This window comes from Triticum dicoccoides, chromosome 1A (assembly GCF_002162155.2).
Source record: "Triticum dicoccoides isolate Atlit2015 ecotype Zavitan chromosome 1A, WEW_v2.0, whole genome shotgun sequence".
NCBI classification, from domain to species: Eukaryota; Viridiplantae; Streptophyta; class Magnoliopsida; order Poales; family Poaceae; genus Triticum; species Triticum dicoccoides.
In genome coordinates, this window is record NC_041380.1 from 308,879,583 (window position 1) to 309,023,761 (window position 144,179).

The window sequence follows — 144,179 nt, forward strand, 5'->3', positions numbered from 1 at the left end:
GTAATCTCGCATACACCGAATATTTGCCGACGAGAGTTTGTTTTTGGCGCCCATCGTGTATGAATATGAATCGGGGAGGGAGTTGATTTCGGCCGAGGACACACTGTGTTTTGGCGCCCACCATGTATGAATCCGGGTAAGAGGCGGTTACATCACGTTTGGGTGAAATTACAAACCTACCCCTATTGAAACCTATAGAAATCCAGCAGATAGGCTTTGTGTGGGAGGGATAGGAAGTAGTGATTTCCATCTCGCAGTTTTTGGTTTCGGGCGGTTACTGCGACTTTCCCCACTTCGTTCAAATTTTGCAGAGTGCACGTTTACCATGCCAACTCAATTCGAATCCCGTTTGTATTCTATTTTTTTGGGCGGGATCCATTTTCAATTGGAATTACATTCTATATACATCATTTTTTATATATATACTTTCAAAGAACGACACCGTTTATACATAAATATGGTTTACAAATGGCATGATCTCAGATTCATAAGGTTGTATCCATCAATTTGGATTTTCAAATATTTGAAACCACTTTATGTTGAAATCCTATGTATGCATTCCTCGCTAACTGTCTCCAATTAATGTGTGTTTCATGTGGTTTTTTTACTTCTCAAACATGTATAATGTGTTTCACACACGCAACATATAGTGTAATCCTGTTTAGACATTAATTGCATATAAACCATGCAGTGTTTGTAATTGAAGAATCTATGGATCACCAATATTGATAAACTATATAACATTACACGTGTGCCCAAATTCAAATGAATATGCATGTTTGATACACCAATTTGCATTATGATATTATCGATGTCGTGATCTCCAGTTTAAATATTTGAACCCCCTTTAATCCAGATATGCGTCTCATATAGCTATCACTCATGCTTATATAGGACTATCTCTCTGGACCTATAAGCGTTCATCGTCTCTTAGGTATCTCTCGTGCTACCTGTATGTCGACAATGATCTTTTATCTTCGTAACACACTGACGGTACTTTCTCCCTCGACCTTCATCACTCTATCTCTCTCTAAGTATATCTCGCTCCCTGCTATGTGTCTCTAACTATGATTCTCCTTGTGGAATCTCTTTCTCTCACACAAACACAAAACCTTGCCTCCCGGGGTCTCATTTCTCTCTACTATTCCCATGTGTGCCACTCGCACACCCCTCATACAGAGATGTCTTTCGCTCCTTAGATATGAGAACCTACGACTCTTCCTCTTCAATATCTCTTTCTTACACACAAACACAAACTTTGTCTCCTAGGGTCTCATATTTCTCCATTGTCTCTTGTATGTCACTCACACACACCCTCTCTCCCTAGAGATATCTGGCGTTCCCTCGTATGTCTCTCTAGCTATCACTCTCGTTGTGAAATATCTTTCTCTCTCGCAGACACAAAACTCCATCTCTCTGGATCTCATTTCTCTCTGGTATCTGTTTGTATGTGACTCACATGCACCCTCTCTCTATCTCTCTCACACCCACACACATAACCCATCCTTCTGATCCACTCGACTCCTATCTCTAACGCACACTAGCTAGCATGTTTATCTTCCTATTTATCTGTTTCTCCATCAACCTTCTTTCTCGCCCTCACTCTTGATTTCTATCATGCACACTACATATGTTTCTCTCTACATGCAGTCAAGTGCCCTCTCACACACATATATAACTTCACCCTTTGAACCACCCGACGGTCATCTCCAACACCCAAACTAGCGGATGTCCCTCTAGCTAGCATCTCCATCTCTGTATCTATCTGTAGTTTCTCCGTCAACATTTCTTTCTCGCACGGAGTCTTGCTTCCTATCACCCACACTATATATGTCTCTCCATACATATGCATTTATAGGTTGGTCTCTTTTGCACAATCGTTGCGCCTCACTCCCTCTGCTCGCCATAGATGCATGCTCCAGCCCACGCCACTATCTCTTAAAGAAAAAAGCACATGCTCAATTGTCGGGGCTTCTTCCCTGCATTCTCACATGAACGGATATTGTCATACCGATCCGTCTCTCCCATGTCGTTGATCTTATGACTTATGTCTTCTTTCTTTTATCTCGATCATGTGTGTGCGCACACACACACATCCCACGTATACATGTATACCTCTCACACATGCATGTTCAAGGTCTCTATGTCTCCATACATAGTTAATTACCCTCAATCCTAACGCCACATTGAATCGTTCTCCTCTTTTGTGCACATAACTTCCGCCTGGATGGGTAAAACACACACTCACACTTAACAATCTCCTTCTAGCTACCCCCCGCCTCTCACTCTTCCCCTATACCCCAAAACCAATAAGACCATCCCTTTGTTTAATTCCCGCCTACATGCACCATCGATATATAGTAGTCTTCCTCGGTGTCTCTCGAACAAACACGTTCTCTCGATGTCGACTCCTCTCACACGGACACACCTTCTCTTCCCTCTCTACGGGCATTTTCTCTCTCGCACCCCATCGTTGGTGGCCTCTGCCATACACATCACCTCTCTATGATGAAGCCATGCACACTTAAATTACATCCGCCACAGAGGACCCCACGACACACACGCACGCACACACACACACACAGCACGCACCCCCCCACACACACACTAAGACTCCATCTCTCTCTCTCACACACACACACAAACACACACACACACACGCACGTACACCCCCCCACACACTAAGACTCCATCTCTCTCTCTCACACACACACAAACTAAGACTCCATATCTCTCTCTCCTCTCTCTCTCTCTCACACACACACACACCCCACACACACACACACTAAGACTCCATCTCACACACACATGCTCTAGGTGGAGCATTTGTTCCTACCACCCTTCATCCAACCTTACCCGTATGATAAAAAATCACCTTTATTTACTTGCATAACATGGAAAAATTCCACTTTACTTTAGTAGTCAGCAAACTTATCATCTGTACCCTTATAAAAAAACGAGTTGGTGGTGATGGTGTGCCTGCCATCTTGTAATACAGACCGTATGATCTATATCTGAGGATAGAAAGCAAACTATGATAATTTTACAAAAGATACCCGCACCTCTCTCCACATTATTATCTCCCGCAACCTCATTGCTCAGCAATTATAAAAGGAATAAGTCTCTGGAACAATCTAGCATGCATGGTCGCCGTTGCCGCCTGCCAGCGCCGTCCATCCCCATGCCTCCGCCCATTCCGACCACCAGTCACCACCACGCTCCACTCCTCCTCGCCTTATATCTCATCTTTCATTTTTTCGATGACATTCTCAAGATACCAGTTTTCTGATAAAATTCTCGAGATATCATTAGTTTTTACACATGGGATTACTCCTGCATGGGTCAATCACAACAGGTGTTATGTAAAAAAATGCATACTGATGTTCCCTGCAATGCACGAGAATCTTGCTTGTAATTATATAATGCAAATCACGAGTAGGAAGTGACATTTTTTGACACAACCACGTTACCATGGCCACGTAAATCACTAGCTAAAGTAAATACCATTATACTTATATCCCGATGCAAAAGGTTGAGTACATGTCCGAAGAGTAGAGTCGCACACATGCACTCTGTCTCTCAGAATCTCTGTCACACACACACTAGTTACGTGACGCCCACTTAAGCAAGCACGTATGTTACAATTTGTGCACCCGCGGGTACACGTGATGCTGCGCATTTATTTAAGCCGGAAGGCGAACCCAAACAGTAGTTGCATTCATTCCCCTCCCGCCGCCTCTTCTCTAGTCGCCGTCACCCAGTAGCCATGGGCCGGCCGAAGGTAACAACATACGCCATACTCCCGCCGGAGCGGCACTTTAATATGGAAATTTTAGTGGTCATGCATGCATCTTTTTGTGCTAGCACTCCTATATAAGGGTTGACCGGTCGCTTCCCACGGACGTGCGCGGGCGGTGGAAGAGGAAGGAGAAGGGAAGCAGGCTGTGGAGTAACATTTTTTACAACAATTTCTTAGGAAACTGAGTGCAATAATTTAGTAGTTTTGCAAACTACCAGTACTAGACGTGAAACGGTTCAAAACCTATACTCCCTTGCCAGTGCTCGCTTCCCCCGTGAAACGGTCAGCGTCGCCCTGGAGCGTCAGTGCCGCATTAATGCCCGGCCAGAGAGGAGGCGACCTCTCACTAGCGCTGGCTTTGAAGTGGCACGACGACCGAGAGAGCGCCGCTTCCCGGTGCACGCGACTGCTCCGCGTCAAGACTGGCCATAGGCCCTGTTTGGATCCATGGGTTAGAGTTAGTTTGAGCTAGTTTGGGCTCAAATAGCCCTAAAGTATCCAAGCATGATGGTTTAAATTGGAGCAAGTTGCACCGAACCCACCAAAAAAAACTATCCCACCCAAGAGGTGCTAACTGGAGATAGTTCTCATTGGGACCACTGAAAAATCACTTTTCTCTCTCCATGAAGTGCATTTATTGTCAATCTAACCCTGTCACCCAAACACCTCTTTGGCTACAGTTAGTTCAGGGTTAGTCATGAGTTAGTCTAACCTCTAGCTAAGTTAGAGTATCAAACAGGAGCAGTATAGGACATGCAAGTTGCTCAAAGCATACAGGCAAATTCGTACGTGAAAGGATTTTTTCTTTTTGAAAATGGAATGTGAAAGAATTTTTTTTAGAATGCTCTTGGCATGTCGCTAACATGTGATAGTTAACCGACCTTAATAGACGACAGAAACGCCAGCCTACCGCACTTTGATAGAGACGAGGAGGGAGAAGCGATACAGGCTGCTGGATTACTAGAGATAGGTGTCGCACGAAAGCCAAGAAATATGGTGATAGCGTGGGTTAGCCATGTACTTGTATGATGTAACTACACTGGGCTGCCGTGTTTCGTACTCTTCCAGTCCACTGTCGAGATGATTGGTTAATTTTATATCTCTGAATGATATTAAATATTATGAGTGCAGACGCTCCACCACAAGGTTCCTTGCTCCTTCTCGGTCATCCGGAATCTATGTTCTTCCACTCTATTTTTTCACGTGAGCTTTGTTCATCGTTTTGCCAACACGCGAGACATCTAGCATCAAGGTGCACGTGTTATGCAAGGATCATTCCATCTATATGAAGAACACGTGGGACTGGAACTACGAGACGGACATGTACCCAGGAGTGGACATACGAACCTGAGTAATGTAGCGCAGTAAGTGAAGTAGAAAGGCACAAATGGTATGAACATGCATGGCATATAGGGTGTGTTTGGTTGCGTTCTCGTCTCAGCATAGTTGTTCCCTCTTCATGCATGCTCAAATCAACACCCCTCTTCATGCATGCTCTCTTCATGCATGCTTCTAGTGTATTTGTGCTAAACTAGTGTGGACTCATGCACCCTCCATACACTCTACCAAACACCCAAAAGTAGGTCGACAAGGGAACTCTTGGGCGGCATTTGTCTCTTACTACGTACTACCACTAAATGTTGTACGTGCAATGCACGGTGATGTTATGGAGTACGTGCCTAAGTACTCTACTACTACTATATTAGTTGGAGGCACATATTAACTTTTATGTTTGCTTACGTTGTATGCCCCGAGACCTTCCAACTAGACGTGTCTTTCTTCCAGGTCGCACTTTGTATCATTCATACCACTAAATACTACTATGTGTGGTCTCCGACCCAGAAGTGGAATAAGTGGAGATGCTCTACCATGCTGTTTTTTTTACGCTGGGCTCTACCACGCTGTTCATATCCCACTCCTTTCGCTGACGTGTGGGACATCCAGCACGTGCCGTGTTTGGCACCCTTCGTCGTAAGAGTTGAAACTCTAGCATTCATCAGAAATAAAAAATAATTATAAATCGGCAGTGATACTATTTTTTTGCGAACCAATCAGCAGTGATACTATACCACGCAGTTTCCCTGCTCCTCGATATCGGAAAGAATACTTTCGTTCGCCAACATGTGGGACGTCGACCATCCTGGTCCACTTGCCATGCACGCAGAACTCCAAGGGAGGGTCACCCAGGTCGTCGCACCACAGTAACAATGACTAATGAGCCGTCAAATCACAGGCCCACTTCCCACTTTGAAGTTGCTCGGACAAAGGAACCATCATGACTTCATTGAATTCCGCTTCTTGAAGAAAACTACTGTACCAGCAGTACTGCTAGCTACAGTAGTTACTCCAACAGAGGCCTCCTTTCGTTCATAGGATAGGAATATGAAAATCATAGGAAGTGAGATGACATGCATCTCAATTCCTATAGAGAAAGAGATGCCATTTGATGCTTAGGATAGGAATTTTTTCCATTTAGTCTAGGCTAATGTACTGGTAATTTGCTCTAAAAACTATAGTAGTAACTAGTAGTATTGGTACATGCTCGTACTCAGACACAGACACACACACTAACTACTAGTACTACTACTTCTCACATGCTGGCGAGACGCCGTCGTTCTCCTTCCCAGCTTTGTCGGCGACACCCCACTGTGCTTGGATCTCCGTTGACCTCTCCGCAGCAGCGCGTGCGTACTTTTCTTTCTTGCGGCGGCGGGCCTCTCTTTTCTTGAGTGCTTTCTAACTTTTCCGCTCCCTCTATGCAGCTTTGGCCGCCTCTTGCTCTACCGCCCATTCGTCCTTGGCATCTTCAAATTCCTCCCACATAGTTGTGAGGTCGCGAGCGGCGATGAACTCGGCACGGTAGGATGCCATCGCTTCCCTGCCATTTTGTGTGCGGTCGTGGGCGGCGAGAAACTCGGCGCGGCAGGATGCCATCGCTGCCTTACCGATTAGTGTGCGGCGCGGTGGCATGAACGACGCTTGGTGAGAGCTCTGGGTTGGAGTGGCTGGACAACCGTATAGTGCATTGGTTTGTCAAGAGCTCAAGGACAGAAGACGAAGCAAATTTGGATTCCCCTTCAATCCTGGTCATTTATTACCGAGTAAAATGCATTGGTGGTCATCGAACTTGTCTTGATAGCTCACTTTGATCATTGTATACGCTTCGTCATTTTGTTCTGGATTTCTATCGATCGATCGCGCGAAAATGTTACACTTCACAAGTTCTAAAGGAAAAGGCGGCACACTTACGACTCGTACGCGTCGCAACCCCGACAGTCCGGTTCGCACGCCGCTCACCAGAGGGGACACGCGTTGTCTTGCAATTTCACTGACATGTGGGACCGTAATTGAATAAACTGTCGATAGCCGAAATCTAATCGCTCGGTGGGCGTCGACTGAGAAGAGAGAAACGGGAGAGGGAGAAGAGATCGCCCACCCGCCGCGCACGGACTCCAAGAAATATATGGTGATAATGTGAGTGGGCCATGCTGGAGTCCGGACCACTTCCGGAGCCCGCTCTCACCGCCCTGGCCCCTCAAGACGCCAGCTGCCCGCCGCATGCATGCATAGCAAGTAGTACTCCTTATGTGGAGGAGAGAGAGGCATTGACAAAGTCAAGGAGTGGGCTCTGCAAGAGCCTGTCTCTACACGTGCTCCTAGGTATAAAAAAATAATTGTAAAAAAGGCATAAAAACAATTGTGTCTTAAAAAAAGAAATGTAAAAACCATTTGAGAGGAAATAGATAGAGAGAAAGTGAGAAAAAGATGTAACCGGGCATTACATGAGGAAGGAGGGAGTGGTGCACATGCCAAGTTCACTGGGCTGCCGTGTTTCACACTCCTCCGTCGTAACAGTGGAGACAATAGCTTTCATCAAAAATAAACAATGAATACTCGTTGCTCGTCCTCTATATCAGAAATAATACTTTCATTCGCCGACATGTGGGACGTCGACCATCCTGGTCCACCTGCCATGCACAAAATTATCCTGGTCTACCCCGGTCGTATCGCAGGCCCAACCTTTCCCACTGTAAGTTGTTCGGACGAAGGAACCATCATGACTTCGTTGAATTCCGCTTCTTCAAGAAAACTTACTGTACCCGCAATACTGCTACCACACGCGAAGACTAGACGACACTGTACCACGTCATATCACTGAAACCCACTAGGCCAAACTAGCCCGCCTAGGTCATCTATTTTGGAATGGAGGGAGTACGTCTCTGCACTGCTATGATTTTGTGTTGCAAGTTCTCTATACTTTTGCTATGATTTTCCTACCCTATGAACCAAATGAGGCCTGAATGTATGTCGACTATTGTCTGATCGATCGCTAAGCCTACAATTTTAGGAGCTAGGGCTATTGGTCGATCGACGAGGGATAAGTATAAGCGTACCACGAGCTCATCAGCCCCAACGTTTCTCTTCGGTGAGTGTTTTGCAAGTACTATAGCTCGCACAGTAGCTAGCCTACTAACACCAAGAATCATCAAACAAGCCCTGCTGATATGATAAATAGTTCAAACTTACATCTAAGCATGCCATATATTACATCAAAAGCTGGTGAGGATACATCTGTTTCCATAACTCGGAGAGGGTTCGCATGATTCATCGCATGATTCACTATCAAACAAAAGTAGCAAGATCCGCCCACACAAGACAGTGCACTAGCCCTAAGATGGTTTGATAACACGCATCGTTCTGGTAATTAAACATAGGGCAATGCAAACTACCCTGAAGGATTAGCGCAACCAACTATTTCTTGTCATCGATCTCTCGGGCAATGACCATAGCACGGACAACGGCATGGGAATCGATTTCTGGGGCGATGTCCACAGGACTGACCGCGGCATCAGAATCGATCTCTGGGGCGATGTCCACAGGATGGACAGCGGCATCAGAATCGATCTCTGGGGCAATGCCAACAGGACGGGCCACGATATCGGAATCATCAAGGACGTCCACCGGCACCTGCACAACCCTAACATATTAGCAAGCACATTGCAAATAATCAAAAACCACAACTATGGTAATAAGCCATTATTTTTTACCTTGTGCAGCTCATCGGGGGATCTCATCCCTCCGGGGGCCATCTCCTCGTCCTCGATGGGGGCCATCACCTTGCCAGGGGAATACTGCTTCTCAGCCTCACATAGGTGGCAATTAGAGTTCCTGGGGTAGGCACGGTGGGGCCCTTATTGTTCTTCCAACTTTCTTTGAGGAGTTCGTCCGCCAACGTCCTCAACTCTTTGGCCAGTTCTTGTTTCTTGGAGTTCTTCGTCTCCATGGGTTGGCCCGCCAACATGGTCAACTCATTGGTCGGTGCTCGCTTCCTGGAGATCACTGTCTCCAGCGGGTTGTCCGCCGGCAACTCTTTGCCTAGTGCTCCAGGATCCATCAATGAACTGACAAACAAAAAGCAATGGAAAGGAAACCACAATCGCAATGAAAACGGGAAAAGAATAGGATGTGAGAATCGGTCGGTGCTTCACAAAAAGATGATTCTTGGAATGAAAATATAGCAGCATAACTGATTCGCCCACCTTTCCTTCGTCGGTACAGAAGAAAAATGGCAGAAGTGAGTAGCCTGGAGTGAGGTTTTCTTCAAGAAAGGGAAGAAAGGGCTTGAATGAGCGTTCCAGTGAAATGATGGTTGCTTCGTCCAGTCCAACTTGGAGGCCACCTTACCACTGCTGCTAAAGGTGTGGGTTTTGTAATATGACGGGTCATGACGGCCACATCGGGGTGAAATGTGAGTCTTGACTGTAGCACCTCGCTGTGATTTGGTGGATGGCACGCGGGCCCGGATGCTTTGAAATGTCCCGCATGTGCACCGCGACCAAGGCGGAGAGGAAACAAGAGAACTACGTAATTAATGCATGAGTTTAATTAGGGTAGTTTTGTAAAGTACGAGATACATTCCTCCAACCGCAAAATGCCTTGGTTCATGAGATTTGAGATTTGAGCCCTATAAACCGGAAGGGAGGGAGTACTGCACACGGTGTAGTCTAGTCACTTGTTGAAATCTCTACAAAGGCAAATACTCCTTTCCGGTTTACAGGGCTATACTACTCCCTCCGTCTAGGTGTGTAAGTCATCTTACGAAAACCAAATAGTCCCAAAACACTTAGGCGCGGTGCATTAACTTCTACCTTGTTTCTTGTTTCTTGACATATCAACCAATAAGAGATGAGAGGTGTGCATGCTTTTAATGACTTGCAATGGCTAGTTCATTGCATGAAATGCTATTAATTAGAAAATAAACATTGGTGACCTCAGGAGGAAACGGTGCTAAGCGCGTGGACCTATGCAGAATGAGTATCAACCAATGGATAATGGAGTTTAATTGTTAAACAATAACAATTTTGTCTCATGCAAGGCCTTGCTAGTACTCCAAGGAACCGCACCACGCGAGCGTTCGCAACTGCCACGTTCGGGTTGCGCTTGGCTCTTCGCCTCTTCGAGAAGACGAACAATGATGTTACTCCTACTTCTACAGTATCGAATCCACTGCTGCATGTCCGCCCACCTCGTGCGGGAGGGATAGCGTGTAGCGAAAGCTTCTACTTACTGCTCCTGCCTTTGCGTCTATGACAGGTGGGCCCAACAGGTGGTTGGCCCTCCTGTCATGCAGCCAAAGGCAGGTGCAGTTAAGGCACCAGGGCTCAGTCCACGAGGGAGAGGGTGTTTTAGTAATCAAATTTCTCGGTCTTGTACGAGTTGACGCGACACATCAAAGCACTGCACTCGATATAAGTCTTTTTACACATTTCAAATGGGCTACTTTGTATGTAGGAGTAGACATATTCTGCTTCATATGTAGTCACTTGTTGCAATCTCTAAAAAGACTTATATTTGCAAATGGGGGGAGTACAACGCATGCATGCATGCCATGACTTTCCTTTTGATACTTGCATGTGTTGATTTGATGCACCTTGCCAAATTTTGACTATAAATTTTACTAACCAAATTTTCATGCATGTCACAAAAAATTACGGGGCTGTTTGGATTGTGACTATGTTTGTCTTATGTTGCCACATTATTTTTCCCACACTTGCCACACTTGCCTAACCTGAGTTGCTCAAATTGTTAGACACACTTTGGCTTGCCTAAGGGAACCTTGCCACAATTTTTGTGTCTATGACATGTGGGGTTCACTGCTAATAAAAAAATTCTTGTCTTAGGTGTGGCTAATAAAAAAGACTTATATTTAGGAACGGAGGGAGTAGAAAATATAAATGATAATGCATGTTGGGGCAACCCATGTTTCCGCTAATTTTAGCCGTGGGCTTGTTCACAATTTTTACGAGGGGGTGGTTGTTCATTTAATGGAGGGACTTGTAGTACCAGACTTGAATGATACAAAGTGTGACCTGGCACACCGTAACACCACTTGGAACAAGCGGGTAGCTATCTCAAAAAAAATCAACAACTAAAAAAAACCACGACCTGGCATGTAGTAGTACACAATTTCAAACGATTGTTTTGATCGAGTGAAAAAGGAAAACTACCGCACTACGTATATATAGGCCGGAGCCTCCACACTTGCTTGCTAGGGTTGCTCTATTCACACACTCTCATCCTCTCCAGATCTAAACAAGATAGGGGTAGTACTGCTGGTTACAGATCCGGACGTATCCCCCTCCGCCGGTGAAGGGGAGGAGGGGCAGCGTTTAGGCCGTCGTCGACAGCGAGGGAGGAGACCCACTCCCGGTCGCACCATTATCTCTGGCCGAGCGCCGGCGCAGGAGGTCCTCCGATCCCTTCATTGTTGCCTGTGGGCGGATCCGGCCTCCCGCCGCCCACCTATCCACATCCCGACGAGCTTCAGGTATATCTTCATTCGAAACCGCCTTAGCTCTACTTCCCCATCTTGCTACATCGCTGCATGTGCATCATTTTCTACCTCTCAGCCCCTCTCGATCGGATGGTCCAACGTCACATTTTTTTCTTCTATTGTTAGAGGTAAAGCTACTTCATGAAGTCGGATCTTGTACTCCCTCCGTCCGAAAATACTTGTCATTGAAATGGATGTATCTGGATGTATTTTAGTTCTAGACACATCCATTTTGATGACAAGTAATTCCGGACGGAGGGAGTAGTTGGTTCAAACAAGAAATAAAGTGGGGGTGGGGGAATTTAGTATGTACATCGAACTTGGTACAAACAGGAAGGAAAGGTGGTGAAAGTAGTACAGACTGGTCATCCAACCGGTCTCTTGGTCGAAAAGGGAAATAGAGGGGTAACGCTGTACACAATGGTATGACCAGGACTAGATTTGCTATCCACACATAGGAGTAGGTGTCTAGAGTGAACAAACATGGGACCAACCCAGATATGTTTCTTGGATGTTTGTTTCTCGGGGCAACAAACTATGAATCACCACTTTATGTCCCTGTTTACGTACATGGTGCTGGACTGCTGGTGCACCCACTGTCCCATGCCCTTATACCAAATATTTAGGCTCCGTTCGGAATAAAGGGGCAGAAAACATAGGTCTTGATGAAAATAGAGGAATAGGAAAGGAATGTAGGTATAAAACTATGGAACAACGAACAGGAGGAAACTCTCAAGAGAATGTGTTCGGATGGACTACGAAATGTACATATTTGTTTTTTTAGAGTAGCATGCTTGGCAGTATGAGATGCTATTTGTTTATTTAGCTGCACAGTGACTACTCTTGTCCTAACCTCACGTACCACACATAGGTTGATTTTTTTAATCTAGCAACACATCACAACAACCTGTCTAACGCATGGCAGCAAGAGCCTGCCTCAGGCTTCCGCCCAAAAAATGAGCAGCGCGTGGATGTTTCTAATCCTATGGAATCAGTACTACCAGACCAACTTTCCTATGAAACACTATTCACCTTTTTCGTGTTCCGAACGGTTGGAAGGGAAAGAATACCGTAGGAATTGTGTTCCTACGAAAATCCTGCACCAAACCTGTGAACCGAACGCAACCTTAGCTGTTCTTAATCTAATGTCCCTGGTAAAAATGAAGCCATGCCACTGTTATAAGCCATGAAAAGTTTAGCCAAATGTTTTTGCCTGTAATTGTTTGAGACTCTGACTGTTTCCTCTATGCCTTTTTGTGCAAACAGGGATATCCAATTCACCTGGTTGCTGTTGTGACCTTTTGGTGCACTGCACAAAACTCTTCTTAAAAGAAGTGACTTTTGTGTTGTTTAACTAGAATGTCAGAATGGAATAGTTGGTTCTTTTTGCTGGAACTGCACAAAGGGAGATCTGTGTTCCTATCCTCATCATCCATATTTGCGCCATAACCTTCCTTTAGGTAAGAATGATATTTAATGCATGTGTTCATCTCTATTTTCTGACTGCCATGAGAAAACAATGCTGTTTTTTACTTGTACACTTGTACTCCCTCACGGAAAAAACCAATTCTGGATTAGAAGGCCAATCATGTACTTGGTTTCACCAACTGGTGAGGAGAAAGAGAAAGAGAGCATGGAGAGGAAGAAGAAGAAGAATAAACAGTGCCAAGGTGATCTTGCTGAAGCCAGAGGCCTCGGTCGAGGCCATTCAAGGGCTCGGGCAATAACTACCTTACATGTGAGATGATTGTCGGTGTCAAAACCGGCGGATCTCGGGTAGGGGGTCCCGAACTGTGCGTCTAGGTGGATGGTAACAGGAGACGGGGGACACAATGTTTTTACCCAGGTCCGGGCCCTCTCGATGGAGGTAAAACCCTACTCCTGCTTGATTGATCTTGATGATATGAGTATTACAAGAGTTGATCTACCACGAGATCGAAGAGGCTAAACCCTAGAAGCTAGCCTATGGTATGATTGTTGTTCTTGGTCCTACGGACTAAACCCTCTGGTTTATATAGACACCAGAGGGGGCTAGGGTTACACAGAGTCGGTTACAAGGAAGGAGATCTACATATCCGTATTGCCAAGCTTGCCTTCCATGCCAAGGAGAGTCCCATCCGGACACGGGATGAAGTCTTCAATCTTGTATCTTCATAGTCCAACAGTCCGGCCAAAGGATATAATCCGGCTGTCCGGATACCCCCTAATCCAGGACTCCCTCAGTAGCCCCTGAACCAGGCTTCAATGACGATGAGTCCGGCGCGCAGATTGTCTTCGGCATTGCAAGGCGTGTTCCTCCTCTGAATACTTCATAGAAGATTTTGAACACGAGGATCGTGTCCAGCTCTGCAAAACAAGTTCCACATACAACCGTAGAGACAATAATATTTTCACAAATCTAATCTGCCGACGCATTCCACAGTGTGACATCACACCACAGCCAGGTCACCATTCGAATCGTTTTTCACAACCAACCTCAGCATGTTTCGCGAGGCGGTTTCCTTGGCACGTCTTGTCGAAGCAGAGATCGTGTCCCCTTATTACGGGATTCCCATCAATACGGACATGGGTAACCCAACTTCGCCATCAATTACGGCGCTTGGGGGATAAGCAAGTTTTACCAGGCTGGTGGGGGCGCATAGTTTAGTCCGCCCTTATAAAGGGATAAGGGTTCACCTTTTTCTACCCACGCCTTCTTCCTCCTTGCTCATCCATTCTCGCGCACTCGAGCTCCAGCGCCCAAGTCCACATCCTTCTCCTCAACCCTCTCCAGACATGTTCGGAGCGGGAGGCAAGTGGATGGTCTCATCCGTTATGGAGGGAGACATCAAAAAGCTGCGCAGGGCTGGATACTTAGCCGTGGATATTGCGCACCGGCTGCCAGGCGCGGGGCAGATTGTCCCTACCCCGGAACCTTACGAAGGGGTGGTTTTCCTCTCCCACTTCGTCCGCGGGCTGGGGTTTCCCCTCCATCCATTTGTCTGCGGCCTTATGTTCTATTATGGGCTGGACTTCCATGATCTAGCTCTGAATTTCATCCTCAACATCTTGGCGTTCATCGTCGTGTGCGAAGCTTTCCTCCGCGTCCGACCCCACTTCGGCCTGTGGCTGAAGACCTTCAATGTCAAACCGAAGGTAGTACGTGGCTAACAAGCGGAATGCGGCGGAGCCATGGTGGGAAAAATGCCCAACGTTACATGGCTCGAGGGCTCCTACGTGGAGACCATAAAGGGTTGGCAATCGAGGTGGTTCTACATCACCGAGCCACGCGACACCAACTGGGTGGCAGCCCTGAGTTTCGATCCGGAATCCCCACGCGGCTCACTTCCTGGAAGGAGAAGGGCCTGTCCTGGAGTTCATCGGTGGAGCTGGATGGACTCCAAAAGTGTATCCAGAACATGATAGGCAAGAAACTCAAGCTTGTCAACATAGTCCAGGTCATGCTCTTCCGCCGGATCCTCCCGTGTCAACAACGGGCTTTCAACTTATGGGAGTTCGACCTGGCCCAGCACCAGACTCTATGCGAGCTCTTCGACACGATGCATAAGGACGTCTGGAAGGTGCTGTTCAAGGGTGCCGAGGTCCCCCCTCCCCATACGAGGACTGCAGGCTAAGCGCGGCGCACCCTGCGAATCCGGTAAGTTCTGTACATCTCGTAGGGTATTTATTTTCCATAGTTTAACCATGTGAGGGGTCTGAGCTCCCATGCCTTTAACAAGACTGGGTGGAGACATCGGAGTAGATTGACCGTCCGCCCCTCTGCCCGAAGACCCTGCAGACGCTCTCCTGACGGAGATGCGGACTCCGGCTCCTTATGAGGTGCCGGAGAAGAAGATCAAGAAGAAGGCCACGGGAACCCGAAAGCGTTCCCGGCGCCAGGTGGTATCAGACTCATCGTCCGATAACACCGAGACGCACTCCTCCCGTGAAAACGAGGAGGAGGAAGATGAAGGTTCTCCCCCTCCAGCCGGGGGAGACAGGAAAAGGAAGGCCGCCCCAACTAGGGAGGCTGGAGGGTCCAAGAAGGGAAGGACTCTCCTTCCGGACTGTTCCACCACCGCCGCCGGCAGCGAAGAGGAGTGGTTACTCAGGGCCAAGCCCCTGGCGAAGTTGTACGTATTCGGATACCAGAGTAACTCATACCATACTTTTATTGCACTCCTCCTAACGTCGAATATGATCATGCAGTCCGCCCCAAGCCCGTATCGACGTATCCTCGTCGGACGGTTCCTTGGACTCATCGGATATGAATAGCGAGTCACGTCCAACCACCTCCTCTCCTCGCCCTACGGACAATGTCGAGGTATTGTCTCAAGGGGCACCGAACCGAGGGGAGGTAGTCCTGGAGGCGCCTCAAGGCGACCTTCCGGACTCCAGGCGCAAAGGGAGCAAGACTCCCAAGGGCTCCAAGTTCGGCCCTCAGCCGAACACCGCGCTAGAACCTCCAGTGGTTCCGGACTCCGGCAGGCGCCCCCCTGCCAAGAGGGGTAAGCCGACCGTGCCGGTGACCTCTGTCTATCCAGAGGCACCGGACAACCTGCTGGGAGCGCTTCACGCGCTTCCATCGACGAAGAGCACCACACTATTATGAGTGCGGTGATCAAGAAGGTTCAGTCTGCCAAGAGCAGACTGACTGAAGCTTGTGCCAGCCTCTAACAGGCTTTGAGGTAAGTATTTAAAATATAGGAAAATATTACCGCATAGACAGTAGCCCCTGATGCTCTGTTTGGTGTTCACAAAGAAAAGCTGAATAGAGGATCAAATAATATCTGCAGGAGTCTAATACAAGTATGTCTATATGCGTATGCAGGCTTCGCTGCTGACCTCTGCCGCACTAACTGTGGAGGTCGTCGCACTGAAGCAGAACCTCGAACGGTCTGAGAAAGAGCTCGGCCTTTCCAAGAGGCAGCTCAAGGAGAACAAAGGTAAGTAATACCTTGTCTATATATATATATATATATATATATATATATATATATATATATATATATATAAGATGTGGTTGCAAAATGATAGGATCATCATGGATGTGCCAGGGGCCATGACCGAAGTGGCGACCCTGAAGCAAGCGCTGTCCGAGGCCAAAAACAAAGTGGCCGAGTAGAGCACCAAGCAGGAGAAACAAGAGGCACGGGTGGGCGAGGTGTAGCAAGAGCTCCATGCTCTCGTGAAGAAGCACGAGAATTTGGAGCTTGACTCGAAGACGCGAGAGTCCGAGCTTGCCGCGGCCCTCGAGAGCACAAAGCATACCAAGGCTGAAGCCCAAAAGGCCCTCCAGGAAATTGCGGCAATGAGGAAGATAGCGGCGGGTAAGGCAGTCATTATGCAAAGCAAGCATGTGAAAGTAAATTACTTGTTACTTACCCGAGTCCGGAGCTCTCCAGGAGCATTCGCAGATTTGTCCCGCAGCGTGTCGGATGCCGCGAAGTACTACCAGGCCGAGGAGGGAAGCTCGACAGAGAAGTTGTTCTGGTCTTAGTATACTGGGACCGAACACCCGATGCCTGTGAGCGACTAGCTGAAGCAACTGGCCGAGCTGCACAAGAAGGCCGAACAGGCCATGAGGGGCCTTATAGTCCGGATGTGGCCTGGCGACTCCCTTCCCAACAGCTACTTTGGCCTGGTGAGGCGGCTTGTGGATGCCTGCCCACGGCTAGAAGTCATAAAGCGGTCCGTCTGCATCGAAGGTGCACGCCGGGCTTTTGCCCGTGCGAAGGTGCATTGGGCCAAGATGGACGCCGAGAAGCTGGTGAAGGAGGGGCCGCCGCAGGGCAAGGAGCATCGCCACCCTGAAATGTATTATGAGGGTGTCCTGAAGGGTACCCGTCTTGTGGCGGACGAGTGTGCGAAGGATGTAATTTTTGAATGAACTTGCTCGTGTGATCCTGTATTATGAAAACTTGTTCATGTGCGTTATGCAACACTTGTTTGAATTTAAAATATTACCTTCTGTGCGGCTGTTTATCAAATCTGAGAGATGGCCAGTCGTCGGCTTCTACCCCCATGCCACGAGTGCTGGGGTGTTCGGGATAAATCTGAGCACTCTTTTTCCCATTGTTGGGTCCTTCGAGGGAGGTGCTCAGCGCAACGAACAAGGAAATTGAACTATAATGCTTTATCACTCTCACTTAGCCATAGAAGTCTATAATTTTAAATTTTGGCGAAGCCCCTGGTATTCGGAAGGCCGAATTCGGGGCGGTATACACACCTAAGCCGGACAAAGCCGACTCCTCGCCCTAAGCAGCATAAGTCTTTAGGGACTCGAGACCTCTCGAACAGCGACCAACTCTCGCCTTATCATGACAGTCAGTTTTAGCTTTCTCTACTGAGGTGCTTGCCCAGATGAACCGGGGCATAATCGTAGTTGTTCTCCCAGTGCTACCTTAGCCGATATAGCGGAACGTAAGGTACTAAAACATGGGAGTCGGGCAAACCCAACTATTGACCCAAGACATGATTCGGAGCTGATGCATATAATGCTATAAGTTCGGGGTGCCGCACTATCGAAAGTGTTCGGACTTCTCACGCCATATTATGGGGTACGCTTAAGCCCCTGGCGTATTGGCCGTACCAGAGTGTACGGGTGCTGAATGTCATGAATGAACATATATATAAAAAAGAATAGAGAATGCTATAATAGACTAGTGCTATGCATTGTTTATTCAAAAAGGTGCATCGAAGCATAATGATACAAGTAGTGCGATAAGCAAAAAGTAGGACTATTTGACATGTCCCCTCCAAGGGCAAGTTGCGAAATTGTATTTAAAGCAGGTATTTCACTCGTTATCAGAGACCACCCGGGAGTTCCATGGTGCGACGTAGCTTTCTACCTCCTTGTTTGTTGTATCGTGTGTCCGGCAATCGTACTACCGGACGGGGTTTCCAGAGAGTAAAGTCCTGAAAGAGAGAAAAAATAACAAAGCGGGAAGCCCCTAGTGCGGTTGAGCCGCGTTTTGGGGCGTGCCGTAGTCGTGCCCCCCACCTATGCCCATGGTATTTTCAATGCGTAATTATGTACGCGTGGCACGGATTTCGCCGTTTGGCTGGGACTGGGGTGGGGGCCGCATTGCTATGAGAGCTCGGAACGTGCCAGGCGGTCTTGTCGTGGATTACTCCGGGCGCGCTTGAAGGTGTTCGGGTGTTTAATCGCCAAACTGGTGGATTGCTTTAAGAGGTTGCTTTGTGCTTCTACTGCGAGGGCCGTAGTGTGCTCCTCTGTGCGGAGAGAGCGCTATGTGTTTCCATTGACTATGATGACCCCCCGAGGTCCTGGCATCTTGAGCTTGAGGTATGCATAATGCGGTACCGCATTGAATCTCGCAAATGCGGTTCGCCCGAGCAGTGCGTGATAGCCACTGCGGAACGGGACTATATCGAAGCTTAACTCCTTGCTTCGGAAGTTATCCGGGGATCCGAAGACCACTTCCAGTGTGACTGAGCCTGTGCAATGGGCCTCTACACCTGGTATGACGCCTTTGAAGGTCGTTTTTGTGGGTTTGATCCTTGAGGGGTCTATACCCATTTTGCGCACCGTGTCCTGATAAAGCAGGTTTAGGCTGCTGCCGCCGTCCATAAGGACTCGAGTGAGGTGAAATCCGTCGATGATTGGGTCTAGGACCAGTGCGGCGAATCCGCCATGACGGATACTAGTGGGGTGGTCCCTGCGATCGAAGGTGATCGGACAGGAGGACCATGGGTTGAACTTTGGGGCGACTGGCTCCAACGCATATACGTCCCTTAGCGCACGCTTCCGATCCCTCTTGGGGATGTGGGTTGCGTATACCATGTTCACCGTCCGCACTTGTGGGGGGAACCTCTTTTGTACTCCGGTGTTCGGCGGCCGGGGCTCCTCCTCGTCATAGCTATGTGGCCCCTTATCCTTGTTTTCGGCATTTAACTTGCCGGCCTGCTTGAACACCCAACATTCCCCGTTGGTGTGGTTGGCTGCCTTGTCGGGGGTGCCGTGTATTTGACACGAGAGATCGAGTATACGGTCCAAACTGGACAGGCCCGGAGTGCTTCTTTTGAATGCCTTTTTCCGCTGACCGGGTTTAGAGCCTCTGAATCCGGCATTGACTATCGTATCCTCGGTATTGTCACTGTTGGTGCGGCGCTTGTGTTTGTTGTGACGTGACCTGCCATTGCTATCCTTGGTATCCGAAGTACCATGGTTCTTTGATATGTTATTGCTGCGAGCCAGCCAGCTGTCCTCTCCCGCGCAAAAGCGGGTCATGAGTGTCGTGAGGGCTGCCATAGATTTCGGGTTTTCCTGGCGAAGGTGCCGGGCGAACCACTCGTCGCGGATGTTGTGCTTAAAAGCTGCTAGGGCCTCTGCATCGGGACAGTCGACGATTTGATTTTTCTTTGTCAGGAACCGTGTCCAGAATTGCCTGGCCGATTCCTCTGGCTGCTGAATTATGTGGCTCAAGTCATCGGCATTTGGTGGTCGCACATAAGTGCCCTGGAAGTTGTCGAGGAATGCGGCTTCCAGATCTTCCCAACAACCAATGGATTCTGTTGGCAGGCTGTTGAGCCAATGCCGAGCTGGTCCTTTGAGTTTGAGTGGGAGGTATTTGATGGCATGTAGATCGTCACCGCGGGCCATGTGGATGTGCAGGAGGAAGTCCTCGATCCATACCGCAGGATCTGTTGTACCGTTGTATGATTCGATATTTACAGGTTTGAAACCCTGTGGGATTTGGTGATCCATTACTTTGTCTGTGAAGCATTGGGGGTGTGCGGCGCCTCTGTAATGGGCTATATCGCGACGTAGCTCAAAGAGTCTTGTCTGTTGTGTTCGGCCCGGCCGGATTTACTTTTATTGTATCCGGCGTGACGGTTATCGTCTCGCGTAGTGGCGCGCCCTTGTGATCAGTAGATCGATCTTGCGTGTTTTGCTTTTTCCTCCAATACGTCTTGCAGGTCTAGCGTGTTTCCCCGTGCCTTGACATTTTTATTTGAGTGGCGTTGGGGTGCGGGCTGAGCTTTTGGCAGTAATGCCTCTTTGTCGCGGCCACGACGTGGCCGATCAGCCGCGTCATACGCTGGAGATGTAGGTTTTAATGCTTCCTCCTCCAGTCGTGGTAGCAACGTGCGCTTTGGGTAACTCTTGGAGGGGCGTTCGAGTTCATATTCCTCGGCCGCAAGGACTTCAGTCCATCTGTCAGCTAGCAAATCTTGATCAGCTTGAAGCTGCTGTTGCTTTTTCTTAAGGCTATTTGCCGTGGCTATAAGCCGGCGCTTGAAGCGCTCTTGCTCGACAGGATCCTCAGGCATGACAAATTCTTCATCATCGAGGCTTGCCTCGTCTTCGTAAGGAGGCATGTAATTATCATCCTCCGCCTCTCCATCTGCCGCTCTCTCAGGAGGGCTGGCTTCTCCATCCTCCTACACTAAATCTTGCTGGAGGGGATTGTCGTCATCTTCGGCACTGTCTGGAGTGCTATTATCTCCTGTGCCGGTATCACTGCTTTTGCCTTGGCGAGACTTAGAGCGGCGCCGTTGACGTTGGCGCTTGGGTTGCTTCTTGGAGGGGTCATCCTCCGCTGTCCCGTCGCCATTGCCTTCTTTGGGTGTGTCCACCATATATATATATATATAGTGTTACTATTCATCACCCAGGGTGTAGAATAAGTTATTCTTCACCCGAGGTAAACTAGCTCGCATGTTGGTCACCAAGGTACTCTTCATTATATCCTGTTCTTTCATGCCTGGCCAATAAAATAACCAGTGGCAAGCCAATGAGTACTTTGAATGTACTCGCAAGCAACCCATGTTTTGGTTCAAGATACAACAATGCATGATATAGGTAAATTTTTGCGGAAAGCTAGTTTTGAGTGCAATGACATGTTCAACAACTTGTAATACATGCATCAATAGAATTCAATTAACCATGAGGATAGGTTACAGATATCAACATAAATAGAGTGGGCATCAACCCAACTCAATCATGTCAAGTCCTTTGACTTGACCCAAGTAGTTCTTCCCACACACACTGGTTTGTAAACAAGTGGACGTAGCCCAAGAGCGGTTACCCAACTGTCATTGACCGTGGACACGGCTATTCGAATATTTTTACACTCTGCAGAGGTTGCACACTTTACCCACAAGATCCGGGGAACTTCCATGTCATCCACGACCCGCGGTACCTCAAGTACCTGGGGTAAGCACCCGATCACTATCTTTCCCTAGACGACACTAACATAGAGTCCACTTGATTGGCAGTAACCCCCGCCCAACATTTCACATCTTAAAATTGTGGAGCCTCGCTCCATTTTCATCACATACCACAAGCACGGGGTACCAACAGTGTGTCCGGTGCCCTATGAAGACAGTCATGGCCGCCCTACCTGGCACGACCCCGTCCCGAGAGAGAGCACCAACTCTCCCCCGTCACTAGTAACGCGGGCTCCAAGCTAGTATCAGCCTAGGTAATCAATAATGCCCTTTCCCATATAAGGGTAGAGTGGCTGCGCATGTAAGGTTGGAATAACGGTCGCAACTTAAACCAATCCGTTTTGAAAAACAAAACACACATTTGCCTCAGTACACCACTTCGTCATCAAGTGGTTATCCAACTCATCATCTCCCTCGGGCATATGTGTCACCCGACGGGGTTTTCAAAAAGTCCTTTGAAAATATTTTGTCTCCATCACTATGCATATTCCCGTCCCTTTTTGCGTAGCACTACTTAGCATCCTATCTACTCCCACCAGCATAACCCTCATAAGGAGGTAGGGTCATGCATAATGCAAGTATCAACGAGGAAGTAATAGAGGCAACCCATTAAAGTGGTTACCATCTCATCATGATTCCGATGCAACACTAATAAAGTGCTATATGACATGCATAAAAAGGGTTTCATAGACATGGTCAAAGGGCTGCTTGCCTGTTTCAACAAAGTCTTCGAGGTCTTCAAATAGCTCTGGTCCAATTCCAAGCATTTTGTCTACTTCGTCAACTATCATTGAAAGCAACCATAACAAGCAACACAACAAGGCAGAAATAAAAGTGCTCCAAAAATATTGATTTGACTTCTCTAGGATACCTCTGGTCATGTGAGGAATGACCAAAGTGATTTCATTGGAATTGGATCAATGGATATTTCTAAACATTTTGATATGATGGAATCAAGGGGTTTATGGATTTGTAAGAGGTGTACAGAAATATTATTTTGAAAAATGAGCAAGGATACCCATCTAACAAGGCATGATTTTATAAGCATCTAGGAGTTGGTTTCACTGGTTCTGGAGTTCAAATGATTTTCCTATGAATTTACAAAGTTGACAAATATGAAGAAATGGCTCATTATTTGAGGTGATACAGAAAGTATTAGTAAAAATGTTCAAAAACTAAGTTTTGAACTTTTATACATGTAGGATTTTGAATCATGGAATTTGGATCAGAAATGGGCTCTCTGTGATTTTCTAAAGTTTATCACAGAATTAAGAAAATTGGAATTTACTAAATAAGTGTGAAGGAAAGTTCTATGGAATAATGTGCAAGCTCCTCTAAGAGGTAGAGCATGATTTATAGAGTCACTAGAAATTTGAATTGTTCAATTTTGAGTTAATATGAATATTTCGGAGATTTTACAATTTTCTGGAAAAAGAAAAGGACAAAGGAAGTGGGGGTTATACCTATAGCACACACCGAGCGGAGTATAGCTCCGCAGCGCACTGGGCCGGCCCAGCTGCACGGCCACGCGGCTAAGAAGGGCCACGCCGAAGGCGTACTAGCCTAGTACGCGTCCCTGCGGGGCAAGCGGCTTCCCTGGTCCCGCTTCCACTTAACCCGACCTGCGGGGCCGGCTCGGTTGCCGCTGCCGCCGACAGGCGGGGCCAGCGAATTGACGCGGCGTCGTCCTCAACCTCCCGCCCGAAGCAGAGGAGGCGAGGCAGAGGGACGTCGACCGCGACTGCCGGCGCTACCGGCCACCGTTTCCGGTGATCCGGCCACCGATGTGCTCGGGGAGACGAGCCGCATCCGGGATGCCACACTACGGGCGCCAGCTTCCTCGGAGGGGAGCGGGCCTTCGCCCACGGCGGAGGATGGCATCGGCCATTGCCGGCTTCGAGCGCAGGGGCGTCCCGAGGAAGAATGGAGGCGATGGGGGCTTCGTGGTGGTGGTGAGGGAGTACTGGAGTGGGTAGGGAGAAGAGAGAGGGGCCGTGGTGCCCGAATCCGAGCGGCGGTCGGCGGCGGCACTCCGGCCATGGAGAGGGCAGGAGAGCACTAGGGGATAGGGATGTTGTCTGGGAGGTGCACGGGAGAGAGACAGGGATCCAGAAGAGTCGAGGGAGTGCTTGGGGGGGAGGCTCTATATAGGGGGCATCGGTGCACCATGGGCGCGGTCCAGGCCGCGCTCGGGTGAGCTCGAGGAGGGAGAACGAGGGCAGGGGAGGAAGGGGCCGACAATATTGCGTGTCGTGGACGCCGAGGCATCCTCGGGGAACACGATTCCGGATCCCAAGGTCGACGGGAGGCCTTGGAATGGGCGTGCTACAGTGCCGGATAGCACTATAGCATGCTCCAGAGCGCGAGCTCTGCACGCCATGGCATTGTTTATGCGCCAGGGGCGTGTCCACTAGTGTCTGAGACTTTGTGGGGTGAGTAAACAAAGCGGAGATGGCCTTGCATGCCCTGGTGAACCACTAGGAGAGAGGTGGGGTTGAGACAGAGAGAGAAATGTGATGTCTAGAGAGAGAAAGTGGGGTTTTACCCTATTCCATGATTGATCTGAGAGCTGGCAAGACTTACTGGAGGTAGAAGGTGACCTGGGGCAGCTGTGGTAAAAACTTGGGCTCATGGAGATTAGTGGAAGAGGTCAAAATGATGATTTTGGGAAAATGGCAGAAGGCGTTTGTTGTTGGTTTGGGCAAGAAAATTAATTCCACTTGCCATGAGAATTAACAGGATGGAATGGCACATAGAAGTAGGATGTTCCACCAAGTTTCAGCTCATTTGGGCAAAGTACCAATGTAACTTTGGTAAACCCTAGAAATCAGCAGAAATAGACTTTCCAAGATTTAGTCATGCAAATCTATTCTCCTTGATGCACCACTTAGTGTAGTGTCATCATTTTAGGTTCTGAACATGTCCACAAAAGTTGAGATCAAAATGAGAAAGTTGGCAGTACAAACTTGTTCAAATTTGATTCTGGTCAGAGAGGGTTTTGGGGTACTTTGATCAAGATAACATTCTCTCCAACTTGTGCCATTTGGTCTAGATGCATTATTACACCATTGAGCGCGTGCACCAAGTTTGAGAGCATTTGGACATGTTTGACAATGCAAAAATGTTCAAACTTGAAAACGGACAGAAGTGGTTTTGAGAGGGTTTCATGGGGTTATACTATTCTCCATGACATGGTACTTGGCAAGATCATCAAAAATTTCATATGTGACATGTTAGAATTTTCTTGGATTTTTATGAAAATATTTCCTGTAGAAATATTTCAAATCCTTGAAATGAGCAGAAATGGTTTTGGGAGGTTTTGTCCAATATTTTGATCATGACCATGTGTTGAAACTCATATATATGGAAAATATATGTCCATTGAGTCTCCCTAATTTTTCTCAAATTTTTTTAAAGCTTTAAAATAATTTTAACCTATTAAATACCATTTCTGGCCTTAAGAAAAAGCCTTTAAATCAAATAGGAAAATAACTTCTAAAATTATATTTTTGTGGTTTCTGGGTATCCTATATCTAATAGGAGTCAAACATATTTTTGGAAAGATTTTTACTGCCCTGAATTAAGTACTTGCAGTACAAATCTTAATTCAGGGGTTTTTGGAAAACTAATTTTTGAAAATACTTTTTGGCCAAATTATTTTTGTAAGAAAATACTATATTGCTCTATACACATGGAATGATCATTGGTTCAAGAGTTTGGAGCAAGGAGATGAAGTATAGGAGTTGGAGGATTTATTTGATTTTTTGAGCACTTGCAAACAATAGACAAAATCCAAACAAGGCGAGGTCCAAAACACTCAAAAGTTTTTGTCAAACCACATTTTATCATGATTTATTAGCTTAAGTGTTGTGGCATGAAAATCAGGGTGTGACATACCTACCCGCCTTACAAGAATCTCGTCCCCGAGATTCCCAGACTAGGCGCGGAAAGGAATACGAAAACTTGGATTTGGGGTAGTCTTCACGTCCTCATACTGCTTCTGCTTCCGTTTGGTGCCCCATTGAACCTTGAAGTACTCGATGGCATGGCTTCGTGTTTGTCGTCCTGCTTGATCCAGATTGCAATTGGGATCTCTCGCATAGGTCATATTGGGCTGGAGGTCGATGGCTCGGTGATCGATGCCCTCGTAGAGATCGGGCGTGTTAGGAAGTTGGAAACACTTCTGGGGTGTGATGCGTGGAAAACGCTGTGCACAATGGGCAACTCAGGTGGTAACTCTAGCTGGTAGCCGCCTATTCTTCATCTTGTAGTGATCTTGGGGAAGGCCGATAAATCTTGGTGTGAGTTTCCCTTTGACATGGAAATGCTTGATTCCTTTGAGAGAAGTGGCTTGCAGATACACCTGGTCTTTGATGAGAAATTTCACTCCTTGATGATGGTGGTTGGTATAGTTCTTTCTCCTTGGCATGGCAGTCTTTAAATGTTTCTTCACCAGCTCAGTGATTCTTCTTCCGTCTTCGGGTAGACAAGTATGTTACCAAAATAAAGATGACAACTATCTTGTCTAAGCACTCCACAAAGTTTATGGGGTACGTAGAGTGGGCTGAGGCATTGGTGGTGGTCACGGTTGAGTATTGGCCAAGGTCTTATTGATCTAGAGCCAAAGCCCAAGGTCAGGATCCGACCATGTTGTGGCTTGGTAGGGCTTAAGGGTTTCAAGGATTCTAGTGTGCGAGTGAATGTTTATCATCCCATCCTTGGGCACAGTTTCTGAGATGCCAATTGTGCTATCAAGTCCTCTATTCCTGTATCCTCAAATTGGTCTTCCTTATGGCATCGTCAGTTCTTGTGCTATATTAGGGTGATAATGTGCTCGTTCACTATGTCCACTAGTTCCATAATGAACCCAGTGATAAGCAAGGTTACGGAGGCTTAACAGGTTCTCTTGCAATTCTGTGGGTTAAGCACATGGTTAAGGACTCGAGCTGGGGTGAAGTCTCGAAGGTTCTAGGAATGGGTTTCTAGTCTGGGGGGTTAAACATAACTCTACGGGGTTTTACTTGGTCGAGGAGGCTGCAACAAAAAGTCTTCAGTGCTAGTTGGTCGCCGAAGTAGACTCCTTGGTGCATCTTGTCTTGCTGGTCTTCAGTTGAGGAGAGAGATGAGGGATAAGTAGCATAAAGGGGGATGCCTAAAGGGGGGTTCTATAGTGCAGGTGCAAACAACGGGTGGCAAAAAGGGCCAAACAAAAGAAACAAGGTAAGGAAGGTGATATAGTCGCATACTTGTTGCCTAGGGCAAAAGTGCAACCTATATCAAAACACAAACAAATAAAAACAAGCAAGACACAATCATGGTTCTATTCGAACCATCATACGGACTCGACTGCGCATAGGGGGTACACGACTCGTCCTACCCTAGGGGTTCTCGGACTCAGTAATCGTGCCTTGAGCCTCATGCAGTCTTCTAAGTTTTCCTCAGGTGTTGCTATGTCTCTTGTAGTTGTTCGATGAAACGATCCAGGTTGAGCCTGAAGATTCTTCAATAACTTCTTGCCTGTTGAAGTGATGGGGTGAAGGTGGCTCCTCGTAGCAGGCATTGACTTGGTCTTCTGTTGTCTTCTTATTCATGACGATCCCGTTTTGTCTTCTAAGGCGTCGATGGTACCAGGTAGGTAATCCTTTATGCAATGACATTAACAAGGCATAATAGAGATCCAACATGTCGGTTACATTGATGACAACATTGACACCAAGAGCGGGGGATGAAGAGAACCGTTTTCCTGCTCAATATAGTGAGGCGGACCAAATGGCGAGGTTCTCATCCACCGGTGGTTGCCGATACAACAACGGTAGTGACAGGGTTACTCTATTAGAGATGTATATCATGATCTCACATATCCTATGCCATGATCATCATAGGCTAACGTTGCATCATCCTGGGCAAATTCAAAGGTGTCACCGTCCTCTGGGTCTTCATGTCCTCATTCTTCAAAGGCGTATCTTCTGTTGGCATCGTCTTGCTGTGGTGTTGCCAACCTTGTGTTCAGAAGAGGTGGGTGAGTGTTTGGCAAGATGTAATCCTTCTAGGCTACCCACGAGGATTACAAGGAATCCCGTGGTCAGGGGCTTGAGGGTGCTAGCGACCGTTTGCAATAGTTTTGAAGGGAAGAGATCGATAGGGAAAGTATACCTTAGTTTTCAAAAAAACTGAGAAGGGAAGAGAAGTATAGATAGTTTTGAAAACTAGTAATAGTGTTGGAAATAGTTTTACCCTAACTAACGACCATGCTAACTAAGGCTTCCTACAGTCAGGATGGCTCTGATACCAGCTCTGTGGGGACCCCGACTCGTAAGTCGTGATCACCGAATGCACGTGTACAGTGATCCCATAGATCAATGCTCACTGAACACACAGAAGCTGAATAAAAGAGTCTTACATCCATACGTACCATATTACACAAGTAGGACCATTATGGTTGAGTCTTGAGTGTAACATCGCAGCGGAAATATTCGTCGATAACTTGGAACCATGCCATCTGCCTTAACCCTACAGGCATTCTGACTGGGAAGCGTCCTAGCTCGCATGTTCGTCACCAAGGTACTCTTCATTATATCCTGTTCTTTCATGCCTGGCCAATAAAATAACCAGTGGCAAGCCAATGAGTACATTGAATATACTCGCAAGCAACCCATGTTTTGGTTCAAGATACAACAATGCATGATATAGGTAAATTTTTGCGGAAAGCTAGTTTTGAGTGCAATGACATGTTCAACAACTTGTAAGACATGCATCAGGAGAATTCAATTAACCATGAGGATAGGTTACATATATCAACATAAATAGAGTGGGCATCAACCCAACTCAATCATGTCAAGTCCTTTGACTTGACCCAAGTAGTTCTTCCCACACACACTGGTTTGTAAACAAGTGGACGTAGCCCAAGAGCGGTTACCCAACTGTCCTTGACCGTGGACACGGCTATTCGAATAGTTTTACACTCTGCAGAGGTTGCACACTTTACCCACAAGATCCGGGGAACTTCCGTGTCATCCACGACCCGCGGTACCTCAAGTACCCGGGGTAAGCACCCGATCACTATCTTTCCCTAGACGACACTAACATAGAGTCCACTCGATTGGAAGTAACCCACGTGCCCAACATTTCACATCTTAAAATTGTGGAGCCTCGCTCCCATTTTCATCACATACCACAAGCACGGGGTACCAATGGTGTGTCCGGTGCCCTATGAAGACAGTCATGGCCGCCCTACCTGGCATGACCCCGTCCCGAGAGAGAGCACCAACTCTCCCCCGTCACTAGTAATGCGGGCTCCAAGCTAGTATCGGCCTAGGTAATCAGTAATGCCCTTTCCCATATAAGGGTCGAGTGGTTGCGCATGTAAGGTTGGAATAATGGCCGCAACTTAAACCAATCCGTTTTGAAAAACAAAACACACATTTGCCTCGGTACACCACTTCATCATCAAGTGGTTACCCAACTCATCATCTCCCTCGGGCATATGTGTCACCCGACGGGGTTTTCGAAAAGTCCTTTGAAAATATTTTGTCTCCATCACTATGCATATTCCCGTCCCTTTTTGCGTAGCACTACTTAGCATCCTATCTACTCCCACCGGCATAACCCTCATAAGGAGGTAGGGTCATGCACAATGCAAGTATCAACGAGGAAGTAATAGAGGCAACCCATTAAAGTGGTTACCATCTCATCATGATTCCGATGCAACACTAATAAAGTGCTATATGACATGCATAAAAAGGGTTTCATAGACATGGTCAAAGGGCTGCTTGCCTGTTTCAACAAAGTCTTCGAGGTCTTCAAATAGCTCTGGTCCAACTCCAAGCATTTCGTCTACTTCGTCAACTATCGTTGAAAGCAACCATAATAAGCAACACAACAAGGCAGAAATAAAAGTGCTCCAAAAATATTGATTTGACTTTTCTAGGATACCTCTGGTCATGTGAGGAATGACCAAAGTGATTTCATTGGAATTGGATCAATGGATATTTCTAAACATTTTGATATGATGGAATCAAGGGGTTTATGGATTTGCAAGAGGTGTACATAAATATTATTTTGAAAAATGAGCAAGGATACCCATTTAACAAGGCATGATTTTATAAGCATCTAGGAGTTGGTTTCACTGGTTCTGGAGTTCAAATGATTTTCCTATGAATTTACAAAGTTGACAAATATGAAGAAATGGCTCATTATTTGAGGTGATATAGAAATTATTAGTAAAAATGTTCCAAAACTAAGTTTTGAACTTTTAGACATCTAGGATTTTGAATCACGGAATTTGGATCAGAAATGGGCTCTCTGTGATTTTCTAAAGTTTATCAAAGAATTAAGAAAATTGGAATTTACTAAATAAGTGTGAAGTAAAGTTCTATGGAATAATGTGCAAGCTCCTCTAAGAGGTAGAGCATGATTTATAGAGTCACTAGAAATTTCAATCGTTCAATTTTGAGTTAATATGAATATTTGGGAGATTTTACAATTTTCTGGAAAAAGAAAAGGACAAAGGAAGTGGGGGTTATACCTATACCGCGCACCGAGCGGAGTATAGCGCCGCAGCGCACTGGGCCGGCCCAGCTGCACGGCCACGCGGCTAAGAAGGGCCACGCCAAAGGCGTACTAGCCTAGTACGCGTCCCTGCGGGGCAAGCGGCTTCCCTGGTCCCGCTTCCACTTAACCCGACCTGCGGGGCTGGCTCGGTTGCCGCTGCCGCCGACAGGCGGGGCCAGCGAGCTGTCACGGCGTCGTCCTCAACCTCCCGCCCGAAGCAGAGGAGGCGAGGCAGAGGGACGTCGACGGCGACTGCCGGCACTACCGGCCACCGTTTCCGGTGATCCGTCCACCGACGTGCTCGGGGAGACGAGCCGCATCCGGGATGCCACACTACGGGTGCCAGCTTCCTCGGAGGGGAGCGGTCCTTCGCCCACGGCGGAGGATGGCATCGGCCATTGCCGGCTTCGAGCGCAGGGGCTTTCCGGGGAAGAATGGAGGCGATGGGGGCTTCGTGGTGGTGGTGAGGGAGTACTGGAGTGGGTAGGGAGAAGAGAGAGGGGCCGTGGTGCCCGAATCCGAGCGGCGGTCGGCGGCGGCACTCCGGCCATGGAGAGGGCAGGAGAGCACTAGGGGATAGGGATGTTGTCTGGGAGGTGCACGGGAGAGAGAGAGGGATCCAGAAGAGTCGAGGGAGTGCTTGGGGGAGGCTCTATATAGGGGGCACCGGTGCACCATGTGCGCGGTCCAGGCCGCGCTCGGGTGAGCTCGAGGAGGGAGAACGAGGGCAAGGGAGGAAGGGGCCGACAGTGTTCTGTGTCATGGACGCCAAGGCGTCCTCGGGGGACACGATTCCGGAGCCCAAGGTCGACGGGAGGCCTTGGAATGGGCGTGCTACAATGCCGGATAGCATTGTAGCATGCTCCAGAGCGCGAGCTCTGCACACCATGGCATTGTTTATGCGCCAGGGGCGTGTCCACTAGTGTCTGAGACTTTGTGGGGTGAGTAAACAAAGGGGAGATGGCCTTGGATGCCCTGGTGAACCACTAGGAGAGAGGTGGGGTTGAGACAGAGAGAGAAATGTGATGTCCAGAGAGAGAAACTGGGGTTTTACCCTATTCCATGATTGATCTGAGAGCTGGCAAGACTTACTGGAGGTAGAAGGTGACCTGGGGCAGCTGTGGTAAAAACTTGGGCTCATGGAGATTAGTGGAAAAGGTCAAAATGATGATTTTGGGAAAATGGCAGAAGGTGTTTGTTGTTGGTTTGGGCAAGAAAATTAATTCCACTTGACATGAGAATTAACAGGATGGAATGGCACATAGAAGTAGGATGTTCCACCAAGTTTCAGCTCATTTGGGAAAAGTAGCCAATGTAACTTTGGTAAACCCTAGAAATCAACAGAAATACACTTTCCAAGATTTAGTCATGCAAATCTATTCTCCTTGATGCACCACTTAGTGTAGTGTCATCATTTTAGGTTCTGAACATGTCCACAAAAGTTGAGATCAAAATGAGAAAGTTGGCAGTACAAACTTGTTCAAATTTGATTCTGGTCAGAGAGGGTTTTGGGGTACTTTGATCAAGATAGCATTCTCTCCAACTTGTGCCATTTGGTCTAGATGCATTATTACACCATTTGAGCATGTGCATCAAGTTTGAGAGCATTTGGACATGTTTGACAGTGCAAAAATGTTCAAACTTGAAAAAGGACAGAAGTGGTTTTGAGAGGGTTTCATGGGGTTATATTATTCTCCATGACATGGTACTTGGCAAGATCATCAAAAATGTCATATGTGACATGTTAGAATTTTCTTGGATTTTTATGAAAATATTTCCTGTAGAAATATTTCAAATCCTTGAAATGAGCAGAAATGATTTTGGGAGGTTTTGTCCAATATTTTGATCATGACCATGTGTTGAAACTCATATATATGGAAAATATATGTCCATTGAGTCTCCCTAATTTTTCTCAAATGTTTTTAAGCTTTAAAATAATTTTAACCTATTAAAGACCATTTCTGGCCTTAAGAAAAAGCCTTTAAATCAAATAGGAAAATAACTTTTAAAATTATATTTTTGTGGTTTCTGGGTATCCTATATCTATTAGGAGTCAAACATATTTTTGGAAAGATTTTTACTGCCCTGAATTAAGTACTTGCAGTACAAATCTTAATTCAGGGGGTTTTGGAAAACTAATTTTTGAAAATACTTTTTGGCCAAATACTTTTTGTAAGAAAATACTATATTGCTCTATACACATGGCATGATCATTGGTTCAAGAGTTTGGAGCAAGGAGATGAAGTATAGGAGTTGGAGGATTTATTTGTTTTTTAGAGCACTTGCAAACAACAGACAAAATCCAAACAAGGCAAGGTCCAAAACACTCAAAAGTTTTTGTCAAACCACATTTTATCATGATTTATTAGCTTAAGTGTTGTGGCATGGAAATCAGGGTGTGACAATCCGAGAGCCTCGACAGGATCCACCTGATCCCCTCGACCCCGAGCCGCCCCAGCCCCCCTCCTCGCCACTCCTCCCCTCCTGGTCGCCGATCTTCGCCGGATCCGCCGCGTCCTCCCCGTCTACAGCTCCTGGCCGGCCGGATCCGCCGCCTCCCCTCCTTCCCCAGCGCCTGGCCAGCCGGGTCCATCGCCTCCCCTCCGTCTCCAGCTCCTGGCCGGCCACCGGCGCAGGCGAGCGAGCGACGACGGACGCCGGCACGAGGGAGCCCGCGTCGCCTGGACGCGGTGAAGCCGCCATGGACTTCAGGAAGCCGCATCATCGTCCCATCGCCACCGCCCGAAGCCTTGGCAGACCAGATGACGGGCCCGACGCAAGCTACGGTGAGTGGCGCGACCAACGGAGCAACTCCTCCATGGAGGCGGCATCTATCGCGCCCTCAAATTCAGCGATAATAGTACATGAACTTCCTCCCAATTTTGCCTTCTTCTTCAATCTTGCCTTCTCTGACCTTCTTGCTTCGTACAGATGAACTTCGCGTCCTCTGAAAGACATGGATTGCCATGGAATTCCACTCATACCTCCACAACGAATTGTTCTCAAGGTGGCCTATCAGCTGCTGGAAAAAGGTTGGCCGAACTTATAGCCAGGGTATGGTTGAACTTCTTCCTTCCTTCGGTTTGTTATTTGCTTATAGCTATGTGAAGTTCAGGTGGTGTGTGAGTATCAGTCCAGGCTACAAAAGCTTTTTTAAAATCTGCCTCCTTACAACCATGTGAAGTTCTAGTAGTGTATGAGCCTCAGTCCAGGCTACAAAACAGCATTGTAAAATTTGCCTGCCGGCTTACAGGCATGTGAAGTTCAGGTAGTATGTGAGCCTCAGTCCAGGCTACAACCACTATAAAATTTTCTTGCATTCACATTCACATGTGGAAAAGCCATGTGAAGTTCAACTAGTAAGTGTGCTAGAGTTCAGGTTGGTATGTGTCTGGTTCTGTGCAAAAAATAAACAAAAGGAAAAATAGAACATGCATGTGATATGACATGAAGGTCAGGTTGGTATGCACTAGCAGTCCAACCATTCAAAAACTTCATGAAGGTTCAGGTTTTTTAACTGTAGACAGTATTTCCCCTTTGCAAAACAAGAATTTCAGGTTGTGGAGAGTGCTAAGTTCAGGTATATATAAGTAATCAGATATTGTAGAATTAAAAAACATGGTGTGAAGTTCATTCTGTGAAGGGTGCTCAGTTCAGGTACAAAGGCATCGGCAGATGCTCAGCTCAGTGCGTAGTGTGATGGCTCTCACCACTTTTATATGAGAAGTTCAGGCTATGAATAGTGCTAAGTTCAGTTACAAAGGTATATGCAGATATAACTTGCGTGCTAATAGACATTTTTTTCTTTTATGTCAGCAAGACGAGAGACGCATGAAGAAGCTTAGAAGTTCCCAGCAGCAAGTACACAATCCAAAGCCTGTATGCGTTGCACCACCCCCTCAATGGGCCACACCTCAAACGCACCAACAACATTACCAACCTACTCCAGACCAAAAATGGATGACAGCCGAAACACACGGATACTTCCAAGATGCTGGGCCACAGCCCTATCCGCACAGGTTTGCACCTCCACCTAATTGGGTGACGCCGGAAATCCCCCGCAGATTCTTTGTATCCACCAACAGACTCCCAAGCACGCCGATGGAGGAGGGGGTTAGCTCAAGTCCTGTGTGTAACTCTGGAGGTTATCCTGGTGTGCCTCATCAATGCCAAAGCGAAGCAACTAAACCGGATCCCAGGACAAATCCAACAGCAACACACACACGGAGGAGAGTGATCTACACACTACAACCGTTTGATCCTGCTGCTGCTACAAGTCAGAATTCTACGGGGCATAAGGTAGATGGATTGCTTCACAAAACAAAAGAGCAAACCAAGACCAGGATCGCAATACCTCCACAACCACCTCAAGCAAAACGGACGCAAACAAGAGAGAGGCCATCTTCAGCCCTCCTTCCTCCTCGTGATCCACTGCTGCATCCTGCTATGATTACTCCGCCATGCCCCATCCCAGAGGGACAGCAGCCGACACCACCGGAGTTGCGATCATACACGCACGTAAGTGAAACAAAAAATATTTATATATGCATCTTGTATTATCTGCACATTTTCTGCGCCCTCCAGGATAACAAGTTCATAAACTGCATTTTAAGGTGCTGTTTGGATTAATTTTTTTTCTTTTTCTGCAAATGCCAGATCTACCGGATTATCTAATACCAAGACAAAAAATGTGATTCAAAGATGTAGAGAAAGCAAGGGAATTTTATAATAGATATGCCAGACACGCTGGTTTTGGAATCAGGAAGACGGGTGGAAATGACAACCACAAGTATTTTGTTTGCGCCTTCCAAGGGATACACACATCTTCTGTTTCTGAGGCCAACAGGAAGCGAAACAAAACATCGTAGAGGACGAGCTGCAATGCAAGAATGAGGGTGAAGGTGCAGGAGGATGGCACATGCATGGCAGTGGACATTGAGTACAATCATAATCACGAGCTCATGCAAACTGATGACATGCTCGTATTTTTGCACTCACACAAGAATTATGACCCCACTATTTTGGAGTACGTAAAGCTCATGCAGTACCATGATGTCAAGCACACAACAATCATGTCCATGCTATCTGAAAATGAAGATGGAAGCTACTTCCTAAGCATGACCGGACGAGACCTGCTAAACCAGTAAGTATTCAAACACCCACATACTGCAATGTAAAATAGCATCCTAGCTCACAACCCTTTGCTAGCAAAAAATAAACAAATGCATGTTCGCATGTGATTTGCAGGAAAGCCATGAATGCAAGGAAAGATGATTTGGATGATGTATTGAAACTTGTTTCATTCTTCAAAGACATGAAGGCAGTAAATGATGAGTTTTTCTATGACATCCAAGTGGAGAAGGACAAGTCAATTAAAAACATTTTATGGTCCAATGCAAGCTGCCGAGGAGCCTATCAAGACTTTGGCGATTGCGTAACATTCGACACGACTTACAAGACCAACAAATTTCATATGCCCTTGGGAGAGTTTGTTGGAACAAACCATCACTTGCAGTCAACGATATTTGCTGTTGCCCTGATAAGAGACGAAGATGCAAAGTCATTCAAGTGGCTGTTCGATACATTTCTACGGTGCATGAACAACAAGCACCCAACTTGCATTCTAAGAGGTGCGTTCAAAAAAAAACTCCTCAAGTTTCATCATCTTTTCAGTCTATGGGTTTGTGTTGGTTGGGTACATTGGTTTTGTCTGAAAATAATGTAAAGAATGCAGTTCAACCATTGTAAGCACAGAAGTCCAACTAGCAGTACAAGAAAGCAAAATTATCTATCACATGTTTACAAAAAAATTAGTTATGAATGTGAACTTCAAATACATGAATCATAGAAGTTCAAGGACAAATCTGTAAGATAAATATATGTAGCATGTTCAGAAAAATATAGTTATTTACGTGAAGTTCAAGCACTGCTACCACAGAAGTTCAACAACAATGATTTAAGAAATTTTTTTATTGAGACACTACTAGTTTGTCCTACTACTAACTGTGAAGTTCAAGCACTGATACCAAAGAAGTTCAGCAACGCTGCTGTAAAGAAAAAATACATGTGACATTCTTAGATACCATACTACCAAGATGTGTAGTTCAAGTACTTGTACAACATAAGTTCACCATCAGTACAAAAAAAGAATCAAGTTTCATTTTTTTAATTCATGCAGACCAATGCCCATCGATGGCGAAAGCTATACCATAATCATTTCCAGACACCGTCCACAAGCTATGCCGTTGGCACATCATGAAGAAGTACAGTGAATACCTCACGTTGCTGTACAAAAAGTATAAAACAGTCAAAGAGGAGTTCACAACTATATTAAACTGGCCACTGATGCCACGGAGTTTGAAGATGCCTGGGCTAAAATCGTGCACAAATACAACCTGGAGAACGACCAGATGATGATGCAGCTCTGGAGTGATAGGAAGATGTGGATTTCAGCATATTACAAGAACATTTTCTGTGCTAGAATGACTTCCACACAACGAAGCAAGAGCATGAACCACGTGCTAAAGAAAGGGTTTGTCAAGGGGACCCAGAACCTACACAAGTTTGCTAGGCGGGTCAGTGCTTGCATACAAACTCGGATGCAGAAGGAGAACGAGCAAACAATGACCAGCATGGTATGATGACAAGTACAGAACACCCCCATCATGTTCTGTTTTACCTTCAACATGTGCACTTTGAATTTAAAAAAATGAAACCCATGACTCTGCTTCGACTAATATCTCACTTTTTGACATGTGCAGACCAATCCTGTGACAGAAACAACTTACGGCTACGAGGAAGACATGTCTATCAAGTACACGAGAGCCATGTACACTGAGATGAGGAATAGGATGAGAAAGGCCACGCTATTTCGCGCAAAGCGTACAACAGAGCCCACTAAGTACCTTGTGTACTACCACAACAAGCCTGGCCATGATGATGAAGAAAGATTTTCCTGGTCAAAGCATGAATTCCAGGTTGTAGCTGACCCAGAGAAGGAAATATACGAGTGTGAATGCAAGCTCTGGATACACACAGGTGAGAAAAAAAACAAGATCATTAAATAGCTAGACTAGTAGTATCATATCAAAATTTATGAAACTCATTGCTGGCTCACAAACTATGTATTCTGCATTCATCACAAAAATGCAGGCCTATTCTGCCTTCACATCATGAACATACTGGACTACATCAAGCCTGACAAATTTCCAAAAAAATATATCCTCAAACGGTACACAAAGACTGCAAGATCACAACCAACCTTTGATACAAGGGACTACAACACAACTGCATTGGATGGCAGCTCCAGGCTATCGAAGCAAGACCTCTTGCTGCAGCTGAATTTGATGGTTAACAAGAAAGTGATGAGATGTGACCAGCAATATGACAGAGCCTACTATGTTCTCAAGAGGCTTGTGGAAGAGCTTGATGCAATACATTCAGTAAATCAAGCGGATGCTGACGAAAGGATGGCTGAAGAGGATGCTGAAATTGAAGATGACCTTCATTGAGGGAGTCCTGGATTAGGGGGTGTTTGGGTAGCCGGATTATACCTTCAGCCGGACTCCTGGACTATGAAGATACAAGATTGAAGACTTCGTCCCGTGTCCGGATGGGACTATCCTTGGCTTGGAAGGCAAGCTTGGCGATGCGGATATTCAAGATCTCCTACCATTGTAACCGACTCTATGTAACCCTAACCCTATCCGGTGTCTATATAAACCGGAGGGTTGTAGTCCGTAGGCAATCAACTCCATATACAACAATCATACCGTAGGCTAGCTTCTAGGGTTTAGCCTCCTTGATCTCGTGGTAGATCTACTCTTGTACTACCCATATCATCAATATTAATCAAGCAGGACGTAGGGTTTTACCTCCATCAAGAGGGCCCAAACCTGGGTAAAACATCGTGTTCCCTGCCTCCTATTACCATCCGGCCTAGACGCACAGTTCGAGACCCCTTACCCAAGATCCGCCGGTTTGGACACCGACATTGGTGCTTTCATTGAGAGTTCCTCTGTGTCATCGCCTTTAGGCCCGATGGCTCCTTTGATCATCAACAACGATGCGGTCCAGGGTGAGACTTTGCTCCCCGGACAGATCTTCGTCTTCGGCGGCTTCGCTCTGCGGGCCAATTCGCTCAGCCACCTGGAGCAGATCGAAAGCTATGCCCCTGGCCATCAAGTCAGGTTTGGAAGCTTAAACTACACGGCTGACATCCGCGGAGACTTGATCTTAGATGGGCTCGAGCCACGGCCAAGCGCGCCGCACTATCTTGAGGGGCATGATCTAGCTCTGCCCCCGGACAGTGTCCTGGAGGCCGCACACGCATCGGTTCCGAGCCCTAACTCGGAGCCTATTGCGCCAATCGAGGATGAGCGGTTGGACGTCACCTCGGGGGCTGCGATCCCGAAAGCGATCGAGCCGAAAACTAGCCCCGCACTCTGCACGACCCGTGACTCCGAGGATCCGGACTCCTCCCCGGACTCCGAACCCCCCGCGCCCCTGCCAATCGAATCCGACTGGGCACCGATAATGGAGTTCACCACCGCAGACATCTTTCAGCATTCGCCTTTTGGCGACATCCTGAATTCTCTTAAGTCTCTCTCTTTATCAGGAGAGCCCTGGCCGGACTACGGTCAGCGAGGGTGGGATATGGACGATGAGGAAATTCAAAGCCCACCCACCACCCACTTTGTAGCCACTATCGATGATCTAACCGACATGCTTGACTTCAGCTCCGAAGACATCGACGGCATGGACGATGATGTAGGAGACGAACAGGAACCAGCACCTGTAGGGCGCTGGAAGGCCACCTTGTCATATGACATATATATGGTGGATACTCCAAAAGATGGAGATGGCGATGGAACAGTAGGGGATGACGCCCCCAAGAAACAGCCAAAGCGCCGGCGTCAGCGGCGCCGCTCTAAATCCCGCCAAAGCAAAAACGGTGATTCCGGCACGGGAGATAATACTACCCCGGATAGCGCCGAAGAACACCCACCTCAGCAAGATTCGGCACAGGAAGATGGAAAAGCCATCCTTCATGAGAGAGCGGCAGACCGAGAGGTCGAGGATGATAACTATACGCCTCCCTCCGAAGACGAGGCAAGCCTCGATGGCGACGAATTCGTCATACCATCAGACCCCGCCGAACAAGAGCGTTTTAAACGCAGGTTTTTAGCCACGGCAAGCAGCCTCAAGAAAAAGCAGCAATAGCTTAGAGCTGCCCAAGATTTTCCAGCTGACAGATGGACTGAAGTCCTTGCAGCCGAAGAGTATGAACTCGAACGCCCCTCCAAGAGTTACCCGAAGCGCAGGCCGCTACCCCGATCAGAGGAGGAAGCACCTATATCACCAGCGCATGACATGGCAGACCGGCCACCTCGCGGCCGCGACAGAGAGGCCTCTCGGCCCTCCACCCGAGCCATGCCCCGACGCCGCTCAACTAAGGCACGGGAAAATGCGCCCGACCTGCGAGACATACTGGAGGATAAGGCAAGACAAACAAGATCGATCTACGTATCGCGCAGGCGCCCTACGGCATGTGACAATGATCTTCACGCCGGATACAACAAATCTGGCCGGGCCGAACACAACAGGCATAGCTCTTCCGAGCTGCGTCGTGATATAGCCCAGTACAGAGGCGCCGCACACCCGCTATGCTTCATGAATGAAGTAATGGATCATAAAATCCCAGAGGGTTTCAAATCCGTAAACAACAGATCCGGCGGTATGGATCAAGGATTATCTCCTTCACATCCACATGGCACACAGCGATGATCTACACGCCATCAAATACCTCCCGCTCAAACTTAAAGGACCGGCCCGACATTGGCTTAACAGCTTGCCAGCAGACTCAATCGGTTCTTGGGAGGACCTGGAAGCCGCATTCCTCGACAACTTCCAGGGCAGTGCGACCGCCGGATGCCGACGACTTAAGACACATAATTCAGTAGCCAGAGGAATCGTCCAGACAATTCTGGACACGGTTCCTAACAAAGAAAAACCAGATAGTTGACTGTCCGGACGCACAGGCCCTAGCAGCCTTCAAGCATAACATCCATGACGAGTGGCTTGCCCGGCACCTGGGACAGGTAAAGCCGAAATCCATGGCAGCCCTCACGACACTCATGACCCGCTTTTGCGCGGGAGAAGACAGCTGGCTAGCTCGCAGTAAACAACTTATCAAAGAACCCTGGTAATTCGGATACCAAGGAAAAAGTGACAGGACACGTCGGAATAAGCAAAAACGCCGCGTTAATAGCGACAGCAATGAAGACACGGCAGTCAATGCTGGATTCAAAGGCTATAAATCCGGTCAGCGGAAAAAGCCATTCAAAAAGAATACTCAGGGCCCGTCCAGTTTGGACCGAATACTCGATCGCTTGTGCCAGATACATGGCACCCCCGAAAGGCCAGCCAATCACACTAACAGGGATTGTTGGGTGTTCAAGCAGGCAGGCAAGTTAAGGGCCGAAAACAGAGACAAGGGGCGGCACAACAACGACGAGGAGCCCAAGCCGCCGAACAACAATGGACAGAAGGGCTTTCCCCCACAAGTGCGGATGGTGAACATGATATACGCAACCCACATTCCCAAGCGGGAGCGGAAGCGTGCGCTACGGGACGTATACGCGATGGAGCCAGTCGCCCCAAAGTTCAACCCATGGTCCTCCTGCCCGATCACTTTTGATCGAAGGGACCATCCCACTAGCATCCGTCATGGCGGCTTCGCCGCATTGGTTCTCGACCCAATCATTGACGGATTTCATCTCACAAGAGTCCTCATGGACGGTGGCAGTAGCCTGAACCTGCTTTATCAGGATACAGTGCGGAAAATGGGCATAGATCCCTCAAGGATTAAGCCCACAAGAACGACCTTTAAAGGCGTTATACCAGGTGTAGAAGCCAACTGTACAGGCTCAGTAACACTTGACGTGGTCTTCGGATCCCCGGACAATTTCCGAAGCGAAGAGTTAATCTTCGATATAGTCCCATTTCGCAGTGGCTATCACGCCCTGCTCGGACGAACCGCATTCACAAAGTTCAATGCGGTGCCGCACTACGCATATCTCAAGCTCAAGATGCCAGGCCCTCGAGGAGTAATTACAGTTAACGGAAACACCGAACGCTCCCTCCGTATGGAGGAGCATACGGCAGCTCTCGCAGCGGAGGTACAAAGTAGCCTTCTCAGGCAATTCTCCAGTCCGGCCATTAAAAAGCCAGACACTGCCAAGCGCGCCTGGAGTAACCCACAGCAGGACCACCTGGCACACTCTGAGCAAGCGTAGCAATGCGGCCCCAACCCCAGCTTTCGCGAGATAGCGAAACCAGTACCTCGCGTACATAACTACGCCCTTGAAATACCATGGGCACAGGGGAAGGGGCACAATAACGGCACGCCCAAAATACGGCTTAAAACATACTAGGGGCTGCCGGATTCTTTTTTTAATTTTTTCTTACTTTCAGGACTCCATACTTCGGACCAGCGGTTTGGCAATTCGACTGCCGCACAAACGATGCAAGATCCAGGGAGGCAGACAAGCCATGCCGCATTATGGAACTCCCAGGTGGTCTCTGTTACGAGCGGTATACCTATTTTAAATACAATTCCGCGGCCTGCCCCTGGTCAGGACATACTGAATAGTCCAATATCTTTTGCTTATTGCACTATTTGTATCGTTCGGCTTTGATAAATAGCCTCTCTATAAACAATGCTTAGCTTCTTGTCTATTTTTTGCATTATCTTCTTTTCACATTTATGTTTATTAAATGACATGATTGCACCCGTACACCATGGTACGGCAAACACGCCAGGGGCTTCAGTACCCCTCATAATGGTGTGAGAAGTCCATACACTTTCACAAGTGCGGCACCCCGAACTTATAGCACTATATGCATCGGCTCCGAATCATGATTTGGGTCAATAGTTGGGTTTACCCGGCTCCTATGTTTTGGTGCCTTACGTTCTGCTCTATCGGCTAAGGTAGCACTAGGAGAACCACTGCGATTGTGCCCCGGTTCAGCTGGGTTAAGCACCTCAGTGGAGAAAGCTAAAACTGACTGTCATGATGAGGCGAGAGACCGGTCGCTGTTCGAGAGGTTTTTCGAGTCCCTAAAGACTTATGCCGCTTCGAGCGAGGAGCTGGATTTGTCCGGCCAAGGCGTGGATAGCGCCCCGAACTCGGTCTTCCGAACTAGGGGCTTCGCAGAAATTTAAAATTATAGAGTTCTATGGCTAAGTGAGAGTGTTCAAGCATTATAGTCCGATTGCCTGGTTCGTTGTGTTGAGCGTCTCCCTCGAAGGACCCAACTATGGGAAAAAGAGCGCTCGGGTTTATCCCGAACACCCCAGTACTAGTGGCATGGGGGCAGAAGCCGACGACTGGCCATCTCTCAATTTTTTGGTAAACGGCCGCACAAAAAGTAATATTTTAAATTCAATAAGCATTGCTTAGCGCATATGAACAAGTTTTCAGCGCACAGGATAAACACGAGCGAGTTCATTCAAAAATCACATCCTTGGTACATTCATCCGCCACAAGGCGGGCACCTGCAAGAACATCCTTGTAGTAGTTCTCGGGATTGCGATGCTCCTTCCCCGGCGGCAGCCCGTCCTTCACAAGCTTCTCACCATCTAGCTTACCCCAGTGCACCTTTGCACGGGCAAGGGCCGGACGGGCACCTTCGATGCAGACAGAGCGCTTGATGACCTCGAGCCTCGGACAGGCCTCCACCAGCCGCCACATCGGCCAGAAATAGCTCCCAGGCAGGGCCTCTCCGGGCCACAGCCGAACTATGAAGCCCTTCATGGCCTGTTCGGCCGCCTTGTGGAGCTCGACCAGCTGTTTCAGCTGGTCGCTCAAAGGCACAGGGTGTCCAGCCTCAGAATACCGAGACCAGAACACCTTCTCCGTCGAGCTTCCCTCTTCAGCTCGGTAGAATGCGGCGGCTTCGGATACGCTGCGGGGAAGATCTGCGAATGCCCCTGGAGAGCTCCGGATTCGGGTAAGTAACAAGTAGTTTACTTTTATATTTCTGCTTTGCATGAAGAATGCCTTACCCGCTGCTATCTTCCTCATCTCCTCCAACTCTTGGAGGGCCTTTTCGGCTTCGGCCTTGGCAGACTTGGCAGTCTCAAGGGTCGTCGCGAGCTCGGATGCTTGCGCCTTTGACTTAAGCTCCAAACTCTCATGTTTTTTCATGAGAGCCTGAAGCTCTTGCTGCACCTCGCCGACCTGAGCCCCAAGTCTGTCTCGCTCGGTGCGCTCCGCAGCCGTTTTCTTTTCGGCCTCAGACATCGCCTGCTTAAGGGTCGCCACCTCATTCGTGGCCCCTACAATAAGCAGTACAATCCTATTATTTTTTTTGCAATCACGCCTTTTTATAGGCACTTTTTCTGTAAGGTATTTCTTACCTTCTCTCTCCTCGAGCCGCCGCTTGGCAAGGCCGAGCTCTCGCTCGGTCCGCTTGAGGTCCTGCTTCAGGACACCCACCTCCGCAGTCAGTGCGGCGGTGGATAGCAGCGAAGCCTGCATATGCATATTGACTCTTTTTTGTTAGACTCCTGCGATATTTAATAGATCCTCTATTCGGCTTTTCTTTCCGAATGCCAAACAGAGCATCAGGGGCTACTGTCTATGCGGTAATATTTTTACATATTTTTACTTACCTCGAAGCCTGTTAGAAGGCTAGCGCAAGCTTCAGTCAGTCCGCTCTTGGCGGACTGAACCTTCTGGATCACCGTACTCATAATAGTACGGTGCCCCTTGTCGATGGAGGCGCCGTCAAGCACCTCCAGCAGATTGTCCGGCACCCGTGGTTGGACGGAGGCCGCCGGCTCAGAAGGCTTGCTCCTCCTGGAAGGAGTTCGCCTACCGCGGTCCGGAACTGTGGAAGATTCCGGCCCGGTGTCCGGCACAAAGCCGGACTTGGAGCCCTGGGAGGCCTTATCCCCTTCACTCCTGGAGTCCGGGAGGTTGCCTTGCGGCTCCTCCGGGACCACCTCCTCCTGCCCCGGAGCTTGTCGCGACGCCACTTCGGCGTCGTCTGCAGTGCGGGGGGAGACAGCGGGCGGAACTGAGTTCACGTCCGATGAGTCCAGGGAGCCGCCCGACGATTCGTTGAATTCGGCCCGGAGCGGGCTGCATAATTACGTTCGACATTAGGGAAAGTTGTGCAACAAAGGAACATCATGAGTTACTCTGATATCCGAACTTACGTTTTCGCCGGACGCTTGGCCCTGTTTGGCCACTCCTCTCCGCCCTCTTCGGCGTCGAGGGAGTAGTCCGGCGGAGGGGTCTTCCTTTTCCTAGACCCCTCGGCCTCCCCCATTGGGGCAGCCTTCCTCTTCTCTCCTCCCCCCGCTGGGGGGGGGAGAGTTTTCTTCTTCCTCCTCCTCGTTTTCACGGGAAGAGGGCGTCTCGGACTCGTCGGATGACGAGTCTGACACCACCACGTTGCGGGCACTCTTTCAAGTCCCCGTAGTCTTCTTCTTCTTGGCCTTCTTCTCCGGCACCACATAAGGCGCCGGAACCAGCAGCTTCACTAGTAGAGCTGGGGCTGGGTCTTCGGGCTGTGGAGCCGGACAGTAAATCGGTCCAGATATCGCTCGCCAAACCTGTCAAAGGTAAGGGAGATTAGATCCCGCATAGAGTCAAACTATGAAAAAAGCTTAACATCCTGTAAAAGGTGAAGATAGCTTACCTCGCTAGCGTGATGCTGCGAGCTGTATCCGCGGTCCTCGGAAGAGGATGCGGGAGCCTCGGCGCCCTTGAATAGCACCTTCCAGGCATCTTCATACGTCGTGTCGAAGAGCCTGCTAAGGGTTTGGTGCTGCGCCGGGTCGAACTCCCACAGATTAAAATCCCGTTGTTGGCACGGGAGGATCCGGCGGACGAGCATAACCTGGATTACATTAACAAGCCGGATTGGCTTGTTCACCAGGGACTGGATGCATGTTTGCAATCCGGTCACCTCTTTTTCTTCACCCCACGACAGGCCCGTCTCTTTCCAGGACATAAGCCGTGTGGGGGGTCCGGATCGGAACTCGGGGGCTGCGATCCAGTTCGGATCGCGTGGCTCGGTGATGTAAAACCACCCGGATTGCCACCCCTTTAGGGTCTCCACAAAACAGCCCTCGAACCATAGGACGTTGGCCATCTTGCCCGCCATGGCGCCTCCGCACTCCGCCTGGCTGCCGCGCACCACCTTGGGCTTGATGTTGAAGGTCTTGAGCCAGAGGCCGAAATGAGGGCGGACACGGAGGAAAGCCTCGCACACGACGATAAACGCCGAGATGTTGAGGATGAAGTTCGGGGCCAGATCGTGGAAATCCAGGCCGTAGTAGAACATGAGCCCCCTGACAAATGGGTGGAGTGGAAAACCCAGTCCGCGGAGGAAGTGGGGAATAAATACTACCCTCTCATGGGGCCTTGGGGTGGGGAGAAGCTGCCCCTTTTCGGGAAGCCGGTGCGCGATGTCCTTAGACAGGTATCCGGCCTTCCTTAGCTTCTTAACTTGGCCCTCCGTAGCGGAGGAGACCATCCACTTGCCTCCCGCTCCGGACATTGCTGGAGAAGCTTGAGGTGGGAAGTGCGGGCTTGGGCGCTGGAGCTCGAGTGCGCAGGAGATGGATAGGCAAAGGAGGAAGAAGGCGTAGGTAAAAAGGTGGATCCTTATCCTCTTATATGGGCGGATGCGGTTGTGCGTCCCCACCAGCCTAGTAAAACTCGCTTGCCTCCCAAGCGCCGTGATAAATGGCACGGTTGGGTTACCCACGTCCGTATTGATGAGAATCCCGTAAAAGGGGGGTACATGATCTCTGCTTTGACAAGACGTGCCAAGGAAACCGCCTCGCAAAACACGCTGAGGTGGAAAAGTGAAGACGATTTGAGTGAAGGACTTGGCTGTAGTGTGATGACGCACTGCGGAATACGTCAGCAGATTTGATTTGTGTTAATATTATTCTCTCTATGGCAATATGTGGAAGCTTATTTTGCAGAGCCGGACACTACTCTTGGTGTTTACAATCTTCTATGAAGGACTTGGAGGAGGAACCCACCTTGCAATGCCGAAGACAATTTGCGCGCCAGACTCGTCGTCATTGAAGCATGGTTCAGGGGCTACTGAGGGAGTCCTGGATTAGGGTGTGTTCGGGTAGCCGGACTATACCTTCAGCCGGACTCCTGGACTATGAAGATACAAGATTGAAGACTTCGTCCCGTGTCCGGATGCGACTTTCCTTGGCGTGGAAGGCAAGCTTGGCGATGCGGATATTCAAGATCTCCTACCATTGTAACCGACTCTATGTAACCCTAACCCTATCCGGTGTCTATATAAACCGGAGGGTTGTAGTCCGTAGGCAATCAACTCCATATACAACAATCATATCGTAGGCTAGCTTCTAGGGTTTAGCCTCTTTGATCTCATGGTAGATCTACTCTCGTACTACCCATATCATCAATATTAATCAAGCAGGACGCAGGGTTTTACCTCCATCAAGAGGGCCCGAACCTAGGTAAAACATCGTGTTCCCTGCCTCCTGTTACCATCCGGCCTAGACGCACAGTTCGGGACCCCCTACCCGAGATCCACCGGTTTGGACACCGACATTCATTATTATGTAGCTGAAATGCTCAACGCCGCCGCTGAAGCCAACCAATGCAAGCATGGTGATGGCCAATCAATGGAGCAGCGATAGCAAGAGACGATGAAATTGTCGTTGTATTCTGAAACAAAGGGTAGGAAGAAAATTACTGCAGCAAAGAAAAGTGACAAGAGAGCTCAAATGAAGGCACCACCTGCAGGAAGAGTCGTCGTGCACAATGAGAACGGAGTGCCACTTGGACACAGGAAATGCAGTGTGTGCAACCAGGTTACAGGACACAACAAGCTGACCTGTCCAACAGTATTGGAAAGAAACAATGCTGAGGAGATCAAGCAAACCAAATCTCAAAAACAGCAGCCCAAAGTTATGGAACAAAATAAGGGACCACGCCCAAAGAAAGCAAGCAGCAGACTTTGTAGCATATTCAAGGAGTATGAACCACATAATGCAAGAACATGCCCGAAGCGCGCAGATGCTGAAAAGACAAGCAAAATGCCAGAGAAGAAACAGAAAGCAAGACCTAGAGCCAACAACAAGAAAGTGGTGGAAGATGAAGATGAAGATGAAGATGAAGACACCGTTGAAGAAGAGGAAGAGGAAGTGGAATGCGATGATGAAGAGGAAGACGACGATGAAGAGGAAGAGGACGATGAAGAGGAAGAGGTACATGTCAAGAAAAAACCTCTACCACCAAAGCCTAGGAGGAGCGCAAGGCTCATGAACAATTAGAATAGGTTAATTAACACAATGCAAACTTGTGTCATGTCAATGTGCAGAACATTATGTCATCCCCTGGTAACATACACTGTGAAGTTCAAGTAATATTACTGCAGAAGTCCTGGTATGTTATGGCAGGAAGTGATGTGCTCGTGTTGTATTGCATGAAAGAGCAAGCAGTAATAAATTGGAAAACATACACTGTGAAATTCAAGTAATATTACTGCAGAAGCCCTGGTATGTTATGGCAGGAAGTGATGTGCTGGTGTTGTATTGCATGAAAGAGCAAGCAGTAATAAATTGAAAAACATACACTATGAAGTTCAAGTAATATTACTGTAGAAGTCCTGGTATGTTATGGCAGGAAGTGATGTGCTGGTGTTGTATTGCATGAAAGAGCAAGCAGTAATAAACTGAAAAACATACACTGTGAAGTTCAAGTAATATTACTGCAGAAGTCCTGGTATGTTATGGAAGGAAGTGATGTGCTAGTGTTGTATTGCATGAAAGAGCAAGCAGCAAATAATCATACAGTTTTGAAGTTCATGTCAGCTTACAGAAGAAGTTCTGGTATGTAAAATCGATGTAGGAAAAGAATATGCTTAAAAAATAAAGTTTCGCCGCATAAACTAAGGTTAGCAAGCCTAAGACAACACGTTCAAATGTGAAGTTCTGCTTGGATACATGTAGAAGTTCATGTACAATGCAACAAAGATAAAGAAACATATGATTATTACATATCAGGACTTGAAAAAACACAAAAAAATATAGATTCTATGCAAAAGCATACATATTGGTTGGGTTGAACATTACCAAGACATTACACAACACAAAATATCCTCTCCATCTGAAACCAGCAGCCCAGCCACATCTCAAAGCAGAAGTTCAAGTCTACGATCATATGTTGGGAGCCCAAAAATAAACAAAAAAAATCAAGCAGTTCAACCAAAACCGAGGCAGAAGTTCAGGTACATCTGTTGGGGCAAAAACATTCAACACATGGATACTAAAAAACGACGCAGTACATTGAAATTCACAAAGCAAAATCATTCTTCACACAAAATGCATTTGTCCACAATATCATAAGTAATAGTGCTGCACCTATAGATACACAAATCACTAAAAACATTCTTACAACCAAATCTTTACGGAATTGTTCCAATCATTAGCAAACCTAAAAATTTGTACGAAATCAAATCTATAATGAAACTAATGCTTCGAATTCACGGGCCAAAGGACTGGATCTCTTTAGGGAGCTCTGAACGCACGACTTCATTCTTCTCGCTAAAAATCAGAGTGTGCATGAACTCAGCCTTCCAGTCATCTGCAGCAGCCTGCAAACAAAGAAAGGTGAAAACAATGGTTTAGTAACGGATATCTAAAACCATAGCAGGAGCGTCTCAGCAAAAACACACATGAATAATCAAAGGATGATGAGACAAGAACAAAGACAGAACATACTTCCACATCACCAAAATCTTCAACAATCACATCGCCATCATACAAAGAGCTGAACTTCACGGCAAAGAAACCACAATCATTACTCTTCTGCTTCGGAACATCGATGAAAGTCGGCCTCTTTGCAATAGTCACCCAGTTAGGCTGCTTGCTCGCCTTGTATGCAGTCTTGCCATACACCTCCTCGAGCAACCCAACAAATCTCTTCATCTGCTGGAAATAACAAAATTAGATGAAGTCAAAAACATGTTAACCAAAATAGTTAAGTTCAGGTACATAAAAAAGCAACACTTGCATAAGATCCACCTAAACAAAATAGCAGAAGTTCAACTTCTAAATGACAGTCAGTTCAAGCAGTATTACCAAAACAGAGACATCAACATATTTTGTCAACACAAGGCATAATAAACTTCATGTCAAACAAGAGAATGTGAAAGGAGGTTCAGGCTAAGAAACACTCACAATATTTTGGCAGTCCCCGTGGAAACTCATTCGCGACGTTTCCATATTAGCGTAAGAAAGTGAATCAAGGATGTCAATGCTCCCACGATATCTATTCACCACGTACACACTGTAGTGCGCCATTGTGCCAATTGGCTTGAATAGAATCAAGAAAACCTGCCAAGAATGAAAGGACCGGTGAACACAAACTATAAAAGCATATGTACTGAAGAACCGGCATGAACAAAAACTTCTTGACAAACTTAGCAAAAGGATGCACATGAAATTAAAAAAAGCAAGAGTTATGAAAACCTAACCAGCTTTGCGTTAAGAAGGTCTTCTTCCTTGCGAACAAACATTGGGAGGAGACCAGCAGATTTTTTTGCATCAAACTTTGGAACTGTTGCACCGAAGAAATCATACTCCAGGCAGTACTATGCATTCACAAAAACACAATTAAAACACCTCCCAAATGCTACTACAACAAAACTAAGGCAAAAAGAAGGAGATAGGGGTGCAAAGAACTAAAACATGTATGAAGTAGGGACTAAGTACAACCCTGTCAGCACTAGTGAATATCTCAGAGGTCTCCGGCTTATCCTTCCACAAATTTATGAGATAATCCATTATGTCTCCTTCCATCTGCTGCCCTTCACCGAAAAGCGTATAAAGGACACGTCCTGTGAGGTCAATCACATTCGTAGGGATAGTAAACATGCAGTAGCTTGTCCTGCAGAATACAAAAGGATGGTAAAAAATATTAGAAGTTCAGATACAACAATAAACAGAAGTTCAGACACTATAACTCAAAAGGCAAGAGGAGACATAAAACAGAAGTTCAGATACTACAACAACGGCAGTTCAGACAATACAACAACAGAAGTTCAGACATTACAACTCCAAGGCAAGGGAGCGACAGATGAGGGTAACTCACTCAGAATACTTCTTCAGACCATCTTTACTCAACACATACTGTTTCAACTTCCGGGCCTCGGATAGATGAGGGTAACTGTATTTTTTCAGGGGAGCGATAGGAGAACGCCACTTCAAAGGCAATCTTGATGCTCTCTTGGAGGAAGTTATGTTCCCAGACTCAAATGACGGTTTCCTCCTGGTGATCACAACATTCTTCCCACCTCTACCAGCAATAGTACCAGTAGCACATTTAGCATTCTTCGGGTGAGCAATCTTCTCAAAATCATCATCGGACAAAATCACTTCTGCTTCGGCTGCTTCGACTGCATCAGCCTTCCTATAGCAAGGGGTTTTTGGAGTACCACGAATACCACCAGCCTGCTTCCCCAACTTGGAAGGAATAAGGGTCTGAGGTCTATCATCTCCTATCGAAGGTGTACTCATCGGTTCCTCCCTAGGCTGGTATTCCTGTGACCCGAGGAATGAGTAGTGGTAATCGGTCAGCTCCAACGGTTCCACTGTCAAAGAAAAAAGGAAGAGAAAACATCATCATTAAATACAACTGAAGTTCAGGAACATCACAATGTGCAGTCCAACTAATACAGATGACATGGTTAGTACTCAAGCTGACCTAAAAAAATTAGTTGCAGTAAAAAACTAAATGAAGTTCAGGCACAACCAGAGGCACAGTTCAAGATAAACCGATGAACTGTAAATCATTCAACTACAGCTAACAAAACCATAGAAAGGCATCATCTCTGAAGTTCAATTAGAAAAGAAAATGCTCATGTCCATTTAAGCAAAACAAAACACATAAGCAAAATTAAAAATGATAGAAATGAAGTTCATGTACAAAGAAAATGCTCCTCTCCTTCCGAAACCAGAAGTCCAAGTTTCAGAGAAAAATATGAAGTTCAGGTAGAATAAAAGATGCAGTGCAGGTAAGTAGTACAAGTTCCAAAATACTTACATGTGTAGTAGCCAAACAGAGCTTGAAGTCTGTCTCAAACAGGTTAGAAGAAGCGATTGAGTACAACCACGTCTTCCTGATATCCTCGATATTCTCATGCGAATAATTTTCAAGAACCCCGTCATGATACGAATTAACATTCGTAAGCATGAAGAATCCGCAGTCGATACTGCCATCAAACGAAGTAAAAGAAATAGTGTTAGGACAGAAAAAGAAAGCCAACGAATTAAACATGTCGCAGCTTAAGTACAACTACAGTTAAACAGATGTGATAAAGAGAAAAAGTCGAACTCATACTTGTTTTGCTGCTGGGGGACATCAATCCAATCCAGAGGGAAATTGTCGATGCTAAGAGGACTGAAGGGTGTCTCCCTGTCGTTGCTGGCATCCTTCCAAAGCCTCTTGATGTTGTCGATCATCCGCCGAAACAGGCGTACCGCACATTCTTCTTTTGGTCCATAGTAGGAATCGAGAAGCTGGAACCTTGAATTCTCCAGGTCAAGGAATATCGACACCCAATGACCGACACCACCCATGGAAGCAGGAAGCTCAGGCGGGTCAAAAGTAGGGAAAACAACCTGAAGCATCATAAAACACACGAATCATTAAAAAATGAGAATTAATATCAGAACGGTACAAAAGAAAAATAAAACAAATATTAACACAATGGATCGCACTTCAAAACTAATATAGAGGTAAAGAACAAGATATTGCATAGCGAATCATGTGCATCCATGCTATCTGGACCACTCGCCATGAAGTACTTCCTCACATGGGAATCAGATTGACCTCTAAAAATCTTGTCCTAAAATAATGCAGACAACACCAACATATGAAAAAAAATACAAAAATGAGACGAACAAGTTTTAACTAAAATGGTAAGGAACAAAACAGAAAAGAAATCATTGTATGGTTGACTTACACAAACCCAATACGGCAGGATGAGTTTATCCGATCCCTGGTACTTTGCACGTAGACAGTAGAGTGCACACTCAACCACATTAGATGTAAGCATTCTGCGAGGACCAAAAGATATTGCGACTTCTTGAACAGAAGCTTCACACTCCTTGTTTTGGAACATAATCATTTCTCTAAAACAAGCGAATAGAAAGTAAAACAAGTTCAACAACAGGAACTCAGGAAGTTCATAACACATGTTAGCACAGAAGTTCAACTATATCACAACAGGCAGTACAGTGCAAAAAGAGGCCAGAAGTTCAGCACTAGAGAAGCAAACAAAAAAAGAAGTTCAGGTACATAGAGTTCGGAAGTTCAGGTAAGAAACCACAGGCAGTTCACAGGGGGTACATGGATGATGTAAATATTGAGCAGGCACAGAAGTTCAGCTATATCACAACAGGCAGTGCAGTACAAAAGAGGCCAGAAGTTCAGCACCAGAGAAGCAAAAAAACAAGAAGTTCAGGTACATAGAGTTGGGAAGTTCAGGTAAGAAACCACAGGCAGTTCACAGGGGGTACATGGATGATGTAAATATTGAGTAGTTGCACTCACCTCTTGGAACGATCATTCCTAAGCCTAGTTACACTGTAATAAAAGTCATCGACCTTCTTTCGGATGACAGCAAGGTCGCTATCTGCTCACCAAAAAGAAAATATCAATTAACAACAACACTCAAAGCACATAGATTCACGACAGTTTCAATCAAGACCAACATTCAAGCACAAACATTCAAAACATAAGCACATCTCAGCTGCTACATCAGAAAAGATAAAACCACAACATCATAGACATCACAACCCATGCATTACAAACCTCCACCCACATAGAAAACAGGTTCACTTAACATTCTTCACAACCCACACGACAAACAACAAAACCAGAAGTTCAACTTAGACCACACAGGCAGTTCACAGGGGATATCATGGACTAAACCAAACAAGAAAGAGGGAAGGGGATGGGGAAAGAAGAGAGAAGCATGCTCCTCTCTTCATGGATCCTTGCCTAGACCAGTGGCAGCACTGGAATGATCAACCTCCTCTCCATAGCTATCGCTTTCGGTATCTTCATCATCGTCTCCAATAGACGTTGCAGCGTCGTCGGGAAGGACACCAGCAGTAGCTGGAGCAGCTGGAGAATCTGAAACAAGAAAAACATTTGGTTGTGTCTGTATAGCATCAACATCAACTGATGGCTCTACTGCAGGAGACTTCTCCGGGCTTGCAGCAGCACTGCCACCAGTTTGTACAACAGACTCAACATGATCTTTCTCCAAAATGGTGTCTCCATTTGTCTTGCCCTGCTCAGCATCAGAAACCTCAGCGCCAATGGACGAAAAAGGTTCAGTCAGGACCACCCCGTCGGAGTAGCCGGTGCCTGAGACGGACATGTCCGCAACCTTCTTCGGAGTAACACTAACATCATCATTCTGCTGCTGCAAAAAAGAAACAAAAAGTCATTACAAAGGGCTGACTGAACCTCATGCACAGGGGCAGTAAGTCCGTCTCAGGGGCAAACAAGACAAATGGACAAGAAAAAATGGTACCTTATTTTCACTGCCATGAACCTCATCAAGTATTACGCCACTAGCGGGAGCAGGTTCATGCACATGGGCAGCCTCATGCACAGGAGCAACTTCATGCGCAGGTAAAACATCCTCCTCAACCCTAGCATCATCATCAACAGCCTACAAAAAGAAATTATGTAGAAAACAAAATACCTAATCAGCAGAAGTTCAGATTGCATAATCAGTGAAGGTCAGCTATCACAACTGACATATAATGGAAGTCCAAATACAGTAAACATAGCAGGTCAGATATCAAACTACTCTAAGATACAAAAGGGAACAAAAAAGGGCGATTCATGGAAGTTCAGGTGTTGTAGCAGTTGAAGTTCAAGTTCTATAAGCAGAGAAGGTCACATAGGAACACTTGTGCTAAAAAAACGGTTTACGACACATGAAATCAATAACGTTCGCCTATGACTACAAATAGTAATAACTGAAAGCTAACATTGAACATTATTGCAAAGAAATATCAAAATCCAACATAAACAAACCTCTTTGGTACGCTCCACATGGCCTCCTTCATGACCCGAACGAACAGAATCCTGCCTCTGAATCTGTCTCACAACAACACTTGCCTCATCTTCAAAAGGCTTGCAACGAGCATCCTGCATTTCCTTGAACAGCCCAACGCTAGTCCGGAGGTGGGAAGTGCTCTGACGAAGCACTTCAAGAAATTTAGCTTCAATAGATAAGACCCCCTTCGAAGACTCAACATCAAATCCGTGTCCGGGAGGAAGAATCCCATCAATGCGACTAAGACGCTCAGCAGTTGAAGGAACATGAACCAACTCCCCACAAACAGTTTCAAGAAGACTGTCAATCCTAACCAGAGAAACATTGGTAGCTTCAAACAAATTCTCGGAAGAAATGCCACCTGCAGCACTCACACGAGCAGAAGAACCTCCTGGATCTACAGGGGGTCACCGGTATTAACATCCCGGGAGAATTCAAATCTTGGGGAAGTTCCACTCCCTAGGTCGGCAGAACGAGGCATAGTTAGAACAGGACGTTCAAGAACCCTAAAGAACACAACCTCAGCCCGTGTCTTCCACTGCATACAAAAACAAAAGTCAACGCGTCAGAAAACAAATGAAGGAACATGGGGACAAAAAATATACAAGACAATACCAGAAGTTCAAGTTAAACTACACAGGAAAGAATAATGCATAGAAACACTCACAGGCAGTCTCCCAAACACCCAGTTGGCTGGGTCATCATCACCCTTCGTGACCAAATCAGCCCTAGCAAGCTCAAGAAGCTTGGCCCAATCCATGAAATTGATGCGAGGGGTCCTCAAGTCAATATTAGGCATCTTGCCAATGATAAGGCAGTCCAGATACATAAGCAGCGGCGCGATGGCACATCCTGTGACAGCTTTTCCTCTGCTAGTACCTTGCTGATACCTAACAACAGCACTCCGAATATCATCAACAACCAACTGGCAGTAGTCCATGTCTGCCATGTCCTCAAACACAAGGTTCTCAGCCATTGCTGCCTCCCTGGACACTCGTGTAGACGTTCCATGGATAACCACCTTCATGAAAACAATAAGGTAAAACACCTACAGAGCAAGATCATCCTTCGTCTCATCCTTCACAAGTTCACCGAGGATATTCCGCAAATCCTTTGTCTTGATGTCCTCACTCCTAGCATACCCAAGCTTGCCCTTCAACCTCATAACAGCATCATTGAAACCATCATTCGAGGGCCTAGGGGGGGTATGATTACCTTGAGGGAACCCAAAGAGATGGTGAATAGCATCACTTGTAATACGTATAACCTTGTTGGCCTCACCCATGTCCAAAATCATGGTTGAAGGGTCAATCCTCGTGTAGATGTTGCCCATCAAAGGACGAGAAATGTTGGAATCAACCTTCAAGTCAAACACACAACCAAAACCAGCCTTGATAACCCTCGCCTTGTGCTTAGCTTGTAGCATTTTCGCACACGTCTTGACCTCTCCTAGTGAGCAGCGAACCGTCTTGTTAAAATGTTTCGCCTCACCTCCTCCTTCGCCACCTTCTTTGGGCGCTTTGCCTCCTCTCTTCCTCCTCTCAGGCCGCTGCACAAGCTGATACTGAAAAAAATACATTGACAAGGAAAAAAGGCAGAACAATGAGACACACAAGCTCCACCAAAAATTCCACTAATGCCTACATACGCACCACATCTCAGAAGTCCAACTATGTCTACATAGGCAGTACAACCATGTATGACCAGAAGTTAACATGCTTTCAAAAATGTTGGAAATTTACAAAAGCAGAAGTTCAACCATGTATACCAAGGCAGTAATCAAACATGTATCTCAGAAGTCCAACTATGTCTACATAGGTAGTACAACCATGTATGACCAGAAGTTAACGTGCTTTCAAAAATGTTGGAAATTTACAAAAGCAGAAGTTCAACCATGTATACCAAGGCAGTAATCAAACATGTATCTCAGAAGTCCAACTATGTCTACATAGGCAGTACAACCATGTATGAACACTAGTCAACATGCTTTCAAAATTGTTGGAAATTTAAAAACCAGAAGTTCAACCATATGCACTAAGGCAGTAATCAAACATGTATACAAACAAGTTGAGCTAATTTCTTCATGTATATACCTAGAAGTCCAACTATGTACACAAAGGCAGTAATACCATAAAAGCAAAGCACGTCGGCTAATTTATTCGTCTATATTGAGATGGAGCAGAAGGGCAGCTATGTGCGCCAAGGCAGTGCTAAAAACAATAAAACTACAGCAACAGCGACAAATGCTCTAAAAAAATAGTAAACGTGAGATATTCATACCTGATTAGCGACAGCATCATCATCGACGTCGTCCTCCTCATCAGCATTGAAATCAGCATCATCCTTGTCCTCTGGATTAACACGAGAATGCTTCTTCACACCCTTGTTGACCTTTGCAGGTGGAACCTTGCGCTTCACGCCGCATTTCTTCCCCTTACCAGATGCACCAGCACCAAGAGGAGAAGGTGTAGGCGCAGCAGTGGCAAGCACACGAGGACTACGGCGTGGCGTACCACCAAGGCCTAACCCTTCATCTTCAACAACTTCTGCAGGCCTTGAAACACGTGGGCTCCTCCGAGGAGTAACTTCACCAACTACTAGCTTCCTCGCAGTAGTCTTCTTGATTTTCTTCTTAACAGGGACAACCGTGCCATCACTACCACACGGCACGTCTTCCTCAACAGTGAGCTCAGCCGCATGAACAGATCCAGGAACATCAGAACCTTTCTCAAGGCGGGCCGCCCTCTTCTTGTCAAACTTTTCTTGCTTCTTCCTCTTATGTTGGTCCTCCAGGAGAAGCTGGAAAGGCACATCCTCGGGTTGCGTGACAGGTTCAGTGCCATCAATAGACTGCGACTGCGTCTCTGACATCTGAAGAGATCACAAAGGATCCAGAACGGAATCACAAACTTTGACTGACGGAGCCACCTCCTCAACAGCAGCAGGGGTTTCTGATAAACCCAACTCAGATAAAACATCGTTGATGGAGTTCACAGCTTCCTCCTCTGTGGACACATCTGCAAAGAACACAAAAAATCGAAGCAAAAGATAAAAAAAGTCAGGAACAAAAACAAACGACAAGAACAAGCTAAAAAACAAGCCTCAAAACTTTAAAATGAAAAGAAAAAGGGTTTCACATACTAGGTGAAGCAAGAGCTGCAGAAGCAAGATCCTCAAGGCTTGAAAAATCCTCAAGGCTCGAAGCAACCTCGGCAATCATAGTCAAAGGGACAATGGGTGATTTAGCCGCACTAGATATTGGAGCATCAGTAAACCTCTGAAGCTCCATCTTGATCGCAGGCATTTTTTCAGAACTATTCAACTCATCACCAACTACAAAAAATGCAAGTAGAAAAGGCAGCTGAGTTCTAATCCGCAATCCTACACCAATGGGACTTCTACTTTTACAACAATGTCCAATACCCAGAAGTTCAACAATACCTAACAAAGCAGTAAACACAAAAAACAAACTAAAAATCTACAAACTAAATATAAAAACAATCTACAGCAGAGGGGCTACTACATATATCATGAATGTCCAGAAGTTCAACGATACATAACAAAGCAGTAAAATAAAATGTGCATAACAGAAGTTCAACCAAATTTCATTACAATCAAACAATAATTAAAACAAGAAGTTCAACTATGTGACCCAAGCAAGTAGCACATAAAAAAGTTGTAGCATGACCACAAACAGTATTTCACAGGCAAACTAAATATCAATGCCATCAACATGATAACAAAAAAAACAAAGATATAAACTACAAAAATGAAACATCTCGGAAGTCCAACAAAACTTGGTGACAAAGTTTCACCTACAAAATCATCAACTACAAAGTAAGCAAACACTCTACTAACTCAAACTAATGGTAAAAAGCATACACATAACCATTACTAGAAGTTCACACTATTAAGAATGGCAGTCCAACATGAATACTAAGTGAAGATATGGGCAGACATATATGAGAATAATGCTATTTAAAATACAAGATACAACTACATTAAGATACCTGGAGAAGGTTTTGAAGCCATGACAACACAACCGCCCTGATGAATGCAACTCCAAACACTAGAACAACCTGCTAAAAACAGGGGATTGATTGCATATAGTTAGCAAGTACAAAATCATACAACAAAATACAAAAAGAAACTGAATCAAACCCTAGGATGAAACAACCAGAACATACCAACAAAGGATGAACAGTAGCACATCTAGGAAAGCACAACAAAAAATGTATCCATAAACTAAATACAATGTCACAGACATAATCTAGACTTCAAAATCCACAGCACTAATGCCATTAAATACATCAGATCCAGCATCAACCATCCATCACACCACATCCTCTCTTGCATTCATATGACAGCTAAAATCAACAAAGGGGAAATGAAATCCACAAAAGTATGAAGGGACAAATAGCACAAACAAGCATCACACAAAGAAATCTGATCACGGGGAATTGAAACCCAACCACCACACGCAAAAGAACCCTACCTAATCTACCACCAAACCATCAGAAGAAGGGGGAGGGAGGAGGATGCGAGAGCACACAGAAGAAACAGGTAGGCCTCGACAGATCTGGCGAAACTAGAAGCAAGCATTAGGAGGGGGCAGCACTTGTACCTCTCTAGACGACTCCCGCACGCACGAATCCGCGTCGGTTCTTCCACTCCCCACGACGCCATGCGCACCTTGCAACCGTGCAGGCAGTTGCCGCCCTCACTTCAGAGCAGAAGAGAGCGGGCTGGGCGAGAGAGAGCGGGGCGTGGGGGAGAAATAGGAGTGGGGGCGTGCGCCGGTTACTCCAGCACGAGGGCAGGGGACAGGGACGGAGAAATCGGGGGGAGTTGGAGGAGAGGAAGGCAGCGGAGCGACAGAGAGGGGGGAGAGAGCGAGCGGCAAGGGGAGAGGAGTTTTCTAACAGGTGGTCGCAAGGCAGATGCCCACTTAATGCCTCTCTGTCGTGGGACTTGCAGCGCCACTGAATTTACAATTTTACCCCCCAACAGCTAAAATAGTAAATGCATGTGTAGATAAATAAATGCACCATTTGAATGCATCTATTATAATGAGATAAGATCACAAAACAGCACAGCTGATATCCTCAAAACCAAAAATAGATGGCAAATACAGTACTAAAGGAAGAAACATACATACATAAATATGCCCCTAAAAAACAAGAGAAAAGAAGTTCAAAAAATAAAGAACAGAAGTTCAAGTACCCTAATAAAAGAAGTAAAGGAATAAGAATAAATAAACCATAAAGAAACAAAAAGAAGAAGTTCAACTACAAAAACAGATGAAGTTCACCCTAAACCCTAAAAACCCTAAGATAGAGAGTGGGGTCACGGATGTGACGGACTCGCCTCCGGATGCGACGACGCGGCACGCCGCGTCATCGCCTGCTCCGGCTCGTTCCTGTCTCGACCTCGCAGGGGGAGGGGAGGGGGGGTCCCGACCCCCCTTCCCCCCTGCCCGGCGTCGCGCTACCGCATTGCTGCGCGCTAGGATTTGACAGGACGCAATGCGGTTATTCTGTTTTCACCCCCACCGCACGCACCTTAAACCCTAAAAACCCTAAGATAGATAGTGGGGTCACGAATGTGACGGACTCGCCTCCGCATGCGACGACGCGGCATGCCGCGTCGTCGCCTGCTCCGGCTCGTTCCTGTCTCGGCCTTGCAGGGGGAGGGGAGGGGGGTCCCGACCCCCCCTCCCCCCCTGCTCGGCCTCGCGCTACCGCATTGCTGCGCGCTAGGATTTGAGAATTAAAAATTACAAAGAAAACCAAACAAACAAAATATAGAGCATCATGCACCATCGCCTTCCAATGTGGAGTGCAAATCTCCAAAACCAGAAGTTCAACCATTAATAAAAAAGAAGTCCAGATCCTACTGAAGATAGTGCTTGTGATCCAGCTCCACATTTACACACTAGTTACAACAAATTGCAGAAGAAATCTACTAAGGGTTTTTGATTTCTGGAATGTAATCTGTCCTGGAATATCAATGTCAAAAAGATGAACCTGCATTCAAGAAAAATTTTGCTGTGACATAAAAAACCAAGAAAGAAGCACCTGAGGAATAATAATGTTTAGTGTCAAAGAAACACAATGCACAAGGCGTAAGTTAACTAATAAAATGTTTCTAAATAAAGGCAAGTTCAAGTTGTAAAACACAGAAGTTTGGCATTTGGAAAAAACATCAAATGAACATGTAGAAAAGACAAATTACACAGAAGCAAAAATCTTGTAAGTTCACGTTAAACACAAACTGAAGTTCTACCACTGTTTGAACTATGCAAACGTGTTAAAAAAATAAGTAAGGTGTGCATGCGTATTTGAGAATAATCCCATGGTTGCCACGGAACAAACTAAAACCCAAATTAGAAAATTGAAAATTACAAAAAAATAGAGTGCGATGTTGCACCACCTTGCAATGTGGAAATCAGGAAGTTCAATCACTGATAGCATAGAAGTCCAATTACTACCACAGAATGTGGATAATCCAAAAAATAGCCCCGAAGACAGAATAAATATAAAAGGATGATTTGTGTATCTATGGACCACCTCCACTTTTACGTATATGAGTACTCTGAAAAACAAAAAAAACATACACAAAATTTTTATAACAACACCAACAAAACAGATCGTATTGCAGCATCAACCAAAAAACATGCATTAAAACGAGGGAAGTTCAACCACAAAAGGTGCAGAAGTCCAACTCTGTAACACAGCTAGTAGAATCACTAAAAAAACGCATTATCGAATTTGCTTTTTAGATTTAATCACTTGGGTGACTACACCTTCTCAGGCCGCAACCTCGAACGATATCATATTGCGCCCTGACATCAAAATGATAAATCAAACCAAGCTGTCTCATTGAAGAACCAAAAACCAGCACGGGCGGACACGAGATCCAATCGCCCGATTTCAGCGGTGTATTCGCCTTCTCGATGGAATTAACAATGCATGAACGGTCCAATCTCACTACTGCAATCAAATCCGCCCTCTATACTCAAATAAAAATAACAAATCTACAGTAGCAGCGGAACCACTCCCGCGGACGAAGAACACAGAGCCTCAAATCAAATCCGTTGAAATTAAAGACAAATTGCCCACGAAACTCGTACTTAAACCAAATTACCATCATGTTAGAGGTTCCAGAACATCCACTGAATGCATTAAACTTATAAACAGACACGAGTTCATCCGCCCCGAGAGGGAATCCGCCAAAATGCAAAATTACGAATCAAAACGAGCATTTAGATGCAGGTATGAGTATCTGGATTACAGTCACATCCCACACAACACTACCGAACGGAATAATTCGCGGGGGAAGCCACGGTTGCGAAGATAGCCTGAAGTTCGGGTTTGTACAGAGGGAAGTTCAGGCACGTTACTCAGGAAGTTCAGGTTGTGATCAGAATATTATTTTGATCCCGTGATTAGAATAGTGTTTATGCATATATACATATACATACATATATATATATATATATATATATATATATATATATATATATATATATATCATATGATGAGGTGGCTGTCCAGTGCCCTGTGGGCAGTGGTTCTTGTTCGTCTCCTGCATCGTCGTCCATACCATCGATGTCTTCGGAGTCAAAGTCGCGCATGTCGGTCAAATCATCAACGTGGCTACTAAGTGGGTGGTGGGTGGGCGGCAAATTTCTTCGTCATCCGCATCCCAATCCTGCCGGACATAGTTCGGCCAGGACTCTTCTAACAAGGAGAGAGACCTTAATGAGTTCAGTATGTCGCCGAAGGGCGAGTGCTGAAAGATATCCGCGGAGGTGAACTCCATGATCGGCGCCGGGTCGGATTCGATAGGCACGGGCGCAGGCGGTTCGGAGTCCGTGGCCAGGGAAGAATCTGGCAGTTGGGCATCACGGCTCTCGTGAAGGGTAAGGTCGATACTCGGCATGATCGCCGTTGAGAATGCGGCCTCCGTGGCGGGGTCTATCCACCCGTCCACGGATGGCGCAGTTGGCTCCGAATTGAGGGTCGGAGCGGTTCCCGGTGCGGTCTCCTGAACACTGTCCGACGGTAGAGCTAAATCATGCTCATCGTGACCGTGCGGCGCACTCGGCAGGGGCTCGAATCCGTCGAAGATCAAGTCTCCGCGGATGTCGGCCATGTAGTTCAAGCTTCCAAACCTGACCTGGTGGCCGGGGGCGTAACTCTCGATCTGCTCCAGATGGACAAGCGAGTTGGCCCGCAGTGCGAAGCCGTCGAATACAAAGACCTGTCTGGGAAGAAAAGTCTCACCCTGGACTGCATCGCTACTGATGATTGAAGGAGCCATCAAGCCTAACGATGAAGACACAGAGGAACTCTCAATGAAAGCACCAATGTCGGTGTCAAAAGTGGCGGATCTCGGGTAGGGGGTCCCGAATTGTGCGTCTAGGCGGATGGTAACAGGAGACGGGGGACACGATGTTTTTACCCAGGTTCGGGCCCTCTCGATGGAGGTAAAACCCTACTCCTGCTTGATTGATCTTGATGATATGAGTATTACAAGAGTTGATCCACCACGAGATCGAAGAGGCTAAACCCTAGAAGCTAGCCTATGGTATGATTGTTGTTCTTGGTCCTACGGACTAAACCCTCCGGTTTATATAGACACCGGAGGGGGCTAGGGTTACACAGAGTCGGTTACAAGGAAGGAGATCTACATATCTGTATTGCCAAGCTTGCCTTCCACGCCAAGGAGAGTCCCGTCCGGACACAGGACGAAGTCTTCAATCTTGTATCTTCATAGTCCAACAGTCCGGCCAAAGGATATAATCCGGCTGTCCGGATACCCCCTAATCCAGGACTCCCTCAACGATCCTCCAGGGAGCCCTTCCACTTCTGCTGTCTCACTTAATTAATTAGGAGTACTTAAGTACCACTAATTTATTACTGCCTAATTTTCCTGTTGGAGTTAAACAAATCTTTAGTAGGACCCTATGCTGAATCATGTACGTGTATGTTTATCTATGGAGGTGAATCATGTGGTGGAGCAGGGAGGGAATATTATTAGTGTCATGGCATAATAGTGCTATTGTTTTCCATGTCAATTTATTGCCGTTGGTTCAATGAGGCAATGTTTTGCATATTATCCATCATGAATTTGATGCTACTGTTTGAGTAATATGCTAATGTATTCCTATCCTTTCTCACTAAGCTAATGAAGGTTTCACCTTGTTCCTACTTGTGCAAACAGGGATCATGTTGTGCCAATCATACATTTTAGTGGAACTACACAAGACAATACAATGAACTGTATCCCAGCCAGTGCTTTAACGCTGCTGGAAGTTCTTGATAATCTTTCAATATAATCTCAGCACTGGTAAACAACAGTGATTTCAACCATACATTTGAAGTGCACAAAAATATATACTATTGTGTGATTCCAGTGAGTGCTTTATCATCTCTTATGGGACTACATGAATAAGCTTTTTTTTCTCAGGTTGGTACGGGCCTAAGGCCTTCATCCATATTAGTTTGCTGTCATCTCTATTTGTATCATGCTACTGTCATGAGAAACTCCTTTATCTTTGCATGTTAAAGTTTTGCAACCTATGATAAATGGCAATGCTTTGAGTGTTGAGTTGAGCTAATTGGCACTGATTAAATAAACTAATAGCTCTCTTTAAGCAAGACTACTATGTTGCTAACTTTACCCATTAAGATAATGAGGGTGCTTCTATTTGTTAGTGTATGTTTCATCAACTAGTCCCACTATTACAGTAATCTCACTCTCTCAATATATGTGCCAGCAGGGATGCTCGATTTTGGTGGAACTGCACAAAAACTTTGGGTGCTTCATTGCCTCGACAGCTTCCGTCCTTTCCTGTCTGTCACTAATCTCCGCTTGCTTTCTTCCTTTGCTGTCAGTCGCTTGGCTTATCTCAGCTTCCAATCAAAGGAAATAGTAATTGATATGCTACCTCACACAGGTTGGTACTGGTCTTTATCCTCATTATTGTGCCTGTCATATGTATTGGTAATTTGGTATTGTGCTACTGTTTGCCGATTTCATAAGGGAGTAATTTGGAGCCTGAACTCGCAGGCAAATCATTACATCGGGTGATTTCAGTAGAACTGCACAAAATGATCAGATGGACAGGTACTTATGTTGCTGCTATGTACTCAAAAGTTCACTCAGACAAGCATCGATGTTGACAAGAAGTGCCTATATTCATTCGAGTATCAACTGGCGTCAACCAATTTTCAAACTCCAAGTATTAGGAGAGTGAACGCCAAAAATATTGCTTGGTGCATAGCCCAGAAAAATGCAGTCCAGTCTTTGGTCCCAACTTGTGCCTTTTGGTTATCAGCACATATGGTAGCGAACTATATGGTATGGAGTCTAAAGATTCCAGACAAGTTGGTTGACGCGTATATTCATCTGGCACTTAATCAGTCTGCACGCCAAGGATGCTCCATTTCATTTGAACTGCACAAAAAAATGGGTGGTTCATTTTCTCAACCGCCTCCTTTCTCGTCTGCAATGTAGAATTTTGGCGAGATACAGGACCAATATGAGCCAGTAAACTAGTTTGATGAAAGTAGTGGCCAAGTTGCTCAAACCTCCCTCGGCACGAGGCCACTTTTTGAGGATAAACCTACAAGCAAAGTTCAGATTGTCTGTGCTGCCTCTTATGTACTCGAAAGTTTACTCGTACAAGAACTAATTTTAGCAAGAAGTACCTCCGATTGAACACCATTTACCAGTTTGTACCCTAGGTAATTAAAGTTCGTCCATGGATCATATTGGCTGTGATCTCAATCATTTGGATGCATAAACATATTGAACATGTGTATATCTGAATCTTTTTGTGAATTATGTATGAATATTGTCGTGTGATCTATCAATCATTTGGATGCATAGATATGTTGAGCTTGTGTATATATGAATCTTTTGAGTTGTTGATAGTGAATGTTGGCTATGAATATGAACGTGTCCTGTGAACCTGAGTTTGATATGAATGTTTACCTTTTCTGTTGTATTTGTGTGTGAACTTGTTAGTATGCCTACTGTGGGGTATAAAACGCAGGTCTCTTATAAAAGTAATGCTGTGTCCAATTTATGTTTTCCCTTTTAACCACATTATATATATTTATATTATTACTATTATCGTATATTTTATAGAGACTTATATATACATTATAAAAACATCCCACGTGCTATTAACTTATAATAGTAAATGTTTAACGGAAGTTGGCAAGGAAAGTCCTGGTTGTTTTTGACTCACAGGCAAGGAAAACCTTGGTGATTGCGTACAAAAGCTTGCGAAGATTTTAAGGAGAAATTTAATAATAACATGCTCATTTTTATTTTGAGGAATAACTCGCTAATTTCTTAATTATATATATATAAAATGTGCCTCTCCGGTTTATTCTTTGATATTAATTGCGCCTTCTAACATAACATTATATATATAACGTGCCCACCTAATATGTGTATTTCAAGGAAGTGCAAATGGGCTGGGATTTCTTAGAAAATATAAATGGGCCTGATTGACGCGAAATTATTTGTTCACCCAGCCCAGCAAATGGACTGTACATTCTAGAAAACATGGGTTAAATATATGCCACATTTTTGCAGGCTGACCTGTGGGCCAATAGGTCGAAGCCTACGCAGGGCGTTGTCAACTTGGTCAACAAATGACTGTGTCATCCACGGCCATTGGATTTATATCCAACGGCCGGCATGGACCTTCAATCTCTCGTCTTCTTCCTCCAGCGTTGCCGGGACCGCCTGGTCCGGCCTCCGGCAGTTAGCGGCTCTGCTTAGCATGCATCGCTGCGAAGCGCTACCCCACCACTGTCCGGGCTATCCCTCCACCCCTCGACACCTCTTGTTATTCTCCACAGACTACAGCCCCACGCCGCAACAGAACCAGTTATAACCCTTCTCCTCCTCTCAATCTGCGACTCCACTACCGCGTTTTCCCATCTCCGAGTTGTTCCCGTCCGGGGCCTCGCCGTCGTCCACCGCCTCGCTGCGTTCGGTGCGGCATGGTCAACAAACGAGAGTCATCGGAAGAGGACTGTACGTGGAGAGCCTGACGGCTAGGACCCACGAGGTCCATGGTCGCACGCAAGGAAAGTTCCTCCTTATTAAGCTGAAAAAATGTTTCCTCCACCTGACAGCTAGGACCCACCGGCTGTATCTTCGCATGGAAGGAAGTGCCTCCTTGTTTTGCGAAAAAAATTATTCATCCCATTGACAGCTGGGACCCGTCAGATTTGGTGACTGACTTGTGGGCCTAATAAGCGGACATGTACGCACGGCTTTGTCAACTTAATCATAAAATGATTCTAGCAGCTGGACCGTTAGATGTTAATCCAACAGCCGTGCTCCTTCTTCAACCTCTGTTCTTGCTCCTGTCTCCCGTGGGCGGCACCGCGGCTGTGCTGCCGCGCACCCGAACCAGTGAAGTTTCCCACTCCTCTCCATCTGCGACTCCACTGCCCCGTCTTCCCCATCTCCGGGTCGTTCCAGTCTGGGTGTGCTCGGCACGGTGTGGTCAACATGGTCAACAACCGAGAGTCATCAGAAGATGACTGTACGTGAGAGGCTGACAGTGGGGACGCACCACGCCCATGGACGTATGCATGCAACGGAACGCGGCAAGGTCAACGTGGTCAAGGAACGACTTCCATCGGAAGTATACTGTACATGGAGAGTCTCAGCTGGGTCCACGGCCGCAGCAACTAAGTGCCTCCTTATTATGCGGAAAATAATGATTCCTCCAACTGACAGTAGGGACCCACTGGACGAGCCACCGTATTTTGCGAAAAAAACATTTGCCCCCTGACTGCTGGGACCCGCATGACGGGCCACCGTATTTCGTGAAAAAAAATGTTCCCCTGCTGTCAGCTCGGACCCACCAGAAGTGCCTCCTTATTACGCACAAAAAAATGAATATTCCCCTGGCTAGCTGGGACCCACCTTGGTGGGAGGCTGACTTGTGGGCCTACTAAGTTGACGGGGATGAAGGGCTTTGTCAACTTAGTCAATATGAATGATTCTAGCTCCAGTGACCGTATGATGTCCATCCAACGGCCGTAGTGCTTCTTCAACCTCTGGTCTTCTTGCTCTAGCCGCCCAAACCAGCGCCGGTTGTGCCTCGTGCTCCTGCCTCCCGTTGCCGGTTGCGATGCGGCGGAGGCATCACCGCCCCCTCCTACTCCCACCGCTGGCCAGGCCATCCCTCTACTCACCCACACCCCCTGTTATTCTGCGGCGACGGCAACCTCACACCGCAGCGAACCAGTGAACCCTCGTACTCCTCTACGCGTGGGCATCCACTGTCGCGTCTTCCCTGGCTCCGCGTCGTCCCCTTCCTAGGCCTCGCCGTCGTCCACCGCCGTGGTGCTCTCCGCGCGGCGTGGTCAACGTGGTCAAGGAACGACTTCCATCGGAAGAGTACTGTACGTGGAGAGGCTGACAGCTGGGTCCACGGCCACAACCCAGTTTTTTTGTGATTTGCCAAGTAAGTCGCTTTGTCAGGCATGTTGGGCTGCAAATCTTTCAAGACGGGGAGAGCTTTCATTCGGCTGGCGGAGAAAATGGCCCATCAGTAATGAGAAATGGGATGTACATTTTTAAAACACATCAAACCGGCAATTAGTTTCAAATATCTTTTTTTTCATTTTGAGATTTTAAATTGCATTAATTTTTATGCATGGAGAATTTGTTGGATTTTATATTGATATACATTTATTTTTAAAATCAGTTTGAATGTGAGTTGAAATTTCCGGATTAAAAACAGTTCGGACCGCAGCGAAATATGCAAAATTTCATATAATTTTTTAACCGTGGCCACAATATGGGCTGTAATGCTAACAAAAAGAATATGGGCTCCAAAAAAACCTTAAGAATTAGCAAATGGGCTGTAAATTATTAGAGATAATAGCAGATGGGCTGTATGCTGTATTCCACAGATTTGAGGCTTTCCTAAAAAAAGGTTGACGCACAAGCAGTGACTGTTGGATGTCCATCGAACGGTCGTCGTGCTTCTTTGCTTTTCCTGCTCCAGCCGCTCAAACAAGCACCGGCGGGACTACCTGCTCCCTCCTACCCACAGCCGGCTGTGCTGCCGCGTAGGCCTCACCACCCCACTATACTCCCATCGCTGGCCTAGCCATCCCTCTACTGACCCACACCTGCTGTTATTCTCCGGCGACGGTAGACGAACTAGTAAACCCTCGTACAGTCGTACTCCCCTCCGCGTGAGAAATAACTGCAGAGTCTTCCCTGCCTCCGTGTCGTTCCCTTCCTAGGCCTCGCCTTCGTCCATCGCCCTGGTGCTCTCGCCGCGGCCTGGTCAACGTGGTCAACGACGGACATGCATCTGAAGTGGATTGTACGTGGAGAGGCCGACAGCTGGGTCCACGGCCGCACGCAAGGAAATGCCTCCTTATTACGCGCAAAATAATGACTCCTCCACCTGACATCAGGGACCCACCGAAAGGGCCTCTATATTTTGCAAAAAAAAAAAACGTTACCGCCGCTGACAGCTCCGACCCACCAGCTATATCTTCACACGCAAGGAAGTGCCTCCTTATTACGCACACAAAAAGTGAATACTCCCCGTGTTAGCTGGGACCCAGTATAGTGGCAGGATGACTTGTGGGCCTACTAAGTTGACGGAGACGGAGGGCTTTGTCAACTTAGTCAATATGCACGATTCTAGCTCCAGTGACCGTACGATGTCCATCCAACGGCCGTAGTGCTTCTTCAACCTCTGGTCTTCTTGCTCCAACTGCCCAAACCAGCGCCGGTCATGCCTCGTGCTCCTGCCTCCCGTGGCCGGTTGCGATGCGGCGGATGCATCACCGCCCCCTACTACTCTCACCGCTGGCCAGGCCATCCCTCTACTCACCCACACCCCCTATTATTCTGCGGCAATGGCAGCCTCACACCGCAACGAACCAGTGAACCCTCGTACTCCTCTACGCGTGGGCATCCACTGCTGCGTCTTCTTCCCCGGCTCCGTGTCGTCCCCTTCCTAGGCCTTGCTGTCGTCCACCGCCCTAGTGCTCTCGGCGCGGCGTGGTCAACGTGGTCAAGGAACGGCTTCCATCGAACATGGACTGTACGTGGAGAGGCTGACAACTGGGTCCACGGCTGCAACAAGGAAGTGCCTCCTGATTACGTGCAAAATAATTATTCCTCCACCTAACAGCGGGGACCCACCGGACGGGCCACCGGACGGGCCACCGTATTTTGCAAAAAAAACATTTGCCCCTGACTGCTGGGACCCACCAGCTACATCTTCGCACGCAAGGAAGTGCGTCTGGGCAAAAAAACGATTCGCCCCCCTGACTGCTGGGACCCACCAGCTAGATCTTCGCAGGCAAGGAAGTGCCTGACAGTCAGGACCCACCTGGTCGAAGCGTATGTAGCGTTGTCATTCTGGTCGCGAACGTGTACGTACATATATACTGGTGGATGTAGAGGCGCGCCCGTGTCGTAGTTGAGGCGCGTACGTGTCGTAGTAGAGGCGCGCATGTAGCATGTACACGTACGTACATCGGCCAGGGTGCAAGAAAGAAAATACGGCCACATATGTGTACATACGGGCGAGGTCTCGAACGCCTACTCGCGCATACATATGGCCAGGGCTCGTGCACATGGGTGGGTCGGAACGGAGAAACAACATCGTCGCCGTGTTCATGGGGAAGCAACGGAATGCGTCGTATTCATGGGGAGGCATCGGAATGCGTCATGTTCATCGGGAGGCAACAGAACACGTGGGAGCCAACCGACTGGGTCAGAACGGAATGCGTGGTCGTGTTCATCGGGAGGGCTTGGACGGAACATGCGATGGAAACGAGGCCTGGCGTACCGCACAACGGAGGAAACGGACCTCCTACGTTCGGAACGGGGTCCTGTTGATCGAGAGGAGTCTGGCGTACTGCAAAACAGAGGAAACGGACCTCCTACGGTCGAAACGGGGGTCCTGTTGATCGGGAGGGGGTGGCATACCGCAAAACGGACGAAACGGACCTCCTACGATCGAAATGAGGGTCCTGTTGATCAGGAGGGGTGTGGCGTACCGCAAAACAGACGAAACGGACTTATGTTGGAGCGCTACGGTCGAAACGGGGGTCCTTTTCATCGGGAGAGGTGTGGCGTACCGCCAAACGGGACTCCACGGGATACTGTTCATCTCCACCGTCGACCTCCTCCAGCCTCCACGGGCTACCGTCGACCTCCTCCAGCCTTCACGGGCTCCTGTTCATCCAGCCTCCACCGCGTGCTACTCCACCGGCTACTGTTCAACAACCCCTCCACCGTCTACTGTTCATCCAGCCCTCCACACCACGGGGTCCTGTTCAACCACCCCTCCACGGGCACCCCTCCACCATCTACTGTTCATCCAGCCCTCCACCACACCACGGGGTCTTGTTCATCCAGAGGCAATGCCACCGCTCACTGTTCATCCAAACCCCCCGCAACGCTCACTATTCATCCCAGAGGCCGCATCGACCGGCTTCAATTAGCAGCAGTAGCGAAGGAATCGCTCGATCGGGTTCAGTTAACAGCCATCGATCGATCGCTCGGGTTCAATAACGCGTAGCCTACAGTGCAATTGCTCGGGTTCAGTTAGAGCCCAACGCCTCGCTCGGGGTTCAGTTAGAGCCAACGCCTCGCACACACGTGCGTACATGTACGAGAGAAACGCGCATCGCTCGGCCCCAACCTCCCACCGTAATCGGGAACTCCCCAAAATTTTCCTCGCCCTCGCTTCTACCACGGTTTTTTCCGTCGTGGACGGCCCAAAGAATGTCATGCAGCTGTGTCTCCGGCCCGCCCAGGACGAAAAGCCCATTTTCTGTCATGATTTTTTGTCATAGAAGTAGGAGCCCACCACATCTATGATGATACCGGGTTTTGTCACAATTATTGTCATAGAAGTGTCATATGTATGACATAATTTTTTTCGTTCGGCCCAAAATGTCACGGATGTGTCTTTTTTTGTAGTGTACCATCATCTTTCAACTTAGCTTTCTCTAGGAATGCATTAAAATTCAACGGAACAACAACACGGGACATCTATCTACAACAACATAGACATGCAAAACACTATTAGGTACCAAGTTCATGATAAATTAAAATTCAATTAATCAAATTACTAAAGAACTCCCACTTAGATAGGCATCCCTCTTATTCGTCTAAGTGATCACGTGATCCAAATCAACTAAACCATGTCCGATCATCATGTGAGATGGAGTAGTTTTCAATGGTGAACATCACTATGCTGATCATATCTACTATATGATTCACGCTCGACCTTTCGGTCTCAGTGTTCCGAGGCCATATCTGCATATGCTAGGCAAGTCAAGTTTAACCAAAGTATTCCGCATGTGCAAAACTGGCTTGCACCTATTGTATGTGAACGTAGAGCTTATCACGCCCGATCATCATGTGGTGTCTCGGCACGACGAACTGTAGCAACGGTGCATGCTCAGGGAGAACACTTCAACCTTGAAATTTAGTGAGAGATCATCTTATAATGCTACCGCCAAACTAAGCAAAATAAGATGCATAAAGGATAAACATCACATGCAATCAATATAAGTGATATGATATGGCCATCATCATCTTGAGCCTTTGATCTCCATCTCCAGAGCACCGTCATGATCACCATCCTCACCGGCTTAACACCTTGATCTCCATCGAAGCATCATTGTCGTCTCGCCAACTATTGCTTCTACGACTATCGCACTGCTTAGTGATAAAGTAAAGCAATTGCATGCCGATTGCATTTCATACAATAAAGCGACAACCATATGGCTCCTGCCAGTTGCCAATAACTCTGTTACAAAACATGATCATCTTATACAATAAAATTTAGCATCATGTCTTGACCATATCACATCACAACATGCCTTGCAAAAACAAGTTAGACGTCCTCTACTTTGTTGTTGCAAGTTTTAGCAAGAACCGTTCTGAGCAAGAACCATTCTTGCCTACGCATCAAAAACCACAACGCGGTATAGTGATTGCTTTTTGATATTCAGAAAGAACCCTGTTCATTGAATCTAATTCAACTAAAGTTGGAGAAACTAACACCCGCCATCCACCTGTGTGCGAAGCACGTCGGCAGAACCAGTCTTGCGTAAGCGTACGCGTAATGTTGATTTGAGCCGCTTCATCCAACAATACCGCTGAATCAAGAATCAACTAGTGACGGCAAGCAATATGTATATACCCATGCCCACAACTCCTTTGTGTTCTACTCGTGCATATAACATCTAAGCATAGACCTGGCTCGGATGCCACTGTTGGGGAACATAGTAATTTCAAAAAAAAATCCTATGCACACGCAAGATCCATCTAGGTGATTCATAGCAAAGAAAGGGGAGAGTGTTGTCTACGTACCCTCGTAGACCGTAAGCGGAAGCGTTATGACAATGCGGTTGATGTAGTCGTACATCTTCACGATCCAACCAATCCTAGCACCGAAGGTATGGCACCTCCGCGATCTGCACACATTCAGCTCGGTGACGTCCCACGAACTCTAGATCCAGGTGAGTGTCTAATAACCCACAAGTATAGGGGATCGCAATAGTTTTTGAGGGTAGAGTATTCAACCCAAATTTATTGATTCGACACAAGGGGAGCCAAAGAATATTCTCAAGTATTAACAGTTGAGTTGTCAATTCAACGGCACCTGAAAGACTTAATATCTACAGCAAAGTATTAGTAGCAAAGTAATATGGAAGTAACGGTAACGATGGAAAAAGTAACAGTATTGGTTTTGTAGTGATTGTAACAGTGGCAACGGAAAAGTAATTAAGCAAAGATCAATATGTGAAAAGCTTGTAGGCATTGGATCAGTGATGGATAATTATGTCGGATGTGATTCCTCATGCAACAGTTATAACATAGGGTGACACAGAACTAGCTCCAGTTCATCAATGTAATGTAGGCATGTATTCCGGATATAGTCATACGTGCTTATGGAAAAGAACTTGCATGACATCTTTTGCCGTACCCTCCCATGGCAGCAGGGTCCTATTGGAAACTAAGGGATATTAAGGCCTCCTTTTAATAGAGTACCGGAACAAATCATTAACACTTAGTGAATACATGAACTCCTCAAACTATAGTAATCACCGGGAGTGGTCCCGATTATTGTCACTTCGGGGTTACCGGATCATAACACATAATAGGTGACTATTGACTTGAAAAATAGGATCAAGAACTCACATATATTCATGGAAACATAATAGGTTCAGATCTGAAGCCATGGCACTTGGGCCCTAGTGACAAGCATTAAGCATAGCAAAGTCATAGCAACATCAATCTCAGAACATAATGGATACCAGGGATCAAACCCTAACAAAACTAACTCGATTACATGATAAATCTCATCCAACCCATCATTGTCCAGCAAGCCTACGATGGAATTAGTCACGCACGGCGGTGATCATCATGAAATTGGTGATGGAGGAAGGTTGATGATGACGATGGCGACGGATTCCCCTCTCCGGAGCCCCGGACGGACTCCAGATCAGCCCTCCCGAGAGATATTAGGGCTTGGCAGTGGCTCCATATCATAAAACACGATAAATCCTTCTCCTTGATTTTTTTCTCCCGAACGTGAATATATAGAGTTGGACTTGAGGTCGGTGGAGCATTAGGAAGCCCACGAGATAGGGGGCGTGCCCCAGGGGGCTGGGCGCGCCCCCACCCTCGTGGACAGGGTGTGGGCCCCCTGATGTTGATTCTTTCACCGGTATGTTTTATATATTCCTATTCTCCGTGAAGTTTCAGGTCATTCCGAGAACTTTTATTTCTGCACAAAAACAATACCATGGCAATTCTGCTGAAAACAACATCAGTCTGGGTTAGTTCCATTCAAATCATGCAAGTTAGAGTCCAAAACAAGGTCAAAAGTGTTTGGAAAAGTACATACAATGGAGACGTATCAACTCCCCCAATCTTAAACCTTTGCTTCTCCTCAAGCAATTCTGTTGACAAACTGAAAGTGATAAAGAAAAACTTTTACAAACTCTTTTTGATCTTGTTGTTGTAAATATGTAAAGCCAGCATTCAAGTTTTCAGCAAAGATTTTGAACTAACCATATTCACAATAACATTTAGGTCTCATGTTTACTCATATCAATGGCATAATCAACTAGCGAGCAATAGTAGTAAATCTCGGATGACAACACTTTCTCAAAACAATCATAATATGATATAATAAGATGGTATCTCGCTAGCCCTTTCTAAGACTGCAAAACATAAATGCAGAGCACCTCTGAAGATCAAGGACTGACTAAACATTGTAATTCATGGTAAAAGAGATCCAGTCATACTCAATGTAAACTAATAGTAATACATGCAAATGACAGCAGTGCTCTCCAACTGCTGCTTTTTAATAAGAGGATGGTGACTCAACATAAAAGTAAATAGATAGGCCCTTCGCAGAGGGAAGCAGGGATTTGTAGAGGTGCCAGAGCTCGATTTTGAAATAGAGATAAATAATATTTTGAGTGGTATACTTTCATTGTCAACATAACAACCAAGAGATCTCGATATCTTCCATGCTACACACATTATAGGCGGTTCCCAAATAGAATGGTAAAGTTTATACTCCCCCACCACCAACAAACATCAATCCATGGCTTGTCCGAAACAACGGGTACCTCCAACTAACAACAATCCTGGGGGAGTTTTGTTTGCAATTATTTTAATTTAAGCATGGGACTGGGCATCCCAATTACCAGCCATTTTCTCGTGAATGAGGAGCAGAGTCCACTCCGCTTGAGAATAACCCACCTAGCATGGAAGATATAGACAGCCCTAGTTGATACATGAGCTATTCGAGCATACAAAACAGAATTTCATTTGAAGGTTTAGAGTTCGGCACACAAATTTACTTGGAACGGCAGGTAGATACCGCATATAGGAGGGTGTGGTGGACTCATATGGAATACCTTTTGGGTTTATGGAAGTGGATGCACAAGCAGTATTCCCTCTTAGTACAAGTGAAGGCTAGAAAGAGACTGGGAAGCGACCAGCTAGAGAGCGACAACAGTCATGAACATGCATTAAAATTAATCAACACTGAGTGCAAGCACGAGTAGGATATAATTCACCATGAACATAAATATCGTGGAGGCTATGTTGATTTTGTTTCAACTACATGTGTGAACATGTGCCAAGTCAAGCCACTTGAATCGTTCAAAGGAGGATACCACCCTATCATACCACATCACAACCATTTTAATAGCATGTTGGCACGCAAGGTAAACCATTATAAACTCCTAGATAATTAAGCATGGCATGAGAAACTATAATGTCTAATTGTCATTGCAAACATGTTTCATTCATAATAGGCTGAATCAGGAATGATGAACTAATCATATTTACAAAAACAAGATAGGTCGAGTTCATATCAGCTTTTCTCATCTCAATCAGTTCATCATATATCATCATTATTGCCTTTCACTTGCACGACCGAACGGTGTGGATAATAATAATAGTGCACGTGCATTGGACTAAGCTGGAATCTGCAAGCATTTAATACACAGGAGAAGACATGGTAATATGGGCTCTCTGTTAGATCAACAATAATGCATATGAGAGCCACTCAACATTTTCATCATGCTCTTCTCCTCTCTACCCCCAAAGAAAAGAAAAGAAACAAAACTATTTACATGGGAAAGCTCCCAACAAGTAAAAGAAGAACGAGAAATCTTTTTGGGTTTTCTTTTAATTACTACTACTACAGGCATGGAAAGTAAACTAGCTAAATGCTACAACTGTTTTTTTTGGTTTTCTTAAGGTTTTTCAAACACACAAGAAGAATGCTGGAAAAGAAAATAAACTAGCATGGATAGTACAATGAAAAATTATGAGCACCGACAACTGGCATGAGTGTGTGAACATGAATGTAATGTCGGTGAGAGATGCGTACTCCCCCAAGCTTAGGCTTTTGGCCTAAGTTGGTCTAGGGCCACGACTGGCCTGGTGGATATCCAAAGTTGTAACTGGGGTCGTACAGGGATGCAGCAACTACTGCCTAATGAGCTGCGGCTTGGAGGCGAGCTGCCTCTGTCCTCCTCTCGTACTCGTTCGCCTCCTCCTTTGTTATAACATATCTCCTTTTTCCTGAAAGTCAAAGAAAGTAGTAGCAGGGAGAGCAACATGGACGGTGCGCCATCTGTCAAAGATTAGTCGATACTGGAGGAAATGATCATTCCTCTCAAGAAACTGGTTGGGAACTATAGCATCATAATCTAGATAATTAAGCAGGAGGCAACACAATATCATTTCCACATATGGGTATATCAAGATAGTTAGATACACGAGTTGCATAAATTCCACCAAAAAAATCTCCACTTATATTGTTGTGATGCAACCTATGTGCAACAATAGCCCCCAAGTTATATTGTTTATCACCTAATACCGCACTTTTGAGGACACTAAGATCCGGAAAGCACATGTGACAAACCTCATCTTTACCGTTAATGCATCTACCAATGAAGAGAGCAAAATAATGTATGGAAGGGAAATGAATGCTCCCTATGGTAGCTTGTGTGATTTCTCTAGATTCGCCCACAGTAATACTAGCAAGAAAGACTTTATATTCAGATATGTGAGGTTCACTAACATTGCCCCACCGCTGAGTTTACAAGCAATATTAAAATCTTCTAGGTCCATGGTATATGATTTATCATAAAGATCAAATAAAACAGTGTGAGAATTGCGTGAGGATGTAAATTTAAACCTTCTCACAAATGAATAATTTAGATAGAGGTATTGCCAGCACTTATCTGACATGAAGCTCTCAAGATCAGCGTTACTCACATACGCGTCAAATTCATCCTTGATGCCTGCCTGGACCATGAACTCCTCTAACGGCCATTCACAAGGCCGCACTTGAGCTTCCCTGGGTAGTTCATTGTCTGGCTCACTTATCATGAGCCTTGGGTCTTCCTTCCTTGAGGAATCACCTTGGTACCTTTTCCTAAACATTTTTCTTCCTTTGAAAAATTTCTAAAAATTTTAGTGACTCAAAATAAAAGTGAACCAAACTCAACAAGATTGATAGCAACTACTCCTACAAGTGCCTAGAGGCCATATCATGCATTGAAACTACTTTTGACCACATAAATTTGACATGCAAGCTCAAGAATAGGGTCACCTAAGCAGCAAAAATTTGCAATAAATAAAGCACTAGAACAAAAACTAATTGGACCATTAGAGGAGTCACATACCAAAGAACAATCCCCCAAATCAGTTTTGTGAATGGAGCTTTGAGCAAGGAGATCGAAAATGGTAGCAAGATGAGCTAGAACTCACGTTTGAGCTGGTGGAGGATTTTTTCTGGAGGAAGACAAAGTGTGTGGGTGTAAGAATAAGTGGAGGGGACCCACATGGGGTCCACGAGGCAGGGGGAGCGCCCTGGACCCTCATCGCCAGGTGGTGGGTCCCCCAGGTGTGTTTTCAGTGCCAATAATTCTTCAATATTCTAGAAAAGATCATATAAAATTTTCAGGACATTTGGAGAACTTTTATTTTTGGGGTATTTTTTATTGCAAGGATAATTCAGAAAACAGACAGAAAATACTATTTTTGCTTTATTTAACCTAAATAACAGAAATTAAAAAGAGGGTACAGAGAGTTGTGCTTTCTAACTTCATCCATCTCATGCTCATCAAAAGGAATCCACTAACAAGGTTGATCAAGTCTTGTTAACAAAATCTTTCCAAATAACATGAAACTAGAGAATTTTTGAATAACACTAAGTTACCTCAACGGGGATATGCATGTCCCCAACTATAAGAATATCATATTTCTTCTTGACAGTAGGAAGAGGAAATTCAAAACCTCCAATAGTAATCGTTGAAGTTTTTCCAATAGAATTAATACTGTGGACTTGAGATTGTTTCCTCGGAAAGTGTACCATATGCTCATTACCATTAACATGAAAAGTGACATTGCCTTTGTTGCAATCAATAACAGGCGCTATAGTATTCAAAAAGGGTCTACCAAGAATAATAGACATACTATTGTCCTCGAGAATATCAAGAATAACAAAGTCCATTAAAATAGTAACGTTTGCAACCAGAACATGCACATCCCCACAAATATCGACAGGTATAGTAGTTGATTTATCAGCCATTTGCAAAGATATTTCAGTAGGTGTCAACTTATTCAAATCAAGTCTATGATATAAAGAGAGAGGCATAACACTAACACCAGCTCCAAGATCACATAAAGCAGTTTTAACATAGTTTCTTTTAATGGAGCATGGTATAATTGGTACTCCTGGATCTCCAAGTTTCTTTGGTATTCCACCCTTAAAAGTATAATTAGCAAGCATGGTGGAAATTTCAGCTTCCGGTATCTCTCTTTTATTTGTGACAATATCTTTCATATACTTAGCATAAGGATTCATTTTAAGCATATCAATCAAACGCATACGCAGAAAGATAGGTCTAATCATTTTAGCAAAGCGCTCAAAATCCTCATCATCCTTTTTGTTGTATGGTTTAGGAGTAAAAGGCATGGGTTTCTGAACCCATGGTTCTCTTACTTTACCGTGCTTCCTAGCAACAAAATCACTCTTATCATAACGTTGATTCTTTGATTGTGGGTTATAAAGATCAACAGCGGGTTCTATCTCTACATCATTGTCATTGCTAGGTTGAGCATCAGCACGAACATCATCATTAACATTATCATTAGGTTCATGTTCATTACCAGATTGTGTTTCAGCATCAGAAATAGAAATATCATTGGGATTCTTAGGTGTGTCAACAACAGGTTCACTAGAAGCATGCAAAGTCCTACCATTTTTCTTCCTTTTAGAAGGACTAGGTGCAACAACATTAATTCCCTGAGAATCTTGCTCAATTCTCTTAGGGTGTGTAACATCCCAAAATTCTAAATTTTGGAATGTTATAATAAATAGATATATTTGAATTGATTGTTTGTTTGTAGTGTGATTGATTGACTCAAAGTGAGTGAATTTGAAACTTTTTAAAAGTGAAATGAGAGGGAATAAAAGGACTTTCCCAAACTTTCATTTTTGCATTTATGTTCTCCATGAATTCAAATTCCTTTCAAATGCAAAACCCTGGAGAGAAGGACATGACTTATTCCATTTATTTAAATGACAAGGGTTTTTGAAAACATTTGAATTTCATTTGAAAATATTTCAAATTCAGAAACATTAAGCAACTCAATGATTTTCATGAGAGAAGATAATATTACTTCTTCAAAATATATGAAATATGAGTTGGACGTTTTAAAAGAATTAAATTCAAAGCCCTTTTGAAATTATTTTCAATTCGGAGTTATTTGGATTTTATTCAACTTATTTTTCTCCAAAATAAAAATATATGGAAAATAGGGTAACATGATTCCCTACATTAGAAAATTGGAGAGAAATAAATTTGAATTAATTTAGGTATTTTTAAAATGATTTTTACTGGATTTTACTAGAACAGTAGCACTCTTTGCTTTATTACACTTTTTGTGTATTTTATTTGACGTTAGTAAAATGTTCATGTCGTAGAAAATCTTTTTCTGAAAATTTTGATATATTATATGCCTATATACTATTTTTATTTTTCTTTGGTTTTATTATTTTATTTGCCTGGAAAATGTTTTTTTAACTTTCCCTTTGCCGAACTGGGCCGGCCCAATAGGCCAAGCCCAGCCCAGCGCGCCGCTCCTCTCCTTCCCGAGCGGGAGTCCCGCTCGGGCACGCCGCCGCGCAGCCATGGGGAGCCATGCCGCCTTCGGCCTCCTCCTCTGCACCTCGCCCACACCACCACCTCGCCTCCGCCGCCCTTAAATAGCGCGCCCGGCCCCGCCTCCTCTTCTCTCTCTCTCCTCCACACGTCGCGCCGCCAACGCCGCATCTCACCGCCATCGCCGCCCTCGTCGCCGTCGACCGCCGCCGATGCCACCACCGCAATCGCCGCTCCGCGCCGCCTCTCCCCATGCTCTTCGCCACCTCCCCCGACGCCCAGAGCCGCCGCCCCGGCCGAGACCGAAGCCGCCGCCGACATCCTCCCTGACTCCGGCGATCACCGCGGTAACCACCGCCTCCCGTCCGTTGGATCTAGATCCAACGATCCAGATCGCGTTTTTTTTCAAAACATTTTTTTGAGCGTTCACTAGTTCGATCTTTACAGCGAACATATTCATTAGATTAGGTACTGTGACGAATGTTCGTTATTTAGTCTTTTTATTTTCTGTTTACTTACGTCAGGGACCTATTTGTAATTATTATTTTTACAGATTAGTCCCTGATCTTGCAACCCTCGTAACTTTTTGCTCGTTAGTCAAAATTCAACGAAACTAGCGCCCACTTCTTCGTTATGATCCCCTCTATCCAGTAATCCAACTCAAACATGTTTTTGAAAGTTTAAAATTTGAATTAGACCAGATTTGAATTCAAACTTCGTTTGATCGTAACTTGAGTTTCGTAGCTCCATTTGAGTTGATTCTTTTTACAAATCGAAGCTCTTGACCTAAACTTTGTGATAAGGCCAAATTCACATAATTTTGGTACTGTTAGAAATTGTTTATGTTGCAAGAGTTATTTGCTTGGTTTTGATGTTTTCCGAACTGTCTTCTTCGTTCTTCTCGATCTTTTGAGTGATTGCTTATGTGTGGTTACTATTGCTTTCTCACGATAGATTGAACGGAGTGTGACGAGTAGAACTATCAAGAGTTATGAGTGCAAATCATCTTGATCAGCAGTAGAGGCAAGTTCACACTTTGATCATATCCCTTTACTACCCAGTTTTTATGCATTAGTTTCAACCCTCAAACATTGCATGAGTAGGATTGATAACATGTGGGTATTGGGAAGTAGTTGATGAGGTAGGAACCTATTGCCCTGCATTCAAACCTTGGGAGTTACTACTACGTTATGCTTATACTGCTCTGCTATGCTCATAGACGTGGATTGGGTGAGTGAATCCATGACAGATGTGAGATTGTGATTTAATGTTTCAACCTAAGGTGGCAACTTTAATACACATCTGGGTGGATTGAGGCACCTGGGGAATCCAGTGATTGCCTGTATTTTTGGAAATCCCGGGGTACCGTGTGATTTTCCTATGGACTACCACCCAGGCTCAAAGGGATCATAAGAAACTCATGCTAGAAACTTCTGTGTGCAATCACATGCCATTATGGGCTCTGGCTTACTTGAGTAAGTTGTGGGGAACCTGTCCATGATGGGCTAGCAGATGTAGGGGATTGTAGGTGTATCAGCCTATCTATCGGTTAAGGGGACCTCTTCAGAGAGACTGTGTCTCGGTCATCCATTTCTCAAACATTATGTAGTGCGAGAAATCCAACGGAGGAGATCGAGTCTTGTGGGGAAAAGTGCACAAACCTCTGCAGAGTGTACAAACTAATCATGGTTAGCTGTGTCCCCGGTTATGGACATCTTGAGTATCTGGTCTTGGATTATCATGTTGATCTCATCACTCTAAATTAATTTTGTTGGGTTATTAATTACCTTTTAATTGGGATTGAGCTGGGGTTTACCCATTCTCAATGTTTTCAACCAACTTTGTAGTTAAATAAAATGTATTCCTTTGCAGTAGGGAAAAATTGGCTTTTCGCAAAAACATTATAACCATAGAGCTTTTCCACCAGCCATATATGCATGTAGTGATAGCTATTATTCATCATGATCCTATGGTGTGAATTTGCCAGTACATTCAATGTACTAACCCTTTGTGGCTGCAACGTATCATGTTGCAGGATTCTTACGATGAGTAAGTGATACGTTAGGGTTACGATTTCTACACTCAACTTTGCCATTGGGGTTGATGGGAATCCACAACCTTGTTGTTACTTCCGCTATTTGGATTGAGGTAATAGTATTTATGTTACTTTATACATGTGATTTACCTCTGTTATAAATCCTCGAGTACTGTGTGTGTGTCAGCATACCGAACCAGGGATGACACTTAAGCACAGAGACTTGACCGTTTGAGGTCGGGTCGCTACAAGATGGTATGAAAGCACATGTTGACTATAGGACGTGACCCCTAGAAACTGACAAGCCCATAGGAAGGATTTTCTCTAAAACTTCCTTTTTCAAAAAGATCTTTTACCTCTGTTCTCTTCTGAGCTTATTCAAATATTATCTTTTAGTGAGACCATACCCCTTTTCCCTTTTGACCACACGAAGATTCGGCTGATGAGATCACTCCAAGAAGTACAAGATATCGGACAACTAAGACCACTTCATAATGAAGAGGATTTTACTGTGCATTACAATAATGGAAACTGCAACGGTTGAAGACTCCGAAGACTGGATAATTTGGAGGCTATGAAGAATTCCCAGATTTAGTATGACCTAGGAAGGCACCCCTTATGGAACTTGGCAGACTATGGAGGCTGTCACTACCCAAGATCAAGGTGTATCGGAGAAAGACCGGAGCATGGAGCATTAGAACTCAAAGTTTTTATCAAGAAACCCTAAGGTAGGAGATATCAACTATGGAAGGATAGCTCATGGAGATGGCAAGAGCAGAAACACGACTATTCATGATTTTAACGCCCGCTTATGCTATTGCCCCGTGCTAAGTTAAGCATGCATTTCCATGGAAGGATTGGATGACAAGAAGGTTGATGGAGCACCTATCAGCAAGACGAAGTTTTAACCTTAGCTGGTGTATCGCCAGGATCTGGAGTGTTACCTCAAGAAGTTAAGATGGACCTATAGGAAGCAGTATTTGATAAGGAAGTATTTTGTGAAGAACTCAGGACCCTAGAGGCTGAAAGTAGCCAAGCGAGAGGAGCAGAACCTCGAGAATGCCAGAGATTTGTCAGGAACTGATGGACAGTAGGACCATGGCTCATTGCCAAGGATGTTGAAACCCAGAAGTTTGGAATGCAACTCCAGAAATATTGAAGGACGCCACGAGAGACTTCACATCAATAGAGATGACCTGGCAAAAGAACTTGAGAAAGGCAAGCATGATCGGAAGAAGCCATTGGGGGCATGAACAAGACTTGAAGAGTTGGGCGACGTTGAAGATTTATTGACCTTTAGCAGACCAAACCCCTGTTCTACACTTATGTTAGATGCGACGTTTGTGAGCTGTAATTTGTTTGATGTTTTCCCGACAGCCACAAAATAAAATATGTCTTTTCAAAACTATTGTTTGTATTGTGTGTATCTCTCCTTCCCTATCTCTCTTATCTCACCCCAAAACCCTTGGATCCCAAAAGATAACGAGTGGAGATGGACGAGTATTTCCGAGATTCATGACACAACCGGAGGTAGCACACTGGATACGGAACATGGAAGATCGCATGAAGGAGCACGGTATTGAAGGATAGTATATGGTTCCATACACCTACGAAAGATCACACAAGGTGCTACAAAATGGCGAGAGATACATCAAGCCATACAAGGATGGAATGGAACCAATGCTTGGGATGAGTTCAAGACGATTCTACTGAGGTCCTGTCTTACCCGAGAGCCATGTGAACCTAAAGAGAAGAAGCCTTGTGCATGTAAGATTTGTGGAGAAATGGGACACACCCATAAAGAACACAAGGATGAATGCCCAAATCATGAAGGAAGTCACCCAACTGAAGAATGCCCAACTAGGCAAATCACTTGTTTCTTGTGTGAAGAGACTACCCACTACCCTGCCCAGTGTCACATTTACCCCATGGTACAAAGAACCATCCAGCAGAAGAAAGAAGCAATGAAAGGAGCCCTAATGGAAATTTTAGAAGAACCTGTGATGAAGGAAGAGGTGGAGGAAACACCCGAAGAAGACCCAATTAAACCCTGCACCAACTCATGCTATTCATGTGGAGAAGAAGGACACATCTCCCAGAATTGTCTGAATGGGGACCTAGTAGAATTCCCGATAGAGCAAGTAGAGTATGATCCACATGAAAAAGAAGCCCTGATTGGAACGGAAAGGTCCACGAAGAGAAATAGATTGGAATCCAGGAAGGACTTGAGTCATATTACCTATTACTGGTGCAAAGAGTCAGGGCACTACTTCAGCGATTGCCCAAAAAAGGAAACCTTGAGACTTGTCAGAAGTAATATGTTTCTGCTGCAATAAAACAGGGCACTTTGCTAGAGATTGTCCCAATGAGAAGGAGACTCATGCTAAATAGTTTTGACGAAAAAGGAATATAGTAGTAGTAGTGGGAACATTTCGTTTTTAGTATTGAGGTGTTGAGTTGAGGCATGTAATGGATATGCAGGAGATTGTAGTAATTTGAGGATCAATGAAGTTAGCATTGTTAGTACTGATTGGATTTTTATGAGTTGTTACTCTGTGAAGAAAGATTTGGACCATTTTCGAGGATATGAGAAATATGGTCTATGGATGAGTTTGTGAATTTTAAGGGTGGTAGTACCCTGTGAGGACACTTGACCCATGGAAAGGAGAATGATATACCACGAAGTGGATTTTGGACAAAATAAGAAGGAGTCTTGTCTCGATATGTGGGGTATCCCCAAGAGTATGAAGAGATGAAGTACTATTGGATAAAGGAGGTATGATGTTGGAAATATGGAGCAATTGCAACTCCATGATGAGTTTGAGTAATCATGTCTTAGTCTTGTACAAATAGAAGGAAGGGAGACAGTACAATTGGATGGATTTTAAGTATGCTAGGAAGCTAGATGTTGGAATAATGATCAGTTACCCCCGATGATGAGGTCAAGGTTTGCAAGTGATGAGATGGGCCATAACCCGCAGGCCCCAAGACCTGCCAAGAAGCAAGCACACTCTTGCTGAAGGAAAACCCTGGAAGAGGATATGCCTTACGATTTTATAGGAGTTTACGCAAAACCTGAGAGTTGTGAAGACACGATAGATGTTTGTTTGTCTTGCAGAATCAATGGATTTATCCGAACTTGGTTCATCGACAAGAGAAATTCTGCAATGCTTTAGAGGATGACCGAGTGTTAGAATGCGAGATTCGCTAAACCGTATACAAGGTAATGATTTGGGTGCGGGTGGATTGATCACCATACCGACTTACTCTTATTGTTCGCCTTGCTATATGGGATGGTAAATCTGAGTGACTTGCCTATAGTAGAGAGATGACGAACACAACCTTGTTTGAACCTTAGAATGGTATAAGTATTTTTCCCTTGTACAAGGCAGTTGTTGCATATCGTAGGATATACGGTGAGGTTCAGCCAGACCCATTTTCCTGCAGGAGAAACCATAAATTGTTGACCACCATGAGATGTCGATAGTTATTTAGTATGGGCGTCAGACCTGTCAGCTAAGAAGATCAAGTCACAAAAGGACCTTACCCAGATAAAAGGACAAAAGAATTGAGGAAAGGGTTGTGCCACTAACGAAAGAGCCAGAGAAATAATTTTCCCAAGAATCTGAGATAACCGACCCTGTCAGCAATAAGGATGGAGTATATGAGTATATGAAGGAACCGTAACCAGGTCTCTAAGGGTGGTAGCACCCCAGACCCCCAGTGATGATCGATGGATTTTGAGAAGACCCCCAAAACCTAACCTATTTCTTTCTAACCTCTCTGAATCTCGAGGACGAGATTCATTTTAAGGGTGGTAGGTTTGTAACATCCCAAAATTCTAAATTTTGGAATGTTATAATAAATATATAGATTTGAATTGATTATTTGTTTGTAGTGTGATTGATTGACTGAAAGTGAGTGAATTTGAAACTTTATGAAAGTGAAATGAGAGGGAATAAAAGGACTTTCCCAAACTTTCATTTTTGCATTTATGTTCTCCATAAATTGAAATTCCTTTCAAATGCAAAACCCTGGAGAGAAGATGACATGACTTCTTCCATTTATTTAAATGACAAGGGTTTTTGAAAACATTTGAATTTCATTTGAAAATATTTCAAATTCAAAAACTTTAAACAACTCAATGATTTTCATGAGAGAAGATAATATGACTTCTTCAAAATATATGAAATATGAGTTGGAAGTTTTAAAAGAATTAAATTCAAAGTCCTTTTGAAACTATTTTCAATTTGGAGTTATTTGGATTTTATTCAAATTATTTTTCTTCATAAAAAAAATATATGGAAAATAGGGTAACATGATTCCCTACATCAAAAAATTGGAGAGAAATAAGTTTGAATTAATTTTGGTATTTTTAAAATGATTTTACTGGATTTTACTAGAGCGGTAGCACTCTTTGGTTTATTACACTTTTTGTGTATTACTCTTTGCTTTATTACACTTTTTGTGTATTTTATTTGACGTTAGTAAAATGTTCATGTCATAGAAAATCTTTTTCTAACTTTTTTGATATATTATATGCCTATATACTATTTTTATTTTTCTTTAGTTTTATTATTTTGTTTGCCTGGAAAATGTTTTTTTAAAACATTCCCTCTGCCGAACTGGGCCGGCCCAATAGACCAAGCCCAGCCCAGCGCGCCGCACCTCTCCTTCCCGAGCGGGAGTCCCGCTTGGGCACGCCGCCGCGCCGCCGTGGGGAGCCGTGCCACCTTCGGCCTCCTCCTCTGCCCCTCGCCCACGCCACCACCTCGCCTCCGCCGCCCTTAAATAGCGCGCCCGGCCCCGCCTCCTCTTCTCTCTCTCTCCTCCATGCGTCGCGCCGCCATCGCCGCATCTCACCACCACCGCCGCCGCCGGAAGCCGCAGCCGCCGGCCTTGTCGCCATCGACCGCCGTCGATGCCGCCACCGCAATCGTCGCTCCGCGCCGCCTCTCCCCGTGCTCTTCGCCGCCTCCCCCGATGCCCAGAGCCGCCGCCCCGGCCGAGACCGAAGCCGCTGCCGATGTCCTCCCCGACTCCGGCGATCACCGCGGTAACCACTGCCTCCCGTCCGTTGGATCTAGATCCAACGATCCAGATCGCGTTTTTTTTCAAAACATTTTTTTGAGCGTTCACTAGTTCGATCTTTACAGCGAACATATTCATTAGATTAGGTACTGTGACGAATGTTCGTTATTTAGTCTTTTCATTTTCTGTTTACTTACGTCAGGGACCTATTTGTAATTATTATTTTTACAGATTAGTCCCTGATCTTGCAACGCTCGTAACTTTTTGCTCGTTAGTCCAAATTCAACGAAACCAGGGCCCACTTCTTCGTTATGATCCCCTCTATCCAGTAATCCAACTCAAACATGTTTTTGAAAGTTTAAAATTTGAATTAGACCAAATTTGAATTCAAACTTTGTTTGATCGTAACTTGAGTTTCGTAGCTCCGTTTGAGTTGATTCTTTTTGCAAATCGAAGCTCTTGACCTAAACTTACTGATAAGGCCAAATTCACATAATTGTGGTACTGTTAGAAATTGTTTATGTTGCAAGAATTATTTGCTTGGTTTTGATGTTTTCCGAACTGTCTTCTTCGTTGTTCCCGATCTTTTGAGTGATTGCTTATGTGTGGTTACTATTGCTTCCTCACGATAGATTGAATGGAGTGTGACGAGTAGAAATATCAAGAGTTATGAGTGTGAATCATCTTCATCAGCAGTACATGCAAGTTCACACTTTGATCATATCCCTTTACTACCTAGTTTTTATGCATTAGTTTCAACCCTCAAACATTGCATGAGTAGGATTGATAACATGTGGGTATTGGGAAGTAGTTGATGTGGTAGGAACCTATTGCCCTGCATTCAAACCTTCGGAGTTACTACTACGTTATGCTTATACTGCTTTGCTATGCTCATAGACGTGGATTGGGTGAGTGAATCTATGATAGATGTGAGATTGTGATTTAATGTTTCAACCTAAGGTGGTAACTTTAATACACATCTGGGTGGATTGAGGCACCTGGGGAATCCAGTGATTGCCTGTATTTTTGGAAATCCCGGGGTACCGTGTGATTTTCCTATGGACTGCCACCCAGGCTCAAAGGGATCATAAGATTATTCATGCTAAAATCTTCCGTGTGCAACCACATGCCATTATGGGCTCTGGCATACTTGAGTAAGTTGTGGGAAACCTGTCCATGATGGGCTAGCAGATGTAGGGGATTGTAGGTGTACCGACCTATCTATCGATTAAGGGGACCTCTTTGGAAAGATTGTGTCTCGGTCATCCGTTTCTCAAACATTATGTAGTGCGAGAAATCCAACGGAGGAGATCGAGTCTTGTGGGGAAAAGTGCACAAACATCTGCAGAGTGTACAAACTAATCATGGTCAGCTGTGTCCCCAGTTATGGACATCTTGAGTATCTGGTTCTTGGATTATCATGTTGATCTCATCACTCTAAATTAATTTTGTTGGGTTCCAACTGAACCCGAGCGATTACACTGCAGGCTACGCGTTACTGAACCCGAGCGATCGATCGATGGGTGTTAACAGAACCCGATCGAGCGATTCCTTCGCTACTGCTGCTAACTGAAGCCGATTGATGCTGCCACTAGATGAACAGTGAGCGTTGCTGGGGGGTTAGGATGAACAGTTCCTGGTGGGGGTGGATGAACAGGACCCTGTGGTGTTGCCTTAGGATGAACAGTGAGCGTTGCTAGGGGGTTTGGATGAACAGTTCCAGGTGGGGTGGATGAACAGGACCCTGTTGTGTTGCCTCTAGATGAATAGGACCCCGATCGATCGAGCCGGTTGGGGCTGGATGAATAGGACCCCGTGGAGGGCTGGATGAACAAGACCACCCCGTGGAGGGCAGGATGAACAGTAGAAAGTGGAGGGCTAGATGAACAGTAGCCCGTGGAGGGGTGCTTGCACAGGAGCCCGTGGAGAGGGCTGGTTGAACAGTAGCCAGAGGAGTAGCGCGCGGTGGAGGCTGGATGAACAGGAGCCCGTGGATGAACAGTTGCAGGTGGAGGCTAGAGGAGGTCGATGGTGGATGAACAGTAGCCCGTGGAGGCTGGAGGGGGTGACGGTGGAGATGAACAGTATCCCGTGGAGTCCCGTTTTGTCGTACGCCACACCCCTCCCGATGAACAGGACCCCCGTTTCGACTGTAGTGCTCCAACACAAGTCTGTTTCCTTCGTTTTGTGGTATGCCACACCCCTCCCAATCAACATGACCCCCGTTTCGACCGTAGGAGGTCCATTTCCTCCGTTTTGCGGTACGCCGGACCCCTCCCGATGAACAGATCCTATTTCAACCCTGGCCGGTAGAACACAAGGCCGTTTCCTCCGTTCTGTGGTACGCCAGGCCTCGTTTCCATCGGCTGTTCCGTCCAAGCCCTCCTGATGAACACGACGATGCATTCCGTTCCGACCTAGCCGGTTGGCTCCCCATGAACACGACGACGACGATGTTTCTCCATTCCGACCCAGCCATGTACACGAGCCCTATCCATAGTATGCGGGACTAGGTGTTCGAGACCCTCCCCGTATGTACATACGTGGTCATATTTTCTTTCTTGCACACTGGTCACTGTACGTATGTGTACATGCTACGTGCGCACCTCTACTACGACACGTGTTCGCCTCTACATCGACCAGTATGTACGTACACGTTCATGACCAGACTGACAATGCTACATATGCTTCGACCAGGTGGGTCCCGACTGTCAGGCACTTCCTTGCGTGCGAAGATGTAGCTGGTGGGTCCTAGCAGTCAGGGGGGCGAATCATTTTTTTTTGCCCGGACGCACTTCCTTGCGTGCGTAGATGTAGCTGGTGGGTGCCAACAGTCAGGGGAAACATTTTTTCGTGAAATACGGTGGCCCGTCCGGTGGTTCCCCACTGTCAGGTGGAGGAATAATTATTTTGCACCTAATAAGAAGGCACTTCCTTGCTGTGGCCGTGGACCCAGCTATCAACCTCTCCACGTACAGTCCACGTCCGATTGAAGTCGTTCCTTGACCACGTTGACCACGCCGCGCCGAGAGCACCAGGGCGGTGGACGACGGCGAGGCCTAGGAAGGGGACGACACGGAGCCGGGGAAGATGCGGCAGTGGAAGCCCGCTCGGAGAGGGTACAAGGGTTCACTGGTTCGGCTGCAGTGTGAGGCTGCCATCACCGCAGAATAACATGGGGTGTGGGTGAGTAGAGGGATGGCCTGGCCAGCGGTGGGAGTAGTAGGGGGCGGTAAGGCCTCCGCGACATTGTAGCCGGCCACGGGAGGCAGGAGCACGAGGCACGACCGACGCTGGTTTGGGCGGCTGGAGCAAGAAGACCAGAGATTGAAGAAGCACTACGACCGTTGGATGGACATCGTACGGTCAATGGAGCTAGAATCGTGCATATTGACTAAGTGGACAAAGCCCTCCATCCCCGTCAACTTAGTAGGCCCATAAGTCAGCCTCCCACTATATTGGGTCCCAACAAGCAGGGGGGGTATTCATTTTTTGTGTGTAATAAGGAGGCACTTCCTTCCGTGCGAAGATATAGCATGTCGGTCCGAGCTGTCAGCGGTGGTAACGTTTTTCTGTGAAATACAGAGGCCCTTTCAGTGGGTCCCAGATGTTAGGTGGAGGAATCATTATTTTGCGCGTAATAAGGAGGAATTTCCTTGTGTGCGGCCGTGGACCCAGCTGTCAGCCTCTCCACGCACAGTCCATTTCAGATGCATGTCGGTCGTTGACCATGTTGACCAGGCCGCGCCGAGAGCACCAGGGCGGTGGACGATGGCGAGCCCTAGGAAGGGAACGACACGGAGCTAGGGAAGACTCGGCAGTAGTTTCCCATGCGGAGGGGAGTACGAATGTACGAGGGTTTACTGGTTCGTCTGCCATCGCCGGAGAATAACAGCAGGTGTGGGTGAGTAGAGGGATGGCTAGGCCAGTAATGGGAGTACGGTGGGCATGTGAGGCCTGCGCGGCAGCATAGCCGGCCGCGGGGAGGAGGGAGCAGGCAGTCCTGCCGGCGCTTGTTTGAGCAGCTCGAGCAGGAAGAGCAGAGATTGAAGAAGCACGACGGCCGTTGGATGGAAATCCAACAGTCACTGCTTGTGCGTCAACCTTTTTTTAGGAAAGACTCAAATATGTGGAAAACAACATACAACCCATCTGCCATTATTTCTAATAATTTACATCACATTTGCATAAGGTTTTTTGGAGCCCATATTCTTTTTGTTAGTATTACAGCCCATATTGTGGCCACGGTTAAAAAATTATACGAAATTTTGCATATTTCGGTGTGGTCCGAAGTTTTTTTAATCCAAAAATTTCGAGTCACGTTCAAACTGAATTTACAAATAAATATATACAATATAAAATCCAACAAATTGTCAACTCATAAAAATCAATGCAATTTAAAATCTCAAAATTAAAAAAGAAATTTGAAACTAATTGCTGGTTTGATGTGTTTTAAAAATGTACAACCCATTTCTCATTACTGATAGGCCATTTTCTCGGCCAGCCGAATGAAGCTCTCCTCGTCTTGAAATTTGCAGCCCAACAGGCCTGACAAAGTGACTTACTTGGCTAATCACAAAAAAACTGGGTTGTGGCCGTGGACACAGCTGCGGCCGTGGACCCAGCTGTCAGCCTCTCCATGTACAGTACTCTTCCGATGGAAGTTGGTAGTTCACCACATTGACCATGCCGCGCCGAGAGCACCAAGGCGGTTGACGACAGTGAGGCCTAGGAAGGGGACGACGTGAAGCCGGGGAAGACGCGACAGTGGATGCCCATGCGGAGAGGTGTACGAGGGTTCACTAGTTCAGCTACGGTGTGAGGCTGCCGTCCCCGCAGGGCCTGGCTAGCGGTGGGAGTAGTATGGGGCGGTGAGGCCTCAACAGCAACACAACCAACCACTAGAGGCAGGAGCAGGCGGTCTCACCGGCGCTGGTTTGGGCAGCTGGTGCAAGAAGAGCAGCGATTGAAGAAGCAGCAGGACCGTTCGATTCAAATCCAACGGTTACTACTGATAGAATCGTTTGTTGACTAAGTTGACAAGCCCTGCATATGTGTCAACTTAGTAGGCCCATAGGTCAGCCTCCCAACCGGTGTGCCCCAGTTGTTAGTGGGACGAATCATTTTTTTCGCTTAATAAGGAGGTAGTTGATTGCGTGCGGCTAGCCCAGCGGAGGGAGTAGGGTGGGCCGGGGAAGCTTGTGAGGCGTCACAGCGGGCCACAAGAGGAGGGAGCAGGCAGTCCCGCTAGCGCTAGTTTAGGCAGCTGAAGCAGGAAGATTAGAGATTGAAGAAGCACGTCGACCGTTGGATGGACATCGAACAGTCACTGCTGCTAGAATCGTGTGTTGACTGACAAAGCCTTGCATAAATAAGTCAGCCTCGAAATATGTGGTGTGTACAGCCCATTTGCTATTATTTTTATAATTTTTACTCATTTTCTAATTCATATGGAATTTATTGCAGCCCGTTTTCCATTTTTAGAATTGCTGCCCATTTTCCACTTTTAGAATTGCTTCCCATTTTCTCGTCAGTACCAGGGTTAAAAAAATTAACTAAATATGTGGGATGTTTTGGAAATTCGCAAATTTTTACTGAGGAAAAAAATATTCTTAATCCAAAAATTAGTAGCCATACTAAAAAAATTTAAAAATAAATTAGTACTATGTCATGTTAAATCCAATGAAATACTCCCTCCGTCCCAAAATTCTTGTCTTAGATTTGTCTAAATATGGATGTATCAAGTCACGTTTTGGTATTAGATACATCCGTATCTAGACTAATATAAGACAAGAATTTTGGGACGGAGGAAGTATAAGATATCAGTGAAGAACAAAAACGAAAAAAGAAACTAATATCCCATTTGCTATAATATTTTTGGAATTTTCAACCCCTTTTGATATTACTTTTAACAGACAGTGACCATACTCTTTAGCCAGGCCGGAATGCATCCCTCCTCGTCTTGAAAGATTTGCAGCCCAGTAAGTCGGAGAAAACAAATAGGTCTAGCTTGGGTATTCTTCAAAAATAAATACTGGGCTACCTATTTTCCCAAAGAAAAAACTGCTGGGCTGGTCATGTTGTTAGACGGGCCACAGAGACCGCACAACCCAGTTTATAACCTGCTCTTCCGAATTACTACTAAAAAAGTGGTGCAATTCTGTCGTTAATTGACTATACGTTGAAAATGATGTGGGTCCCAGATATTAGCAAGGTGGATTATCGTAAAAAACGAGGGCTTCATCTAAGTAGTAAAAGAGGAGCTTGCTTGTGTTCGGGAGTGGACCTGGTGGGTCCATACTGTCATACTCACAACTACAGTCCTCTCCCGATTCACTATGTTGACAGGGCCAGACGGCGGCGCCGCGGCGAGCGCACCAAGGCGGAGGATAAAGTGTTGTCGCCAATGTGTTGGGATGGGTTGGACATTCTTATTGAAAAATAAAAATGGACCAGATCTATTTATGATGTTGACTACGATTTGCATGGGTCCGTTGGTTGCAGGAAGAAAATGCTGGGAGAAAGAAGAATGGTCACTATCTTTGCCGGAGAATAATATTGACTGAATGTAACGGCACTATCATAGGAAATAATATCCTCCTGTTAAATAGTGAATTTAAAGAACTGGTGCATGAGCATTTAGCTTTATTTATTTACTTATTTATGTTTAGGGGACCATGAGCATGTACCTGGGCCGGATTCATGTGAGAGCCTCCCTTCCAGTTAATTATGGGCTTCTCTATTGGGCCTTCATCAGTGGGTTGCATGTTATCAACAAGTGGAAAATGTGTTCCGTACAAAAAATAGTATGCGATACGTACGGTACGGGGCACTAAAGGATCGAACCGTGCAACGAATTCCAAAACATTGTGTTTGTCGTTCTAACAACATAGTTATTCAACCAACATACAAAATATACTACTGATTGTACATTGAAAACAGCAGTAGCAGCAACTAGGGCTGGGTGTGCAACAGAAGCAGTAAGCAGGCCAGAAGAGTGAAGACGCAACTCTCTCTTCTAAACCAAACATCAGCCATCATTACAAAAGGGCTACCAAAAAACAACAAGTGTATGCATCAAACTAAATAAAGATCCTACTACACAAAGTGTACACGTCTAACTAATTGGCTCAGTTAGACGTTACTATTTATTAAGCTATGGAGATTGGCTGACGGCTTGAACCAGATGGGTGCCTAACGGGGGAAACTCCAGCCAGCAGGTCGAAGTCTGATACTTGCGACCCTCTCTCCTACTTTGAGCTGTAGAGCGTGGCGGCATATATCAGGGTATGGTGCATGCAGAGACGCATGGTACATTGTGTACACACAGTTTTGCCTGATGAACGAAACCGCGCTGCCATCATGATCCTTGCCGTCATTTATGTAACACCCCGAATGTAATTTACCTTATATGTATCCCAACTCTTGCCGTTTCTGGCCTAAGTATTTTATTTTCCTCGGGTTTGGGTTTTTGTCTCCGTGTTTTGTTGCCTTTGTCATGCGTCTCATATCATGTCATCATGTGCATTGCATTTGCATACGTGTTCGTCTCATGCATCCGAGCATTTTCCCCGTTGTCCGTTTTGCACTCCGGAGCTCCTATCTCCTCCGGTGGTCCTTTCTACCTCTTTTTGTGTGTGGGGGTTAAACATTTCCGGATTGGACCGAGACTTGCCAAGCGGCCTTGGTTTACTACCGGTAGACTGCCTGTCAAGTTTCGTGCCATTTGGACTTCGTTAGATACTCCAACGGTTAACCGAGGGACCAAGAAGGCCTCGTGTGTGTTGCAGCCCAACACCCCTCAAAGTGGCCCAAAACCCACCAAAACCCCATCCATCATCTCGGTCATTCGATCAAGATCGCGTGGCCGCAAACCGTGCTCAATTTGGAGCCTCCTAGCTCCCTCTACCTATAAAAAGGCACTCCCCCCGAAATCCCGGATCAAACCACCCTAACCCTAGCTCCCCTCACCTCCGTGCGGCCGGACATGTCCATTATTCGCCGGACGAACCGTGCCGCCGCCTCGCGCCAATAGGAGGGCGCCACATGGCGCGTCGCTGCCCGGCGCCGCGCCGGCCCGCTCGGCCCAGGGCGAGCCCCCGAAGCCCGTTCGGCCCCTCCGCCGCACCTCCTCGCCGACCCTTCGCCGCGCCACCCCACTCCGCCTCGACGTCGTCGGCCGCCGCCCGCCGCGCTGCTTCCGCTAGAGACCGCTGCCTGACGCCGCCGCAGCTCCGGTGCCGTCCCGCGCCACCTCGCCCCGCCTCCTCCAAGCTCCGGCCGGCCACCTCCTCGACGCCGGCGTCTTCTCCGATGACTCCGGCCGCCGTCCGCACTGACTCCGGCAAGCTCCCCGGCGATCTTCGATCCGCGTGCACGAACCCTAGATCTGGATCTAGCCGGTTGACTTTTTCCCTCACCCCAATATTTTAGCATTTTTCATTGCATCATAACTCTGCACTCGTGGCTCCGTTTTGGGCGTGTAGAATATAAAAATGTTCTTCTCAGAAAGTACATCATTTCATCTCATTGCATCATTTTCATTTGAGCTCATCTTGATGCCCTAAATGCTGTTGGAAGAGGGCTATATGGTTAAATTGTCAGATCTGTTTCATCAAATAGCTATTTGTCATTTTTGCCATGATTAATGTGTGCATGATATGCTCCTGAGCTCTACATGAGTTCTGTTATATGCCATGCCATCTTTACAGAGGTGCTTACCATGTATTTTTGTGATATGTGTGGTGACTAGCACAAGCTTGCAAAGTAGTGCATTCGTTAATGCTGATTTCAGGGACTTAGAATTTCTCCAAGTCCTTGTCCTGATTTTGTCATTATGCCATATGTCCATGTTGTTTCCTAGTGATCCGTGCCTCTTTTGAGGATGATCAGTAAGGATGATTTGTTAACATTGTGGTGCTCTATCCATACATGTCTTTGTTTGCATTTATAGAGCACCCTAGCTTGAGTCAATCGAGCTCTACTTTTGCTATTTCGTGAATCCTGGCAGATTGTTGACTTGTTAGCGATTTTGCCAAGGATGTTGCTATTGATCCGTGCATGCTATGTTGTTGTTCTTGCCATGTCTAGCTTCTATGATATGTATTCTTGATGGGTGTATGCTTAGTTTGTCATGCCATGCTCTGTAGAGAGTGCATCGAGCTCGTGAACATGCCTACTCATTAACAGATTTGCATGCTCCAGTTTTTCTCTAAGTCTGTAATCTGATTATGTTTTTGCCATGTTCGCATGCTTGCAATTGTATTTTCTGATCCCTTTTGGCTCAAGGTCACTAAGGGACTTTTGTTAAGTGCTTTGAGTAGCTTCATGCCATGCCTTTTTTTGCCATGTAAAGTTCCTGTAGCATATAGTTTTCATGCTCCAAATTGTGCTACCTGATGTTAAATTCCAGAATTGTGTTAATTTCACTAAGTCTGAAACCTGTTATCATTTGCACTTTTTCCATGCTTGTTTGAACCTGGTAAGGGATGAATTGGCCGTAGCTCAGTGTTCATATTTTGTCAAGCATCATGAATTGATCCCTTCCATGTATTTTGTTGTCATGTTTGAGTGTTGTAGCATATTTATCTTGATGCTTTTATATGGCTACTTGTTGATTATCGCAGACCGGTGTCATATTTGTTTTGCTTGCCATTTCCAAACTGTGCATCCGATCCCGGTGATCTTTATATTGATTTCAACCGAAATCACCTCACCTTTCTAGTGGAACTCTTGGATTTCCAAGTTGTGGCCAGGTTCAATCATTCCTCATCAAGTCTTGCATATGCATCACATATCGCATCTCGCATAGCATACCATGTTTGCATCATGTTGTTCGAGCATTGCACGTGGTTGATTGAGTTCCTTTTGCTTGTTTGTCTTGCTTGGGTAGAGCTGGGAGACGAGTTCACTAAAGAGGAGCCCGCTGAGTTTGCTTACGAGGATCAAGTCAACTCTGACAACTTTGCAGGCAAGATGATCATACCCTCGAAATCACTTCTATCTTTGCTTGCTAGATGCTCGCTTTGTTGCTATGCCTATGCTATGATGCATACCACTTGCTTATCATGCCTCCCAAATTGTCATGTCAAACCTCTAACCCACCATGTCCTAGCAAACCGTTGATTGGCTATGTTACCGCTTTGCTCAGCCCCTCTTATAGCGTTGCTAGTTGCAGGTGAAGATTGGAGATTGTTCCTTGTTGGAACATTGTTTATTGTTGGGGTATCACTATATTATCTTGTTATCTTAATGCACCTATATACTTGGTAAAGGGTGGAAGGCTCGGCCTTTTGCCTAGTGTTTTGTTCCACTCTTGCCGCCCTAGTTTCCGTCATATCGGTGTTATGTTCCCGGATTTTGAGTTCCTTACGCGGTTGGGTTATAATGGGAACCCCTTGACAGTTCGCCTTGAATAAAACTCTTCCAGCAATGCCCAACATTGGTTTTACCATTTGCCACCTAGCCTTTTTCCCTTGGGTTTCGTGGACTCAAGGGTCATCTTTATTTTAACCCCCTCGGGCCAGTGCTTCTCTAAGTGTTGGTCCAACCGAGCGATGTCCGGGGCTACCAGGGGCAACTCTGGGCTGGCCTACCCGACGTCTGGCTCATCTGAGTGTGCCCTAAGAACGAGATATGTGCAGCTCCTATCGGGATTTGTCGGCACATTCGGGCGGTGTTGCTGGACTTGTTTTACCATTGTCGAGGATGTCTTGTAGAACCGGGATACCGTGTCTGATCGGAATGTCTCGGGAGAAGGAATATCCTTCGTTGACCGTGAGAGCTTGTGATGGGCTAAGTTGTGACTCCCCTGCAGGGATTTGAACTTTCTAAAGCCGTGCCCGTGGTTATGGGCAGATGGGAATTTGTTAATGTCCGGTTGTAGATAACATGAAACTTAACTTAATTAAAATGAATCCACCGCGTGTGTAACCGTGATGGTCTCTTCTCGGCGGAGTCCGGGAAGTGAACACGGTGTTGGAGTAATGCTTGACGTAGGTTGTTCTAGGATCACTTCTTGATCATAGTTCTTCGTTCGTGCTTTGCCTCCTCTTCTCGCTCTCTTTTGCGAACAGGTTAGCCACCATATATGCTAGTCTTTTGCTGCAGCTCCACATATTACCTTGCCTTGCCTATAAGCTTAAATAGTCTTGATCGCGAGGGTGCGAGATTGCTGAGTCCCCGTGACTCACAGTTTACTTCCAAACCAGATGCAGGGACCGATGATTCCGTTCTAGATGATGCGCTTGAGCTCAAGTGGGAGTTCGATGAAGACTCACGCCGTTACTATGTGTCTTTCCCTGATGATCAGTAGTGGTGCCCAGTTGGGGCGATCGGGACCATGTCGCATGTTGGGGTTGATCTTTTATTTTGGTACCGTAGTCGGACCATGAGTTTATTGGATGATTGTAATGTTATTCATGTATTTGTGTGACGTGGCGAGTGTAAGCCAACTATGTACCTTTTCCCCTATTATCTATTTACATGGGTTGTTGTGAAGATTACCTTACTTGTGACATTGCTTTCAATGCAGTTATGCCTCTAAGTCGTGCTTCGACACGTAGGAGATATAGCCGTATTGAGGACGTTACAAGTTATCTCCTTGTTAATCGGATAATTCAGTCCGACAAACAGAGAGCGTGTACCAAGGCTACTTACCAACCTCCAGTGAAAAATTCCTGAAGGCCCAGAGAAGACAGTGACTGTGATTCTATTCCGCGAAACAACACATCGGTACGTGCGAACGATCATCAATCATTCGCCATTGTCTGATCGAGCCAGGAACCACCTGCAACTGCCATGCCGCTTTTCTTTGGAAGGTTCTGGGATTAGGAAGGGTAGGGACACCAGGCGGCCTACAACATCATATCAAGTTGGAGTCAAATAACCCTCAAAAAAAAGTTGGAGTCAAATAAAAAAGGGCTCTTGATGTAGTCAATCTTAAGAACAACATGTTATGAGCATGAATACTTTTTCAGTAAATGTTGACAGTAATATAAGCAAGCCATCATGATATCATAGGAAAGTAACATACTGCTATAACAGCCGTTTGTAGTGATGACTGGAGTAGCCCAGCAATACGTCCAACCATAGAAGGAGTCGACAGCGTAAAGGAAGCCCTTGTGTTCAATGGCATCAGAGAACCATGGAGGATGTATGATCCTGCGATGGACGTGCAGATTTATCCACTTACCGCAGTGACCTGTCAGATAAGCGAGACCGCGGTTGAAGAACGCAATTAGCCTGAAGTCTTTATAATTCGCAGATCTTGTGGGCACTTGGCAGATTACAACCTTGAGCAAATCAAACTTGGTATCATGTTGGCTAGTATAAGATTCCGTGTATTCTGGGCCGCGGTGCCAAAGCAGTGCAATGTTAATCGAAGGAAGGGGGATCAATCGCCGGGTGTAGACCTCCACGAGCATCTAGCTGCCGCGACCGTCGACGAGCACCATCCAAGACGTGTTCATGCTGACCCAGTACATACCATTAATGTAGTTGAGGGTGGCGGGGATTGGATCGTAGTCAAGGGGGTTGATGCTTGCCACCCTATGATTGTTATGCTGTGTGGCATGCCGTTTCTGAAGATCAGGCGGCATCAGCAAGCAAGGAGCTGGCTGAAAAAGCTCCGGCCTGAGGGCTTTGAGTAAACGGTATAGCCCCGACGAGCACGCGGCGAGCGGCATGGTACTGATATTGTCCACACGCGAAACAATGAGCTTGATTACCTCTGTGGGGAGCGAATTCCAGCCACTCTTTCGGCGGACGCTGCTCGTTTCTGCAGTTGTTAGTGCTTGGGTTTCGGACGAGGGGGAGGCGCCTTAACGGGGATGGAAGATTGTACAAGGGGGGGAGGTGCCTTAGCAGGGATGGAAGAGCGGACAAAGATGGAGAAGCGAATATGTGCTGCGGGAAGTGGACATGTGATGATGGCTACAGCACGCCGCTTGACTTACGAGACACATACCAGCAGCGTAGGGTCATTTCAAAGTCAGACAACTTGCTTGAGTGATCACAGTACTGGTCCAATCATTGTTATATCAAAAGTAAACCATTTGGAGTGAAACATAAGATATTTTTAGTGATACGCATATCAAAAGTAAACTGTTTTCTTTCAAATTTGTGAATATGTATTATGCTACTTTGGATCCGTTGCAACGGACAGGCTCATTGTTATAAAGGTTTATCTCTTGCATTCTCCGCAACCAACACCTAGTGTACTGGTCTGGGCCGGATGCTCGCAGCGCGATGACCTGAGTTCGAATTCTTTCCTAAACTTTAGCTTTTTATATTTTTTAAATATATACTATACTTATTTTGCTACTGTACTGGCTGTGGAACCCACAGAGTACTTAGAATACAGGATTAAGGATGGATTTTTTTCTTTTTAACTTTCTGTACGAATCTGTAGCCAGCCTGCAAGTCATGTACACTGTACTGACAGTGGAAGCCACATAGTACTTAGAATACAAGATTAAGGATGCAATTAACTTTTTATAGAGGGAGAACGATACATGCAATTAACTCAAATGGATTGGACGTGACTCTATTATTCTCCAATGGCAACAGGCAAATTTCCTCCCTCGGGTTGGAGTAGGTTTCTCGGTTTGCATGCGGGTTTAATGGAGGGGTTTGATGGAGGCGAGGAGGCGTGTTCAGACGGGCGTGCAGTGGACGGTGCAGTACTATTCGATTTGACAACTACAACTAGTATATTACTAGTACGCGGGTACGTGCATAGCACGTGCAAAGTTCAATTCGTGAAAACAGATCTCCCATGTTGATTTTTTTCTTCAAAAAAGAAGTCCTTGAAAAGTCTAACAAGTCAACAATTCTGTTCTGTTTGTATGTAAAGTTATCATGACAGCTATCCTAATTTCACTAATCAAAATGTCCTAGGTGTATAAGTCTTCCCTCCTTCTTGGTCACGGTGCACAACCAAAGATGACTTATTGACCTGGATGGAGGGAGTAGCACAGTCTGCAAGCATATATAGACAGAGACGTGTAGTGCGATAGTATATAGTAAAGTTTGTGCTATATGCACGTACTTACAAAATGTGTACGAATACACAAGGTTTCCAAACTTTCCCTTTTACATACTTAATTAAGGACGCTAATAATTCCTGAATGTTTGGGATTTATCATTTGCGTCCCAAAACTAATGAGCTCGCCTTATGAAACAAAAATTATACTCCTACTAAAAGCCACGTCGCTTGCAGGAGAGCTTGCGGCGCGCCACAAGTGCCCTGGTGCGCGGCTGTTTCCCAGCGTGCCGACACAATGCCTCTTCCTCAGCCTCGCAACTCGCGAGGTGCTGATTAGCGGCTTGCCGGCGGGCGAGCGCGATCTCACCGGTGTGGTGATCTGGCGCCAACAGGTACTCCTCCTCGCTGGAAGCGTGCACCCGATCCACGTACCGCCAAGCATAGATGAGGCGCTTGGGCCCGACTGCACTCAGGGCTTTGGCACGGGCGTCCTCCGCCACCCTCACGGCCCTCGCACGAGCCTTCTGCCAAAGAGCCAATTGCCTGACTCTCTCGGACGCGACATAGGCCTGCCAGGCAGCTTGTTCCTTGGTGCAGTTCTCTTCCTCGGCCTTCTTCTCCGCCTCTATTTTGGCGCGCTCTGCTGGAGGCAAAGCCTCCCACAAGGCGACATCCATTTCTTTCAAAAGCTCCTCAAGGCTGGGGGCTCGACGGGCGGCGCAGCATTCTCCTCGTAGCGAGGAGCCGACGCGTCCTCCGACGCACGTGCTGGCGAGATTGGGAACACCGATGCGTCCACCTCGATGCGTCGCGGTGAGGAGCGGAACACCGACGCGTCCTCCTCGACTAGTGGCGGCGAGGAACGGAACAACGACGCGTCCACCTCGACGCGTCACGGCAGGAGCGGAATGCCGACACGTCCTCCTCGACTAGTGGCGGCGAGGAATGGAACGGCGATGTGTGACCATCCGCACGGTGCAGCGAGGGGCGCCTTGGGCTTGGGAGGGGAGATGCCATGGTGGTCGACGTGACAGGAAGGGGGAGGAGATAGCGATGAACGTGAACGTGAGGGGGAGGAGATAGTGATGTCGTGGGAGGCGTAGTATTTATAGCGAGCAATGTCACACCTACGTAAGATATGGACTGAGCTGCACTAACTTAACTACAGGTCCAGTTGTGTCACTGACATGTGGGCCAGACCCTTGTTGGGCCCATATGTCAGTGACCCAATGCACTTAACTGAAGCAACGTCCTAGAAGATATGTTGCGTGATTAACATAATAGCTACTCCCATCACATGCTCAGATTTCAAGGTGCATTAATTCATTGCCTGCGAGGATTATGAGAAACTTGACCAATGCATATAATTCATGCATGCATGCATGCATGCATTGCAATTAATGCATTGGTAAATACAATTCTTTGAGAAAAACGAGCGCATTAATTGAGTGCTTTTACAAACCATGAAAATTATTCCACCACTCATCATCTATGTTGGTTGGTGAGATTTTTTCCACACGGGGTGGAGTGGTGGGACCGCCGGAGGGAGAAGTAGAGTCTGGCAGGCATATTGTTTCCACACATGGAGAGGAAAAGATTTGGAGACGAACGGGCTTCCTGCAGGTATGGGGAACACGGTGCATAATAAGTCTCATCTTGCATGCTGGGCTAGTTATAGTCTCAAGTCATTAAAAACATACACTGCCCACACATGTTCACATTTCAAGGTGCACTAAATTATTGCATGCGATGATTAAGGCTGGCCATAATGGTGGTATCTTAGCTGGTATCATGCACACGGGAATAGCAAACATGCTGATGTGGCAAAGAATTAAAGAAGAGGGGGGGGGGTTAGAGTAACCAGTGTTCATGCATGCATTAGTAAACACATTTTTTGTGAAGAACTACAAAAACTATTCCACCGCATCTATCTTGCTAAGAGTAGGTGAAAATTTTGAATCGAGCCCTTTAAACTAGAAGGGAGGTAGTAGTACTTTAATAGCTAACCTTGGCCCTGTTTGGATCCACGTGTTAGAGTTAGTTTGGGTTAGTTTGAACTCAACTAACCCAAAAAAATCTAACCCACCCAAGAGGTGCTTATTTGGGTTAGTTCTTCTCGGGACACTAAAAACACATTTTTCTCTCGCTCTCTGTCGGAGTAAATAGCCATGGGTAGCCTAGCCGGCTTCCCCTGGCCCTTCTGAAAAAATTACGAGCCCGTCCGGCTCTCAGGGATCCAAGACATGGGGCCGCCTTCCCCTTGCTGGCTGTCACCCAGGCCAGCTAGAAGAAGGCGGCCCAACTTTACCCCTCATGAAGAAAACCATGGGAGGCCGACTCGAAGAAGCCGGCTCCAAGATGCCGACTCCAAGAACCGGCCATGAGGAGGCCGACTCCTAGAAGCCGGCTCCCATAAAGCGGTCGAGACCATACCCTCAAAGTTTGCACTCACCCAACGGTGGTGCGACGGGGCGTGGCTACAGTGAAGCCTGCCACCCCCGAATCCTGGAGCACGCCTAGCACAGTGCGCCGTACAGAGTAGGCATGACCCGTCCGGCGCGGCACTGTTGCCATGTTGACCATGGTGTCACCCACGACGGGCCACCAGCGTGGCCCACAGATGGAGGGCCCCTTCGGGCAGAAAGACGCCTGAAGGAGGCCGCGCCTCCAACCAGTCGGCCCAAGACAGAGCCGGCTCCCCGCAGTCGGCTCGCCTCCTCCCTCAAAGAATAAGCCCCAATTAAGGAGACTAGGGGCGGTGAGGCTACAGCGATCGCCTGACGGGCGGCGGCACTGTAGCCACGCCTACCACGACGAAGCCCACGTCACCAAGAAGGAGCCACAGTAACCAGTTGCCGACCAGGCCCTGGACAGTGGGGCCTGCCTGTCGACCAAGGGGCCGGCAGCCGGCGGGACCCACCAGTCGGCGGGCCCCAGCAGCCGGCGCAGAAGCCGGCGAGCGCAGTCACAGACGGCTGGGCCCCGCGCCCAGTCGGATTACCATTGTACCCCCGGGGGGTAGACCTATATAAACCCCCCGGGGCACCCATGGAAAGGGTTCGACCCCCTGCTAGTCTTAGACACCACACAAGGAGAGGAAGCAGGCTAGCCGTGCCCTTCTTCCTCCTCCCACCAAACAGCTCAAGGAGCATTGTGTAGCTACTTGTTCATCTAGTGATCATGCGGAGACCCCGCAGAGCAGCAGTAGGGGTGTTATCTCCACGGAGAGCCCCGAAGCTGGGTAAGATCCGCCAGCATGCATGTCTTCGCCTTATCCCGTTTCCAGGCACCGACGATGTCTTACTGGCTCCCACAATGATAAGCCACCCGTTGGCATATGTCGCACCTACCACCCGACACTCTCCCCACAGCAGATCCCTCCCCACTTCCTCGAAGCTTCTCGTCCTCTCCCTCCCTCCCTCCCTCCCTCTCGCGCAGCCCATGAAGGCACCTCGCCGTATCCACGCTCCATCTAACCATGTCATCCAAACACCTCTTTTGCTAGAGTTACTTCAGGGTTTGTTCAGGATTAGAATCTTTAACTCATCTAACTCATCTAATAGTAGTTCTTATACTCATTATAATCAGTATTGTAGATATTGATATTTTTAGTATAAATTTGGTCAAACACTTTGCAAACGGTTGACGGAAGTAAAAAGGACTAGAGGGAGTATCGTCATGCATGCGGAGTAGGCAAAAAAATTGCTCATTTATAGCCGGTTGAAGTCTCAAAGGGCGCGACCGCGCGAGCGAGGCGAAGGTCGTGGGAGGCGCGACAGTTGACGGGATTAAATGAAGTTACACTACAAATAAAAGACACATCCGTGACATTTTGGGCCGAACGAAATTTTTTTCTGTCATACATATGACACTTCTATGACGATAATTGTGACAAAACCCGGTATCAACATAGATGTGGTGGGCTCCTACTTCTATGACAAAAATCATGATAGAAAATGGGCTTTTCATCCTGTGTGGGCCGGAGATGCAGCTGCATGACATTCTTTAGGCCGTCCATGACGGAAAAAACCGTGGTAGAAGCGAGGGGGAGGAAAATTTCGGGGAGTTCCCAGTTACGGTGGGAGGTCGGGGGCCGAGCGATGCGCGTTTCTCTTGTACATGTACGCACGCGTGTGCGAAGCGTTGGCTCTAACTGAACTCGAGTGAGGCATTGGGATCTAACTGAACCCGAGCGATTGCACTGCAGGCTACGCATTACTGAACCCGAGCGATCGATCGATGGCTGTTAACTGAACCCGATCGAGCGATTCCTTTGCTACTGCTGCTAACTGAAGCCGATCGATGCTGCCTCTGGATGAACAGTGAGCGTTGCGGGGGGGTTTGGATGAACAGTTCCCAGTGGGGGTGGATGAACAGGACCCCGTGGTGTTGCCTCTGGATGAACAGGACCCCGATCGATCGAGCCGGTTGGGGCTGGATGAACAGGACCCCATGGAGGGCTGGATGAACAGAACCACCCCGTGGAGGGTAGGATGAACAGTAGATGGTGGAGGGCAGGATGAATAGTAGCCCGTCGAGGGGTGGTTGAACAGGAGCCCATGGAGAGGGCTAGTTGAACAGTAGCCGGTGGAGTAGCGTGCGGTGGAGGCTGGATGAACAGGAGCCCGTGGATGAACAGTCGCAGGTGGAGGCTAGAGGAGGTCGACGGTGGATGAACCGTAGCTCGTGGAGGCTGGAGGGGGTCGACGGTGGAGATGAACAGTATCCCATGGAGTCCCGTTTTGCGTACGCCACACCCCTCCCGATGAACAGGACCCCCGTTTCGACTGTAGCACTCCAACACAAGTCCGTTTCGTCCGTTTTGCGGTACGCCACACCCCTCCCGATCAACAGCACCCCCGTTTCGACCGTAGGAGGTCCGTTTCCTCCGTTTTGCGATACGCCAGACCCCTCCCGATCAACAGGATCCCGTTTCGAACGTGTCCGGTCGAACATATGGCTGTTTCCTCCGTTCTGCGGTATGCCAGGCCTTGTTTCCATCGCCTGTTCCGTCCAAGCCCTCCCGATGAACACGACGCATTCCGTTGCCTCCCCATGAACACGACGCATTTCGTTGCCTCCCCATGAACACGACGACGACGCTGTTTCTCCATTCCGACCCAGCCACATACACGAGCCCTCGCCGTACGTATGCGCGAGTAGGCGTTCGAGACCCCGCCCGTATGTACACATACGTGGCCGTATTTTCTTTCTTGCACCCTGGCCGCTGTACGTACGTGTACATGCTACGTGCGCGCCTCTACTACGACACATGCGCGCCTCTACTACGACACGTGCGTCTCTACATCGACCAGTATGTACGTACACGTTCACGACCAGAATGACAACACTATGTATGCTTCGACCAGGTGGGTCCTGACTGTCAGGCAATGCCTTGCCTGCGAAGATGTAGCTGGTGAGTCCCAGCAGTCAGGGGGCGAATCATTTTTTTTTGCCCGGACGCACTTCCTTGCGTGCGAAGATGTAGCTGGTGGGTCCCAGCAGTCACGGGGAAACGTTTTTTTCGCGAAATACAGTGGCCCGTCCGGTGGGTCCCAGCTGTCAGGTGGAGGAATCATTATTTTCCATCTAATAAGGAGGCACTCCCTTGCTGCGGCCGTGGACCCAGTTGTCAGCCTCTCCACGTATAGTCCACGTCCGATGGAAGTCATTCCTTGACCACGTTGACCACGCCGCGCCAAGAGCACCAGGGCAGTGGACGATGGTGATGCCTAGGAAGGGGACGACACGGAGGCAGGGAAGACTCAGCAGTTGTTTCCCACGCAGAGGGGAGTATGACTGTACGAGGGTTTACTGGTTCGTCTGCCGTTGTCGGAGAATAACAGCAGGTGTGGGTGAGTAGAGGGATGGCTAGGCCAGCGATGGGAGTACGGTCGAGCGGTGAGGCCTGTGCGGCAGCACAGCCGGCCGTGAGGAGGAGGGAGAAGGCAGTCCCGTCGGTGCTTGTTTGAGCGGTTGGAGCAGGAAGAGCAGAGATTGAAGAAGCACGACGGTCGTTGGATGGACATCCAACAGTCAGTGCTTGTGCATCAACCTTTTTTTAGGAAAGCCTCAAATCTGTGGAAAACAGCATACATCCCATCTGCCATTATTTCTAATAATTTACAGCCCATTTTCTAATTCTTAAGGTTTTTTTGAGCCCATATTCTTTTTGTTAGCATTACAACCCATATTGTGGCAATGGTTAAAAAATTATACGAAATTTTGCATAGTTCGGTGTGGTCTGAACTGTATAAAAATTGATTTTAAAAATAAATGTGTATCAATATAGAATCACATTCAAACTGATTTTAAAAATAAATGTGTATCAATATAGAATCCAACAAATTCTCCACGCATAAAAATTGATGTAATTTAAAATCTTGAAATGGGAAAAAAGATATTTGAAACTAATTGCCGGTTTGATGTGTTTTAAAAATATACAACCCATTTCTCATTACTGATGGGCCATTTTCTCGGCCAGCCGAATGAAAGCTCTCCTCGTCTTGAAAGATTTGCAGCCCAACAGGCCTGACAAAGCGACTTACTTGGCAAATCACAAAAAAACTGGGCTGTGGCCGTGGACCCAGTTGTCAGCCTCTCTCCACGTACAGTACTCTTTCGATGGAAGTCGTTCCTTGACCACGTTGACCACGCCGCGTGGAGAGCACCACGGCGGTGGATGACGGCGAGGCCTAGGAAGGAGACGACGTGGCAGTGGAAGCCCGCGCAGAGAGGACTACGAGGGTTCACTGGTTCGGTTGCGGTGTGAGGCTGCCATCGCCGCAGGGCCTAGCCAGCGGTGGGAACAGTAGAGGGAGGTGAGGCCTCTGCGATAGCACAGTCGGCCATGGGAGGCAGGAGCATGTGGCACGACCGGCGCTGCTTTGGGTGGCTGGAGCAAGAAGACCAGAGGTTGAAGAAGCACTACGGCCGTTGGATGGACATCGTACGGTCACTGGATCTAGAATCACTCATATTGACTAAGTTGACAAAGCCCTTCGTCCCCGTCAACTTAGTAGGCCCACAAGTCAGCCTCCCAGCAAGGTGGGTCCCAGCTAGTCGGGGGAGTATTCATTTTTTTGTGCGTAATAAGGAGGCACTTCCGGTGGGTCCGAGCTGACAGCGAGGGGGGACGTTTTTTCTGCGAAATACGATGGCCCGTCCAGTGGGTCCCAGCAGTCAGGGGGAAAAGATTTTTTTCGCAAAATACTGCTGGCCCGTCCAATGGGTCCCCGCTGTCAGGTAGAGGAATAATTATTTTGCACGTAATAAGGAGGCACTTCCTTGCTGCGGCCGTGGACCCAGGTGTCAGCCTCTCCACGTACAGTCCACGTCGGATGGAAGCCGTTCCTTGACCATGTTGACCATGCCGCGCCGAGAGCACCAGGGCGGTGGACGACGGCAAGGCATAGGAAGGGGACGACGTGGAGCCGGGGAAGACGCGGCAGTGGATGCCCACGCGTAGAGGAGTACGAGGGTTCACTGGTTCGCTGCAGTGTGAGGCTGCCATCGCCGCAGAATAACAGGGGGTGTGGGTGAGTAGAGGGATGGCCTGGCCAGCGGTGGGAGTAGGAGGGGGCGGTGAGGCCTCCGCCGCATCATAGCCGGCCACGGGAGGCACGAGGCATGAGGCACGACCGACGCTGGTCAAACGGTAAAAGGGCATTCGAGGGACCACGACGGAAAAAGTAAGGGCAAAACTAAGCAAGCTCAAAAATTATGGGCAAAACCCGTGGGTAGGAACCAACTAGGGGCAAAAAATGCAATTGTCCCTTTTAAAAATGTATAGCCCATTTCTCATTACTGATAGGCCATTTTCTCGGCCAGCCGAATGAAGGTCTCCTCGTCTTGAAAGATTTGCAGCCCAGCAGGCCTGATAAAGCGATACTTGACAAATCACGAAAGAACTAGGCTAGCCATTTTCAGAAAGAAAAAAAACTATTGGGCTGGTCTGTGGTAAACATAAAAGAAAAGGTTGTCTAGACAGGCCAGAGTGTCCCGCACAGCCCAGTTGACACCCTGCTTCCGTCTCAAAAACAAATTAGATAAATGCCACTTCAATTATGGCGATTCATAAAAATGCCACTACAATGTCCAAGCTTTGAAAAATGCCACTGCAATTTTTGCAAACTTTGAAAAACGCCACTGCAGTTTGCAAACTTTGAAAAACGCCACTCCAGACTTCGAAAAATGCCACTAGAAATGGCATGAAATGGCATTTTTCAAAGTTTGGAAATTGCAGTGGCATTTCTCGGATAAACTAGATTTGGACTGGCATTTATCAAATTAACCCAAAACAAAAATAACTAGGCGAGCTGCTGGGTCCCTGGTGTCAGCCGCTCGTTGTGCAATTCTCCCGTTTATTGACTACGTTGACAATGGCATGGGACCCAGATGTCAGAAATCCACTAGGTGGAGCCATTTTTTTATTGGCTTGAAATAAGGAGGCACTTGCTTGCGTACTGCCATGACCTTGGCGGGTCCCTACTGTCATCCTCTCCACGTACATTACCAGTTAGTCGTGCTTCAAAACTGATCGGCACACCATTAAAAAAATAAAGGTTGGTAACTAATGCGGCACCTCGGGCCAATGCGGCCAGATCGAATTTTGCACGAGAAATTACACACCATGTTTCGTTGACATGTGGTCCCGTTCCAACATATCAGTGAGATGACGGAGAGTAGTAGGAGTATTTCCAAACGGACGTGTAGGCCGGGGCGCCTCTTCGTGAACCGTGGCAAACTCGCAACCGTCCACCGACTCTTCGCCTTTCCCTCTCGATTTGGAACTGCTGTCGCACGCTCTTCCTCTCCCTCCTCCATTTTCCTTTAGCCCTTCACCCTTTCTTCTGCCATTATTCGATCGTCATCTCCATGGAGGGAACAGGCCGGAAACGACCCCGTTATTCTTGCCCCGATCTGAAAGATGACGTGGTGGAGGAACTCATTGATCGGTGCGACGTCATCACCTCGGCTAGCATGGCAGGTTCGTTCAAGCCCATTCTCGACTCAACTAATAACATCATTACAAAGAACCCAAGAGTCAAGGCGTGGTTTGATCTCCCCTATCTTCTTCGCCGTGACCCTGATGACTGGCGTCGGCACGACGAAGGCCTCGCCCTGTGCCAGTTGATGCCGCTTGATAATGATACGTATGATGTTAAGATGCCATCGCTCGAGGGCAAGGCTTGGGCGGGCGCAAATGGAGATTGGGTTGTTTACATTGGGTCCAACTGCGAGTGGGAACTTGTGAATGTGTACACTCGTCACCGGGTTCCACTTCCAAAAATCTCAGCACACTGCCTAGAGGTTGAGCACACCGGTAATGTACGCGCGTTCAAATACGATCATGGTGACTGTCTTCTACGGAAGACAGCAATTTTTCGAGTTCCCAACCGCTCTTGGAATTACAACAACTATGAAGTTGTTGCTATCTTTGACAAGCTTGTTGCCATCCTTAGTGGTTTGACTCGATGGACATTGCTCAAAATTCAGTTTCTGTGCACGAATGAGTACTGTGATGCAATTCAATACGAGGGCCTTGTGTTTGCTGCCACCACTCGTGGCACTCTTTTTGCATGGTATCCTCGTAGTTTCGGTACGTTTGTCTTCCACCGTAATTATAATTGTTTCATCCACATGCATGCGGGTTAGCAAGTTTCCCTTTACTAATTAACCTTCTTCTTGTGTTTCCAAGGTCCTGTGAACATCCCACCACCTATACTTGAAAAAATTTATAACCAAAGGGGAGATGATGATGGTGATGATCACGAGCATGAGGACGAGCAGCGCCGATATACTCTGTGGCGCCTGGCAACTAATTCTGATGGATCACCTCTTCTTGTGTGTATACAACCCAGTGATGATGTTACTCGTAAGGAAGCAGGTGTCTCCCATGGTCGCACTCTCCGGACCTATTCCAACACCCGTTGCATGGTATTCGGGATGGATACTAGTGTGCTAGCGCCAACTCCTTCCCCCTGGCACAGAACTGATAGTCTTGGAGAAAACTCGCTCTTCCTTGGACAAAACTATCTGATGATGGTGAAAGGCAATCCAACTGTTGTTGACACATTTATGAGAAGCAACTGTGTCTATAACTCGGACATTTGGGTGGTTCCCTACCCTCGTACTGATATAGTAGGCCGCTTCAGCCTGGATGATCGGTCCTGCGTTGGTCTCCAGATCGACAACAGATGGCCCGTCCTAGAGAATCAGTTGTGGTTCAAAGCAAGCGTTTCCAATGCCGCGGAATGGTTGAGTTGAAGTTCATTTCATGGCTTGTTATTTGTTATGTGGTGAAAACTTTAGTATTTATAATGTATCCTCATTGTCGATGTGGGTTGATGACCTGTTGTATGTAATAAAATGATATGCCTGTGATAAACTTACTAAATTTATGAATGGCTTTCGAGTCGCTTCTCTAAATTTGTACTAGCTTCACATGCTTCACGCGTCGGGCGGGTGTTTTTACTGTAGCCATATGTTAATGTGTTCATTGTACGTAACCAGCACCTCGAATCCTCGATACTAGTATACTATATACTAGTAGGAGTAAGTAGTAGGAGTAGTAGGGTGGCATGGGCCAGAACAAGCATTCACGTCCAGGAGTACGGCACATGCCACCACCACGACATCCATCTGACACCATATTATTTCTTGGAGTCCGTGCTAGAGCAATGTCTTCGACCTCGTCGTTTCTCTAACTTCAGCCATCGCGCGGCGGGCGAGGTGGGGGTTTGCCGATAGTCGGTTTCCTTAACTACGGTCCCACTTGTAAGGCTAACTCCAACGCATGACCCCAAACGGACCTCCGTTTTGCATGAACTCCAATGATAATTTTGACTAGAAAAGCAAGACCAAAGAAAACAAGAACCACAAGAATACATTTTACTACTCCTGTAAGTTGGATTAGTGCCTTCTCGATGCATTCATTATTGATCTGCGGAGGCTTGATGTTGTGTGCTTCTTTCTTCTTTGAGTGTAAAGAAGTAGGCGTTGCTTCCTCGCATCTAGTCTCATGTCTAGCCTCTATTCTAGTAGGAGTATCAACAAGTGCACTAATCTCATCCGATAGCAGAATCGAAGATTTGGTCGGGTTCTTCCTCCTTTTGCCGACACGTGGACATCCAGCATCCAGGTCATGTCATGAAAGAAAATAGAGTAGTAGTTGAAGCCACGAGATGTGCATCTTGGGTTAAACTATAAATAGAATCTTACTACTCTTGAGTAACTCCAAAAGAGACCACCGAAGATCTTTATTGGATTTGTTTTTCATCACCAGCACGTCGAGGTGAAAGATGTGCAGGTTCAGTGGGTCCTCTTGCGTTTTCACTGACATGTGGGGTCGCATGTGAGCAAACAGACGATGGGCTCCGCGCGTCCGCTGGCTAGCTGAGAAGAGAGATAGAGGAGGGCTGAGCACGGACTGTACGAAATTTGTTCTACGTACCTCGATATAGTGGGGTGGCATGGGCCATAACTCAGTAGCATTCACGTGTAGCAGTACGGCACACACCACCCACACGAGTCCCATCTGACACCAATTTTCTTGGAGTCCGTGCTACAGCCATCTCTTCTCCCTCCTGTTTTCTCAGCCATCCGACAAGATAATTACTTTAGTATCATATACTACTACATGGATTTGACAGAAAGATAAAAATACATACGGATCCATCAACGTTCAACGACATCCTCACGCCCTAGTGCGCCGGGTCACCAACCGACGTGTGAGGAGCAGCGGCGTTGGCGGCGAGCTCAATGTGCTTCTGAACAGTGTCGTCCAAGGTTGCCCTGCACTCCAAGAAGGCCAGCGTCCTATCGTCCTCCTCTTGCATGTAGTAGTCCTTGTGGACGATTTGCGTGTAGACATGGGTGATTATGTCGATGGTGTCTTGCTACGCCAGGCGCTGCGCGGCGAGCGCGACCTTGAGGTGGACATTCTCCAGCGCGATGGTGGGCAGTCGCAGGGCCACCAGTGCGCCGAAGATGTTGTTACAATAGTGGTTGTTGAGGGTGGCGGGCATCGCAGAGCCTGGGTGCGTCAGCTGGAGGCTTACATCAAAGTCATCCGCAAGCTTCTTGACGACGGTGAACTTGTTGAGGAAACCGACGAGGACCTCGTCGAACAAGGAGACGAAGCTTTCGTCCAAGCGGCCCCTCGCCCTGGCGGCCTCAAGCAATACTACCTGGAGACGTTCCTCGGTGCCGGTGGACGTGGTAGTACTCCTAAATCCAGATAGTGGTGCTACTAGTACTAGTAGTAGTACTACCAATGTAGTAGTAGGAGTACTAGCACTGTACTACCCGTTGGTCAAATTATTACGTGCTACTCCTCACAGTGAAGTGACAAGACCCTGCGCTGGAGATGACACCTGAGTATAGGCGCCGTGTTCGGCATACCATAGTCAGCCTCACCGTCTGCAGTCACTATCATCATGGCTGTAGAGCTAGCCTGTTTACAACTAGCCTTGTTTGACATAATTTCCCGTGCGTAGATGCCCATGCATTGCACGGAACACCAAGATTGGGGGTGGACGGCTCCGGCAGCGGCCATTGCGCCAGATTTTTTCACGGCCTTCTACTCCTAGAGTGTGAGAGACAAGGAGTTGTTTGTAAATAGGGAACAAGTGCAAGCATCTTTTTGCAAAAATGGAGAAGCTTGGTTTGTATGCGTCAGATATAGATCCGACGGCTATTTGTGAAAGATGGGAGGCACAACATCATCACCAACTCAGGACATGTTTGATTCGCAGTATTTTGAAAACGCGGGAATAGGACACGGCAATATTACAAGTTTCAAACTGATATTACAAATGTTAGGAGTAATGCTGCACCTACGAAGAGGGAATTACTAGGAAGTTTACGTAAGAACTTTCGTTACTTTAGGTGGATGCAGCTTTATTGTACAAACTAAAATCCACCGCCCTGACAAGTCACTAATGGGCAAATAAGTTTTCGAGTCTCTGGCCACTTGATGTTTCAAAAACAAATTCAGCTTCTTCGGAGAAATGAGCTCCACCGTGTACCCGCGCGGGTGTGGCTGGGCACGAAGCATGAGTACGTGCACGGTGCACCTACTCTCTTCTTGTATATGTACACCACCTACGTGGGGGTGTGTGAGAGAGATACAAACCTAGAGAGATATAGTGTGTGGGTTCTTGAGAGTTTGGGGGGGTCAATCAAAAAATTTAACATATGCAATGTGTGTGAAATAGAGTCCTGGATATAACATATATATATAGAGGGGCGATCCACGAGAAGAGAGTGGAGGTATCATCGGCTTGAGGTGTCCATAGAATCGAAGAGAGGGATGATGTGTGTGTGTGTGTGCGCGCACACACGATCGATAAAGAGTGCCATCGAATTTGTGTGTGCCCACGTCAAAGATATAGAGTGGCTGGCCTACTGGAACGTGAGATGGGACATGTGCAGTTTGTCTCTGTGGCATGGATACCTATCTGCAGCACTTGACTATCGTTGTGTGGTGGGGGAAGAGGGAGGACCAATTAACTATAGAGGTACAATGGCTGGTATATGTGTGGAGGAGGAGAGAGGCCTACCTCATGTATTAAGGAGACCGATCTACCTCATGTATTAAGGGAGATCGATCGGCATCCATGCATATGTGCAGGAGATGAATAAGGTTGGGAGAGAGACAGAGCTGGAGTGTTGGGGGGTGGTAGTGGAGTTGCTTCTAACAAATGGTGGGATAGGCTCGCTAGACAAACAGAGGGCACGCCCGCAATATCAATAAGAGAGGAGATGGCTGCTTGTTGTCTGTGCACGTGCGTGTGAGAGACGGGTCAGGAGGCATGCACGAATGATGAGGGGGGGCGATGTGGCTGTGGTAAGCAGATGTAACTACATAGGAAGATCAATCGCCCTTTGTAAGATAAAGTCGAGACATAACTTGTGAGGTACGTCGATCGATGGGGGGTAGTTAAAGTCGATCTAGGTATATGTTGGGAGATCGATCGGTATACATGCATGTGTGTGTTAGAAGCAAATGAGGCACGAGGAGACGGATAGAGAGAGAGAGGGATGCATGTAGGAGGTGGTACGAGAGGCATACTATATCGAGGGGGAGGAGTGTGCGAGTACGAGAACGATGAAAAGAGTGGTGGGAGTGAGGCATGGACGGTGACAAGAGAAGAGGGGAAGCTTGTGTTTGTGCTAGGCACACCTGGCTAGAGAAGCATATTGATTGATGTGTGCCGTAAAGAAGGAGCTGGGGGGCCTACACACACCATGGGTGAACGACCTAAAGTGAACAGATGAATTTGCACAATGGAGCTAGAGAATGCTGAGGGAGGGTGAGAGGGATGCGGGCGTGTGCATGCACAAGAGAAAGTTAGCGCTAGCTACAAAGATAAGAGGGTTGTGTGGGTGTAAAATACGAATAGAGATCATATATACTTCATTATAAAAAGGGAACTCGAATATTTAAAGAATTTATCATAGTGTTTCAAACCGACAGATGTGTGAATATATATAACGGTGATACACATGGTGTGGTTATGAACATGGTATACTACATTTAATATGTTTTATCTCTACTCTTATAAAAAATGGAGTTGTTGATGATGGTGTGCCTGCCATCCTGCATTATAGGCCGTCTAATTTATATCTGGCGGATAGCAAGGAAACTATGATGGTTGAAGTTGCAACAATCATGATTGTAGATTCTTATTGAAATAGAGAAACAAATTCAAATTTAGTTCTAATTGCAGCGGTAGTATAGACATTTGGAATGCACTAAAATGCTGGTATGAGTAGGTTACATGCATTATATAGCAAGCAAAAAAATTTAATCGGACATAACATGGATTCATACTCCCTCCTTCCATCTATATAGGGCGTAATGAGATTTTTTAAGACCGCCTTTGACTATTGATAAGATTAATAGTACATGACATGCACAATATGAAAATTATATCATTGAAAGAACCTTTCACAGACGAATTTAACAGTGTGCTTTGTGTAAGTTGCATGTCATATATCATTGCTCTAATATTTGGTCAAAGTTAGCATCAAAAAACGCATTAGGCCCTATAGAGATGGAAGGAGGGAGTAGCTTTGAATAGCATTTGTATAGTAAAACGGGGCAAGACTCTCTCTTTGTGTGGTGTGAATAGTTTTATTTTTTTCATTTTCTTTTTGGTTGAGGGAAGTGCGAATTAATTTGGTACGTACAAGTACAATATTACTACATGTTAGGCTTGTCCCTAAAATTCAACCCGCGTATTGTTATATCCCGAAAATTCAGATATCGTGCTCCCAAAACTGGTGCCTTCACAACCCGCGCCTTGCTATCCCGAAATTACAACGCGCCAAATCCCGACACGCGAAATCCCCCTTCTAACCCTGAGCCGAAAGGGCCGCTAGTTCAAATCAGTGGGGGGTACTTTTGTAACACACCCTACATTTTGGACAAGCATGTTCCTAAGTCATGCTTCACCCCCTCCCATCGCCCCCTTTTCGCCATTCGAAATCCCAGGCCGCCATAACCTCTCCACTCCAGCCGCGAAACCCCACCCTCCTCTGTCCACCACGTCACCGCTGGCCAGCCAGAGCCTCTTCCCTGACGACGTCGCCCCGCGCAATAGCCCGACGTCCCTCGTCCACCTCCCCGGATGACGATCCGTCATCCATCTCACCGTCTTGCCGGTTCAGCTGCCCCATCCTCCACCTCCAAGGAGCTGCTCCGACGATTGCCTCGTCTATCGCGGCTGCTCCATCCCCACAGTGCCGCCTTAACCTGCTCCACCGGAACCGCATCATCCTCACCGACTCCTCGGACAAAGCCGAGGTCTACTCGGCGCCACCAAAGAGGTTGTACACTCATCGCATCGCACCTTCTCCTTAACTCAACCTCCCGGCGCCGATAGTGCTCCATCCCGCACCCCCATGGAGCGGCTACCTTGAAGCCGGTGCCACGGGCGACATCTCCACGGCGGCTCTCCCCTAGTGTGAGGCCCCTTCGGCGGCGGCATCTGATACGTTTCCAACGTATATATAATTTTTGATTGCTCCATGCTATATTATCTACTGTTTTGGGCAATATTGGGCTTTATTTTCCACTTTTATATTACTTTTGGGACTAACCTATTAACCGGAAGCCCAGCCCAGATTTGCTGTTTTTTTTGCCTATTTCAGTGTTTCGAAGAAAAGGAATATCAAACGAAGTCGAAACGGAACGAAATCAACTGGAGAAGTTATTTTTGGAAGGAAAGCAACCCAGGGAACTTGGAGTGCACGTCAGGGGAGACACGGGCTGCCCACGAGGGTGGGGGGTGCGCCCACCCCCTAGGGCGTGCCCCCTGCCTTGTGGGGCCCCCGTGGCTCCTCCGACGTACTTCCTGCACCCATATATATCGTCGTACCATAAAACTTCCAGAACGGAGATTAGATCGGGAGTTCCGCCGCCGCAAGCCTCTGTAGCCACCAAAAGTCAATAGGGCCCTGTTCCCTCACCCTGCCGGAGGGGGGATCCCTCACCGGTGGCCATCTTCATCATCCCGGCGCTCTCCATGACGAGGAGGGAGTAGTTCACCCTCGGGGCTGAGGGTATGTACTAGTAGCTATGTGTTTGATCTCTCTCTCTCTCTCTCGTGTTATTGAGACGATACGATCTTGATGTATCACGAGCTTTGCTATTATAGTTGGATCCTATGTTTCTCCTCCCCCTCTACTCTCTTGTAATGAATTGAGTTCCCCCATTGAAGTTATGTTATCGGATCGAGTCTTTAAAGATTTGAGAACACTTGATGTATGTCTTGCGTGGGATAACCGTGGTGACAATGGGTTATTCTATTGATCCACTTGATGTATGTTTTGGTGATCAACTTGCGGGTTTCGTGACATTGGGAACCTACGCATAGGGGTTGGCACACTTTTTCTTCGTGATTCTTCGGTAGAAACTTTGGGCACTCTTTGAGGTCCTATGTGTTGGTTGAATAGATGAATCTGAGATTGTGTGACGCATATCATATAATCATACCCATGGATACTTGAGGTGACATTGGAGTATCTAGGTGACATTAGGGTTTTGGTTGATTTGTGTCTTAAGGTGTTATTCTAGTACGAACTCTAGGGTTGTTTGTGACACCTATAGGAATAGCCGAACGGATTGATTGGAAATAATAACTTTGAGGTGGTTTCGTACCCTACCATAATCTCTTCGTTCGTTCTCTTCTATTAGTGACTTTGGAGTGACTCTTTGTTGCATGTTGAGGGATAGTTTTATGATCCAATTACGTTAGTATTGTTGAGGGAACTTACACTAGCGAAAGTATGAACCCTAGGCCTTGTTTCCTATCATTGCAATACCGTTTACGCTCACTTTTATTATTAGTTACCTTGCTGTTTTTATAATTTTAGATTACAAATACCTTTATCTACTATCCATATTGCACTTGTATCACCATCTCTTCCCCGAACTAGTGCACCTATACAATTTACCATTGTATTGGGTGTGTTGGGGACACAAGAGACTCTTTGTTATTTGGTTGCAGGGTTGCTTGAGAGAGACCATCTTCATCCTACACCTCCTACAGATTGATAAACCTTAGGTCATCCACTTGAGGGAAATTTGCTACTGTCCTACAAACCTTTGCACTTGGAGGCCCAACAACGTCTACAAGAAGAAGGTTGTGTAGTAGACATCAAGCTTTTTTCTGGCGCCGTTGCCGGGGAGGTGAGTGCTTGAAGGTATATCTTTAGATCTTACAATCGAGTCTTTTAGTTTCTTGTTTTATCACTAGTTTAGTTTATAAAATAAAACTATAAAAAATGGAATTGAGTTTGTCTCATACGCTTCACCTTTTAATATCTTTCGTGAGTATGATGGAAAGGATAATTGTGCTCAAGTGCTAGAAGAAGAAATCTATAAAATGTTTGGCACTAAATATTTGAATGATGAGCATGATTGCAATGTTGTTAGTATGAATTCCTTGAATATCCATGATGCTAATGATATGCAAAGCCACAAGCTTGGGGAAGCTATGTTTGATGAAGATGCTATTTTTTGTCCCCCAAGTTTTGATGAGCAAATTTATTATGATGAAAGCATGCCTCCTATCTATGATGATTATTGTGATGACACGTATGCTTTAAATAATAATGATAACCATGAAACTTGTCATCTTGATATTAATTTTCAATCACATGATAGTTATTTTGTTGAGTTTGCTCCCACTATTATTCATGAGAAGAATTTTGCTTGTGTGGAGAGTAGTAAATTTTCTATGCTTGTAGATCATGAAAAGAATGCTTTAAGTGCTGGTTATATTGTTGAATTCATTCATGCTGCTACTGGAAATTATTATGAGGGAGGAATATATGCTTGTAGGAATTGCAATAACATCAAGTTTCCTCTCTATGTGCTTAAAATCTTGAAGTTGTGCTTGTTTTACCTTCCTATGCACGTTGATCCTTGTTCCCATAAGTTGTTTGCTCACAAAATCCCTATGCATAGGAAGTATGTTAGACTAAAATGTGCTATTCATATTCTTCACGATGCTCTCTTTATGTTTCAATTCTTATCTTATATGTGAGCATCATTGAAATCATCATGCCTAGCTAGGGGCGTTAAACGATAGCGCTTGTTGGGAGGCAACCCAACTTTATTTTTGTTCCTTGCTTTTTGCTCCTGTTTAGTAATAAATAATTCATCTGGCCTTTGTTTAGATGTGGTTTTATGCTTTTAATAAGTGTTTGTGCCAAGTAGAACCTTTGGGAAGACTTGGGGGAAGTCTTTGCGATCATGCTGTAGAAAACAGAAACTTTAGCGCTCACGAGAATTGCTGCCATTTTTATTTGGGGAGTGCTATTTAGTTAATTCTTTTTGAATATGATTAATAGATAAATTCCTCAGGTCCAGAAAATTTATTTGAGAATTTTATGAGTTCCATAAGTATACGTTTGATCCAGATTACTACAGACTGTTCTGTTTTTGACAGATTCTGTTTTTCGTGTGTTGTTTGCTTATTTTGATGAATCTATGGCTAGTATAATAGTTTATAAACCATAGAGAAGTTGGAATACAGAAGGTTTAACACCAATATAAATAGAGAGTGAGTTCATTACAGTACCTAAGTGGTGATTTATTTTCTTATACTAACGGAGCTTACGAGTTTTCTACATTAAGTTTTGTGTTGTGAAGTTTTCAAGTTTTGGGTAAAGATTCGATGGACTACGGAATAAGGAGTGGCAAGAGCCTAAGCTTGGGGATGCCCCGGAAGGCATCCCCTCTTTCGTCTTCGTTCATCGGTAACTTTACATGGAGCTATATTTTTATTCGCCACATGATATGTGTTTTGTTTGGAGCGTCAATTTATTTTGTTAGGATTTTCTTGCTGTTATTTAGAACAATGTTTTGCATCTTTTATTTCATTAAAAGTGGCATTAATAGTCTTTACTATGCCTATGTTACAAGTATACATGTTGCTGTTTGAAAACAGGAAGTTTACCGCTGTTGCAATAATTCCCTAGAAAAGTCAGAATGTGATAAAATGTTGAAACCTTTTGCATATTAAGATCTGATAAATTTACTATAGTGGGAATTTTCTTTCATAATTTTTGGAGCTATGGAAGTATGGATGTTGCAGCATTCTTTACAGACTATCCTGTTTAGGCAGATTGCTGTTATGTTTTCATTGTTTGCATATGTTTGCTTCTTTAATGATTCTATTTGACGATAGGACTATTAAATATGCAGAGGCATTTAGTATGCAATGTTGAATAATAATTTTAGTGATTTGCTACAGTAGAGTATGATAAGGTTTTTGCAATGGTTTATACTAACTTATCTCACGAGTCCTTGTTGAGTTTTGTGTGGATGAAGCTTTTGAGATTTAGGGAGACCGTGATATGAGAGGAATTAAGGAGACACAAAAGCTCAAGCTTGGGGATGCCCAAGGCACCCCAAGATAATATTTCAAGAAGTCTTAAGCGTCTAAGCTTGGGGATGCCCCGGTTGGCATCCCACCTTTCTTCTTCAACAACTATCGGTTAGTATCGGTTGATCTTAAGTTTTTGCTTCTTCACATGATGTTTGCTATTCTTAGATGTCATTTTATTTTGCTTTCCTTGCTCTTTGAATAGAATACCAAGATCTGAAATTATTAAATGTTAGAGAGTCTTCACATAGTTGCATAATTATTCGACTACTCATTGATCTTCACTTATATCTTTCGGAGTAGTTTGTCATTTGCTCTAGTGCTTCACTTATATCCTTTTAGAGCATGGTGGTAGTTTTATTTTGAAGAAATAGATGAACTCTCATGCTTCGCTTAGATTATTTTGAGAGTCTTAAATAGCATGGTAATTTTCTTAAAATCCTAATATGCTAGGTATTCAAGAATAATAAAATTCTCTTATGAGCGTGTTGAATACTAAGAGAAGTTTGATACTTGATGATTGTTTTGAGATATGGAGGTAATAGTATCAAAGTCGTGCTAGTTGAGTAGTTGTGAATTTGAGAAATGCTTGTGTTGAAGTTTGCAAGTCCCGTAGCATGCATGTATGGTAAACGTTGTGTAACAAATTTGAAACATGAGGTGTTATTTGATTGTCCTCCTTATGAGTGGCGGTCGGGGACGAGCGATGGTCTTTTCCTACCAATCTATCCCCCTAGGAGCATGCGCGTAGTGCCGAGGTTTTTGATGACTTGTAGATTTTTGCAATAAGTATGTGAGTTCTTTATGACTAATGTTGAGTCCATGGATTATACGCACTCTCACCCTTCCATCCTTGCTAGCCTCTTCGGTACCGTGCATTGCCCTTTCTCACATTGAGAGTTGGCGCAAACTTTGCCGGTGCATCCAAACCCCGTGATATGATACGCTCTATCACACATAAACCTCCTTATATCTTCCTCAAAACAGCCACCATACCTACCTATTATGGCATTTCCATAGCCATTCCGAGATATATTGCCATGCAACTTTCCACCATTCCGTTCATCATGACACATTCATCATTGTCATATTGCTTAGCATGATCATGTAGTTGACATAGTATTTGTGGCAAAGCCACCGTTCATAATTCTTTCATACATGTCACTCTTGATTCATTGCATATCCCGGTACACCGCCGAAGGCATTCATATAGAGTCATAATTTGTTCTAGTATCGAGTTGTAATCATTGAGTTGTAAATAAATAGAAGTGTGATGATTATCATTAATAGAGCATTGTCCCAAAAAAAGAGGCCAAATAGAAAAAATAGAAAGGCCAAATAAAAAAAGAAAGGCCAAATAAAAAAGGGGACAATGCTACTATCCTTTTTCCACACTTGTGCTTCAAAGCAGCACCATGATCTTTATGATAGAGAGTCTCTTGTTTTGTCACTTTCATATACTAGTGGGAATTTTTCATTATAGAACTTGGCTTGTATATTCCAACGATGGGCCTCCTCAAGTGCCCTAGGTCTTCGTGAGCAAGCAAGTTGGATGCACACCCACTTAGTTTCTTTTGTTGAGCTCTCATACATTTATAGCTCTAGTGCATCCGTTGCATGGCAATCCCTACTCCTTGCATTAACATCAATCGGTGGGCATCTCCATAGCCCATTGATTAGCCTCGTTGATGTGAGACTTTCTCCTTTTTTGTATTCTCCACATAACCCCCTCATTATATTCTATTCCACCCATAGTGCTATATCCATGGCTCGCGCTCATGTATTGCGTGAAAGTTTATGAGTTTGAGATTACTAAAGTATGAAACAATTGCTTGGCTTGTCATCGGGGTTGTGCATGATGAGAGCACTCTTGTGTGATGAAAATGAAACATGACTAAACTATATGATTTTGTAGGGATGAACTTTATTTGGCCATGTTATTTTGAGAAGACATAATTGCTTAGTTAGTATGCTTGAAGTATTATTATTTTTATGTCAATATGAACTTTTGTCTTGAATCTTTCGGATCTGAATAATCATATCACAAGTAAGAAGAATTACATTGAAATTATGCCAACTAGCATTCCACATCAAAAATTATCTTTTTTATCATTTACCTACGGACGAGCAGGAATTAAGCTTGGGGATGCTTGATACGTCTCCAACGTATCTATAATTTTTGATTGCTCCATGCTATATTATCTACTGTTTTGGGCAATATTGGGCTTTATTTTCCACTTTTATATTACTTTTGGGACTAACCTATTAACCGGAGGCCCAGCCCAGATTTGCTGTTTTTTTTGCCTATTTCAGTGTTTCGAAGAAAAGGAATATCAAACGAAGTCGAAACGGAACGAAATCAACTGGAGAAGTTATTTTTGGAAGGAAAGCAACCCAGGGAACTTGGAGTGCACGTCAGGGGAGACACGGGCTGCCCACGAGGGTGGGGGGTGCGCCCACCCCCTAGGGCGTGCCCCCTACCTCGTGGGGCCCCCGTGGCTCCTCCGACGTACTTCCTGCACCCATATATATCGTCGTACCATAAAACTTCCAGAACGGAGATTAGATCGGGAGTTCCGCCGCTGCAAGCCTCTGTAGCCACCAAAAGTCAATAGGGCCCTGTTCCCTCACCCTGCCGGAGGGGGGATCCCTCACCGGTGGCCATCTTCATCATCCCGGCGCTCTCCATGACGAGGAGGGAGTAGTTCACCCTCGGGGCTGAGGGTATGTACTAGTAGCTATGTGTTTGATCTCTCTCTCTCTCTCTCTCGTGTTCTTGAGACGATACGATCTTGATGTATCGCGAGCTTTGCTATTATAGTTGGATCCTATGTTTCTCCTCCCCCTCTACTATATTGTAATGAATTGAGTTTCCCCTTTGAAGTTATGTTATCGGATTGAGTCTTTAAAGATTTGAGAACACTTGATGTATGTCTTGCGTGGGATAACCGTGGTGACAATGGGTTATTCTATTGATCCACTTGATGTATGTTTTGGTGATCAACTTGCGGGTTTCGTGACATTGGGAACCTATGTATAGGGGTTGGCACACGTTTTCGTCATGATTCTCCGGTAGAAACTTTGGGCACTCTTTGAGGTCCTATGTGTTGGTTGAATAGATGAATCTGAGATTGTGTGATGCATATCGTATAATCATACCCACGGATACTTGAGGTGATATTGGAGTATCTAGGTGACATTAGGGTTTTGGTTGATTTGTGTATTAAGATGTTATTCTAGTATGAACTCTAGGGCTGTTTGTGACACCTATAGGAATAGCCCAACGGATTGATTGGAAAGAATAACTTTGAGGTGGTTTCGTACCCTACCATAATCTCTTCGTTCATTCTCCGCTATTAGTGACTTTGGAGTGACTCTTTGTTGCATGTTGAGGGATAGTTTTATGATCCAATTATGTTAGTATTGTTGAGGGAACTTACACTAGCGAAAGTATGAACCCTAGGCCTTGTTTCCTATCATTGCAATACCGTTTACACTCACTTTTATCATTAGTTACCTTGCTGTTTTTATAATTTCAGATTACAAATACCTTTATCTACTATCCATATTGCACTTGTATCACCATCTCTTCGCCGAACTAGTGCACCTATACAATTTACCATTGTATTGGGTGTGTTGGGGACACAAGAGACTCTTTGTTATTTGGTTGCAGGGTTGCTTGAGAGAGACCATCTTCATCCTATGCCTCCTACGGATTGATAAACCTTAGGTCATCCACTTGAGGGAAATTTGTTACTGTCCTACAAACCTCTACACTTGGAGGCCCAACAACGTCTACAAGAAGAAGGTTGTGTAGTAGACATCAGCGTCCATGCCAGCCGGATCTGCTGCTGCTGCTCCGGCTCTCGCTCGATCGCTCGCTCGCCCAGCTGCTACTGCTGCTCTCCCCCTCGCTCGTGCTGCTGCTCTGCTCCGATTAACCCACACTTCAGTCGACTGAATCAACTTTTGGGTCAGTCGATTTTCAGGGGTTGGGGGGTCTCACCGGAGTTAAGAAAGAACCACCCGCAGCGGGGACGGGGGCTCACCGGAGAGGTACCCCACTATCTATCTTAGGGTTCAGGGTGGGGGCGGGGGGCCTAGAGGGCTGGCTGAGGCGGCGGTGGCGAGTTGTTTCGGGGCGGCGAGGCAGCGCTGGGGCCGGCGGTTCGGCCGGTGGTGCTGGCGGCTCAGGGGAGTGCAGGTTGAAGATGAACTGCAGGCCCTCCCTAAACTACATGTCAAGTGCCTCTCCGCTACCATTGCATTAAGTTTCGACAGTAGCATTCAGATTCCACAGTAAATTTCAGTTTCGACAGTTAAGTTCAGAGTCAACAGTTTTTACATCTTCTGTTGTAGTCAGGTGGTTTTTGGTGATGTTAATTTTACATCCATTTTACATCATCTATTGGAGATGCTACTAGAATCCCATTTGAGATTGACGATGTATGTCTTGTGCTGCTTCAGCCTTGACGTCTTACGGCTCACTGGAGCTGCTCCAACGATAGAATGATCCGTCACAACAGAGCAGTGCCATGGACGCCGTCTACAGATTCCTCAGATCTTCCTCCACACCTCCGATAGCCACCTCTGCCTCGACTGCTTCAGCGACCAACCCAATGATGCTGAGGTCGACACGGCTACGACAAAGAGGTTGTACACTTGTTGCACCACTTATTACTATACATTCACGTCGATCCATTAGGGCTATTTTGGTTCAACGGAAAAACATCGATCCACTGGTTGTTACCATCACTCTAAATTTCTGCATGCTCTCCTTACATAATCTCACCATATTTTTTCGTATGCATGTCAGATATTGTACACAGTCATGCTGAACATGTAGAGAAAAAGAGAAGAGTTCTGCGCGGCAATACAATGTCATGCAGACATCGCTCCATGGTGGGTTCAATTGCAAACCCTCCCCACCCCTCTCCAGATTGTAATCCAGAGAAAGATATCTGTTCTGAGGCAGATTCGGACGCCGCTGACCACTCCTATTTACCCCCCAAGGTGTTTGCTCTACCTTGGCATGATGATGTTAGTCATATCATGCATATGTTGCCTTGCAGTGCCTACTTTTGACATCATATATGTCATCTGCTTAGTTTAGACATGTTCTGTAATGCCACATGTTTAGTTTCTATATCATATATGGGAATTATGCAGTCTCATGTATTTTAGCCAGCCATAATATATGTGAAATGTGCAATGCCATCCTGTTTAACCAGGCATCATATATTTGAATGATATCTTGCACATCATTTTCTTCATTACATTTCCATTTGTCGACAATGTTTGTACATTAAACTACTCTTCCTGTGAATCAGCTATTTGGTTGGGAGATGGAAAAATCTGGAGTGAAAACAAGGCCTTCAGAGCAGACAGTGCTACCTATCGAAGAAGATCTCTTGTTGGGTCCCGATAGCTCCTCACAGATGGATTTAGAGACAGATGACCAGTCCTATTCCCCCACTGAGGTGTATGCTCTAACTTGGCACGGTTATACTGTTCATATCATGCATATGGTGTCTTGCATTGCATAGTTTAGACATCATATACACAATATTCAACACCATGTTCTTAGTTCAGACATCATATCGAATGCCCTCTGTTTAGCATATAAATCACATATGTGAATTAAATGATGCGATCCTAATTACTTAGATAACATGTAGGTGAATTATGGCATGCGATCCTGTTTAGTTATTCATCATATGTTTGAATTATGTTATGCTATGGTATCCAGTTTAGATAGACATCATATATGTGAAATTATGTCATGCTATCCATTTTAGTTAAACAATATACATGTCAACTATTTCATGCCCTCTTTTTTCCACACTATCTATTGCATCTGTCTCTCATACAATGTCTGTACATTCAACTATGTTTCCTGTTTATCAGCCATTTGAATTGGAGCGGGTGATGCCAGTATCTAGCGGACTAAAAACACGGTCTTCAAATAAAACAGTGCTACCTCTTGGTGGAGATAGCACCCCAATTGTACATGCACAAGAACCAGCCCTACCACACATAACCCAAACTCTCGCAGATTGTACCCTTACTACGATGGACAGAGAACTAGCTTCACCCAATCTAACCCCAGCCGATAGTAACCCAGTTCCTGTTGACACAGCACCATCTCCACCACAGATCTCCCAAACAAGAGCAGTTAGTAAGGCAGCTCCAGTGCCCAAAGGGCCAGTACTTTCATGGCAAAGCCCAACTCCACCAGTTAGTACGCTTATTCCTGTGGAGGAAGCACAACCAACTAGTCGTAGTTTAGCATCTATCGCATTTGATGTTGTTAAATCGTATGTGCGTATCTTCCCATCTTGGAAATATTATACTGAAGATGAAGGAAAATGCCAGTTGCATGTGTTTGTCCAGGAGTTATGTGTAAGTAATGTTATTCATGGCAATTACTTTGCTTCGTCCCATACATCCTACCTCCATGATGGTTATAATACAGCAAATTTTCCCATTTTTCTCTATAGAGAAGGACCGATTTGGAAACTCGGGATGAGGTAACCTGTGCTAATACCTCTGCTATCTTCAAGAATTCTTGGTGGCAGTATCGGAATTACTTGAAGAAAACGTACTTCACCAGCAAAGAAACTCATCAAATTCCCTTACGTTCTCCTGAGACACATTTACTAGACGATGACTGGGAACGCCTTGTTCTGTACTGGTCCCGAACCAAGAATGTGGTAAGGTCTATGAGCTCATTTTCTATTTTTAAGTATTATATTCTTGGGTCTTACTGTACTCTGTTCATGTAGAACAAGTGCCTAAACCTGAAGAACAACTGTTCTAATTTAAGATTCCATTGCTACCATAGGACATAGATATATGTTTGTTTGATGCTTTTATTATGTACTAGTACTTGGCAATAGAAGACTTGGCATTTTAATCCTGTCCACCTTACTAATGAACTGGTTCACCGAAATGAGTTTCATATACTAGTACATGCTAAACTTGTTATGTGTCTGCTTGTTTCTTCTTTTAGAATGCTGACAGAATATTGGGGAAGAGTGCCTTATTAAGCAATGGTAAAGGAAGTAATGCAGATAAGGTTCAGGATAGTGACACATCCTGTCTTGGTTTAGTGTTGGAGTTACTGGCCACTACCGCTTGCACAAGCTATTCAAACTCACTATCTGAATCAGTTCAATTTCTTGAGTCTCAACTACAAGCTGAAAGACATCGAACAGCTGTGCTGCGACAAGAAGCGGAAGGACTGCACAAGTCCCTGGAGCATTTAGATGCATACTTTCTGGTGCAACAACAAGCGTTGGAGGATTTTAGCGCCAAACAGGACAAAGCTAATCAGCTTGCTAAGCTTATTGCCAGCATGGTGGATACCCAGGATAACGTTTCTTGAGCTCTTCTGAAGTTGTTTCAGTTATGCTCTTGTTTTGCTGCCGCGTTTATTTACACTGGTGGCCAATTTTGACGGCCAGTGTATATGATATGCTGCTTTGTTCCCTATATTTGCACTGGTGGCGAACTTTGATGCCCAGTGGATGTAATATGTGTAATAGCCGTGATAGCCTAGCATTAGTTGCTTGCTTATTTATTTGATGACGCTATGAAAACGGCCAATAACATGGGCCAATAACAGACCGCATTATGGCCGTAAATGGGATAGAGTTGGAATCGTTCGTTCATGGGCCGACCGTAACAGGCCATCATTAATAGGCCGTATTTGATGATGCTATGAAAATGGCCCAACGTATGAACGGACCACAAATGGGCCGACTGTAACCACGGGCTGAATTTGGCCCACAAGCAGAAAATGACAGTAACAGGCCGTAAGTAAACGAATGCTGGAAATGAGCCCAAGAATAAATGGGCTCTGAGAAGGCCGAAAGATAACATGGGCTGGAAACGGCCCAACGGAATAACGGGCCATTAATGGGTATAAAGTGATACACTGTTCATTACGGGCCAGTTTCACCATGGGCCGTTAATGGGTGTAAAGTGATACACTATTCATTACGGGCCAGTTTCACCACAGGCCGTTAATAGGCCAAGAGTTACATAGGGCCTCATATGGGCCGAAAGACGTCATGGGCCATACATGGGCCAGAAGTGAAAACGGGCTGGAATCATATTGGATGGCCCAGATGACGCTACTGGGCCTAATTCGGATAGGGCGTAACAGGCCTTGGGTTAGCGGGCTGTAAATGGGCTATATGCGAACAGGCCGTTAACACGCTTTCCATGGGCCGGCCCGCCACCTTTTGACCAAGTCAAATGGGCCGGCCTTTTCATAGGAATGGGCCTCTGTTGGGCCGTGCCACGTGTCGACGTATCATAGGCGCCTTCTGTCCAATGAGTGGTTGACATCTGTCCAAACGATGAGCCGACACGTGTTTCCTCCAGCCAATGATGATTTTACGCGTGGAAAATCCCCATTGGTCGGGGCTGTTAACGGGTTATCGGATCTAAAACCCGACCAGATAGCTTAACGGCGTTCCATTACAGTGGATGCCACATGTCGGTCACCCTTGACGAAAGCACTCTTGTGATGTGCGATTTATCATCATGGAAGTGGACACTTCTGTGATGATAATTTTGGTAATGTCATGGAACACTTCTACGATAGCACAGGTATGACTATCTTGATTCTGTCATAAATTTTTCATGGATGTACATGCATGACAAAAAAGCGACCTACTGTGACAAACACGTATCATCATAGAAGTGTATTTTTTTGTAGTGTTACCCACGCGTCGGCATGGCGTGCGAACAGGTAGAAGCTATACCGTCGGGCCTACGATATGGGTCTAGTAGACATGACATCTACCGGGTCCCGCATAGTTCTCGAGAACTCTTTGGGGGCTTGCAGCCGTTTATCCACCGGGCAAGCCAGCAACCCCACGCCGTTCGCACACCCTACTCGTCCCCGTCTTCTACTAGTACAGTACCTTACAATAGTTCTCTCCCGGTCGTCCCGTCCTTTCACATTACACCAGTTCAACTTGTCCTAACCCTCCTACAAAATCCATGGCCTCCCAAATCTCCATGGTCGTCGCTGAGTACCAGGTTAGAGCCATCACCGGCGATGAGTTCTTCTTCATCTACACACGTGGATCCGTGACGGTGAAAGCATGCCTTGATCACTTCCTACGCATGTTCAACAGTTCAACGGATGAGTGGGTCGCTGGGCTAGATGTTGAGTACACCACAGTCCTGCAAAGAGAGAAGAAAATAAAGGAGGCAGAGAAGAAGAAGCCCGCCGTGATCCAGGTTTGTGTACATAACATGTGCTTGGTCTACCACATATGCCATGCTGACGTTGAGTGCCAGGATTTTAAGAACTTCCTCAAGGACGGAAGAGTGAAATTCGTTATGTAGACTTTAGGAACGACAGGGATGTCCTGGGTCGGATAGGCCTTGTTGTAGGCCAGCCCTTCGATCTCTGGAAGGCAAGCCTGGTGTCCTCCTCTCAGCCTTCAATGCTGACCCTGGTAGCAGCCATGATTGATCCTTCGTATGCTAAACATGAGCGGGCGAGCCTTCGGCTTGGCAGCGACACGGCAGTGATGGGCGATAAATTGTTGGCCAGAGCAGGCGGGCGCCGGCATGCGCAACGGCGGCGGCGACAATATTGATGAGTGCGCGTATGGGAGCTTAGTTTATTTTTATATAGGGTTGGTCAAACTTAAAATAAAACCATACTAGTACACGTAAACATTAGACTTAGGCAGCGCTTTTATTAGTTACCACAGCCACGATACAAAATCCTGTGCAAGCGCGTGAACCGCGGCCGCGCGGTCGATCGAACGGTGCGTCACCGTGTCACGCTCGAAGGACATCCACCGAACCTTTTTGTGTGTGTGAAAACAATCCCCGAATATTACTCAACTTTTTTTCCTAGAAAAGTTCTTGACGCTACAATATTTCCATATATTTGAATTTAGCTTCAATTCGTGTTTATTTGGATTTGGACATTTAAGGTGCGCCCTAGTTTTTTTTAAACTGATTTTGTGTGTGTGACTGAGAGAGAACGTGTGTATGTGTCCATATGTGTGTTGTGGCGGAAGGGCAATGTGGAGACGGTGTGCATGTGATAGAGACATAGAGAGGTGTGAATGTGCAAATGATCATGCATGAGTGAGACATAGACAGATGTCGATACATTGTGTACTTGTGTATACATGAGAAAACAGTCTTCTATTTTACTTGTGTGTGTGTGTGTGTGAGAGAGAGAGAGAGAGGAGCATCCGTAACACAACAACCATCTCTCTCGATTCGCCCATCCCTCGCATGATCGCATGTAACACATGCATCAACGCGCACATTTTGACACCCTCACCCGGCCCCTGCCCACCTCAAGGCCCGCACATCGCTCTCTATCTCGCACGCACAATCTCTTCATGAATATCCTGTTTAGCATGTAGCTTTCCGTCACATACACACACATTTCTCTCCTTAGGTTTGTTTTCTCTCAATATCTGACACACACACACACACACAACACACACACACACACACACACAGCACGCACACACCCTCCCCCGAGCACACAATTCATCCCCATCCAAGGTTATATGGCGACCACTCTCGCTTGTGCTTCTCTGCACCCCAGCATGCACAACACCTCAATCTTCAAAGAGGGCATCGAGGAGATCGAATACGGCGACCACACTGTGCTAGAGAATGCGGGGCCATTTGGAAGCAGGATGATGTGACAATGGCTGACTGACTCCTCCCCCACCCTCTCTCTCGCACAAAATTACCAATCCCTCTCTCCCCCGCAGAAATTTATCAATCCCTCAACCCACGAGATCCTTCCCCTCCCGTCCATGTTTTTCCAGCTCTCTCATCAAACCTATTGTCTCTTCTCCTTCCACGTGTACAGAATCCGGATGCACACGCATCTCACGTATATTACATGTCTCCATCTTTCTCACAGACCTAACTTCTTCCTCTCTCTTTCTCTCTATCTCCCTCTCTCTGTTTTGTTAGGTTTGTCTCCTACTCTCTCATCCACATACATACAGTCTTTCTCGCCCTATCTGCTCCATCTTCACAAGCTCTCTCTGCATGTTTCATTCACACATTGGGATATGTTCAAAATGTTGCTTTTATAATGGTTGATGTAGAGTTATTGTTGGTTTTGTTGCATACTACAAAGTAATAACTATGAAATGCATTTTGATTGTCATTTGACTGGGATTATGCGAGTTTGAGCATGTTGTGAAGTACTATAGACCTCATATACATCTTGGAATTCGACAATGATTGTAACTATTGAATTGTATAGACCATTACATTCAAAGTCAGTAGCCTAATATATTTATTTCACAATTTCAACAAATGGTTAATTCACTACATACTAAGAAAAAAATGTGTACACCCTTCGTTTTTATTTAAGTCCGCGTATTAGCATTGGTCAAAGTCAAATTTGTAAACTCTCAGAAAGTTTATAATAAAAAATATTAACATATATAATAACAAATAAATACCATTAGATTCATTATTGAATGTACTTTCACATCATACATATATGTCATGGTAAATGTTTATATTTTTCTATAAACTTGGTCAAACTTTAGGAAGTTTGACTACGGTCAAACCTAATATGCAGAGTTCACTAGTACTACTCGCTAGTTGCTTAGCCGAATCACCCAACACGCCACACGGGGAGTTCAATGTCACAAAATTTTGAGGTCGGCGGGAAAATCTCCCGCGACCCTAATTCGAGCAGTGGGAAGTTACCATCATAGCCTTTGGAACAGGCCTACGGATGACGGTTGGTAGGGGGCTGTTTTCGTAACTTCAGGTTCACCCTACCCAGCCAACCCCACCCCGGCACCCAGAGTAGTACACCTGAATACTCCCCATTTTCCATCCCCACCGCAAAATAGACTTCTCCACGGTACCGCAGCCTTCGTGCTCCTTCCCTTCTACATCGGCGCACTCGTCCACCGCAGCGCATCTGCATCATCGACGACCTCGTACGCCGCACTGGAGCCGGTCCACCGTCGTCGTCGTACACGGAGCCTCTTCCCCTACACCGTCTTCCACGGTCTCGGATCTGCTTCCCGGAAGCCGACGCCAAGCACGGAAGCACCACCATCATGGACAATGAATTGACTCCCGTTGCCGACCATGACTCATAGAGGCCGCCGCGTCCATCGTTCTCCTCCTCGATTGGTAATGTGTGTATTGAATCACTTAGCAGTACATGTGCAGTTCCAATTTTGTTCATACCTACCCTTCAAAATTCCTAGGTGCTATTGTTCCCGTAAAAGTAATTGGTTATAGCCTCCATTTTTCCTGCCATGTTGAGATTTTAAAACCACGAGTGCGAACATGCAGAGGAGCAATGAAGACCAAACACGGGATATTGGGGACATCTTCAAGGAGCATGGCAAGTTAAAGAGGAGCTACACTGAACCTATAAAACGAGCTTTGGTAAGTCACACCCTTTCAATAACTTTTGTTTAGCCTCTTGTTCTTCGATGTGTATATGTTGTAGTTTCTGTTTCTCTTAAGCCACGTGTTCTTCGATGTTACATAAGAAGAGTCTTAATCATCCTAATGCTTTCGTTTTTAGCTTGATGTAGGAAGTGGGTGTTCTCACCTTGTAGTTTGTTTTTTATATTTTTTCCTTTTGAATTCACTTCTCCCAGTTCTGTTTATCTGGCTTCTACTAAAGGGATCTGGGTTGCTCTAAGTATTGATCTAAAAAAGAAGTAACTTCATGTCAGGATGCAGTTCCTGCGAGGATGGAAGTATGGTCAACCTCAAGATCATGTTTCCAGAATGAGGCTGGAATACACACAAGGTTCCAGTTCCCTAATGATGTTGGATTAAACACAAGGTGCAAATTCCCAGATGATGCTGGATTACACACAAGCCAAGTGGAGTCGTCAGCTGTTCGTGTCCTCATGGCTCTAGTAAAGGCTGGAAGAAAGCGTGCAGTATCCCTTGAGAATGTAGCTGATTTCCTGAAGAAGCGAAAAGAGCAATCAGATGCTCTCTTCACCCATGCCAAAGAAGAGATGGAAGAAGCCAGAAATACGCTAGCAGAGGCAGAGCAGGCTAGGCATCTCTTGCTATCTAAAATTGTTGTCAATACAAAATTTCCTTCATAGTAGCTAGGTTCAAATGTTTATCCAGTCAACAAGCCCGTTGTGATGTCCGTGCATCTACTGATGTGGCACAATTTTTTTGTTTCGGTCATGTAAGAACATCAATTACTTTCCAAACAATAATAGATGAAGCATTGGACATGGTATAGTTCACACGCAAGCCCGACATTCCAAGTTCAACTTCCACATCAAACTCATGGTCACAGATATCTCCACATTCATACATAATGTCCACAACCATGATTCACTTCAAAGCCAAAAAAATTGAGGAGAGTTATGAATAAAGAAAAACCTCTAGTTCCTGCTATCAGTGTGAGCACAACAAGTCAAGACCATGCGTAATTAATTATATTTTGGTCATTTTTTGTGTTCAAAAATGCCGGCCGGCTCGCGGAAGGACGTGTTGCTGGCAGGCGGGGCAGTCTAAAGCCGGTTGCATGCGGCGAGGAGGCGTGTTTAGCCGGTCCTGCAGCGAGTGGGGCCCTCTTGGCCGGGCATCGGTTCAATGCATGTGCTATGAGAGGTCGTGTGACAGCCTGGTTTTTGCCCTCTCTTATTTGCTTGACTTTCATTTGAAAATTTTCTTAAACTTGGAGTTCTTGAATCTTTTCATATGGACTTAACCACTTGGGCATCCATGGCTTTCACCCAAGTGATCCACTTCCCTCCTAAATCATCATTTGTCTTCTGATCCACCCCAAAATAATCTTTGGAATATTTTTCTTAAATGAAAAATATTCATTTTCTCTCAGAAACCCTAGCCAGATCAGTTTGCTTCAAAGCAACCCTAATTTTTATGGCTCACAAAAATCTGAGATAATTCACAAATATTCTGTGAACCCTAGGGCACCTTCCCGAGCAAAAATATTTCATCACTTTTTGGAATATTTTTGCTACAGAAAATATTTTCTGTTCTGGACAGAAATGGTGGTTTCTATAGCAACTACCATTTCACTTGCTCCATTTGACCTGAACTTTCTTGTGCCTCTTTACCTTAGTAACTTATAACTAGCCTCCAAAGCATAGCCTCAATCTCCCAGCCGTTTGACCATAGTAACTGTTCAAAGTTACTGATCAGAAACTTACCTGGCTTGTAAAATCTTCTCTACTGCACCGGGATCCAAACCAAATCATGGTTACACTCAAAACTACCATGAACAACATGCCAAACATGAAGTTTATGCTTAGATCAGCCTGATGTCATAGTTCACGCGGTGACCACGTTCATCCAGGGGTGTTGGTATGCGTGTCGACGCGCTCTGAGGGCCGCCGAGCTCTCTGTTCGCGCGTGCTCGCTTCCCTCGCTTGCCCGAGCATGCCAAACCGCGCCACCATCTTCGTGTCTAAGCCCTTAACCTCCCTTTGGCGCTCGCCGATGCCGGATCTTGCCGCAGCAAGCACGGGCAAGGTCCGGCCAGCCCAACAGTGCTGAGCGCACTGTGCTCGTCGCCTTCCTCTCGACCCTGTGCTCGTCTCCGTCCACCCATAGTTGTCGCATGACCTGCATCGCCTTCTCCCCCTCTCACTAACGCCGCTTGTCGTCGGGCACCATGGACAGGTGTCCACCGGCGGAGCCCAAAACCCCCTCGCCGCTCGCCTATAAATAGGGCCACCCCAGCCTCCTCGAGCACCATCCAGCACTCCCACACACTCCATGATTGCGTAGGAAGCCGTAGCCGGGCCGGGCAGGCCTCGGGCTGCCGTCCCCGAGCTCGAGCTCGCCGGTGATCCCCTTTGGTCGCCGCGGAAGCACTAGCCTCTCCCAGGCCAGGGTAACCCCTCCTGGGCTTCCGCCTCTCTCCGGTGAGGCTGCCTCGCCCGCTTGGAGCCCCTGGAGTGGCCTCCGTTCGCCGTCTTCCTCAACTCCGGCGACCTCCGTGTTCTGCCTCCACTTGCGAGCTTGTTTCCGGCGCCGTCCGACCACCCCTAGCCAGGCTACGGGTACGGGCAGGTGCGCCATCGTCCCCTCTCTAAATCCCTCCCTCTCGTTTTGGCCAAGAAGCCCTCGTCGCCGGTGAGAGCTCCAGCGAAGCCGCGGCCTTCTCTGTTTCTTTCTCCCCCCTCCCCCACTTGACTAGTGGGGCCCGCTAGTCAGCCACTCTGTACGCGCGTGAAGTGGTACGAGTGGTGGCGCCCTGAGGTTTTACGCCTTCGACGTCACCCCCCTCGGCTGTTTATTTAAATTCAAAATCATTTATATTCCAGAGAACTTCAAATAGTTATAACTCTTCAACCATAAGTCCAAATGAATTGATTCTTTTTGCATTGTCTTCTTTGAAAAGAAATCTAGCAGCTCACCAAAGATGAAAATTTTCTAAGCTGTTTAGAATTTCTGGTGAATTTCAGAAGTGTTCTTGATATTTGCTTTTTGTGTTTAAATTTATTTTCAGAAGGCGAGGCTTGTCTTGAGGATCACCAGAAGGCTTGTGAATCTCATCTGCACTAAGGCAAGCCACAGCAACATTTTCATGGTGTCATTTCAATATTTGTGTTTTTCTTACTTGAATGAAATGATTAATCCATGCATTTAAATAATTATTGTGTATTTGTATTCTGATAATTATTTGTTAGTTATTATGACTAATTTATAGAATGATTGAAACTAGTTTAGTGGGTAAAGCAAGTTAAGATTTATTTGTGGTGATGTTAGAAATGATTTTGTTATGCATGTGCAATCGTTTAAAGCTTTGTTCTTGCATACATAATTTGATAAAAAATTGCTAGAAAATATTCTGTCAAATACTTGTCTAGTCATTTTACTTGTCTTACAGAATGTTTTTATCCAACTTAGTTGATAAAGAAATTAAGAGTTGTTGATAGTGAAATCTTTTTGTTAAGCATATGAGAAATTTATCGGAGTTACTTTCTTGTGTGAGAAATTAATAAAACTTGTTGCAAAATATTTTGGTTAAGTTGTGAGTCATTTTGAGCAGTAAAGTAATATGAGTTGTTGATGTTTATGCTTGATGTGTTTATTGGTGACATCGGTCATTTTTATTATTATGTGATGCATGTGTAGTTTTGCATTTCATGGAATGCTATAACACCGGTCATTTTCATTTTAAAGTTGAACCTGAATATAACTTGTAAGTGCATCTAGTGCCACCCCTAGTTGGTTTTGGAGTATTGATGACAAACCTAGTTGAGGGACTAATGTGTTTGTGAGAATTGCAGGATAACATAGGTAGAAGTCCCTCAATGATTCGGTTTTACTACCCGAGATGACCCCTAAAAATGTATGAAGACATTGAAGTCAAAGGTGGTATATGAAGATATTCACATTGAAGACTATGATAAGAGAAGACACGATATGAAGCCTATGGAGCTCGAAGACTTAGATCTTTCGTAGTTCTTTTTATTTTGTGTTGAGTCATAGGAACCACCGTACTGTTAAGTGGGGTCCAAGAGAACCAGTCAGAATGACTGAAGTGATGCCTAAACCAAAAACCTATGTCTTCGAGTGAAGACTATGAGAGCGAATCTTGTCCAGAGTCGGACAAGTCAGCTTTGCTTGTAGCCCAAGTAAAGTTGCCGTGTGAGTTTGAAATCTGGCCGTTGGAACACGTGTCAGTTCCGTAGTGACCCAGGGTCATTTCGGACAAATCAGGTCGGGTTGCCAAGTGGCTATAAATAGCCCACCCCCTACAACCATAAACCGTTGGCTGCTCAGATTGAAAGTACGGCTTTTGTCATTTGAGAGCAACCCACCTCGAAGCCTTTGAGAGAGAATTCCTTGCGAGGATAAAGCCCTAACCACCAGAGCCAGAGAGAATTGAGCATCACTTAAGTCTTCTTGTATGTGTGATCTGAAGACTTATTACACTTGAGGACTGTGCATCCTCCAGCCGGTTAGGCGTCGCGTTCTGAGCATCCAAGAGACATTGTGGATTGCCAGTGAACGAAGTCTGTGAAGGTTTGGGAGTCTACCTTGAAGACTTACCAGAGTGATTGGGCGAGGTCTATGTGACCTTAGCTCAAGGAGAATACGGTGAGGACTGGGTGTCCGGGACTGTGTGTCCTAAGGTTTAAATACTTAGCTGCTCCAACCAGACGTACAGTTGTCACAGCAACTGGAACTGGTCCAACAAATCACTGTCTTCAACGAGTCACTGGTCTCATCTTCACTTCACTTTACTTACTGTTACTCCTTGTGAAGTCATTGTATGTTTGCACTATCATTTGTCTTCACTGAGTGACTGCATGTTCTGTTTGGCTTCACCATATCTTCCTACCCGATCCTTACTACCTAGCTGCTATTAGTCTTTGTGCTTTCACTTCATTGAATACTTGACTATGGTTTGCCTAGTGTAGTCTACCTTCCGCTGCATGGTAATAGGTTTAATTTTATCGTTTATCTTCAAAACCTCTATGTTCTGAAGACTTTCATAAAAATCGCCTATTCACCCCCCTCTAGTCGATATAACGCACTTTCAATTGGTATCAGAGCAAGGTGCTCCCTTGTTCTGTGTGATTCGGTTTAACCACCTAGAGTTTTAGCTATGTCGACTGCAGGGATAATTAAAGTCTCCGCTGCGTGCCCCGTCTTCGATGGAACTGAATATCCCTACTGGAAGAATAAGATGCGCATGCATCTTGAAGCCATTCACGTCGACCTACGGTATGTCATCGAGAACGGCGTTCCCAAGGATGGAGAAGGTGTCACTGTTGCTGATGTCAAGAAATTCGTTCAACTGGACTCTACTGCCAAGAATATCATCTGTGGTCATCTAACCAAAGGACAGTATGGCCGTGTGAGTGCTTTGAAGACATCCAAGCTGGTCTGGGACTGGCTCTCCAAGGTCAATGAAGGCATCTCAACCCGGAGAGATCATAGAATCAGTGTCCTTCGCAACCTCTTCAACCGCTTCAAGCGAAATGACAATGAGAATGTCCAGCACACATTTGACCGACTCACTGACATCACAAATGAGCTTCAAGCCCTCGGCGCCACTGAGATTACCAAACACGAAGTCATCAAGACGCTGCTGAGATCACTTGATAGTTCGTTTAACATCCTGGCCCTGATGATTCAAGAACGTCCTGATTTCAAGACACTCGATCCGTCTCACATACTTGAGAGGCTCAACACACATGAGTTTCAGCTTTTGGAGAAAAGAGATATCTACGGTCCAAACTATGGGCGAACTCGTGCCTTGAAGGCAAAAGCTGTCTCCTCATCTGAAGAAGAATTTGACAGCAGTTCTGATGATCCTGAAGACATTGGAAGGGAACTTGCTATGCTTGTCAAGAAGTTCCAAAAATTCACCAAGAAGAAAGGCTTCAGAAAGTCTTCCCGATCAAGTTCAAGGAATGATGAAGCTCCTGCTCATGACTACAAGAAGAAAACATGTCACAAGTGCAAGAAACTTGGCCACTTCATCTCTGAGTGTCCACAGTGGGACAATGAGAACAAAAAGAAGAAGAGCAAGGAATATGACTCTGACGACAAGAAGAAGAAGAAGAAATACTCAAAGTCTTCTTCCAAGTCTTCCTCAAAGTCTTCATCACATAAGAAGAGTTCATTTGGCAAGGCACGTGCGTTTGTTGGCAAGGAAATGGATTCAGAGGAGGAGTCTGCTTCTGAGGAGGCGGAGGTGGAGTCTGAGGAGGAATCCGACTCAGGCGTCGCAAGTCTGGCTACAACATACGTTGCCAAGTCCATCTTCAACACTGAAGACAATGACTTCATCACCGACACCGATGCAAATGACAAGGACTACTCCGCTTCTACCTACTGCTTCATGGCACGTGGTGCCAAGGTAAACACACGCACTACTCACTATCAAACATCTAGTGACGATGACTCTGATTGTGGTTCAAAACCTAGCTACAAAACACTTGCTAAAATTGCAACTGAACAACAGAAAGCTATGGAACATATTCAAAAACTGTTAGACAGAAGCGATGATCTGTTAGGTGCTGAAATGACTCGATCTGAATCCTTAATTGAAGACATAAAAAATCTTCACATTAAGTATCAGGAACTTGAAAGTCGTCATGAAACTCTCTCAACAACTCATGAAAAGCTTTCCTATGATTATCTTCAAAGGAAGCAAGATCTTGAGAAATTGAGAGCTGTTCATGAAGATCTTCAAACGAAAAACGAGTCACTTCGCGCCAAACAGATCAGTCCTGCTCAGGAAGGATTTGAACCACCATGTCTTAAATGCATTGAGCGTGATAATGCTATTTCTGTTGCTGAATGTTCTACTGCTACTGCTGTTGCAATATCTTCAACTGTTGATGTGGTAACTAACCCCTCTGCTGAGGATACCACCGCTATTGCTGATGAGAATGCTAGGTTGAAGACATTGCTTGAAACAGGGATGTACAAAAGTCTTAAAGGGCATCAGACGCTATGTGATGTCCTGAAAAAGCAGATTCTGAACCGAAACCCTAGGAAAGAGGGTGTAGGGTTCGTAAGGAAAATGAATGCAGATGGCTCTTACTAGAAACCTGAGCAGTACCCCAAAACCATGTGGGTTGCTGCAAAGGAACCTTCAGCAGATCCATCCAATCTATTTGGCTTCACTTGTGCTAACCCCATTATCATTGATGAATCGTTTGATGCAAACTATATACTGTTTAAGAATCAGAATGGTGAAGTATTTGCCAGGTACATTGGTACTAACAGCAGGAATGGACCGCCTATGAAGAAGATCTGGGTTCCGAAAAAGTGTCTGGAGAGTCTTCCTGTGAATGTCATCATGACACCTCACGTGAAGAAGACAAACCTCAGACCAAAGGCTTCATACGGTCCAAAGGCTTCATACAGACAGAGGACTCACCTGAGTCGCACTAACGCAAATGTTTTGCAGGGAAACCATACTCAGGCATATGAATATGAGAGCGGTTCATCAAACCGCCATGTTCATAAGACCAAGAACTATTCTGCTTATTCTTATGAGTACTATTGTCCGCCTGCAAGACTGATTGCTAGGGCTTCAAAGCCAAAATTCTCAGATGCTGCACTTAGACTTATTGCTTCTAAGCCTTCCTTGAAGATGTGGGTGGCTAAGAAAGCTTAACTCTCTTTTGCAGGGAAAGGTCTCCAGCAGAAAACCAAAATCGTCTGACGCTATTGCTGGGGACCTTAAACATCTTGTAGGGCGCAAGATCAAATGCCCAAATGGTCTTACTATGTACTTCGTACCTGAATCACTTGCTACTCTCCCTATTAGTCCTAACCTGGATCTAAGCTTTCATAACCCACTGGTTCGTCAAATGTTTTTGCTTCACAATGCTCTTGGTGAAGCCTATCCCCCTAACTGCACTGTAGGGTATGACAACAGCGTCTTTAGAATGGATTATTGACTGTGGGTGTACAAATCACATGACTGGCAAAAGAAGTCTTCTTATGGACTCAACCTTATGTCCATCCGACAAGAGCCACATCACATTTGCTGACACTGGTAAAAGTAAGGTATTGGGTCTAGGTAGAGTTGCAATCTCAAGGGATCAACACATGGATAAAGTCATGCTTGTTGAATCCCTTGGCTTCAACATAATGTCTGTCTCAATGCTTTGCGATTTGAACATGATCGTAATGTTTGGAAAATATCGTTACCTTGTACTAATGGAGTCTGACAAGTCTCTAGTGTTTGAAGGGTATCAAAAAGATGATTTGTACATGGTAGATTTCTCAGCAGGGTCACAGCTTGCAGTATGTCTTCTAGCAAAGGCTTCAGAATGCTGGCTCTGGCATCGGAGGCTTGGACATGCTGGCATAAGGAACCTCCACACCCTTGCGAAGAAGAAGCATGTCATAGGCATCGAGGGCGTCAAGTTCAAGAAAGACCACTTATGCGGTGCCAGTGAAGCAGGGAAGATGACGAGGGCCAAACATCCCTCGAAGACAATCATGACCACTACTCGACCCTTCGAACTGCTTCACATGGATCTTTTCGGTCCCACTCATTACTCAACTCTAACTACTACTGCTTGCCTCTATGGCTTTGTTATTGTTGATGATTATTCTAGATATACTTGGGTGCACATAATCCTTTACAAGACTAAAGTGCAGGATGTATTCAGACGCTTCGCCAATCGAGCTATGAACAATTTTGGCGCCAAGATAAAGCACATCAGAAGTGACAATGGCACTGAATTCAAGAACACTGGCCTTGATACATATCTTGATACCTTGGGCATCACACATGAATTCTCGGCCCCATACACGCCACAGCAGAATGGCGTCGTCGAACGCAAGAACAGAACACTAATTGAGATGGCCAGAACGATGCTAGATGAATACAAGACCCCAAGAAAATTCTGGCCCGAAGCCATTGATACTGCATGCCATACAATCAATCGTGTTTATCTTCACAAGCTACTGAACAAGACATCTTATGAGCTCCTTACTGGCAACAAGCCAAATGTCAGTTACTTCAGAGTATTTGGCGCAAGGTGCTGGATCAAGGACCCACATCACACCTCAAAATTTGCACCAAAAGCACATGAGGGTTTTATGCTTGGATATGGAAAGGATTTGCACTCCTAGAGAGTCTTCAATCTCTTTCATTACAAAGTGGTTGAAACAGTGGATCTGCGGTTTGATGAGACCAACAGTTCACAAAGAGAGCAGCTGCCAAATGTGCTAGATGAAGTTCCATCCAGTGAATCAATCAAGCTAATGGGAACTGGAGAAATTATGACTTCTGAAGCTCATCCTGAAGAAGAACTTATCATTTCAGCACCTGATCAACATGAAGACAATGCTCAGCCTGAAGACATTCCTTCCAACAACGACAATGAACAGCAAGAGCAAAGTCTTCACCCTGTACATCCTCGCGTTGCCAATGAAGTGCAGATTGAAAGAATAATTGATAGCATCAATGTACCTGGTCCACTCACTTGTTCAAGGGCAACTCAGCTAGCAAATTTCTGTGGGCACTTCGCATTCGTCTCAATTGCAGAACCCAAGAAAGTTGAAGAAGCCTTCATGGAACCTGAATGGATTCAAGCTATGCAAGAAGAGCTTCAACAGTTTGAGCTGAATAATGTATGGGAACTGGTTAAGCGTCCTGATCCACGGAAGCACAATATAATAGGCACCAAATGGATATACCGCAACAAGCAAGATGAGCATGGTCAAGTTGTCAGAAATAAAGCTCGTCTCGTTGCTCAAGGATATACTCAAGTGGAAGGCATTGACTTCGATGAAACATTTGCTCCTATGGCTAGACTTGAAGCCATACGCATACTGCTGGCCTATGCAAATCATCATAACATACTTCTATATCAAAAGGATGTGAAGAGTGCCTTTCTCAATGGCAAGATTGAAGAAGAAGTGTATGTTGCACAACCACCTGGCTTTGAAGATCCAAAACATCCTGACATGGTATACAAGCTCAACAAGGCACTGTATGGCCTCAAACAAGCCCCTCGGGCCTGGTATGACACACTCAAATACTTCCTGAAGAGCAAAGGCATCATACCTGGTTCCCTAGATCCCACTCTTTTCACGAAGACATATGATGGTGAACTGTTTGTGTGCCAAATATATGTGGATGGCATTATCTTCGGCTGCACCAATCAGAAGTACAGTGAAGAGTTTGGATATATGATGCAAGAGCAATATCAGATGTCCATGATGGGGGAGCTGAAGTTCTTCCTCGGTCTTCAAATACGACAACAACGCAATGGCATCTTCATATCTCAAGAGAAGTATCTCAAAGATTGCCTGAAGAAGTTCGGTATGCAAGACTGCAAAGGCTTCACAACACCAATGCCAGCCAAACATCATCTGGGTCCTGACGACAATGGTAAAGAGTTCGATCAAAAGGTATACCGCTCCATGATTGGTTATTTACTTTATCTATGTGCATCTAGGCCAGATATTATGCTTAGTGTTTGC